Source organism: Arvicanthis niloticus, chromosome 1 (genome assembly GCF_011762505.2).
Source record: "Arvicanthis niloticus isolate mArvNil1 chromosome 1, mArvNil1.pat.X, whole genome shotgun sequence".
NCBI classification, from domain to species: Eukaryota; Metazoa; Chordata; class Mammalia; order Rodentia; family Muridae; genus Arvicanthis; species Arvicanthis niloticus.
Genome location: NC_047658.1, coordinates 113,474,484 through 113,588,861, shown reverse-complemented (window position 1 = coordinate 113,588,861; position 114,378 = coordinate 113,474,484). Strand labels below are relative to the sequence as shown.

Below are 114,378 nucleotides of genomic sequence, written 5' to 3'. Positions count from 1 at the left end.
TATAAATGTATGCCACATGTGTGTGGATACCCATGGAGGCCAGAAGAGAGCATCAGATTGCCTAGAGCTGGATGGAGTAACAGGTGGTTGTGAGCCACTCAACTTGGGTCCTGGGAAGTGAACTCAAGTCCTGCAAAAGCAGTAAGCATTCTTAGCCACTGAGCCATCTCTCTAGTTCCAGTAGCCCCAGTCTTAACCTTGGCAGTTTGGAAAAATACACGTCAAGTATTTTGTAGATTCTCTCTCAGTTGGGGTTTGTCCTGACTAGTTTTATGTTGACATGCATAGAGTCATTTGGGAAGAGGGACCCTCAATTGAGACACTGGCACCACAAGATTTGCCTGCCAAGACTGTAGGGCATTTTCTTAGTGATTGATGTGGGAGGGTCTAGCCCACTGGCGTGGGGCTATCCTGGGCAAGTGGTTCTGGATAGTATAAAGCTGTGCTGAGCAAGCTATGGCAAGCAAGCCAGTAAGCAGTCCTCCCCAATGGCCTCTGTATCAGTTTCTGCTCCCAGGTTCCTGCCTTAAATTCCTGGTATTGCTTTCCTAGATGGACTATAAGCTGTAAGGTCAAACAAACCCTGTTTACTTTTGGTCATCTCTTATCATAGCAATAGAATCCATAACTAAAATGAGATCTATCTGATGTGTTTTCTTATGGCTGGATTAGATGGGCATCAGGTGTGCAGTACTATGACTTTCCAAAACATGGGCTATCCATGTGCTGCAGCTTCTGACAGTGACCTTGCTCCCTGGCTTCGACAGTCTGCAGGATTCTCTCCCCTCCCACCCCCCACCCCCCACCCCCTTTCCATACTGTCTCCAATTAGAGTAACTTGGGGTCAGGTGGGTTTTGTTTTTTATGATTTATGTGTAAGAGTGTCTTGTCTGCATTATGTATGTGCACCATGTTTGTCCCTGGTGCCTGCAGAGGCCAAAAGAAGGCATTGGATTCCCTGGTACTGGAGTTACAGATGGTTATGAATCACTATGTGAGTGTTGGAGATTGAACCCTGATCCTATGTGCAAACACCAAACGCTCTTAACTGCTGAGCAAACTTGTCAGCTCCTGACTGATGGTTTTGTTTGCTTATTTGGGTGTGTTTTTTATTTATTTTTGTATGTGCATGCATATATATCTGTTTGTGGACACCCATATGCAATGCACACAAGTAGAGGCAGAACTTGTAGAACTCTGTTCTCTCCTTCCACATTATGGTTCCCAGGGATCAAATTCTGGTCATTAGGCTTTTACCTAATGGCAGGTGCTTTTACCAGTTGAGCCATCTCACCTGCCCCATTTTAATACCTTCCCCAATTTAATACATTATGTTTGTATGTATTTTAGAGAGTGTGTCTCACTATGTAGCCTTGGTTGGCCTGGAATTCACTATGCAGACCAGATTGGCCTCAAACTCATGGAGATCTGCCTGCCTCTGTCTCCTGAGTGCTGGGATTAAAGATATATGCCATATCACCTGACTCCATTTTAAATGATTTATTTTTAAGTATGTGTAGGTGTGTGTATCTTCATATGATTATGTGCATATAAGTGTAGGTGCCCACAAAGGATACAGGCATCAGATCCCTTAACTGCTAAACCATCTCTCTACCACCAACACCCTGATTTTAATTTTTTGTGTATTTTTTGCTTTTTGAGACAGTGTCTCACTATGTAGCCCAGCCTAGCCTTGAATTCATGATCCTCCTGCCTCAGCCACTGGAATGCCAGGACTGTAGACCTGTGTCACCACAACCAGCCTGACTATTTGAAAATACGTCATCTCCTGACTGCTGTGTCCAAGAGCAGAGCATTAGCAGCTGTCCTGTCGCCCACATACCCTCCCAAGGCAAGTGCTTTACATTTAACTAAACTTGTTGGGTTCTCAGAGAAGTTATCTGTGACATCATTATGTTTGCTGCCTCCTCTACATGAGGTCACAGATCTTCGCTCCCAGCACTAGACTCTCACTAGATTAACCACTGTGTCGACAACCTAGATCCTACAAATATCTCAACCTTCACCTTGCCAAAGCAAGGCTCTCATCCTTTTATCTTCCCAGTCTTGGTAACCAGCACCGGCATATAACCTGTATTCAAGCTTGCCAGAAACTGCACCCAACCAGTGACCTCTGTCCATTTGGTGGCATTCAGCAAACCTTGACAGAGGACAGCTTTATGAATGAGACACTCAATGTACATAAACCTGCTGTGGAGTCACACTTCTTTCCTCTCTCCACCCTTTATTTGCCTTCTACCCTTGCTGTTGAGATGGTGTGTTACTACTTTGCCCAGGCTGATCTAGAACTTCTGGTCTCAAGTGATCCTCTAGCTTTATCCTCCCAGGTGCCTGGAACCACAGAGATGGCAGACCATACTTGGCAAGGAGCTAGATTCACACTTAGGCCCTCCAGCAGTCTCCACCTTCCAGCCATCTGAGGTTCCTGCTGTGGATGGTTCTTGTCCCAACTCAGCTTGATACAAGGATGTTTGATGCTTGGTACTCTTATACCTAGGGACTCAAGGCTAGCAGAGGGATAACTGCCATAGAGCATGAATTGAAAACCCTCAGGAGGGTATCTAATCAAACCTGGAGGGAGATTGGGGCTGGAGAGATGGCTCATCAGTTAAGAGCATGGACTACTCTTCCAGGGGTCCTGAGTTCAATTCCCAGCAACCACATGGTGGCTCACAACCATCTGTAATGGGGTCTGGTGCCACCTTCTGGTGTGTCTGAAGATAGTGACAGTGTACTCACATACATAAATAAATCTAAAAACAAAAAACAAAACGAAAGCAAAAAACCCTGAGAGAGAAGTGTCCCACAGGAAATGACACCTGAATAATATCTTAGAGATGCCTGAACAAGATGTATATCCTAGGCATTTGTAAAAAACTATTGGTAAGAGGGAAGGCAACTTACTGAGAACCACAGGTGGTTCTGTGCTGCTAGAAGCAGTGAAGCTCTGAAAGTAGAGCCAGACCATGAGGACCTCTGCCAGAGGAAGGACTCCCCCTTGGTCCTGAGACACTTGTGAGACAACAGGACTGAGAAAGTCTGGTTACAGCACACCAGAAGATGCAGGTGTCTCCAGAGCAGGCCACTGGTGCAAGTCAGGTATGGTTGTACATACCTTTAGGAGGCAGAGGCAGATCTCTGTGAGTTCAAGGTCAGCCTGGTCTACATAGGGAATTCTAGAACAGCCAGTGCTCCATTTTTGGACTATGCTACTGCCCAGGGCTGTGTTGCCTTGTTGATATCCATGGTCTGTGCTGCTGCCAGAAACCATGTGGAAGTCAGTGCAGAGCTGCTGTGGCTGTTACAGGCAAGAGGGCTTCTGTGAAGAGTCACACTTGAGAATGACATTGAAGAATGCAACGACCTCTACCCCCAAAGTCCCTCCCAAAAAGAAACACTCTAGACAGAAAGCCATTGAAGAGAGAGCCCTTAAAAACTGTGATAAGGATACTGAGGTGTAGCTCTTCGAAGTTGGCTTCTGGTGAGGCTGGAAGGTGGGGCTGGGGAATGATTGTTGTCTTTGAAGTACCCGCTACTGGGAGTGTTACTGTGGATCAGTGAGTATAGGCAACATAAATTGGACTTAGTATATTTCTTTTCTTTTCTTTTCTTTTTTTTTTTTTTTTTTTTTTTTTTGTATGGAAGGAACAAGGAGGGTGGACCTGGGAGGATAGGAAACTAGTGTGATTGAGGTTCATTGTGTGAAATTCCCAAATAATAGGAATATTGTGTTTAAAAAAAATTAACAAAACAATTCAAAGGGTACTGTAGCGCTTTAGAAAGGATGTTCTGATGGGTCAGTGATATGGTTGAGCAGGTAAAGGTAATTGCTACCAAGTCTGATGATTTGAATTCAGTCTCTGGGTGGAAGGAAAGAACAAACTACTGAAAGTTGTCCCTTGACCACCATGGTACACATGCACTTACAACCCCCGACTCCCCCCACACACACAATAAATAATTAAATGTATTTTTCTAGTATAAAAAGAAGAAAAAAGCTGGGCAGTGGTGGCACAAGCCTTTAATCCCAGCACTTGGGAGGCAGAGGCAGGCAGATTTCTGAGTTCGAGGCCAGCCTGGTCTACAGAGTGAGTTCCAGGACAGCCAGGGCTACATAGAGAAACCCTGTCAGGAAAAAGAAGAAGGAGGAGGAGGAGGAAAAAGAGGAAGAGAAGGAAGAGGGGAAGTAAGAGGAGGAAGAAGAAGAGGAGGAGGAGGAGAGGAGGGGGAAAAGGAAGAAGAAAGAAGAACAAGAAGAAGAAAGTAGCAGTACCCCCCTCCCACCATGGTGGTGCATGCCTTTGGTATATGCACTGGAGAGAGACTGTCAATCTCTGCATTTGAGAAGAGCCTGGTTTACATAGTTAAGACCCTGTCTGTAGCCAGGTGTGTGGTGCACACCTTTAATCCTAGTGCCTGAAAGGCAGGGGTAGGGGGAGCTCTGAGTCTGAGATCAGCCTGGTCTACACAGGCATTCCAGGACAGTCAAGGCTACACAAGGAAGAGGAACTCTTGGGGGAGGGGACCTAGTCTGAGAAAAAAAAAAAAAGCTATAGTGATGATGTGTACTGAGGGAGGGGTGGAGAACAACTTCAGAACAGACTGTGACAAAGCAGGGTGGGTAGTTGGAAAGCCAGGCTGATGCCAGGCAAGTAGTATACACCTGGAAACCCCTGCTCAGGGATGGGAACAGGACGAGCAGAAGCACAAAGCCAAGCCAGCCTAGGATACACAGACTCTCAAAGCAGGGGTGGTAAGGGAGGGAGGGAGGGAGGGAGGGAGGGAGGGAGGGAGGGAGGAAGAAAGGATATCAGTAGAGCTGAAGGAGAAAAGATTGAGAACAGGACTGGCCACCTGCCCTACATGAGCAGATGGTAAGACATCTCTGCAGCAGACTTGGGACTGAGATGATGCAGACATGGATGCTGTGCCATTCTGTGGAAGAGGAATACAGGGGTCTGGCTAGAGCTGGGGTTCTCGCCATCTGGGCGTCTCCCCTCCCCCACTGGCATGTGAAAGAGCTGAGGATGGGAGGAGGGACACACCCCCTACATCCTGACCACACAGGCTCCTGTCAGCACCGACCTCGGCAGATCTTGCTTCTGTCTGGGCTCACCTTTCTATTTGCCACCAATCTTCATTCCTGTGTTTCCTCTCCAACACTAAACAAAGACTGTCCTATATCTTACATTTTTTTCACCATGCCTCCCTCCCTAGCACAAGGTCTGTCAAATCATAAGCTTGTCTATGTTGATAACAATGAAAATGAGAAACAGTGAGTGTTTTGTAAAAGGGTTACTGTGAATGCTCTCTGCTGTTTCCCTCTGTGGTTCCCAGGATCCAACAAGGCAGGCCTTAGGAAGTCATCAGATGAAGAACTGGGTAGAGACAGCAAAGCATCAGAAAACACTACCAACCAGCAGAGATGTGGTTCTGACTTAGTTTGACCTGTGTTCCCTCTAATTTTGTTATTCATGTGCATGGGTGTTTGGCCTGCATCATCTGTGTACCATGTGCATGCAGTGTGTTCAGAGGCCAGAAGAGGACATCGAATTCTCTGTAACTGGAGTTACAGAGTGTTATGAACTGCCTTGTGGGTGCTGGGAACCAAACCTGGATTCTCTGCAAGAGCTTTCCAGTCCTCCTAACTGCTGAACCATCTCTCCAGCCCCTGTGTTCCAATCTTGAGCAAGGTAGAAGCCCTTCCAGCCTGACTAGGAATTCACAGAAAGGGTAGAAGCAGATTTGTGGCTGCCGGGAGAGGAACTGGAGGCCTCTCCTGAGAGCTCTGGGTAGACTTTAACCTGACTCAGTTGTAGGAAATGCTGACCATTAGAAATGGACATTGAAGAGGAGACACATTTTTTAAGGAGTTGCCAATCTTGAGCACTTATGGGTGAATCCACAGAAATTTCAAGTGGCAAATGGCAAAGGAAAAGAAGAAAGTTGTCAGAGGAAAAAGAAGAATGTGACAAAGCATACTTCAGTGGGATGGGGGAGGAGCAGTGGAAGGATTTGCAAAGAAAACACAATAATATGAAGAAATAGTTGGGGCTGGGGAGCACTGGCTGCTCTTCTAGAGGACCGATTCCCAGCACCCACATGGCAGCTCACCACTGTCTGTAACTCTAACTCCAGAAGACCCACCACCCACTCCTGGCCCCTTTGGATGTTCTGCACACATGGCTTATATACATGCAGGCAAAACACCCATATATTATTTTTTTTAAAGTAGCAATAACAACTTCCACAGGCTTGAAAATGGGTGGGTGTCCTGTTAAGCATCACAGAAAGAACCAAAGCTGAACCTCTGAACTAATTCCTTTCTTCTCCATTTACTAAGTATCAGCAGAAGCTTGGCAGGAAATTAACAGCTGGAAGTGGAGGGACACAGGGCAGGACAGAGCAACAGTCTGTCCCCTCAGGGAGCACAGTGTAATCCTCAGAGACCAGATAACAAGGCAAGTGGCTGAAAAGGTTGAATGCAGACAAGGTTAAGCACAGGAAAGCAAGATAAAGAAAACAGTCCAAAAAAAGGTCCAGCACAGAGAGGCAGGGTCAGCTGCCAAAGAAAAGCACAAATGAAACCAATAAAGCCTGCATAGCAGCCTCTGCTAGAGCCAACAAAAGCCACAAAGCAAGAATACATTGTTCCTTACTTACCTGGGACAAGGTGATAAAAAAAAGGAATGAGTCCCTTTGTTAAGTAAAGAGAAAAGCAGAAGGAAAGGAGGTGGTGGGTGAGTACTTATACCTACAAAAGCATAGAGAGAATGCAGAGAGACAGCAGGCATCTCTATGTCTGAGGACCCTGCCACAGGTAAATTGAGGGTATATACACCTGTGCCACTACATCAGCAATGGCATGCCACGCTTCCATGTTAGCTTCCTCACACACTCTCAATGACAAGCTATTTGGATTAGAGATGCAGAAGGAAGAACTGCTCATGGGGGAACCTTACCTGCCTGAGAAAAACAGGATAAAATGTTCCCTTTTCCAGGTGTCGGTGGGTACCAGTAATCCCAGCACTTTAGGGACGCAGAGGCAGGCAGATCTCTGTAAGTTTGAGGCCAGTCTGGTCTACAAGGTGAGTTCCAGGACAGCCAGACAGCCAGACAGCCAGGGCTACACACACAGAGAAACCCTATCTCAAAAAACAAGAACAACCAAAAAGAAAGACCACGCTGGCCTTGAACTCTCAGATCCAAATTTCTCATGCTGGGATGAAAGACGTGCACTACCACTCCTTGAAAGATAATTTTTGAAATGTAATAAAAATCACTGACAGAAGCAGCAAAAGATAAAGGGGAACCTGGTGGGTTCTTGAAGAAATGTGATAATTTCGTGACTTACTAGACCAGCTGCCAAAGTTAGACTGACCTGGGGCTTCACGAGTGGAAAGATGATGTTTTTGTTTATTTGCTACATGGAGACTAGAACCCAGGTTTTCATATGTGCTAGGCGAGTGCTTCCACTGATATGGTACGGGTACATATATCCCTAGCCCCCATCACTTGGTGACTATACAGTTCAGTTGTTCTGGATCATTGGACCCTAGGACACCATGATGTTTGGAGCAGCATCTGGATTGATAGAAGGACTGCAATCAGAAGGACTGCAGTCAGAGGACTGCAATAGCACTTAGTGAAAGACATGGAGACAGCCTAGATAAAGAAGAGAGTATAGCTGGAGTCAGAAGCTGTGAGTTCATGAGGAAGGTACTTTGGTATTATTTAAATAAAGTAACCTTTTAAACAAGGGTTGTAGCTCAGTCTATAGAGTGTTTGCCTAACATGCATGAAAGCCTTGGGCTTGGTCTCCAACAAGTCATAAAGTTGGACATGGTAGTAATTTTAGCACATTGGAGATGATGGCAGGCAGAAGTTCAAGGTTACCTTGAGCTACATAGCAAATGTGAGGCCAACCTGAACTACATGAGACCCTGTGTCAGGGGTGGGATGAGGGGACTTTCTAATATTTAGTGTCTCAAGAGAAGGGAGTGAGCTCCCTGCTAAGCTAAGAGTACAGGCCAATCTCTCTGTGAAAGATGGCAAATGCCGAACAACCTTGTTCTCTGAGCCTGATATGCAAGATAAACCCCAGGTCCCTGAGATGCCTGCCTATATAAGTTCTCATTGTGTGGCTTTTGTCCCTGGGATGGAGGTGGTGATCAATGCTATCAGCGCCTAGACTTGTGAACAAAGACGTTGGGTGAGAGTGGTACTGCCCCCTTGTTACAGAAAATGGAAATAATAAATAACTAACCAAAGAGGTGGTCCTAGTTAGGGTTAATGTCGCTGTGTGGAAACGATGACCAAAAGGGTATATTTGGTGCACTTTTCATCCAGTGAAGGGAGTCAGGACAGGCGCCCAGAGGACAGAGCATGTGCACCACGTGAGTTCCTAGGGCCTGCTGAAATCAGAAGGTAGGACCGATGCCCTGGAGATGGTAAAGATGGCTGTGAGCCACGTGAGTGCTGTGGCTCAGACTCAAGTCCTCAGCAAGAGAACAGATGCTCTTAACCACTAAGCTATCCTTCCAACATTCCCCTCCCCTCCCCCCACTTTTTGTAGGGTGACAGCTACTGAGTGCTACCATATTCTCTATCTTGAGCAACCTCAGGTCCCACCCAGCAGGCGATGACCTACATTCTAGAAGGCAAAACAAGACAAATGTTAGAAAGGCTGATGCAGTCAGCATCGAGTGGCTGTGGGGTAGAGATTGGAAGAGTACTGTAGAATCTAGTGGGCTGGGGACCAAAGAGGTGGTCCTATTTAGGGTTAATGTCGCTGTGTGGAAACGATGACCAAAAGGGTATATTTGGTGCACTTTTCATCCAGTGAAGGGAGTCAGGACAGGCGCCCAGAGGACAGAGCCCATGCAGGAGTACTGCTTATGGGCTTGCTCCTGCACTGGGCCCTCCCACAACAATCATTAAGAAAATGTTCTAGAGATTTTCCTGCAGCTTGATCTTACGGAGGCGTTTTCTCAGTTGAGATTCCCACCTCTCCAATGACCCTAGTTTGTGTCAAGTTGACATAAAACTAGCTAGCATAGAAGTCTTTCCTTCCGAGGTGGTGACAAATCTGAGGCCCCCAATGACACCACCACGAACCAAAGTCACTCATCTGACCTCATTATCTGGTCAGCAGTATCCACTCAGATGTTTTTTTCCTCAGGGTCATGAGTCTTCTCCCTACCCCACTGATCTCCACACACTCCTTTACACCCCTTTCTCCCTTTTAACCAGAAGTCTCCTTCTGTTCCCTCACAAAGCAAACCTAGATGCTGAGAATTCCCAATAGAGACACCGACAACTCCGAAGCCAGAAAGAGACAAACGAGCGCGGTGTGTGTGTGTTTTGTGGGGGTCAGATGTGTGAAAGGTGGGTACTGGCAGCACCCACCTTAACAGCCCTTTGTGAGCTTTAAGTTAATGCACTAACACTTCAACAAAAACGCCTGACAAGCAATCAATGTGGACTGACTCGCTCTGGAATCTGAGGAGGTCGGCCTTCTAGATCGTCGGTCATGCCGGTACGGGTCTCTGGACGCCCCAGAGAGCATAGACCAGGAAGCTCTGGTCCGAGGGGGCGAGTCCAACCACGCCCCTTCTGCGTCCCGTCTGGGTTGGCCCCACCCCGAAGCGGGCCAGGCCCGCGGGGCCCCTTTAAGGCAGAGAGCTGGCCGGCTGGAACGTGTTTCGCCCCCTCCGACGCCGCCGAGGTAGCGGCTTCACCTTTAAGGCGGCGCGGGGACTGCTGGGAAGGCCGGCGGGATGGAGGCAGTGAGACGAGCTCACGGTCGAGGATCCGGGTGAAGCGGGACAGGAGTAAAAGCCGGAGCCAGGCCAAAGGAGAAGGTGCAGGTCGGCGCGGGCTGGTTGGGCCGGGAGACCCAGTCAGGCCGGACTGTGAGGAGCGGTTGCAGGTCGGCGTAGAGGAGGAGTCGTCGTGGGCGCGGCCTGTGGGAGGACCCGACCGGCCTGCGGGGAGGGGGCGCGGTCCTGGGCTGGGGCTGGGAATTGGGCCTTTTCTAGGGAGGGTCTGCGGGCCTTGGCCAGCCTGTGGGAGGGGTCGTTGTGGGCGCGGCCTGCAGAAACCTGTCCCGAAACTAAAGACCTCAGCCTCCCCGGAGCGGCGAGGGCGGGGAAGGGGTGTCCGGGCTTGGTCTGCCTTGGGGGAAGGGCTCTTGGTTCCGGTTGCCCTGGGGAAGGGGGCTGTCGCCCGGGCTGAGACCCAGTGGCTTGGAGGGCCTGTAGTCTTTGACTTGGGAGCGCCTTACAATGCCCTAGTGTTCTGTGTCCTGATTAGGACATTTCTGGAAAAATCCCCGAGGCTGGGCTTTACGTAAACTGGCCTGAGGCGGTGGTCTCGGGCAGAATCAGGGTCCAGCCTCACTTGAGCCACACCGCATTGCGTCTCCCCAGGCTAGACGAGCCCGGCGCGCCCCCTGTAGGCCGCTTGCTGGCACGGCGAGGACTGCGGGCTGAGGGATCTGGACACCCTTAGGGACCTAGGCGTTCGGGGACCTCCCGGTGTTTACCTAACTTGGGGTGGACGGCGGTGTGGCCCTAGGCCCGGCGTCCGCCTGCCCCACCCCTTGCCTCCACAGACGGCACGACCATGGCCACGATGGTGCTTCCTCGAGAGGAGAAGCTGAGTCAGGACGAGATAGTGCTGGGCACCAAGGCCGTTATCCAGGGTTTAGAGACCCTGCGAGGGGAGCATCGTGCCCTGCTAGCTCCCTTAGCTTCTCATGAGGCAGGCGAGGCTGAGCCGGGCTCACAGGAGCGCTGCCTGCTCCTGCGCCGCTCCCTGGAGGCCATCGAGCTGGGGCTTGGGGAGGCTCAGGTAGGTCAGTGTTGGGGCTATGGTGGAAGATTACTGGGAGGGTCCTGGTAACGTAGGAACACTCTCAGCAAGGAAGCACTTGTCTCTCAGAGTGTCACATTAGGACAATAAGTAATGTTAAATGGGCACCCTTACCTTACACAGTAGTGCTATTCAGGCCTCATTCTACCTACCAGACTGGATGACAGAAGAAAACAGACATACTTTAGTAACCTCCCTTCACAATTCAATTAACTCATTAATTCATTAAGCTCTATAGCTTATCACTTACTTAGTATGTGCCAGATAGTATGTTAATGCTGAGGCTGCAGAGACATGGTGCCTGTAATCCCAGCACTTGAGAGGTGAAGGCAGTAGGACTCCACGCTCCAGGATAGTTTGGGTCACATGTAAGATTCTGGCTCACTTTACTGCCCCCTCCAAAAAAAAAAAAATTAACATGATTTTTCCTCTAGTACAATAGAAGAGAAACACACACATTCAACTAATTACCTGAAACAAATTGTGATCAGTACTCCAGGGACAAGATCTTGTGATAGTTTATAGAAGGGAGTCTTGTCTATTGGTCAAGAGCTAAAGGACGAAATGGGCTGGCCTCCAGAAGAGGCACTGGAGGAGCGCTGCGTGTGTGAAGATCAAAGTAGGAAAGGTCATGTGCTTGAAGTGAGACAAGAATGGTATACTCAGAACTTACGAGAGGGAGAAAGGGACACTAGAGGCCTGTAGGAAAGCAGAAGCCAGACTATGTCCAGGCTATCAGGAAGCCTGTGGAGGGTTCTAACAAGCAGAAAATGTAGTCTGACTTAGCTTCTGAAATCTGTGGGCTATGAGAGTTACCCTTAGTAGGTCAAAGATGGACTCTTGGAACAAGTGACTAGGAAGCCACTGTTAGGATTCAAATAAATGGAAGTTTGAATTCGAGGGGTAGCCATGGAGACACCAGTTGTAGATACTCTGGAAGGAGGCTCAACAGGACCTGGGGTTGGGGGTTGCAGCACAACTCCTAGATAGTTGTGCTTTTAGCAAGTTTCAGGATGAAAGGCCGTTTAGGTCCCCACATAGAGGGCTGTTGCATAGAGAAGGGTTTTTGTTTTTCTTGGTTCTTGGCCAACCACTGCCTGGATCCAGAAACTCAGTGGATCTTGTGTTGTCTTAATTTCTTTGTCTTTAAAATAGCAAGCAAGGTGTGGTGGCACATACCTTTAATCCTAGCTCTTGGGAAGCAGAGGCAGGCAGATTTCTAAGTCCAAGGCCAGCCTTGTCTACAGAGTGAGTTCCAGGACAGACAGAAAAACCCAAACCAACCCCTGACCCCCCTCAAAAAAAAAAAAAAAAAAAAAAAAAAAAAAAAAAAAAAAAAGAAAACACCCCATAGTGATCATGCCATCTATTCCAGGTTGGTTGAGGACTTTGTTTGCTTTGTTTTTGAGACAGGGTCTCTACATAGACCTGGCTATCCTATTCAAGCTGGCTGTGAATTTACAGAGATCCACCTGCCTCTGCCTCCTGAGTGCTGGGATTAAAAGCATATGCCATTTAGACTTTTTTTTTTTTTTTTTTAAGTTTAGTGGTTATAAAAACACCATCTCTTGAAACATTTGAAACAACCAAGTAGAGTGGCCCACACCTCTAATCTTAGCACTCTAGAGGCAAAGGCAGGTGGATCTCTAAGTTCAAGGCAAGCCTAGTCTACAAAGCACGTTCCAGGACAGCCAGGGCTACACAGAGAAAATTTGTCTTAAAAGAAAGAAAGAAAGAAAGAAAGAAAGAAAGAAAGAAAGAAAGTAAGTAAGTTAGTTTGTTAACTAATTAGAGAATGCAGGGTCCTAGACTTCAACCTTCTGGAAGGCAGTGTGTTACTTCCTCAGCCCCTCAGCTGTCAGGTACAGAGATGGTATGCAGGGTTCTACCCTCACTAGTATACAGGTCTTTCACAGATAGGGAACAGAGTGTCATAGAGAGTACAGGCAGTGGAGATGGAGCATGGGGAAAGCATAACTGAAAAGAGGCAGTGATCCTGGTCCCTGAAGCATAGATAGGAACATATAGCCTATACCAAGGCCCAAGACTGACGGACACCCAGAGAGTTGGGAAGGTCATCAGATGTTTAAAGATCTGGGTGTTGGGACTAAGGCCAGTAGATCCCTTAGCTCCTCAGACCTGTTACGAACTTTGAACACATGCTGCTTCCCTTTCCTTCAGCAGGCAGACAGGGCTATGGACCCTCAGCAGATTAGGATGAGGTCTTTTTGTGGCCTTTCAGCCACCCATCAGGGTTCTTTGAACAATCACTAGCCCTAGGCAGGAAGCAGTGACATATTTATTTGGTCATGGCTACAGTGGCTAGAGTGTAACCAAAGGGAAGCAAAGGGAGAGTCTGGGAGCTCAGATCCTACAGGATCTTAGCAGGCAAAATTACCAAACCTACTCTTAAGTTTGAGCTCTAGACTAGTCTGTGGTCCTGGAAAGGGAAGAACTCAGGCCTGACAACTACTCAGCTGGGGCCTGGCCTTTGACTGCCCCCAGGTGGCTGAGGCTGTAATTACAGGCAAAGTGATGGCCAGGGTTCTGACCCTGGTCTGGCTGGCTGCACAGGTAATTCTGGCATTATCAAGCCATCTGGGGGCTGTGGAGTCAGAGAAGCAGAAGCTGCGGGCTCAAGTGCGGCGCCTGGTACAAGAGAACCAGTGGTTGCGTGAGGAGCTGGCAGGTACACAGCAGAAGCTGCAGCGAAGTGAACAGGCGGTGGCTCAGCTGGAGGAAGAGAAGCAACACCTGCTATTCATGAGTCAGATCCGAAAGCTGGATGAGGATGCTTCTCCAAATGTGAGCCCCAGCTGGCCAACATCCAGTTCTCACATGCCTGCTGATACCTATGCTACCTTGTCTGACATTCATTCCTCTCTTCCTTTCCAGGAGGAGAAGGGTGATGTCCCCAAAGACTCCCTGGATGACCTGTTTCCCAATGAAGATGAACAGAGCCCAGGTACAAAAGGGCAGTTCGCTCTGGGTTGAGGGAAAAGACAGTTGTTTTATAAGTCCCGTAAGTCCTATAGGTCACAGGAGATGGGATCCTTGTTCTTTTTTGCCTCATTTCCAATCACAATGTCTTAGCATGTTATGGTTTAAAAGGCAAATCTTGGCCAGGCAGTGGTGGCACACACCTTTAATTTCAGCATTGGAGAGGCAGAGGCAGGCAGATCTTTGTGAGTTGGATGCCATCCAGGGCAGGCAGAGCTGTTACACAGAGAAACTCTGTCTCAAAACAAAACTAAACTAAACTAAAGGGCAAGTTCAAGTCTTCCTTGTTGCATCTCATATCCCTGAGCTCCATGGAGAGCAAGTGTCATGCTTAACGGGTCTGGAGGATCTGAACATGGCTCTGTAGTCAGTTACTTTCTGGGTCCTTAGAAAAAAAACATGCAGGACCTTGCTGAGCTGGTCCACAATGTCTCACTTAAAATGTAGATGCAGAAGGATAGGACTCACTCCTTGTGCAATAACTAAACCTACTCTGTAAGTTCAGAAGCTGAGGCAGATTGGTGACTTGCCCAGGTACATATGAGCAAAAGGTACAGCTGGCATATGCCAGCCTAACTCAGAAGGAGAAGGCACATCTAACTTCCTACCCTTGGCCCTGTAGCCCCCAGTCCTGGAGGAGGAGATGTAGCTGCACAGCATGGGGGCTATGAAATCCCAGCACGGCTACGCACCCTCCACAATCTGGTAATCCAGTATGCTTCACAAGGCCGCTATGAGGTGGCCGTACCCCTCTGCAAGCAGGCATTGGAGGATTTGGAGAAGACATCAGGCCATGACCACCCTGATGTGGCCACCATGCTGAACATCCTGGCACTGGTTTATCGGTAAGGGCACCCTGGCTGTGTGGGCACACCTGCATCCTTCCATATGAGTGTTTCAAGGGACAGTTGAGCAGCACAGAAAGATGAACATGCCTCTGTAAAGCTGGCCTCCAATTGGAAATAAACCTGTCAGAGTTTTAAGAAAAGGTTGGGCCAGGCAGTGATAGCATACACCTTTAATCCCAGCACTCAGGAGGCAGACTCCACAGAGAAACCCTGTCTCGAAAAAGAACCAACAAAAAAGTAAAAGCTTGGTTGTGAATAATAGCAAGGGTGACACATGAAAACACTAGGGTCACTGGGAGTCAGCATAGCTTCTTCAGGCACCCAAGCTTGAGGATGGACTGTGAGAAGTGAGTTAGAAGCCAGGTGTGGTAGTACATATTATAAGCACTTAGGACGTGTGAGCAAGACAATTGGGAATTGGTTTTACACCTAATTCAAGGTTAACTCAGGATACATGAAATCCTGGAAAGAGAGGAAAAGGTCAAGGGAAGACAGGTGGGGTGGAAAGATAAATTGGCCCAGAACTCATGAGGGGTGAAAGGGTTTCTGTGGCAGAAAGTGACAGTGAGCCAAGGCACTAGGGATCACTTTAAAGTTGAGTTACTCAGGGATCTGGGTCTGAGGTGTGTCCTTAGTAAGGTGTGCTAAACTGCCTGATGTCCTCAGAGTTCTCAAGGGTAGGGCTATGCAGGCCTCCCATGCTCTGAGTTGCACTCCTATTATGTCCACTCATCAGTGACCCCAGGAAGAGTGCCTACAGGGACTACGGGCCCCTGGGGGCAGGCTTCGGGTTGGAGGACATTCCTGAATGTCCTGCCTGCTCCCAGGGACCAGAATAAGTACAAGGATGCTGCTCACCTGCTCAATGATGCCCTGGCTATCCGGGAAAAGACACTGGGCAAGGACCACCCAGCTGTGAGTAAGAGTTAGACTAAGTGTTCCCCTCCAACCCTCACAAGTTCCAGATCCCCCTGCCTGTTCGGGCCCTGAGTGAAGGCACCTTCATTCTCCTACACCTAGGTGGCTGCAACCCTCAATAATCTGGCTGTTCTGTATGGCAAACGGGGCAAGTACAAAGAGGCTGAGCCACTGTGCAAGAGAGCATTGGAGATCCGGGAAAAGGTGGGAACAGGCAGGGCCAAGAGTGCTGGGCAAGCAGAGTAGAATCTGGGCAACTCTTAACCCAGCCACTGACTCTTACCAGGTTCTGGGCAAGTTTCATCCAGATGTGGCAAAGCAGCTCAGCAACCTGGCCTTGCTGTGCCAGAACCAGGGCAAAGCTGAGGAAGTGGAATACTACTACCGGAGAGCCCTGGAGATCTATGCCACACGCCTTGGTCCTGATGACCCCAATGTGGCGAAGACCAAGAACAACCTGGTGCTCTGAGGCTGGGCGGGAGGCTGGAAAGGAAGGAGGAAGGGAGGGGGAGGGCTGATGTCCAGAAGGAAGGAGAAGGAAAACTAAGCTCCCTGCAGGCAGCTTACCCACTCTTTCCCATCCAGGCTTCCTGCTACCTGAAACAGGGCAAGTACCAGGATGCAGAGACCCTGTACAAGGAGATCCTTACCCGTGCTCATGAGAAGGAGTTTGGCTCAGTCAATGGTGAGTCCATAGTTGTCATGAACCTCCAGTTCATTTAATACAGGCCTACTCAGCCAGGAATACCCAGGACAGTCCTTGGCCTTGCAAGCCATCTTGCCTAGAGTTTGGCAGAAGCCCAGACTCACCTGTGGATGGTACCTGCAGGAACCCACACACCCAATTCAATGCCCTGGCCAGACAAATTGGCAAATCCCCTCTGTCTGTCTGTCTGTCTGTCTGCTTCTCTCTCTCTCTCTCTCTCTCTCTCTCTCTCTCTCTCTCTTTCTCTCTTCTTCTCCCTCTCCCTGCCCCCCCCCCCCCCCCCCGTCTCTGAGTCAAGGTCTGACTGTGTAGCTCTAGTTGTCCTGGAACTCAACTATCCTGCCTCATTATTCCTTCTCCACCTCATTTATAGCCCTTAATACATATGTGGCCTGTTCATCTGCGTCCAGAGGAGGATCAGTGATGTTTTGAGTTTGCTTGTTCTTTTATTCAGCAAAGCCCAGTCTTTCTGGTTCTTTCTGCATAGCCTTGTCCGCTTCCCCCAGACAGTACTGCTCTATGTGCAGCCCAATTGGAGAGACCTATATAGCAGGCAGGTGACAGTCCTTTTCTTCTAGGAGAGAACAAGCCCATCTGGATGCATGCAGAGGAACGAGAGGAAAGCAAGGTAAGCAGCGCTGTGGGTAGCTTCCAAGTGTGGGGAGAGTATGAGGCTGGGATGTATTGAGCCTAGCTTACTTCCATCTCAACTGACTGGTTTTCCCCTCAGGATAAGCGCCGGGACAGCGCCCCCTATGGGGAGTATGGCAGCTGGTACAAAGCCTGTAAAGTTGACAGGTGAGGGCTGATAGGTCTGGGGTAGGCATAGAATGAGTACCAAGGAAATAGCATCCTTGGTCAGTGAGCCTCGCATTGTCCTTTCACTCCTGAGACGCCTCTCTTCTGCTGGCTCATCTCTCAAGGCCCTAACTCAAAAAGACTATCTGCACTGCACAGCTTGGTTCACTCCCGAATCTCCCAGCTTCTGATCCTGGTGGCAGCATCCTAGGAGGACTCTAGGGCCAGGCCTAGAGTGGTTCTTTCAGGATGGGAGAGACCAGTGGGTTTACTACAGGGTCAGACAAATAGGAAAGGCGAGATTCTGCATGGCCTATTTGGTCCCCAGAGCCCCATGTGGTCTTGTGGCAGATAAAGAGTTTGAGATGTCCCTGCTATCTGTCCACAGTCCCACAGTCAATACCACTCTGAGAAGCTTGGGCGCCCTGTACCGGCGCCAGGGCAAGCTGGAAGCTGCACACACACTGGAAGATTGTGCCAGCCGCAGCCGCAAACAGGTAGGACTTTCATGGTGGAGGAGGATAAATAGAGACCTGTGAGGCTCCGTGTATGTTAGCCAGGGCCTGATGCTTCCTGTCCCTTTTCAGGGCCTGGATCCTGCCAGCCAGACCAAGGTGGTAGAACTGCTAAAAGATGGTAGTGGTGGACGAGGAGACCGGCGTGGCAGCAGAGATGTGGCCGGCGGTACTGGGTCTCGGTCTGAGTCTGACCTGGAGGAGTCAGGGCCTGCAGCTGAATGGAGTGGGGTGAGTGTGGAGGTTGAGATGGGTTGTAAGACTACAAAGAAAGTAGGGCCTAGAGACAGTTCTTCCCACAGGATGGAAGTGGCTCTCTGAGGCGCAGTGGCTCCTTTGGGAAGCTCCGGGATGCCCTGAGACGCAGCAGTGAGATGCTGGTGAGAAAGCTGCAGGGAGGTGGCCCACAGGAGCCCCCTAATTCTAGGTAAGCTTCTGACCCCTGATTGTATCCTCTTGGCTCCCAGGTGACTTCCCATCCCTCTCAGGAAACACTTGTCACCAAATCTGCTTTATCATGCCCTCCATCCCAGACCCAACCTGGTGTCCCTTTATTGTCTCACCATGAAAAAATCCTGGCCCTCCTTTTCCTCAGGATGAAGAGGGCTAGCTCGCTCAATTTCCTTAACAAGAGTGTGGAAGAGCCAGTCCAGGTAAGAATGGAGGGCACCTGGTAGAAACAGGTAGAGGGAGAGGTGAGAGAAAGGGAAGCAGAGCCCTAGCCTTGGGGCAGACAGAGATCCAGTCAACCAGCACCCCCTTGGAGTGCTCAGGCACTGGGTGTGAGCTAAACTTTAACTTTGGCCAGCCTTTGATTGCCTGTATTTGCACAAGGGATCTAGTGTGGCCCTTTTATCATCCCTTCCTCTTCTAGAGCCCTCCTTCCCTCCCCCCACCCTCCCCCTTCCCTTCACTCCCAGCAGTTTAGGACTAAGCTACACATCCTCTGCCCACAGCCTGGAGGCACGGGTCTTTCTGACAGCCGCACTTTGAGCTCCAGTTCCATGGACCTCTCCCGAAGAAGCTCCCTCGTGGGCTAAAGCTGAAGGGGCAGCCAGTCACCAGAGCCTCCATCTGACATGATTCCTTCCCCCAGCCCTGCGCATGCATGGGCCTGCTGCTTGTCCTGCCTGCCCCTCCCAAGGACCCCTGTCTTTTCTGTTCAATCTCAGGGTAACTTCCTCCCTTGTCATCTCAGCCAAGGCCCTGGAGGACGGGCCTGCCGGCTCCAGCTCTGCTCCTTATTTATTCCTTCCAGCAGGGGGCCTCCCTTCCTATGTTCAGGGGATGTGGGAGTGGTGGCCTGCCTACCCAGCCCCCAAAGTCAAGAACACTAAGTACTTGCTGTCCCCTCAGCACCTTTGCCCTCCACTCCAGGCCGTTGCTTCTGTATATAGAGAAATAAGTTATTGGCCGTGTCATTTTCTCACCCCTCTTCCCCTCAGTCCACGGTATTCCCGGGCCACCACCTGCCTCTCTCTTATCCAGTGGTACCGCCCAGGCCTTAAATCACCCCGTTCCCAGTGGTGGTATCTCCCAAGCTCCCAAGTTCTGGGATCAGAGCCTCCCAAAAAGGGTCTCTAGACCTCTTCGCCTGGTCTTGGAGGGATTAGTTCCATTCCACCTTGCAAATGCCCGGACTTAATGCATTGTCCTTTCCATTCAGCCCCGCCCAGGCATGGCCTGACCCCACCCTGGGCACAGCCCGTTGAGCCATCTTGCCACGCCTCCCTTGCCTCAGCTTCAGATGTTCCCTTAACCCCCCACCCCCCCACACACACACAGTAGGAGGGGCTACCCCATTTGTTGGGTAAGGCAGTCGCTCTCTATTTTCAGATGTTGCTGTAGAAATAAAGACGATTTGAATCTGAACCGGGCTTGTTTTGAGGAGTTCCAGAGCCCCTGAGCATCCCTAGCTAGAGTCGGGTGGAATCAGAAGAGGCTGTGGGAATGAGGGATATACACACACATAATTCCCTGCCCTCGGGGCTGGAACTAATATTCTGCCATTATCCTGAACTGTTTGGGGGATGCTACAGATTTGGGGTTGCGCCCAACACATACCCTTATGGGGTTCTAGATGATAATTCTGCCTGTGATGACTTCTACCCCTTAATATGTTCTTGGACCGAGTTTCCTGAGAGGAGTATTTATATATGTAATACTAGTGATCACATCATCCTGGTACTAGGGTTGTGGAGTGCTTATCCCAGGAAGAACATTGAATAAGTCAAAAATTTCTGGCCCCAAATACCTCGCATCTTCTAGTTTCAATCTGCGAACCGTGTGGGTAAAGGTGGCTGCCCATCTCAGAGAGGCGAACCATACCTACCTCGGTGCTAAACTAGAGCCTACACCTGAGGATTGGGTAGCCCAACGAAGGTTTTTGTAGCCTGGTCGGATCAGGGATTGGGAAGACTACAGACCCCAGAAGGCCGTTCGCGGGTGGTTACTGGAGTGCACGGCCGCTCGACTTCCTGAGTGGCGCCTGCGCAGCAGTGGCAAGTCGGATATCCATGGAAACTACAGGTTCCACAAGGCAGCGCGGCGCAACCCGAGTCGGAAGTATTTGCGCCTGCGCGGCGCGGGCGGGGCCTCTAGGGCGGAGCGGCCACCATCTTGGAACGGGAGGCGGAGCAGAGCCGACGAGGAGCGACCGAGCGGGCCACCGCTGCCGCCATGAACCCCGAATAGTGAGTGAGCCCCGCCCGCGCCGTGCGGCGCAGCCTCGATCCTGTCTGTGGGGCTATGTGCTTGCCGAAGTTGTCTGGCCTTGGTCAGAATTGCGCGGCGCCCCCCACATCCGGGTCCCTCTTCCGCTGACCCCCCCCTACATCCGGGTCCTGCCCCTCCCCCCGGGATCCCCAGGACCCCGGCTCAACACCCCGAGTTCTGTAGCCCAGGGCCCGGAGGCTGCAGCATGGATGGGCAGCACTTGGAGCCTGCAGCACCAGCCCTCACAGGCCTTTTCGGTTAGGTGACCCTGCGGATTTGGTCTCTCTGAGCTTCAATTTTCCCACCCACAATTTGACCAAGGCAGGCCGTTTGGAGCCCATCACAATAGTTTCTGGTCTCCAGAGTCGAATACTTTCAGTTGGGCTGTGAAAATCTCTGCCTTTGCCTTTCTTCTGGAGCCTCGATCGATCGCGGGTCTGGCCCAGAAGCTGATCAGAATGGACCCCCAAGTTCCTACTTGATTCACATCCCCTGCAGGTCCTTTCCTCTGAGGCTACTATTTGCCCTGCCTGGGTCGCGCTGTCATGTTGCTCCCGGCAGTCTGTCCTTTTCTGTCCTCTCACCTTTGCTCAGGCCTCCAGTGCCAGTGTCACACGGCTTCTCTCTCCTGTCACACTGCCAAAGAACTTTAGGTGAATGTGGAATTTGCTTGCTCCCTTGGAGTGGAATTTGTATTCCTCAAACTCAAACCCTTTGGAGTAGATGGCCAACATACAGTTTTGCACCCACGTTATCTTCTTCCCCTTCCCCACTTCCTTTTTCTTCCCCAACTCTAGGCCTCAGATTTCCTTGAGGAAGGGTTGAACTCAGTAGTTCAGCTTAGGAGGGGGGATAAAGAAGGGAGGCTACCAGCTGTCAAAGAGCTCGGAGTCTGACAGTCCTGGTTTCCAGTCTCACAGTTATCAACTGCTTAGGGCAAGTCACTTCCCTTCTGTGACCTCTGGTTTCCTCAGTAGTTGGAAATAACACCACTCACTTGTTTGCACTGTTGTGAGGATTTACTAGAGGATGCATTTCAGGTATTCACACAGGGCCAGTTACAATTTAGTATTTACGGCTGCTTCCATGGCCACTTGTTGAGTGCCTCTCGTTAGTGACTTCATCTCAGGCTCTTTCACATTTGTTTGTTGTTTTGGTTTGTTTTTGATTTTTCAGACAGGGTTTCTCTGCAGCCCTGACTGTACTGGAACTCACTCTGTAGACCAGGTTGGCCTCAAACTCAGAAATCTATCTGCCTCTGCCTCTGCCTCTGCCTCTGCCTCTGCCTCTGCCTCTGCCTCTGCCTCTGCCTCTTCCTCCTGAGTGCTGGGATCAGAGGGGTGCGCCACCCTCCCCTTACCACACACACACCCCACCTTTCATCCCAGCCTCATATTTGCTTTTACTTGATGGGCCAGGCTTTCGTTTTTGCATCCTAGTCTGGTACCCTATAAGGCCTATGTGAGTTTCTTAAATAGTTCCTATCAAACAGCACCACATATTTTTTGACAGATTTTGTTCTTTTGACCCAGGCTGGAGGATTTTGTGTGCTAGCTTATTGGGGATAGTAACGGTCAATGTCATTTATTTATTTCTGTCCCTTTTTAGGACATCAGAAGGCGCTAGTGAGCCCCATAGTAGACCAAGCAGAAGTATGCCTTAGAGTGCTGTCATGCTTACTACAGGAAGGGGGATACTCCCTGCTTGCCTTCATACCTTCCTATCTTCTCTTGCCAGTGACTACCTGTTTAAGCTGCTTTTGATTGGTGACTCGGGCGTGGGCAAGTCATGCCTGCTCCTGCGGTTTGCTGTGAGTAAGAAGCACCCCTGTATTATCCACTTGAGGTCCTACCTGGCTACTGGGAGGAAAGGGCAACTCAGAACTCAGTGGTTGCAAGTCCTGAGAACCAAGAGTGACATTGCTGGAGCCACCACAGCAAGGGCCCTGGCCTTCCTTTGCAAGTTGGGGAGCTTAGAACTGAGGTTTGGCAGTGAGGAGCACAGCAGGGGCAGGGAGCCTGTCTGTTCAGTCTGTTTCACTAGCTACAACCTTTCAGGATGACACATACACAGAAAGCTACATCAGCACCATTGGGGTGGACTTCAAGATTCGAACCATTGAGCTGGATGGCAAAACCATCAAACTGCAGATTGTGAGTATGGCTTTTCTCCAGCCCTAAGGCAGAAGGGTTTTCCTAGGGGTGGGAGTTCTCCTTTGGCTGACCTACCCTTTTCCTCCTGACTCGTAGTGGGACACAGCTGGTCAGGAACGGTTCAGGACCATCACTTCCAGCTACTATCGAGGGGCTCATGGCATCATTGTGGTATATGACGTCACTGACCAGGTACTCCTTGCAGCTTTACCCACTGAGCCTTGAGTTTTGATTTTTGTTTCTTTTCCTGTTTTTATTTTCCTTAAGCTTTCTGGAAGGGAGACACTATACTGAATTGCTTCGTAAAAAGGACAATAGACCACAGAAATGGACCCTACCAAGGCCCTGTCATGGAGTTTTGATAGAACCAGGCATCATGACTGCTGCCACCTTATTCTAGACTTTCCAGGCTACCCATGTTTGGTGGCAGTTAATCAACTAATTGGTTACTATTGGTTCCATGCTTCCTGTGTGCAGATTTGGGGAGCAATTGGAAGGCTTTAGACAACACATGAAGGAGGCCAGTACAAGCAGAAATTCTGAAATCCTGTATCTGCTGTGGTGGCTTCAGTCATGTATCACTGGCAGCAGCCAAAAATTGTCCTGACAGTGTTTTACAGCTTATAGACACTGTAGCCTTTAGATTTCCTTGGTTGTTTACCCCATAAAACCTGAGTTTCACTCTGTTACCAGCCTGTCCCAATTCTTGAGCTTAAATGATCCTTCTGCCTTAGCCTCCCTAGTAGCTGAGGTCCTGGGCAGCCACCACTATGCCTAGTTTCTAATTGGTGGTGGTACTTGTTGTTGTTTTGGTTATTTTGAGACAGGGTTTCTTTCTATAGCCCTAGATGTCCCAGAGCTCAGTCCATATAGATAGATCAGGCTGGCCTCAAACTCCTAGGGAATCCACCTGCCTCTGTCTCTGCCTCTCAAGTGCAGGGATTAAAGGCATGAGCCACCACTGCCTGGTCCTGTAATTGTCTTTTGACGCTCATGAGAAGTCCTCCATATTTTTCTCTTAAAGATGAATACTTGGTTCAGGCTGACACAGTAACTTGCTAACAGCCTTCCATGTAGTTAGTAAAAAAGCTGAGTCTCCTGATCCATCTGCTTTGCTTTTTCTATCAAACCTTGTTCCTTCCATATCCCCATGGATATGAAAGTGTAATCAGTCTCAGGCTGGAAGAGTCCAGAGACTATGACACCCATGCCTTCACCTCCTGGCTCTTTAAAGCTGGGCGAGCTGAGTATCACTCAAAGGTCACAAAGGCTTTCGTTAACTACCAAAAACCCAGTCACCTTCTTGCCCAAATTGACTTCTTGCACTTGTTTTCTTCTCTTTCCTTGAAAATATGTTTGTGGCTCACCTGTCCTCCCAACTAAGCATACACTTAGCCAGTGAGTTACACCACAAGCCCTTTAATTCTCTTTTTTTATTGACACACCTTTACTGACTATTAACCTATAATTTTGGGCATCCTGACTGACCCTAGCCACTTCTGTGGTTTGAGTTTTGTCTTGTGATCTGGGATTCTTTTGTGTATTCTGGAATTCTTATGCCCAGACAGATGTTCCATGGGTTCCCATCTCTGTGTCTGTGCTTGTGCTGGCCCTTGGTGTCTATAATGGGAGTAATCCCAATGTTGTTCTTACCCAGTGAATGAAATTTCAAGCCCTTGTGCTCTACTTTGCTTTCTGTTGCCACAGTAAACACCAGGTGGGAGGAAAAGGCTTGTTTTCTCTTAGTCCATCACCAAAGAACCCAAGGCATGAATTCAAAAAGGAGCCACAGAGAAAGGCACCTCCTGCCTTGTCTCCCATAGGTTGCTCAGCATCCTTTCTTAAACTACCCAAGACCACCTGCCCGAGGGTAACACTGCCCACAGTGAGCTGTTATGCGTCCGCACTCACACGCACAAACACACACACATCAACCATCAATCAAGAAAATGCCCCCCATACACACACACACACACAACCAACCATCAATCAAGAAAATGCCCCCCCCACACACACACATCAACCATCAATCAAGAACATGCCCCCCATACACACACACACACACACACACACACACACACACACACACACACACACACATCAACCGTCAATCAAGAAAATGTCCCCTATAAGTTCACAGGGCAATCTGATAGAGGCAATTCCTCAGTTTAGATCTCCTCTTTCCAGATGTTTAGGTTTATATCAAAGTGAAAAACACTGATTATTGCACCCTGCTTTATATATGAAGATACTGTTTTCCAGAGGTGTCGGTAACTTGCCTCTGGTATCCCAGAAAAGATAAAACCCCTTCCCTGCCTTCAACTGCTTTTGTGGGCTCCACACCAGCTGCAGGATTCAGGCTCAAGTGCTCGACTCACCATCTCCCCAACCCGCCTCCTGCATCCTCATTTTGTAACATAATCTTGTGAGGCTGACCAGAACACTTCCCGTCTCCATAGTTAGTCTCAAGACACCTCCATTCTTTCCTCCTCCTTTCATCTGTCCCTCATAATAATAGCAGTGATGAGGATAATAGCAGCTCTTGCTAATTGAGCACTTGTTATGAGACAGGCCTGCATTCATTCTCATGCAAACAACAGTTCTGCCGGGAGGTGTTATCTGTTCTCTGTTATCAGAGGAAACTGAGACCCAGGTCAGGTGACTAGATATCTGAGGTCATGTAATAAATGACCAAGCTTAAGTGACAGTCAAGATTAAGTCTCTTCCCTGCTTTGTTCCCTGGTTTAGGACTCTAGTCCATCTGCTTCTTGGTTGCCCTGTAACTTGTTGGTCTGCTCTAGGCCTGCCCAGGCTCTTTCCAGAACACAGGTGTGACCTTGCACTCTTCATGTAAGAAAACCCCCACTAGCTCATGATTGTGTCAAGCCCATCTAGGCTAAGACCTTTTGAGCTCTGTCCTGACCGATTCCTCCCAACCTACAGTCTGCTCTTTACCCACTTCCCAAAAATACTAGACCCTCTCATTCTAGCAGATGCTGTCTCAGCGGGTAGCTTTTGCATTAGTTGAGTCCATACTTGCAGGCAAGGGTCAGCTGTTGCTTCCTAGGCTGTAGTAGTCCTGAGGCTGCCCACTGCTGGCTTTTTATCCCATCTTGCCATGTGTGTGTACTGGTCTGTTTCTCTATGGTCCCCAGTACCCTAAGGCAGGTGTATGTATGATGTCCCCTCCTTTCAGCATAGAACCCAGCTTAGGACATGCTGGTGTGTACATTAAAACCCAGTATATCTTGAAGGAAGAGCAGGAGCTGGAGAGATGGCTGAGCAGTAAGTGCTCACTGCTCTTACAGAGGCCCTGGATTTCCATTCCCAGCATTAAAACGTGGCAGCTCACAGGTCTCTGTAACTCCAATTCCAGAGGAGCTGATACCCTCCTAGCATCCAAGAGCATGAGCCATGCACATGTTTGCAGTTTGCAGGCAGGCAAACTCTTTAAAAAAAAAAAAAAAAAAAGGAAGAGGAAGAGAAAATATAGCTCTGGCTTGAACCTGTTTCTAGAAATTCCATCCTTTGCACAAGTTCCATGTCAAGCTGCTAGGAGAATCCGAGACTCAAGTGAGGTACTTGTTGGTGTCAGAAGTGGGTGAACCTATCTCTTTCACTAGCCAGGGTTGCCCTGTGAGGAACCTTCACTTACCATGGGCTCCAAAGCTTCAAAATTTAAAGACAGGAGATTATGTAGCTCAGTCATGAAATGCCTGCATCATTTTTGGGGTGGGAGCAGGGCTTGGGGGAGTGGTGAAAGGGTTTTTCTGTGTAGCTCTGGCTGTCCTAGAACTGACCAGGCTGTCCTTGAGCTAAGAGATTCACCTGCCTCTGCCTCCTGAGTGCTTGTGAGTAAAGGAATGCACTACCATGCCTGGCTCCTTTTTGTTACTTTTAATGATTTATTTCTATTTTATGTGCATTGGTGTTTTGTCTTTGTGTATGTCTGTGAGAGTGTCAGATCCCCTAGAACTGGAGCTACAGACAATTGTAAGCTGCCTTGTGGGTGCTGGGAATTGAACCAGTGCTCTTAACCACTGGGCCATCTCTCTAAGCCCCCCTTTTCATGAGTTTTATTTTGAGAAGGTCTAAGTTCTCTATGCTGGTCTCAAACTTGTGATCCTCCTGCATCAGCCATGCCTGGTGTCACCTTTCTTCTGATGCCTTTGGCTTCCCAAGAGTGGTTTAGGTAAGAGAGATAACTGCAGGAAGCAGAAATGGCCTATAGGTCCAGGCAGCTGTTGAGCTGCTGGCTGCTGCTGGCAGCTACTCTGCTCTGGTTCTGGTTTTCAGGTTTCTACATGGAAGAGAACCAGGGGAAAGCTAAACCTGGAGGGGAAGACTATCTGAATTCCCATGCTCAGGGCTCTTACCTTTCAAAGAAACCCTGTTCTCTAGGCCTGAGTAGGCCTGGGTAGGCCTGGGTTTGGGTGCTCAATAACTTTGGACACTATGCCTAGGAATCCTACGCTAACGTGAAACAGTGGCTGCAGGAGATAGATCGCTACGCCAGTGAGAATGTCAATAAACTCCTGGTAGGCAACAAGAGTGACCTCACCACCAAGAAAGTTGTGGATAACACCACAGCCAAGGTGAGCAGGCCCGCCCTGGCTGTCGGGTCTGGAGCCCACATGCCTTCACCCCTTTCACCCCTTCTCTTGCTCCTCTCTTTCTTCCCTTGGCAGGAATTCGCAGACTCTCTGGGTGTCCCCTTCCTGGAGACAAGTGCCAAGAATGCCACCAATGTTGAGCAGGCATTCATGACAATGGCTGCAGAGATCAAAAAGCGGATGGGGCCAGGAGCAGCATCTGGAGGTGAACGGCCCAACCTCAAGATTGACAGCACTCCTGTGAAGCCTGCTAGCGGTGGCTGCTGCTAGGAGGGGCACTTGGGGGAGAGGCACCTTCTCCAGATGATGCCCCTGGAGGGGGCAGGAAGTGCCTCCCTCACCTAGGGCATTTGAGTCTGTAGCTTTGGGGTGTCCTGGGCTCCCCATCTTCCTCTGGCCCATCTGCCTTCTGCTCTGAGTCCCAGTCCTATCAGGGTCCCCATGGAGGACATGCAGAACCTGTGGCTGGGGTGGTCACAGGGACTGCTCTGCTGCTGCCTCTTGGTACCTTGAAAAGATGCCCACCACGCACCTTTCTTTGGAATGAGGGCTCCGCTGTCTGTCACTCACCCCCATGTATGCTGCACTGGGTTTCTCTTTTCCTTTCTTCCCAATAGTGAGGACCTCCCTGCCTCTGCTGCCCCAGGGTACAGGCAGTAGCCAGGGGACCCAGGGCCTCAGATCCAGGGTCCTGCATCGGACCTCAGGACAGGTGCCAGGGCTGCAGGAGCCCAGTAGCCACCTTCCCTTGGCTCTGCCTCGCTCCACTGCTCCCACACAGCTCGAGCCGTCCAGCTGCGGTTAGGTCTTGAGCACATCTAGAGTAGGTGGGCGGATGGCTGCGCTGGGTCTGTCTCAAGCCGGGAGGGAGCCTGCTCCTGCCTCCCCCTGCCCTGCCAGAGCCAGGCCCATGTGCTGCCTGCCCACCGAGCCCCTTTGTCCCTGAGGAAAGCTGAGGCGGAGGCGGAAGGCCCACCTCGCCATGGCCGGGCACAAGCCTTAACCCTCACTCTGCCAGCACACCTTCCTTTTCCGAGGCAGCACAACCGGCTTGTTCTTCCTCCATTCCTCAGAGCCTGACAGGGCCAAACCTACTTCTCTGGGGAATGTGGGTGCAACTTGGGGTTGTGGGACTCTTCCCCCTTCCAACTCAGAATCCTGGCCCCCACCCTCTGGCACAGCTTTCTGTAGAAAACCTTTGGTCTTTACCTAAGAAGCCATGTCCTTTGTGCTGTCTCTTGCCAGTCTCACCCTACAACCTGCCCTCCCCTCCAGTGTGTATTTAAGTCCCTGGGCTGCCCCTCTGGGAGGGAGCCTCTTCTCCTAGGTTCCCCTCTGGTGTCATGTCAGGCATTTTGCAAGGAAAAGCCACTTGGGGGAAGATGGAAAAGTATGAAAAAATAAATTTCCACTGGCCTTTGGATAAGCCAAGGGTTTTTGCAAGGAAGCTATGGTGACTGAGTGTGGTCTATGGTTGCTGGGCGGAACTGGAGTCCAGAATTTGGGTGTGATGCATAGGGGGTCCGGGCTTGGACTTTATCTTAAGTTTGCGGATAAAAGCCCTTGACCCACATACTGGGGCTGGGAATGCCTGCTGTGCTGCTGTGGGATGTCCCGAAGGGCCCAGCACGGATCTGTCAGAGGGAGGCTGGCAGCCACCAACATCCACTGGGACAGGCGTGTAAGACATGAAGTTTGGAGCAAGGAGCGTTGGTCCTCCCTGATGAACTCCATCGCATTTAGTCTACACCTCCTCCAATCCCTGACTTTGGTCCCCTCTTCTGGCTTGAAGCCAGATGCCACCTATCATGAGCTTTGATAAGCGCCTCACATTCGGACATCAGTTTGTATCCCCCTGAGCCAGCACTGTATATGAGAATTGGAGACGAAGTACAGAGTGACGCTATAGTGGGCTAGTTGTCTAAGAGTTGTACCAGGAACAGGCTTCCAGGTCTGCATGTTCTGAAGGTGCACGAACACTGGGCTCATTGGGGTGAGTAGCTGTGCTGGGCTGATGAGGCTGGCGGAGGGGCGCTCTGAGTCTCGGCCCCGCCCGAGGCCGCTGCACGGCGGCCCCGCCCCCGGCTCCGCCCCGCCGGCTTCGCGGGCTGGAGAGCGAGGGAGCCGCGGGCGAGGGATCGCAGGATGAGCGATCGGGGCCCGGGCAGCCGACAGCGGACGCGCCCCCCGAGCCCCACGGCCCGCGCCCCGCGTCCCCCACGGCCCCGTGGCCCCGGTCCCGGACGCGCTGCCCGTGTCCCTCGAGTCCGGTGGGCCATGCCCGGCCGGCCCTAAGTGTGGGCCGGGGGGCGTCCCCTTGCGCCCAGACCCCGCGCTGGCGCCCCCCGGGCCACCGCCCGGCGCGGGGGCCATGGCGTTCACCTTCGCAGCATTCTGCTACATGCTCACCCTGGTGCTGTGCGCCTCCCTCATCTTCTTTGTCATCTGGCACGTAAGACTGGGCTTGGACTGGGGGCGGGGTGGGGGGCAAGTGGGCTTATGGAGCAGGAGGGGGCTGGGGCTGATGGTATCAGCGCTCCAGGGAAACTTGAAAGGTCTTTTCCACTATCCCCCATGGTTTCTGGTCACCCCACCTCCAACACCCCCTTGTCGTTGGCTTCCTTCCCCGGGAGCAGCCCCCCTTCCGTCAACACCCCCGCCTGTCTGTGGGTATGTCAGTAGGTCCTGACCCTCTCCTTGCCTTATCCAGTCATTGGGCAGGGGGCAGAATTCTTGATCCTTCTACATTCTCATCCATCCACCCCCATCTGTCTGTCCATCGGACAGTTTGTCTGTGTGCCCCCCCACCCGCACTGAACCCCTTCCTTTGTGGGTTTTTCCAACCAGAATTATGGAGATGGTTGCTATGGCAGCTGCATCTGTTTACAAGACCCGCGGATCTTGGAACCCATTAACCCTGGCCCCTCCTGGACCCCTCTCTGACCCAAGAGGGATAGGTTCGAAGCAGCTCCAGAAACCTAGCCCCCACCTTGTCTCACTTTCACTTTCCAGCCTTCTTCCTCTTCCTCCAGACACATGCCTTTTGTCTTTCATGTCCCCCACTCCTGGTCTGCCCTCACCCTGGCCTAGCCTCACACCTCACTTTTCAGAATGTCTCTGGCTTACCTCATTGTAACGGTTTCCCACTGGAAAGGGTTCTTCTACCTAGTTCTCCTGGGCTTTCCCAAAGGCCTCCTCTGCCTAGTTTCTTTCTCCTCTCTATAGTATAAACTTGAGCCTCTGGCTCACTGTTGAGGTCTCTGCCCCCTCCTTCCAGCCCCCCCTCCATCGATGTCCTCTGAGGTTTCTGCCCCAGAAGGGTCCCATACAGGCGTCTCTATCTGTTGTAGCTACTAGTACCCTCATGCACACCTCCTGGTCTTATCTTCATCCTCTTCTAAGTGTTTTATCCGACTACATCCAGTGCCTCCCTCCCTCCTTTGCTATACCTGACTTTCTTGTGTCTTTCTGGGACTTACTGCCTCCCAGAAACCGCCCCATCTCTTCCTTTGCCCTTCCCCCTTCTCTTTGACGTATGCTAGACCACTACTGTACTAGATCCTGAGCCCTCACAGGTATCTCCAGACAGGCACCCTGTCTCCAGCCCAATCCCTCACTTTGCTCCAGTCTTGATCTAGGTCTCCCAGTTGGGTTTCTTGTCCTGTGCTCTGTTTTTCTCCTCCATTACTTCGAATCCATTATGAGATTCCTGTCTCAGGGCCTTGGACAGTCCTGTGGGGGCTGGAAAACTTGGGATGTAAGAATTAGAAAAAATGGGGAGGCATAGGCAGGAAAACACAGGATAGCCAACTAGCTCCTGAAATTCAAGAAGCCCGTTCCCACTCACAACTCCACTTTCCCTGATAGGGCCCCTCTTCTCAGGAGATTCCCAGAGAAGCCTGCCTAGTACAGTTGCATAGCAGCTGCTGGGAGTCAGGCTGCAGAAGACCCAGACTTTGCCCTTGCAAAGTGTCCAGGCTGAGATGAAGTCTCCTAAGCTTTAGAGCAGCACCTTTGTTCTCTCAACAAGCCTTGTTTGCTGGAGCCCCGTCCACCATGAGGCACTGCTTCTCACCCTTTCAGCTTGGTCATCTGATCAGGCTGGAGCTGTGTCCTTATCAGTAAAATGGTCTTATAGACGTGAGGGCTAGGGGAGAGAATGCGGTCCTCAATTCAAAGCTACTTAGAAGTAAAACCTTCTGAGCCAGAACCAGGTCCCACTAGTCACTAGGCAACCCTGGTGAGTGACGCGTGTCAGCTGTCACAGTGGAGAATTGTTTGTTCCGGGGTTGGGGGTGGGGGGAGACGATGCTGAGTCAGCGCCAGGCAGCCTGGGGGGGTGGAAGGCTCAACACCCGCTGCCTGATGGTGGTGCCAGCTCGGGGGCAGACAGACGGTACCCTTCCGCCCCTGCTGGACCCTGTTGCTGTGCCTCTCAGGCAGGCAGCAGACCAGAGTCAATGAGGAATTGGGGGAGGGGTTCCAGATGGCCTCAGCTCCCTCCAGGAAGCCCATGTTCTCTTCCTCTGAACCGTATGGGGTCTAGGATGTTTGGGGGTGGTGGGCCTGTAGCTTCATCCTGGGGCTAGAGGGGAAGTCCCCTTCCCCCTCATTCAAGCTCCTCTGCCAGCCTGCCTCCCCCAGGTTACCTGCAGTTCCTTCCAGGTTCCTCATCTCAAATATCTGCTCCCTCAGGAATTTCTGAATACATCATCATTCCCCCACCCCCCACCCCAGACACAGACACACCATAGTAGAAGGTATCTTGGGGCCTCCTACTATCACTCCCCTATCACATAGGCCCTTTGAAGCTGGCTCCTTGAGAGCCATGGGATACATCCACACCTCTCCATTTCCACAGCCACCATCCTCCTCACTTAGACCACCAAGCAATGAACCCCTCCCTGGACACTCAACAGGCGTCTGGCCCTTCATTGATCCGCCCCTGTATGACAAAGTGGGTAGTACTTTTTAAAACTGGTTTACAAGTTTACTACTTTGTGGCCCTTGACAAGATACCTAACCTGTTTTCTCATTTGTAAGTCAAAAAATGAAAGCTATACTAGCGCCGAAGTCTTTAGGTTGTTACAAGTGTTGATGAGCTAACAAAGCTTGCTGGTGTTTTTCTTGGCTGTGACTGTCAGCCAGCTTGTATCCCCAGCACCCCTAAACCGTTGCCCCCACTTCATGGCTTTATAGTCCACTAGGACTCCCACTCCTCCTTTTAAGCCTAGTCTCGGTTGGCCATGTGGGGACTAGCTTTGTTGACCCTTCCACCCACCTTGCACCTTGCCTTTCTTCCCGTTCTCCTCACAGCGCCCAACCTCGTGAACCTGCAGCTTTTGGAATGTTCTCTCAACCTTCTGTGCCTTTGTATCTGTTCTTCCCAACGCTTGGACTGCGTTTCTCCCATTTGTTCACCAAATGCTTAGTCAGCTTGAACCCCACCAACCCATATGGAGCTCTGCTCTACCCTTCACCACTGATCAATCTCTCCCCAACCCCCTGGGGCCCTTCTTGGACAAGAACTATGTACCAAGCCTCTAGGGTTCCTGTACTAGCATGAGCCCTTGAGAGGAGAGGCCATGTCTTGAAATGTATGAGGAGTGCAGTAGATACCAGGCATTGTCACTGCTGTGAGCTTGGGGCTGTCCTGCTTCTCCACTAAAGCAATACGCTCCACTTAACAGGGCCTCCACATATAAATCCCTATTCCAAGGAAGGGCACGTGTGATGTGTGTGTGTAGAAGGGGAGGGGGTGTTACCATCCAGATCCCTCCAAGAAGCCCATGTTCTTTTCCTCTGAGCCATCTGGTGCCTAGGGTGTTGGGGGGGGGGGGTCCTGCCCCAACCCTGACAGGCATACATACGTCCTACCCCCAGATCATAGCCTTTGATGAGCTGCGGACTGACTTCAAGAACCCCATCGACCAGGGGAACCCAGCGCGGGCAGTAAGTGATACATGTGCTGTGCTGAGGTGTGTCCGTCCGTTTGTCTTATTTGTCATGGTGGAGGGTGGGAATAGGGATCGGGAAGATGGGGGTGCAATGTGGAGGGCTGATGAGGTGACCCTGTCCTTTCCTCCGTCCGTCCCCACCCCCGCAAACACCTGGAGCGGGCTCAGGGCTCGGGTTCCTCCTGGTGGGGAAGCCTTTTCCAGGCTCTGGGCTGTTGCCATGGAGATGCGGGTGAAGGCCCCTCCATGGCGACAGTCACCATGGGGACGGCGGGCTGCTTTCCTGAGAAGACACCGCAGAGAGTTCTGGCGCCCTCTGGTGACCACACCCGGGGCCATGGGAGGCGCCCTGGTTTCTGCTCCTTGGCTTCCCTTATCTAGGCCCTTTTCTTCCCTACAGCGCGAGCGTTTGAAAAACATCGAACGCATCTGCTGCCTCCTGAGGAAGGTCAGTGTCAGGAAGCTCGCAGCTAGTGTTACCCTCTCTGTAACCCACAGCGAGTCCTTCCTTTTCTTTGAGCCTATCTGGTCCAATTTGCCACCCAGGAGGGTGGGAATGGCAAGCCAGAAAGGCCTTTTTTAGTTCTGAGACCATGGTGGGTTGGCGCTTCCTAAACATCACTACCCCTCTGTGCCACTGGGTCCGTCCTGGCACCAGACTACTGACTTCTCACCCTCACTCCCCCAGCTGGTGGTCCCGGAATATTCCATCCACGGCCTCTTCTGTCTGATGTTTCTGTGTGCAGCAGAGTGGGTGACCCTGGGCCTCAACATCCCCCTCCTCTTCTACCACCTCTGGAGGTGAGGGCAGTTACCTCGGGGAGATAAAGACGGGACAGGGCAGAATGGGGGTCAGACCTGGGTGGCTAGAGGGGGCACTCAGGCCTCCCTCGCACCAGGTACTTCCACCGTCCTGCGGATGGCTCTGAGGTCATGTATGATGCGGTCTCCATCATGAATGCTGACATTCTCAACTACTGCCAGAAGGAGTCCTGGTGCAAACTCGCCTTCTACCTGCTCTCCTTCTTCTATTACCTGTACAGGTGAGGCTCTGGGCACAGCAGTTAGAATCCAGGCAAGGGGTATCCCAGGCTTTGGACCCTTCATTCCCAGGTCCCTCTTTTTGCCATTGAGAATGATAGACAATCAGGGTGTGACTGGAAGGGTGGCAGGCTCTCTCAGGACATACGTTCACAGCCTCATCTCCCCCACAGTATGGTTTATACGTTGGTGAGCTTCTAAGGGGGAAGCCGGCCAGGGAGCAAGCCCAGAACGGACCGGACGCCTGTGCACCCCCAGCCCTGCCCCTCTGGCCACAGAGGCCTCAGCCCCGGGGAGGGAGGAGGCACTGGTGCCTCCAGCCTCTCCACCCCCCCAAAACTGCTGCTGCGGGGACCCCCGCCTTCAGAGCTCTCCCCTTCCGACTAGGGCCAGGCAAAGCTCTAAACAGGGGTGGGGGCTCCTCTGCTAGCCTGCAGCTAGGCATGGCAGTTGTCCTGGAAGGGGTAGGACTTCCGGTCTTGTCCATTTCAGGGGAATTTGGGCCCTGCCAACAGGCAGACCTTGATCCTGGAAATTCTGGGCAGCCCACCTTGGCCCTCACCCTGAAGCTCCCCCTGCAGGTGGGGGGGCACCTGCACCAGGAATGAGCAGGCTCAACATGGGGGCAGCCCCATCCCTAGTCTGCCCTCTCCCCTCTCCCCTCCCCCAGGCTCTCTTTCCAACCCAGTCTCTACTTATCCCAAATCCAGCCCACCCTGTCCCTTGGACCTATTTTCTATGTTGCCTGGAGGAGTCCAGCACCCCATCCCTGGACATTTGTGACAAAATATGAATAAACTACTAAAAACACACAAGCCCCAATTCTGCTTCTAAAAGGCTTGAACACATATGGTTAGGTAGAATATTCTAGAAGGGACAACTCAGAATTAAATCCTAGCATTGTAAGCCTTGCCCTACTAGCCTCGGGCTTTTCTAGAATCCTCTCAGATGTATATGAAGCCTTGGAAGTCTCCTTGGTAGCCACCCTTCCATCCTCCTTTTCAGCTGTTTTTCAAGGCAGTATCAAAGATACCTCCAGGATGCTCTCCCTGGATCTGCTTACCCTTCTCTTAAACAGCCTAAGGCCTAGTCCCCTGGGCAAAGAAGAAATGCCTGTGGCTTCCCCTTGAGTCCCAGGAACCAGGGTCAAGCCAAGTTAAGGAAACCAAATCTTCAATGTATGGAAAAGTCAGCGCCATCTGAGGACCAGGGATCACCGGACCAGGTGGAAGGTCAGCCAGTATATGATGAGGGGCTGGAAGGCAGCTGCTCCCAGGGTCAGGTAGAGCTGGAGACGCTGCCGAGGAGCTGGGCCCCCCATGCTGTCAGGGCCTGAAGCTGCAGTCCGCAAAGAACGAACCTGGAAGAAAGGAGAGCTGAGTGGTCTAGGAAGGGAAATGTGTCCCAGGAGAAGAGGGGAGGGGTCACCCCACACTCACAATGAAGTACATAAGTGCAGATGATGTCCAGGCCAGGGCCACGTAATAGCCATCACTGCCGAAGAGCAGCCCTGTGAGCACACTGAGGATCATCCTGGGGGTGCAGGGATGAACCGGTGAGTCCCAAGGGCCAGGCGTGAGACGAGCTCTACCTACCTGGGCCTAGAACTACTCAATACCACAACCCATGACACCAGGCTGTTCCCTACAAAGAACCAGACTCCAAATGGATATGCAAGGTTCAGGACTCAGCCCCAGGACCTGAAATCCCCTTCTCTTCTCTGGGCTCACCAAGGTAACTCACAAACCCTCAATCTCTTTAAAGTCACTGGCACCAAGGGGAGATTTTTAGAAACAGCCCTTTACTCACAGCGTAGAGCTGGAGGTTGTGATGGAGCAGAAACTATCTCTGTCATCACAATGAAGGCCGCTGTTACAGAGGCTCAAAAGCTGTAGCCACAGACCCTTCAGGCTCCTCTCAGCCCACAGGCACTCACCCTACATATTTGTAACCGCTGTAAGCCAAGAGGTGGAAGGTACTCAGTTCACTGCGCACGGTGGCCAGGTAGAGACCCAGAAGCAGAGCCAACACCTCCATTAACACCCAGACCAGTGCTGTGCTTGCACACAGGCCCAACACCTCTGGGGAGAACCTGCAGCCATGGGAGAAGGTAGGTCAGCGTGAGCCATCCTGTGGCAGGTTCAAGGTGAGAAGGTAAGCGGAGTGACGTGGCACAGATTCCCTATAGAGGAAGCAATGTAAGCCAGGAGGGAGGAGAAGAAAGTACCAACCTTTGCTGAATGCCTAGTGCCATCCCAGCCAGCAGCACGTATGTGATGAAGGCCATGGCTGCCGAGAGAAGAGAGGAAGTAGTTACTCTGGCTTCCTTGCCCAGAGCTCCTCATAGGCACTCAAGTCCACTGCTACTCCAGCCTCTCCCATACTTCCCTCCCTGTATATCCCAACTTCACTCACCCTTTACATTCAGCTCTCCAATGTTCTGGCCCCAATGTACCTCTCCAACTACCCCTCCAGCTGAATACTACTGGACCTCCCAGGACCATAGCCATCACTTTCCCGCCTCCACTAGGAAGCGGCTCCCTGCAGTGTCTCCAAAATTAACACCACAACCAAGACCACTGCTCATCCCGGATAGAAGCCAGCCTTATTCCTGGAAAGACTAGGCTGACCTTAGGATCCAGGATTCTGGGAATAGGGTCCCTCTCAGCCAACAATTATGAGTTTGGCCATTGACCATGCAGAAACCCCTGGTTAACTATGGGCTGTTTTCACAGGAGCTCAAAGATGCAGGGAGCCAGGCAGGCTTCAGCCACTATTTCGACTCAACAGTCATCTTCCCCTGCCTGCCCCCTACTTTCCCAGGCACCAGATTGATGTAGCCACCAGAGGGCACAACACTGTCACCCATCAGCTCTGGGACAATTAAGGCCCCATAGCCTTGACTTCAACCTAAGACACAAAGTGACAGTACCAGCTTTGTAACAGAGGTCATGAGAGGAACAGAGGATGGAACCACCTTAGCGGCTGCCCTTCCTCCTCCTCTGGACAGCTCTGCCCTAGTGTATCTGCTTTCCTCGTGTGTGTGTCCTCTGAGCCTGAACCTTCTTAGCCAACAGGACAGAGAAACGTGAGGTGTAGAGGCAATGTAGCTAGTTTGACAAGTGCCATGGGGACAGACAGCTGTGAGGATCCGGGAGGAAGGAAGCATTTGCTCCGGGGTCAAGCTTCCTAGAGGAGAGGATGCTGGAGCAGGCCTCAGAGGACAGACAACAGTGACAGTGATAGTCAGGATGCTGGAGCAGGCCTCAGAGGACAGACAACAGTGACAGTGATATAATCAGCATGTACTGTCTGGTGTGTTTTCTTCATGCCAGGTGCAATGCACAGCACATAACATCTTCTGGCATTTCACAACAATTCTCTGAGGCAGAAGCCACTGTTAGACTTGCTTTAATAAAGGTTGAGAGATCCAGCCTCAAGTCCTACAGCAGGAAGCTGCTGGGCCAAGTAAAAACCCAGAGCTCCAGGCTGGAGAGACAGGGTTCAAATTAAAAGGCAGGAAGATTTAAAAAAAAAAAAAAAAAAAAAAAAAAAAAAAAAAAAAAAAAATCAAGGTCACATTCAGAAGTTTCCTACTGGCCACCTGTCAACCTAGTGTGTAGCAACAGTCACACATGAAGAGCTCTAGGAATGAATGCTGGATCATTGAGTCATCTTCCTAACTATGCTTCAAGGCACAAGTCCCCTGTGTCCCCAAACCCACATCAGACTCACTGGGGATATAGAGGTCAGGAGCGTTGAGGTCGTTCCGTGGGGGCAGAGGCGCATCATGACTGTACTGCATTTTCCAGTTCTGGCATGGAAGAGGTGGCCAGGTAAACAGGAGCAGAGAGAACAAGAGGGGATTGAGATCTGAGCATTGGATTGTTCCTGAGTGGGGAGGCTTGCCAGCTCACCTGCTAGGAAGCTCACCTGATGTGTGTATGGGAAGACCAATAGCCCTAGCTTCTTGGCTACATAGGCGGTGTCCACAGCAAAAAAATACTTGAGTTTGTTCACAGACACAAAACGGTGCAGCTAGAAGTAAAGAAAGGAGGCTGTGGACAGGTCACACTGTGAACCTTCCTAGGACGCCTGGGGAGTAAGATGGGATCCTGTGACACCCCAACCCTAGCCAGAAGCCCTGTCACCCTCCTGAACACAGGCCACACCTCTTTGTGCACTATGTCCTTCCCTTGCGATGCTATGGAGCTGCCGTAGGCCATAGCCATATTGGCCACTGGGTCTCCAAGCAGGTTGTTGACACTGAAGGCTACATCAGCTCCTGGGGCTGGGTATCCGCCTAGTTGGCCAGAATAACCACCACTTGTATCATCGAAGAGTGGAGGAGGATCTGGAGCTGCCCGGGTCCTATGCTTGGAACCTGCAAGTGTGGGGGTATCAAAGTAGATTACAGAATTACAAAGCAAGAACCCCTTCCCCAGGCTGAGAAGCTGTACATAGGTCCTAAGGCACCAAACAATTGTGGAGGAAAAGCCAGGGTGCACTTTAAGAACGATCTCCTGTCCTTTTGGAGGGACCCTTTACTACATGCGGGGGGGAAAAAGGAGTGGCTAGACATAGCTACCCATTTGGGGTTTCTAGGAAGTCTCTCAAGGAAGATGATTCCTGAGTACTAGCGAGTGAGCAGACATTTGCTTGGGTATGATCCCCAGAAAGACATCCCTTAACACGGGTAGAAAAGGCAACATTGGTTACTTGGAATCCCTGGACAGTGTCAGGAATGCTTCCAAAGTTGTAACAGGGAAAGGAAGTTCTGGAGGCAGATTTGGTACGTGCAGGATTAGACTTGGGGATCCCAGCAGTGGTGTCGCCGCCTGATCTCAGGACTGGCTAGTAAGGGCGAAGTCCAGGACACGCTGCAGTGTAGCAGGGCAGAAACCAGAGAGATACTCTCCCCGCCCTGGGCAGCGGTCACCGCAGGCCCTCTCCCTCCGGACCAGTGGGTCTCGCAGCGTATTTGGCGCCCCGCTGCCAGGCCGCGCCCCGCCCTCCCCACTCCTCACGCACCGTGGACTCCATATCCAGAGTGGTAAGCCATGGCCGTGACGTTCGCTCTACGCAAGGGCTGGCTTCGCTGAGTCGTGGGTACGAACACTACTGAAACAGCTGCTTCTTTTGCCTTGTCCTGACCAAAGTTACCCGACCGGCCGACACGTCCCGGGGCTGGCCGATCGCGGCGGCCATGTCCGTGACGTCACACTTCGCTGTCTACCATTGGCTCTTCAGAGGAGCCGGTTCTCCCCCTTCACACTATCAATTGGCTACTGGTGAATCCTCTCCCAATCGGGTTTTGACATAGTCAACTTCCGATAGATAGGGGCGGAGCTACTCAAGATGCTTTCGGATTGAATAATAGGTTTGCTAATTTGCGGCGCTACCAGCCAATAGGTGGGAAGGAATTGTAGCTTAGTTCCGCGTCTGCGCTGAGAGGCCCTTGACGCTCCTTGCCACGACTACGCCAGTAGGAAGATTGAGGTCCGGACCGATCCAGCTAGTCAGGGCACAAAGCTGGCTTCACCGCTACGCAGTGCAAGAGGAATGCGGCGGTCGGTCAAGCTCTGACTGATCCCTGGCCCCACACTGTGCTCTCCTTCCTCCAATTAACTCCGTCCTGTATTGGAGCCCCGGCCTGCTAGAATGCGTTGTTGTTGCTCGCACCGGGAGAGTGACAATGCAGCCCCGAGCCCTAGAACGCTGACTCCTCCTCCGCCCTCCCATTCCTTTCAGAACAAGTGCTGTCCGTCGGATGGTGCTGAAAATGCCCTGTAAAGTCCGTGGCTGTCCTGCTCATCCGCGACGACCTCTGCTGGGAGGGTTTGGAATCGCGCTCAATACATTATGCACACACGCGCTCACACGCGCGCACACACGCACGCACGGGGCAGGGGACCGAAACTGAGACCACCTAGAAGATACGAAGTTCTGGTAGTATACATGGGGCAGGAATCTGTACTGGGCCTTGTTCCATTGCTTTCTCCAGTGGTCCGGTAGATTTGGGAGGCGGAGGTGTGGGGTGACCTGTCTCCTGAAGGTCTCTTGAGTCATCACCAGTCCTGTGATCTCGAAGTGAGGCCCTTAAGCCTCACTCCTTGTCTCCCAGGCTCTTTTCTTCCCACCCAGGCTGTAACCACTCCCACCCGCGCTGGAGACAGTCGTCAAGGGTCCCTCTCTCAGAGACTGTTAGGCACTATTCTCTAGACACCATGATACACCCTCTGATACTTGCAGCTGACTAACTACTCAGGGTTTAGCTACATAATGTGAGACTCTCTCCTGCTCCCAAACTCATCCCATGTGGTCCAACGGCTGCTTTTGCTCCTCCGCCTGGGATGAAGAAGATATGCCTTTCCCTTCCTATCCATTTGTCCAAATCCTTCAAGAGTCATGTTAGCTTGTTTGTGAGGTGGCTGCCAAGCCTGAGGACCTAAATTCAATTCCCCAACGGTGGAAGAAGAGAACCAACTCCCAAAAACCATCCTCTGATTTGCACACTTGAGCTACAGTTAAAGTGCACCTCTTTGCACCACCCCACCCAGAGAGAGATACACAAAGCAAATAAGTTTAAAATGTAATTGCATTTAAGCGGGGCAGGAATTGGGGCTGGAGAGATGGTTCAGCAGTTAAGAACACTGGCTGCTCTTCCAGAGGTCCTGACTTCAATTCCCAGCAACCACATGGTAGCTTACAACCATCTGTAATGGGATCTGATTTCCTCTTCTTGCATGCAGGTGTACATGCAGACAGAGCACTCGTATACATAAAATAAATAAATAAATCTTTAAAAAATAAAATAAAAAAGGAGGGATCACCTTAGCTCTTACAGAGGGACAAAGGGAACAGAGGCCGGACCATGGCCCAGAGTGATGGCAATAGTCTGGGTTCTGAACCGCTCTTTAATCAGATTTTCCCTGGATATCTTCCATGAGGACAGGGACTATGTCATTTCTTATATTTTGGTTGTGAGCCTAGCCTTTAACAGCTGAGCCATCTCTCCAGCCTGGACTATGTCATTCCTAACACCTCTTTATGTCTTCCCAGTGCCCAAGCACACTAGTTACACATAGAGGATAGCCAGAAAACATCTAGGCCCAATAAGTAAACAAATGGGGACAGTTAGAAAGATGGCTCAGCAGGTAAGAGCACTGATTGCTCTTCCAAAGGACCTGATTGGATTCCCATCATCCACTCAGCAGCTCACAATCACCTAAAATTCCAAGGGATCAGACACCCTCTTCTGCCCTCTGTGGGCACTGCATGCATGTGGTGTACAAACAGACATACAGGCAAAACACTCACACACATAAAATAAAATAGTAATTTAAAAATAAACACAAAATAAGTAAAGACGGAGGATGGTGAAATATGCTTTTAATCCTAGCACTCGGGAGGCAGAGGTAGGTGAATCTCTGAATTTGAGGCCTCCGAAATGTAAGAAACCCAGGCCTCTGAGGACTATGGAGCAGGGGCTTTACTTGTCCCATACAGGACAAACCTATTCCCCACGCCTAGCCTAAGCATACTAGTGAATTTAATCCAACACTTTTTCATTCCCACTTCTCAGATTGAAAGGCTGAGTTTATGGCTGGAACATGCTGGTCAAAAGTCGTGGAGCCTAGAGTTCCTGACGCCCTGGCTCCAGGCCACCAGCCTCAGAGTCCAGCAGATGAGACTGTCTTTCCCTTCTGGGTATTAACTGTCAACAAGCAAAGCTTCTGGGGTGAAGTCTGGGTGGGCTTAGTGCTGAGCCCATCCCCTAGAGAGGAACCTGGCGGACGTCCACCCACCATGGCCCTCTTCATTACTCAGTTGGGGAGACTCGGGCGCCGCAGAGCAAGGACTCGCCCAAGGTCGCAAGCATGAGCGCAGCTTGAGAAACCAGGAGTCCGGCGGCCCAGACTGGTCTCCCCACAGGCGAGGGGGTGGAGATGGGGTGTGCCCGCGGTGCCAGGCGCGGCCAGCGGCGCCACCGGTGCTGCGGGGGCGGGGTCAGCGGAGGGCGGGGCGCCGGGCACCGCGGCCGCCAACGCCGCCGTGCTCGGGCTGGGCTCGGAGCACTCTTCAGCAGCCGCCAAGCCTAGCGGACGCCCCTCGGGGCCGCGCCGCAGCCCCCCGCGTCCCTGCTTATCATGCCCCGGGCCCAGGCCCGGCAGCCGGAGCAGCCAGGACACCATGCCGGAGGGCGAAGGTGGAGACTGCGGGGAGGTGCCCGCGCTCGTTCCGGACGGCGAGCCGCTGCGGGAGGAGGTACTGGGGGCAAGTAGTGGGAACAGAGCCAGGGCTGTAGAGAGGTGAAGGGGACAAGTAGAGGGGCAATCCCCGGAGATGGATTGAGGAGGAAAGTCCCGGAGCCCCTCCAGCAATGACGTCATTGGGGAGACAGCGTTCTGGTAGGGGTCGAGGCTTCGGGATCCACGTAAGTCAAGGCAGGAATGGGTGGCAGAAATGTAGGGGAGACCCCGACCCTCGGCGCCCCCTCAACCATCTTCTCCTGTCCTGTGACGTCAGCCTCTGTGGCCCCCACACGTCCCTGGTCCATAGCGCAGCTGGGGATGCTGTCCGTGACTGCTAGGGCCATGGGGTCAGGCCCCCAGTCCAGCCCAGTTGCTCACGAGGTGTCGGGCGGTGCCTGCAATGCAGTAGCGGTGGCAGGAACTGGAGGTGGGGGAGGGAAAAAGGGAAGAGAAAGGAGCGGAGCGCTGCTGATACCTTTCTCTCCCCCACCCCCAGGTGAGGACTGAGGGCCCACTCCAGTGGTTGAGATTCTCCAGAGCCCCTCCCCAGCTCTTAGCTAGGAGGATATGCCAAGTGTAAGATGATAGGTGTGGAAATCAGGGTGGGTGAGTGGTCTGCGTGTGTGAGCGGGTATAAATGCACTTGTGTGTGTGGTGTGTGTGTGTGAGAAAGAATTCTGGTGGTATGTTCCCTGTGTCTTCAGTAGGAACATATATACCCTGTAGTCAGGTGAGCCTCTGGTGGGTTTCTTGCCTTGGGTCTTCACCCAAGAGTGTGGGTGTGTATGATTTCATGCTGTGCCTCTCTGGTGTGTGGCTAAGTATGGCTCGTGGGTGTCAGGTTGCTCTAGGGTGGGGTAGATGCGCATTGTGATCAGGTGAGGGTCTTACATGTCTAGGTGCCAGTGTGTAACATGTATGTGCATGTGTGTCCTGTGTTGACGTGGTCTTTCGTGTGTAGGTAGACCTTGCTATGGTCATGATGATTGCGCTCTGAAAATAAGCAAGGTTCTGTTGTTTCTTAAATGAGCAAAGGTGTTCCTTTGTGGTAGGTGGGTCTATGATGAACATGTGTTGGGGGTGTGGATGAGTGGGTGTGTGCCCCTGGTTGGCACAAGTCTAGGTGTCAGAATGCACCTGTAAATTTCATGCACCAAGGCACCAGGCTGCCCTGGATGGGTCTGGGGCCAGTCTCCTCTCCTGCTGGACCTCTCACAGAATGGTAGAGTAGGTGAAATTACCTAGAATCCCACGTTATACTCTCCACCTCTTCTCTCTCAGTTTCCTTTCCCCTTCCCACTTCCTTCACTGCTATTGACACCAGAGCTGAAGTAGCCAGGCTGGTAGTCCTACTATAGAAGATATGCCAAGCCCTTTGGGTCAAAAAAGTACTTTGTGCTGTCCAGCAACTTGTGTCCCTCCCTTCCCTCAGCACAGAGGGAGTGAAGGATGGCCTTTCATTTGCTCCAAGGCCTGAGACTTACACCTACCCATTTCCCATCTCAGCCCCTCCCTCCACCCCCTCCCAGACTTAACAGCCTCTCCCAAGTCTCCTGCTATCCCTTGTGGAACAAGGGACCAGTGGGAGTCACAGGATAGCAGCAAAAGTGTTTATTCTCAGGGCCAGACCTTGTGCTAACAAATTCCCACATGTGATCTCTTTGAATCTTCAACAACCACGTATGCAGATGAGGAAACAGTGTCAGAGTAGAAGGATGAGGGGTCTGCCCAGATCACACTGAGCAGAATGAGTAGAAGAGTCAGCACTTTAAGGTGTAGAGCTGGGCTCCATAGCCTGCCCCCCGCTAGCCCCCCCCACCACTCCTTGCCATATCAGCCTTCTAGATCACCACAACCAAAATACAGACCCAGAGAGAGTAAACATGTAGCCAAATGCACACAACAAATTGGAGACAGAACAGGAACTACCAGAAATCAGATTTCTCAGTAGTCATTGGAGGGGTGCAGGTCATTTGTTCTCTATTGGGATCTTATTTGGGTGGGGGGCTGCTGACTGAGAAACAGCAGGACACAGGAGGAGGCACACTCATAGCAGATAAACGAGGTTTGCTACTGTGAGACTTGCTGCAAAATGGCTCAATCGGTAGAAGCCTCAGTTTCTTGTTCTGTAAAGTGGGTCCACCTCCTTCACACCAGTGGTCCCCACTGACATGTACCTCTCCTTTCTCTGCCCACTCCGCAGCAGCGGCCCCTGAAGCAGTCCCTGGGAGGCTCTCTGTGTCGAGAGTCTCACTGGAAGTGCCTGCTCCTCACACTGCTCATCCATGCCTGTGGGGCTGTGGTGGCCTGGTGTCGCTTAGCCACTGTGCCCCGCCTGGTCCTGGGGCCTGAGGCAGCCTTGGCTCGTGGGGCTGGTGGTCCACCGCCCACCTACCCAGCCAGTCCCTGCTCCGATGGCTACCTGTACATCCCATTGGCCTTCGTCTCCCTCCTCTACCTCCTCTACCTGGCAGAGTGCTGGCACTGTCATGTGCGGTCATGCCAGGCGCCTCGCACTGATGCCAACACCGTGCTTGCCCTGATCCACCGGCTGCAACAGGCTCCGCCCTGTGTCTGGTGGAAAGCCACCAGCTACCACTACGTGCGACGCACACGCCAGATCACCCGCTACCGCAATGGGGATGCCTATACCACCACACAGGTCTACCATGAGAGGGCGGACAGTCGTACAGCTCGGGGTGAGTTTGACTACAGTGCACATGGTGTCCGTGATGTCTCCAAGGAGCTCGTGGGCCTGGCAGACCACGCAGCCACGCGGCTGCGTTTCACCAAGTGCTTCAGCTTTGGAAGTGCTGAGGCCGAGGCCTCGTACCTCACGCAGAGGGCTCGCTTCTTTAGTGCCAATGAGGGCCTGGACGACTACCTAGAGGCCCGCGAGGGCATGCATCTGAAGGATGTGGACTTCCGTGAGTCCCTCATGGTCTTTGCAGACCCCCGCAGCCCACCCTGGTATGCCCGAGCCTGGGTCTTCTGGCTGGTGTCTGCAGCCACGCTGTCCTGGCCACTGCGAGTGGTGGCAGCCTATGGGACAGCCCATGTGCATTACCAAGTGGAGAAGCTTTTTGGTGCCAGCTCACCGCCCCCAGGGGCTGTGCCCAGCGGGCCACCACTCTCTCGCGTGGCCACCGTGGACTTCACAGAGCTTGAGTGGCACATCTGCTCCAACCGGCAGCTGGTGCCCAGCTACTCGGAGGCTGTGGTCATGGGTGCCAGCTCTGGGGCCTACCTGCGAGGCTGCCAACGCTGCCGCCGCTCGGTCAGCAGCAACTCCCTGCCTCCCGCCCGTCCCAGTGGGCCTCGCCTACCCTTCAGCCGCAGCCGCCTCTCGCTAGGTGCTGGGGGCCGAACCACCCCAGGGGTCTTCCGAAGCTTGAGTGGAGGTCCCTTGGGACGAAGAGGGGAGGATACGGAGCCTCTGGAAAGCCCTCCGTGCTATGAGGACGCCCTTTACTTCCCGGTGCTCATTGTCCACGGGGACAGCGGCTGCCGTGGAGATGGGCAGGGTGCACTCTGAGATACCCGCCCCCTGCAGTCCCAGAACACCCCTCTCTCCTCACCATCTCACCATGGGCTTGGATGTCTGAATAACTGTCAAAAACAGGAAAGAAAACAGACCAGCCATGCACAAGGGGTGGGAGTGGAGTGGGATCCTTAGACTAAGATGCGGTGACACGCGGTCTTTCGAGGAGGAAGTAAACACCATCTAAGTTGAGTCTGTGATCTGTCCCCAGCATGGCTCCCCCCAACCATCACCATGTTCCCCTGTGATAGCAGATGATGCTGGGCAGGGAGAGAAGCTTCCAGAAAGACTGGGATGGGGAGGAGACCTGGGCAAGGCTGCCTGTCTCTCTGCCATGGCTGAGCTACATGGGGAACCCTCTAGCAACATAGAAGCACAAACTGGTGGCTTGGGACCATGGCCAGCTGGGATGGCTGTCCTGAAGCTGAACAGCTGGCTGTGGCTACCCCAGAGCTTGGTCCCCTGCCCACCAGAGTCCCCATCCTCCTCTGCTCCATCCCTTTTATCTGCCCTCTGGCTTCTGCTCAGGGCAAGTGCCCTGATTATCCCTCGACCCTAAGGTGTGGTTAGTCCCTGCGCAGCACCCAGTTCTTAGAGCACAGACTTGCTCTCTTGCCCCCACCTCAGTCTCCCTGGTTCCTGCTGCACCCTGACTACATCCAGCTTTCTTTGTGACCCAGGTTTTCCAACTCTGAGCCCCAGCATCCTGAAATTCATATCTGCCTCTGTCAGCCACACAATACCTTGTCTCTACCATTCCCCTCGGCTTCTCTGCTCTTCACCTTCTAGGCGATCCACAGAATGTAGGACTACAGGGCATCCGAGGGGCTCTGCCCTGGTCACAGCCTCTTGGACGATGCCCTGGCCTTGCCTTGAAGGTCCCTGCTTCTCCCATTCATGGAGCCTGTCCAGGGGACACCATCCCTCCCTAGGGAGAACAGAATAGTCCCTTCCCTTCCAACTGGGGATTCCACCCCCTCTCAGGGGCTGGCGGGGGAGGGAAGAGACAGAGAAAATTAAATAAAGTTATGAAACGGAAAGGTTTCACACGTGTGTTCCTGGGTGACGGATCCAAGGCCACTGCTGCAAGCCCATTGAGTACATTGAGTCAAGTGGGTTCAGGGAGGAGACCCAGAGGGAGCTTCTAGCATTCAGACACACGGAGTGGGAACCTTTCTGCCTCGCCAAGGGCCTCTGAGACCTAGGTTTGAGATGCCCTGAGTAGTGGCTACACTCAACTCCAGTATTAGAACCTGGTTACATATGCATTGTCCCAAGTGACTCCTCTTCCAGCCTGGTGGCAATTGCAAACCTGCTGGGCATGCAGAGAACTAAGGGATGATATCTAGTTTCCACAGTGGGGAAAAAGCTATGGCCTGTAACCCAAATACAGTTCCATTTATGGTCACTGAACAGTCTGGGGCAAGTGGACAGAAAGCCGAGACAGGGCAAGCCAGAACAGAATCTCTAAAGAGAGTAAAGAACAGAGGAAGGGCCTCACTCATGGAGGGAGGCACAGGAAAGTGTCTGAATGAAGTGTCAACGTTGTATGCAGAGTTTGCCCACGATGTCTACTGTGCGACAGTGCTGGGGGGAGCAGGGGTGTAATAATTCCCTACCTTCGAGTATCATGAGGGAAACAGAACCATGGCTCTAGACCAAACACCAGAATCTGTGTTTAAACTGGAGTCACGGTGAATGGTTGAGAAGGGAAAAGCTGAGGCTTTACATGAAGACACTTAGCCAAAGTCCTGCTACCTGTAGTGAAGTAGGTAGAGTCTAGCATGCAAGAGGCCCAAGGTTCTAGCTCCAACACTGAATAGCAAGTGTGGTGATGTGAGTCTATCATCCCAGTGTTCAGAAGGTAGAGGCAGGAGGTTGGAAGTTCAAGGTTATCCTCAGCTAAGTATGGAGTTCAAGATTAGCCTGGGACACCTGGGACTCCATATAATAAATAAAGAAACAGTTGAAGTAGAAAACCTTCCAGCACCCAAATGCCAAGAAGGCTTCCTGGGGAAGGCCTCTGCCCTCCCTCCTCCTCCTCTGATACCATAGCTACCAACTGCTCACTGACCCTTCTCCCTTCTTCAGTAGTGTAAATCCAATTGTACCCTAGATAGCAATGACCCCAGCCAAAAGACAACATGTCTACCCTCCCTGGCATGTATAGTGTGATATAATTCTAAGACATAATCAGAAGGAGTGAGAAGGGATTTCTAATGATGTCCTTTAAGATAGAAACAATGTTGAAGAAACCCATTGGTTTTTTTGTTTTGTTTTGCTTCATCCTGTATTCACATTGGAATGTACATGTGATAGCTGGAACTCTAGCAGTTATCTTGGATCTGGAGGTAACTTTGAAAACTGCAGCCATGTTCAGAGAATAGTAAAATCAAGAAAGATCCTGGGCTCCTACTGGCTCATTAGGGTTCCCAAATCACTCCTGATCGCCTACTTCCAGACTTTACTGAAAAAGGAGTAAAATGTAGTTTATTTAAGCCACTATTTTCCCTTCACTTCTATTACCAACAGCTTTTATTGTCAGGTGATGGTGGTGCACACCTTTAATCCCAGCAATCAGGAGGCAGAGGCAGGCAGATCTTTGTGAATTTGACACCAGCCTGGTCTGCAGAGCAAGTTCCAGGACAGCCAGGGTTCTACAGAGACAGCCAGGGTTATACAGAGAATCCCCGTCTTGAACAAAACAAAAACAAGAAGAAACTAGGATTCTTGCTGTCTCTTTTTCCAGCTGTGGGTCAAGAATTCAGCCAAAGCACAACGAAGACCCCTATGTCTGCCTGTCACATATAGGGCTTCCTCTGGAGGTCACAGGAGTCCAGCTGGGTTGTTCCGAGGTTGCTTCCCGCACGGGTCTGGCATAGGCATCAAGGGACTAACTAGAGATGCTGACTAGAGCAGCCACTCATGGAATCCTGTGGCCCGGGTCTCCTTATGCCCTGTTAACTGGCTGCACGGACAAGGAGAACAATAAGGGAACCATGTTGTCACACAGAGGCACAGCTGAAGGTTGTCAGACATCAGGCTTAAGTGGGGAGAACATAGATCCCACTTCTCCACCGGGTATGGTAGCACAGCCCTGGGACCCCAGAACTAGGAAGTGAAAGCAGAAGAATCAGGAGTTCAAAGTCACTTTAGACTACACAGTGAGTTCCAGTCCAGACTCTGCTACCTGAGGCCCTTTCTCAAAAAAACAAAAATAAAAATAAGCAAACCAACCTCTCCCCGCTCCAAGAAAAAAAAAAAAAAAAAAACCAAATAAACAGGAGATGGAGGGAATAATTATGTCTTCCTTACAAATGAGATGATGGTTGGGCCCAGGCCACTGCCTGTGCCCCTACAGCTTGGTGTGCCTTTACGATGTTGGCTGGAGGCAGGGTGGCAGCAGTGTGTCAGATGTGGGTCTTCTCAGGACATAGTGACCTGCTACATTTATTGGGGTCTTTTATACTCATAAATTCAGATGACAGGGATGATGAACAATATCTGGATTTTTTAAAGACAGAGGTGTGTGTGTGTGTGTGTGTGTGTGTGTCCCCTGGCTGTCCTAGAACTAGTTCTGTAAACCAGGCTGGCCTTGAACTCACAGAGATCCATCTGCTTCTGCCTCCAAAGTGCTGGAATTAAAGGCCTGTACCACCACTGCCCAGGGTAAGTACACTTCTAATGCTATAAATCACTCTGGCTGTGATATTCAGTTATAGCAACAGAAAACAAGTTAGTCCTATTTCCCCAGAATGGTTGGAGTGTTGGGGCTCACTGTGAACACCCTGGCAGTTTTCTGGGATTCTCTCAGCAGCATCGTATGATGAATGGACAAACCCACACTGTCAGCCTGGACCTCTGACTGGAGTTGCACATGCCAGTGTCCATGGTTTGAGCAATCCAGAGATAACAGCTGAACACTTCATCCTCAACACTGACAAACAAGTTGTCTCAGTCAACACACACAACTCAAGGACTCCCCATTAGGCCTCATCACCTCAGTGTTGCCACTTTGTAAATCAAAATTCAGCATGAGATAGGGACAAACCTTATTTCTTTTTAACAGACTTCATTTATTTTTCTTGTAATAAAAACTCTTCTGTGGTAGCCACAGCTGGGGCCTGGAGCCTGTGAACAGAGACTCTGGTGTGGATCTTCACAAGATGATCAGTGAATTCCTGAGAAGGAGACTTGGTGAACACAATCTCTTTCCAGAGGTCAGGGGTCAGGTAACTGTGGGTCTTGGAGATGGCATCAAAGGTGGCCCTGGCAAAGTTGCCCAGAGTGGCAGTTCAGCCTTTGGCTAAAGTGTAGCAGTCATCTATACCAGCCATCATTAGTAGCTTCTTGGGTACAGGAGCAGAAACAATGCCAGTGCCTCTGGAGACAAGGATGAGACACACCAGCACAGAGCCACAGAGGCCTATCACCTTGTATGGAACAGTGTGGAGCTTGCCAATCTTGTTCCTCCAGTAGCCTCTCCGCACAGGGACTATGGAAAGCTTGGCCAAGATGATGGCCCCTCTGATGACAGTGGCAACCTCCTTGGAGCATTCAACACCAAGACCAACGTGACCATCGTAGTCCCCAACAGCAATGAAAACTTTGAACCTGGTCCGCTGGCCAGCCTGAGTCTGCTTCTGCACTGGCATAGTTTTCAGAACCTCATCCTTTAGGGATGCACCCAGGAAAAAGTCAATAATCTCAGACTCCTTAACAGGCAGGGAGAACAGTTAGCTCTCCTCCAAGGACTTGATCTTCATTTCCTTAACCAGGTGGCCCAGCTTGGTGACCGGGATCTGCTCCTTGTCTTCATCTCCATGAGCCCAGGACCTCAACCGCAGCCCCTAAGACTGCTGCCAAATCCTCTGCCAAAGCCACCTCGGCCTCCTAATCCTGGGCCCCCCAGGGCCTGAATTCACTTCCACAAGTTGTCCTCTAACCTCCACATTTTAAAAAAGATTTATTTTATGTGTATGAGTGCTCAATCTGCAGGTACACCTGCATGCCAGACTAGGGCATCAGATCCCATTACAGATGGTTGTGAGTCACCACGTGGGTGCTGGGAATTAAACTCAAACCCCCTGGAAGAGCAGCCGATGCTCTTAGCCAGTGAGCCATCTCTCCAGCACCTCACATTTTAAAAATAATAACAAGCATACCCTCACCTATACAAAAAACCAACCAAACAACCAACAAACAAAATTGTTTAAAAATCACAGGATTTTGGATCGGCCTTCTATGTCTACTTTGGTCCCTAACTCAAGCAATGCCTTCAGCTTTCATATCTGTTAGGTGGTAGGAAGAATGACATCTAAATCATGGGCCTTACAGCTCTCAGTTGAGCTAGGTGTGTCTTGGACTAGGTCTGGACAGAAAATTCCCTGTTATTTTCAATTTGCATCAAATGCTACCACCACCTGTAGCATTGAGGGCACTGAAGTTGGCTTGCAGTCCTGGGCCTGAAGCTGTCCCAGGGGCCCTGTGGGAATGGTGAGTGCTTGAACTTCACCGCTAACTGAAGAAGGCTGGAAAAGGGGGCTCCGTAGAAGAAGCCTCCTACGTGAGGCTTCCTCCACCGCTCCTCTCTGTCGGCCCCAGAGATACTTGAAACCGTTTTATGGAGCCTTGTGAACTTCTGCCTTCTAAAACACACTCTCGCAAAAGGAGTGAGCAGAAAGTATTTTTAGTTTATGTTTAGGCTGAAAGAAGTCTGTCCTGAGATTCTGGTTGACGTCAACACTTTCCTAAAAACTACCACCTTCAGCTTCCGAACAGGGCTTTAGAGCCAAAAACCACACCCTAGTGAGAGTAAATACTTACTTCAGAGCACTTGACGGAGCGATTGGAGCCCGGCTTCAATGATTCTGGGCTTCCGGGTGAGAAAGTGTGTTTTCACCTCTGACAACAGGATTATAGGGAGGAACAATTTGAGTTCTACCAGACAATTTAAAGATTTTCCAGGGCCACTTGATAGGGTGACTTGACAACTGAAGTGAAGCACCCTTGAGTTCAGAATCCCAAACGTGAGGAAGGACATTTGTCTTGTGGGGCAGGGGAATCGGCAGATATTTAGTAGCACAAACAAATTAAATAATTATTGAACAATTAGTATGCATTTGAGGATAATCTTCCGGTGACCGCAAGTCCGGGGTGCTAACGCCAGATGGCGCTAAATGGCCACTCATTGACCCTGTCCGGTTCTTTAACCGTATGAATAAGAAGGAAAAAGGCTCCAGAACTGGGATTTCTGTTTAGAGGTAAGAGGATTGGGGCATGTGCGTGTGCGCGTGGTGTGCCTGCGGGCCGAGTGTATTTTGCATCCAGGGAGGCAGAGTACAGATGTGGGAGGAGCTAGCCACAATCAGGGGGCGGAGCTGAGTGGGAAGGTAGGGTTTCTGTTCTTCTGAGGAGTCTGGAGAGCGGGCTTTTGGTGATTTTGGTGTGTTTGTGTGTTTGTTTTGTTTTGAGACAGGGCTTCTTCTCTGTGTAGCCCTAGCTGTCCAGGAACTCACTCTGTAGACCAGGCTGGCCTCGAACTCAAAGATCCACCTGCCTCTGGCTCCTGAGTGCTGGGATTAAAGGCGTGCGCCACCACTGTCCTGCAAGAGAGAACTTATCAAAAATTGCTTTTTAAAATTCTTATTTTGTGTGTGTTGTATTAGTGATAGTGCGACTGTGAAAGTCACAGGACAACTTGCGGGAATTTATTCTTCCCTTCCACTAGGTGGGTCCCAGGGATGGATCTCAGGCAGTCAAGCTTGGCAGTAGGCATCTTTACCTATCTCGTGACCTTAAAAGGGCTTCCTTGGGTGGATCCGATTTAAAGGTATTATTAAGAGGCGTGGCTTGTGAGCACCTTCATAGGACCAGACAGAGGAGGGTTTAAGCAAGTGAACATTACTTGGGGGTAGTTCTTCTGCGGTCCTAAACTCAGTGAGGGGGCGGGGTCTGAGGATAGCTCGAGGGTAATTCCATTCCCTGGAGGGCGGTGTTTGCTTGGGTCTTTTAGGAAGAGCGTTTATATCTCGGCGGGATATCCTGCAGAATCCCAGACTCTGACGGGACAAGCACGAGAATGCGCAGTCTGGGCGGAATTCATACCTCGGTGAACACAAGATTTATAAACTCCTCTTGCTGTCTCCGCTTCTGCCTAGATGTGGAGACGCAGCTTGTTGCTTGTGGGCGGGGTCCTGGGAGAGCTGATAAGGGGCTAAGCAATAACTCTGAAGGCATCTTTGAGCTGGCGAGGGATGAGGCTATGGCTTTGGTGGGCGGAGCCTCCGGAGTTTTCTCTCTCCCACCCCGCCCTCGCCTTCAGGGGGCGTGGCTCATGATTGGAAGGGCGGGCTGATAATCGAGGCAACCTCCGCCGCGCAGAGGTGAGGCTCAGCCTGAGAGTTAATGGGCGGAGCCTGAGACTCAGCGCTCGGTTGAGGCGGAGCCTGAGACCGGGCGCAGGCGGGGGCTCTGCCCTGGGAGGCCGTCTGTTTAGGCCCGCACGCAGCTCCGCATCTGGTGCTCATTACTAGATGACAAAGAGCCGGCTCTGGGCCCCCTTCCCCACACCCATCCTCCCGCGGACTACAGAGCATTTAACTCTTTCTTTCCCTCAGGGTGCTGTCTACCCTCTGCCAGGGGTCATGGGAAGGAGCTTAAGGCCTCCGTCCCAGCAGACCGTGTCATTCCATAAATGGTGCCTCAGGCCCACGCTTTCTGGAAAACCAGGCGACCTCCCTCCATTCCATCCATCAATCACCCGCCCCCTCGACTGCATCTCCGAGGTTAAAGCTGGGAAGGATCTGGCAGGGGCGTCTGGTTTGAGTTAGGGGAACGTGAGAGTGGCTACCCAGGCGGTGCGTTCCCTCTGCACCCCTCTGTGAACCCCCACTCCTAGTTGGTCAATAGCCCCCGCACTCCCTCTCCTGGTCTCCTGGGATATGTGACATAGGGGCTTCGAGTATAGAAAGGGCTCTGGGGCACCCCTCCTCACCTGCCTGGGGTGGGGGTGCGGCTTTGCCCAGTCCTAATTAGAGGCCCCAGAGGGCTGAGCTGAAAAATTATAGAGGTGGTGGAACCGGCGCCTCCCTCTTCCAGGTCCTGTCCCTTCCCCCAAAGACAGTCAACTGAGGATGAGGGGGAGGTTATCTCACACTCTGATCTCTGACCAGGACAAAAGCCCTGGGTTTTCCCTCAAGCTGCTAGAGTCTGCCAGGATCTTTGCTAAGATGCCGCTTTGAAAGATGCCGCTTTCACCCCACAGGGTGAAGAGTAAAATGTGTTTCCTAATGGGAAGGCCTTGTTTCTAAGTGGACCCAGGGAGCTAGAACAGGGCTTTCCCCAACCCAGCCTCCTGGGTACCTATTCTTACTTCCTCCCCGTACTACCTTCTATGAAGGAGGCATACCTACAATCCTAAGGTGGCTGCATCCTTGGGTGATCCTGATTCTCTGCCCAGACTTCTGGGCAACATATGACGATGGCAAAGAATGTTCAGAAGAAAGTTTAGAAAAGCAGACTACTGGAGACTCCTCTCTCCCTAATCTCCAGCCCCATCCTACCTGAGATTCCCAAATTCCACTGGCCTCCAGTTCATCAGAGACCCTCACTCAAGACCTCCCCTCAAATTTTCGTTGCATTTTAATAAACTGGGAACAAGTATGCACTTTCTCCCTTACCAAACCTCCAGACCACTTGGCCTGCTGTGTAACAATGGGTAAGTATGGCCTTGCCCTCTCCTGTCTCATTTCTTTTTTCTTTTTTTTTTTTTTCTGGATGCAATCAGCAGAGGTTTATTAGGGGAGGAGCCGGCGGTCAAAAACGACAAGCTCTTTAGCTCCAAGAGCAGGGTTTTTGCCTCTCCTGTCTCATTTCACTGAAAAGTATGAAGCATACTTTTTCTTAAAGGGTTCTTACCTTACCTAGATAATGGAAGGAAGCTCCATTTCCCCCTGAGGCCTCCCAGACCCTTCCCTCAGGCATCAGTGGGGATCACGAACTTTGGGTGAGGTTGGCACCCCGTTTATTGGAGAAGATCCCAGCGCCCACCCCTTTGAGGTCCTGGAGTCCTTTGGTGTGTCCTCTGTCATGAATGCTGGGCCCAAAGAACAGAACCTCCTCTGTCCAGCTGGGCAGCCCCCATAAGTCCCTGGTGTGGTCTCAGCCATGTGTCCAAAGTAAGTCCTTTCCTTCTACCCCGCAAGGGGTATCTGCACCCCATCACACACTGGTTCTACAGGTCTGTACCCCTGTAAGGCTGCCTCTGGGGGGCATGGGTTCTGTTGCGCTCTTGTTCCCAGCATGTGTGACCCAGCGATAGCAGTCAGTGATCCGCTTGCTGGGCACATGGGAGCCACAGCGAGTGCAGTACACGATGCCCAATGCAAGCAGGACCACCAAGAAGACACACGTTGGTACCAGCAGTGCCACCAGCAGCCAGCGGTCATCCCTCTGGCTCTGGCCTGCAAGACCTGACTCTGCCAGGGCTGTTGGAGCTGCTGTGGGGCCCACTGAGGGCAGCCGTGGCACTGATTTGGGACTGGAAACTCCTTCTCTTGGGACTAGGGGGGCTCTGGAATAGGAGTGTGTGGGGCTAATAGTTGAGGTCTGGTTAATGGGGCTCTGAGGGGGCAGGGGAGAAGGGAAGGTTGGGGGCTGGTTGGCAGCAGGCACAGGGGTTTCATGGACAGAAGACCTGGAGTTCGTAGGCAGAGGAGGCTGGAGAGCTGAGACAGAAAGCTGTGGGGCCTGGGTTCTGATACCTGGAACATCTGGGAGCAAAGGGTGTTGGCGGCGGGCTTTGGAAGTGGTATCCCCAGGATCAAGGTTAGATGGGATTGGAGGCAAGTAAGTGATAGTGTGGGTGTCTGGTGACATCGGGGCCTGGTGGGGATAGTTGGTTGAGATAATGGGGGGCTGGTAAGGAGGAGGCTGTGCTGGGTGAGTGGCGGAGGTTATCCCAGGCCTGTGGCCAAAAGGTAGGTCTGGATAACTGGTCTTGATTTTGGGGACCTGGCGCTCAGGGAACACAGCTGGAGGTGTGGCAGGGGCCATGACAGGTGGGTGGACAGGGCTCAGGGGTGGGTGTATGGCTGAAATAACAGGGGTCTTTCTCGTGGCAGAGATCACCATGGGTCGTGTGGCAGACACCACTGAGGAACGGTAGGGGCCCCTGGGGGCACTAAGTGGGGGTGGCCAGGTAGGCTCCAGGTGCAATTTCTGAGGCTCTCCATCCTGTGGAAAGTTGGGCCTATAGGGCAGGCCAAAGTCAGGCGGATGTGTAGGTGCCATCCATAGGACCCCCTGCTCCTCTGTCCAGGTGCCATCAAAATCCTCCCAGGGCTCCTCTTCATCCTCCCCTTCTTCTCCGTCATCCAGCAACTCATCTCTAAGATCCTGGGAGGCCTGGGCACCCATGGCTCCTGCAGGGCTACAACTGATACCATCTGCCTCAAGCTCATGCCCCTCGCTGCAGTAGCACTCAAAGCCACCAACATAGTTGACACACATCTGCTGGCACACGCCAGCAATCTGGCACTCATCCGTGTCCACGCAGCGGTGTGGCTCATCCTCAGCTGGCCGGAAGCCTAGGCGACAGTGGCAGCTGTAGCCTTGTGGCCCACCGGGCTCACACTGCTGCTCACAGGGTGCCTGGGCACAGGGGTCTTCACAACTGTGCCCATCTGCTGCTAGATGGAAGCCTTCACCGCAGCGGCAGGACACACCGCCATCCACCTCTTCCACACACTCATGTTCGCAACCCCCGTTGTCAGGACCACAGCCAGTCCCTGGGCACAGTGGGCCGGTCTGGGACCAGCCCACGCCACCTGAAGGTTGTTTCACGCACAGCAAAGAAGCTCCCCTGCCAGCTTGGCACTGCACAGCTGCCACGGAGCCAAAGGGCAGCCATTCGAACTCGCTGGAAACCAGGTTGAAGGGTGTGGTGTAGACAGCTGGACCGGCTTGACCCACCTCAAGCGGCAAGGCAGGGCAGGCACCCTCAAAACCAAACTGGCAGAGGTAGCCATCGACAGCCAGTGTGCACGAGCCTTCGAGCCAGCGATGCTCTCCGCTGGCCTCAAGGGCAGCACAGCGCTGGGCCGGGCAGGGTCCTTCCGTAGCCGGCTGGGCCCAATTGGTGAAGGCGGTGTCCTGGTCTCCCGTGGTCCATAGGAAGCCTCGCAGTGGGCGCTGCGGCTGGCATTGCCGAGCCTGCCGCTGCAACCCAATCCATAGCAGCCTGTTGGCGGGCCCGACGCCCACCAGGCTGTCCACACGCCGGGCCTCCTCCGGGGTCCGCGGCGTGGCCAGGTTGCCCCCCAGTTCCCGGCAAGCCCGCCAAGCTTCCAGGAATGTGCGGCGCAGAGGGAAGAGCGCGTAGCAGCTGCTGGGACCGCAGGCGGCTCGAGGCTCCAGCGTCCAGGGGGCCTGGCCCAGTGTGGGCACCGCGGCCGCCCAGGCCAGCAGCAGGCGCAGCAGCATCGCGACGCCCCCCGACTGGCCGGGCTCGGGCTTGCGGCTGCTCTTGACAGGGGGAGGGATCAAGGCCTCCGGCGGGAGGGCCGGGGGCGGGCCCGGCGGACTCACGCCTTGTAAGGAGTGGGCTTGGGCTGGGGCCGCTGCCAGCTCCCCTGCTAGCTCCCCGGGGGCTGCTGGAGCAGGAAGCAGTGGGGTTGGGGGTTCTGGGGTGAGAGGCGAAGGGCAGAGGAGGGGAGGAGGTAAAGTTAACTAACGGGCTACCTCAGGCGGTACAGAGCTGAGCGTCAGGGAAAGGGGGACCTGCTTGCCTGAGAGGCATCCCCAACCAACCGTCTGAAACTTCAGCAGTGTCTGCAGCTCAGGCAGTTGGGGTGAAGCTGCCTTCCAGAGAGACTCCCGAAGACTGGAATCTGGATTCACCAGTGTCAGTAGAAGGCTGCACTCTGAGCTCAACGACAAGATCCTGCCAGCCCTTTCTCATCACACATATGTGTGCGACTCCTTCCAACTCCTGGCAAGAGCATCTTCTCTGACACCCTAAGGCCGCCAAACCCCAGCCTCACACACGCAGTTCTCCTGACATGCTATGTATGCCCTTAGGTGGACAAGCAAGGATGATGTGGCATGCTAAATGGTCTACACTATGAAGCCCCGCCCATTCTTGCCTAGGCCCGGCTTGAGAATCAACTTGATAACCTCCGTGTGAACAGTCTCAACCAGACATTTATTTGATGAGCCCCTTCGCTCACCCTACTCACTCACTCCCAAGGTTTTTTTTTTTTTTTTTTTTTTTTTTTTTTTTTTTTTTTCTCCAGCAGGATCAGCATTAGGGGTTAGGGAGTGAGGAAGAGGCCAAGGGCTGCTCTCCCCTTACCCTGGCTCAGTCAGGGGCCCTGGGAACCTGGGCTTAGAAGGGGAGGAGGCTGCCCCCAAACAGGAAATGCCTCTCTGGGCTCCTGCTGCAGGAGGGCAGGGTGCATGACTCTGGGCTCCATGGAGGCTGAGCTCAACTCAGGGTGATCAGGGCTGCTTTGAGGGGACCTGTGTAAGACCATGTATGGGCATGGGGACACAATGGGATAGGCAAGTGTGACACAGGCAGCATATTGTCCTTCTTACTCCCAGGGCCTGCTGCATAGCCTGCTCAGGGTCCTCTTCCAGCCCTTCCTGGAAGCCTCTGGAGGTTTGCACACTGGGCCTGGCACCCCGGGTGGCCCTGGGAATCTGTATGAAGGATTAACCCCTGCATATTCTCTCTCTCTCTCTCTCTCTCTCTCTCTCTCTCTCTCTCTCTCTCTCTCTCTCTTTAAGAGATGGATTTTGCTATGTTGCCAAGGCTGCCCCCAACTCTTGGGTTCTAAGTAGCTGGTACTAGAGTCACCCAACACCAGGTAATCTTTTTATACTTTTGTTTTTACTTTGACTTTTTGACTTGTCAAAAAAGTTTTGTTGGACATTTTTAAAATTTTGCTTTTTGTTTATGAGTGTTTTATCTGCACGAATGCATGTGCACACTGTGTGTGTGTGTGTGTGTGTGTGTGTGTGTGTGTGTGTGTGTGGTACCTTCAGAAATCAGAAGAGGGTATCAGATTCCCTGGAACTGGGCTTATAGGTATTTGTAAACTACCATGTGGGTGCTGAGAACCAAATTTGGGTCCCTGCAAGAGCAAGAAGTCCTCTTAGCTGCTGAGCCATCTCTCCAGCCCCCTGTTTTTGATTTTTCTGAGGCAAGGTCTCATGTGTAGCCCAGGCTGAGCTGGAGCTGTTGTAGTCAAGGATGGCTCTTCCTCTTGCCTCTGGTCTGGCATTAGTTAACACATGATAATTTATATTCTCAGCAGAGTTTGAGCCAGCTGGGGATGTGGCAGTAGTGGCAGAGTAATGTCTGGTCCTGGGTTGGATTCTCAGCACTTAAAACCTCTTGACCCATCGGTAAGAAAGTGAAAGAGAAGTTTTGTTCTTTGGGACACTGGCCCGGCCTGGATACTTTGCTGTTGACCTGTGTGGGTTCCAGGCTATCTCTGAGCCTTCATTCGTGTGTCCCCCCACCCCGCACCACTCTTTTTTGTTTTGTTTTTTGTTGTTTGTTTTGTTTTTCGAGACAGGGTTTCTCCGTGTAGTCCTGGCTGTCCTGGAACTCACTCTGTAGACCAGGCTGGCCTCGAACTCAGAAATCCACCTGTCTCTGCCTCCCAAGTGCTGGGATTAAAGGCGTGCGCCACCACCGCCTGGCCGCACCACTCTTTTTTAAAGACTGGTTTTCACTATGTAGCTCTGGCTGGTCTGGAACTCACAGAGTCCATCTGCCTCAGGCTCCCAAGTCCTGGGATTAGCTCCCTTCTCTTCTTTATTTCCCTTCCTCTTCCCTCCCCTTCCTTTCTCTTCTCTTTTTCTGCCAAGTCTTCCCTTTTGTGTAGATCTCACTGCAGCAGTACTGGGATTATGGGTGTGGGCCGCTGTGCCTGGCCTCCATTGTCCTCCCCCCCCCACACACACACACACACACACGACATGGGGATAAGTGTGTGCAGGTTCTTCAGCTCCTCTACTGTTGCCCCACTCCCTATTTGCATATGTGTTTTGTCAACCGTCAACCGCAGAGCACAGGACAATTGTTTGGTAGTCTTCTGAGAGAATCTAGGTGCCAGTGGGGACCAAGCTGCTTTCACTAACTACCTCACAGTGCCCAAGTTGGTACTGCAGACACAGCCAGGCTGCGAGAAAACCACTGTTTATACAGCGCTTGCTCGGAAGTCTTATGCTCAAAGCATGCAGGGTTACTCCCCTTCTCAGGAGAGCAAAGTCCATCCTTCCGTTGATGAAAGAGCCAAAGCTTGAGCTCACCCTTCTGTTCTATCTGTCTTCCACACCCTTGTCCAGTACCTCAGCAAATCCCATTGGCATCATTTTCTCTCTCTCTTTCTTTCTTTTCTTTTCTTTTCTTTTTTTTTTTTTTTTTGTTTTTTTTTTTTTTTTTTTGTTTTCTGAGACAGGGTTTCTCTGTGTAGTCCTGGCTCCTGGGTGTCCTGGAACTCACTCTGTAGACCAGGCTGGCCTTGAACTCAGAAATCCGCCTGCTCTGCCTCCCAAGTGCTGGGATTAAAGGCGTGCGCCACCACTGCCCAGCGGCATCATTTTTCAAAACTAGATCAAGAGTGTGACCATTTCATAGCACTGTCTTTTGCCTTCCTGTCCACCCTGGTTGTCAGTCTCCTAGTTGAGCCCTGCAACTAACACTCTCTCTCTCTCTCTCTCTCTCTCTCTCTCTCTCTCTCTCTCTCTCTCTCTCTCTCCTTCCTCTTCCTCTTTTTCTCCCTTATGGGGAGAATCTTTAAAAAGCAAAGGGCTAGAGAGCTGTCTCAGGGTTAAGAGTACTCATTACTGTTGCAAAGAACCCGGGCTGGGCTCCCAGCACGCACACGGAGGGTCACAACCATCTGTAACTCCAGTTCCAGGGAATCTGATGTCCTCTTCTGACCTCTTCCATACACTGGGCACACATGTAGTGCATACAGTATATGCAGGCAAAAACACTGATAAAATAAAACATCTTATACACATACACACAGGGAAAAAGCAAACCTGGCCAGACCCAGCCTCTCCTCTACTCAGGGCCCTCGGGGGCCATCTCTCACTCGGAGGTAGCCAAAGTCCTGCTATGTGATCTGTCTCCAATGCTCAGTCCACCCTCCCCCCACCCCACTTCTCCCTTGGTCCTCCCTTTGTTCTAGCCACTCTGGCCTTGTCTATGCCAAGCCTTGGGCCCAGCAGGCATTGAGCTTAGGACCTTCGGTCCCATGTTCCCCTCTACCTGCAACATCCAAATGCCCTCTTTGCCTGTTACTTCCTCAGGTCTCAGTTGAAGCAGCAAAGTCCCTGACCCAAACACCCACACGACTCTCCTCTCTCTGGAGTCTCCCCTACCTCCCAGCCCTCATCAATTACTCTCTGTCATGGTGTATTCTTTGTTGTTGACTTGAACCCCCTTATGTCCTGAATCCTACCCAGAATCCCTCAATTGTAGCTGGCATTATTGACACTCAGATATATAGACATGAGTGGTTTGTTCTGTGCTCTGGCTTTGACCCATACGTGAGTAGCATCTTTCCAGTTAGGACAACAAAAACACATCTCCAGTTATTGCCAAGTATCATGTGCTCAGTGGAGAACTCCTATCCTGGGAGACTGCGCTCCATGGCAGCAGACTCAGTGAGACCTGTTGTGCCTCGGAGCCTCTGGGCCCAGAGGCTCTGCTTAGTAAAAACTGTAAGTAAAAATTAGTAAGAAGCACTGAAATCCCAGCACTTCAGAGGTTGAGGCAGAGGATTAGAAATTCACTTTGATCCTTAGAGGCATAGTGAGTTTCAGGCCAGGCTGGGATGGAAAAAGATAAATGGGACCCTGTTAAAACAAAACAAAAACAAACAAAATAAAAAACGGAGCTGGAGAGATGCCTCAATGCCTTAAGAGCACTGACTGCTCTTCCAGAGGTCCTGAGTTCAATTCCCAGCAACCAAATGGTGTCTCACAACCATCTGTAACTGGATCCGATGCCCTCTTCTGGTGTGTCTGAAGACAGCTACAGTGTACTCACATACATAAAATAAATAAATCTTTAAAAACAAAACAAAAACAAATAAAAGAACTCAGCATGGTGGTGCTTGCCTTTAATACCAGTGCTTAGGAGGCAGAGTCAGGCAAACCTCTGAGTTTGAGGCCAGCCTGGTCTACAGAGTGGGTTTCAGGAAAACCAGGGCTACACTGAGAAACCCTGTCTCAAAACAAACAAACAAACAAACAAACAAACAAACAAAGTTGTTGGTGGTAGGGACTTGTTGAATGACTGAATGAGCGCAGAGAAGTTAAGAGCCCAGCTCCTGAAGATGCCACTGGGAGGCTGGGATTTACCTGGAGCTGTCCTCTGCTTGCTCTCCACACTTGCTAGCTACTGCTAGCTACACTGTTGATGCTGGATCATCCCAGAAGTGGAACATTCCTGGTGCTCTACATATCTTTTTATAGATGGGGAAACTGAGGCAGTGAGAGCCTTAGAGGGAATTAATGTCAGGGCTCAGACTTGAACCCAGGGCTCCTGATTCTCATTCTGCTTGTCTTCCAGGTTGCTGCACCTGTTGTCCCTTGAGCAGAGATTGAGTGCTGACACATCAGGATGATGGCCTGGGCTGAGAACTCAGATGGGTTTGGAGGGTACAAAGGACTTCCTTGCCTGGCCTGGAGAGGAAAGTGAGGAGCAGAGAGAGAATGTAGGCAGGGAAGGGAGGCCTGATGTGGGAGGCGTTGAAGCTGAACCTGAGAGGCAGAAGCTCCACTGTGGATGCCATGGGAAGAAAGTCAGGGCGAGGGAAGTCCATGGTTGGTGGATGGTGGGTGGATGGGACCCATGGCCAGGGACCATTTAGGAGACTGTTGCAATCATCTGGGAAGGGAAGGGATCTGGCTGGAGAGCTGGCTACAGGGCGGGCCGGGCTGGGGGAGGCAGCCTCTGGAGGTTCCTTGGGGGCGGTTCTGAGCCTGGTCCAAGGGTGTGGTGAGCCCAGTCATGCTTCGGGCAATGGCCAGTGCTGGGCGTCTGAGAAGAGGCTGTAGGATGTCTGGCAAGTGGGTGGGTCAGATCAGAGGTCAGGACCCCAGTTTCACTGGGGTGAAGGGCTTGGGGAGCAGGTAAAGTAAGTAGAAGGAAGAAGGTCAAAGGCCAACTTCCAGATGTACCAGCCAGACCTACTTCTAAGCAGAGGGAAGCCAAAGCAGGAAAGGGACTGAGAGGTGGATGAGAGCATGCCTCTGGCTTCAACAAAGATTCATTCGGTAGATCAAAAGTAAGAGTTGGCAACATACTTTGGTGCCCAGGCTGGGTGTCCAGCCCTCCTCCAGGTTGGGAGAAGTAGGGTGTAGGTGCCCTAAGAACTTTCTCCCCTACTTGGGATGGGGAGCAGGGTGAACAGAGAGCACCTAGGTTTTGGAGAGCAAGAGCTTCAGAGGAGTCGGGCTGGAGGTTCCTTTCCTGTTGTTCTGGTTAAGTCTGATTCATATTCTTCACCCACTACACAGAGAAGATGCTAACTGATGCGACAAGTGATTAAATCTTCAGTGGTCGATATGTGAATGGATGCATGGGCGAATGATGGATAGACATATAGATGCATGGGGGGATGGATGGATATACAGGCAGATGATGGATAGTCATACACATGGGTGAATGATGGCGCAGAGTGAGTATATAGGTTGATACACAGGGAGATGATAGGTAGATGGATATGGGGACGTGGGTTGCCACACACAAAGCTGAATGAATAAATGCATGAAAGCAAGAATGGCTCAAAGGGAGGAAGGGATTGGATGGATGGATGGATGGATGGATGGATGGATGGATGGATAGATGGATGGACCAATGTACATATATGTAGGTATGCAGTATGTATGTTTGTAGATATGTAAGCATGTATGTGGAAGTGGATGGGTGGATAGTTAGGTAGATGTATGTATGGCTTTTTTTTTTTTTTTTTTTTTTTTTGAGATAAAGTCTCATGTTGCCCAGGCTAGCTTCAACCTACTATGTAGCCAAGGATGACCTTGATGTTATGGTCTCTCTGCCTTTACCACCAAGTTCTAGGATTACAGGCATTTTTCCCTTGTTGATAAAACATTTGGATGCATTGCTTGATACAGAATGTAAACAAAGGGCCTGAATTGTCACTGGCAGCCACCCTGACAAGTGGCATACCTAGAATGGATCTCCACATCTCTGCAGGAGGACAATCTAAGACAGGAACAGCAGGGGTTACCACCACTGCAAGGAACAACTGTGTTCTTTACTGGGGCCTGAGGACAGCGTGTCATCCTGGCTGGACTGGAGGTGGGTGGGTGGCAGGGTGTACCATCTCAAATTCTGCTTATGGTGGGAACCAGAAGGCTGGGTCTCCCTGCTGTGATAGCAGTCCAGCCCATATTCCCAGGGAAAACTTGTCCAGGATATGCAAGAGGGAGATGGTTTGGATGCAATCTGTAGGCCCAGAGGGGAAGGGGAAAGGTGTCGTAAAGGATAGCCGGCCCAGAGAAAGGTCCCATAGAACAGCTGAGTGGGGGGATTGGGTAAGATTGGGGCGCTCCCCCAGGCAGACATCCTTAAGAGCCTTGGCATGCTGGCCTGCTGAGACAGCACATTGCTTTGTGTGCAAATCACCTCCTTCTCTCTCTTCTGTCCCAACCCCCACCTCAGTCCCTGTCTAAGCTCTTCTTAGGCCATCCCAGCTTCCAGGCTGTCAGGAGGAAGGGCTGAGGGTGGGCCGGCGGGAGGCACCCAGTCTTGGGTGGGAGCCAAGGTGGGTGGGTGAGAGAGGTTTACCCCAGGCAGCAGTGGAGGAGGAAAGGGTACATTTGCAACCTCCTCCCCTCCCCACTGTTGGGGCCACTCCCTTTGTGCTTCTGGCAAGACAGCCCTGCAGGGAGGGGGTCATGCTGCTGGGGACAGGATGGGTGGGAGACAGAGGTTTGGAGAACTCAAACTGGGAAGAAGGGGTTTTGGCCCTCCTCAGCATCCTTGAAGCCAAAGAATTCTGACAGCTGGGGGTAGCTGAGGGTAGCGGGCCTTAGTCATAGAGACCTCCTCCTCCTCGTATGCATGTGGCTACAGGACAATGTGCTTGCATGTACAGGGCCCGGCATACACATGTGTTTGCACAGCCTTGGCATGGCTACACATGTACACAGCTGGGTGTCCCAGCAAGTTCACACCTGTGCCCACAGCTGCAAGAATGAAGCAAACGGCTCCTCAGCATCTCGGGTCGGTCCAGCTGGGAGCCCAGTTCTTTCCTAGCAGATGCCTGACTTCAACATCTGGCCACATTTGCCCTCAAGAAAGGGAATCCTGGAACCCGTGTCCAGGCTGGAAGGGCCAGTCCTGCCTGAGTAGTGCAGGCAGCTCTTCTGAAGGCCTGCGCAAGGCCACCTGTGGGTGTAGGCTCTCTGCTTAAGGGGAGGATCGACCAATCGGCTGGGCCCAGTTTGTTGAGGACGTCTCTAATTGCAGTCCTCATTCTGACCACATACCCCAGGCCTAGGTAAACAGGGTGACTAGTCCCGCTGTCACAGGACAAGTTTCTTTTTGCCACATCTTTCCTCAGTTACCCCAGTCCCAACTTCTCTGATCTCTGCCACATCCAATACTGCCTGATCTTTTTCCACAAGTATTTACTTTTCCTTGTCTCTTCCTGCATCACACCTCTTTCCCTTGCACTCTCATCCCCAGGATCCTGGCCTCCACCTCTCCTGCCTGTTCTTCTCTTCCCTCTCTGTGTCAGGGGTCTCCTGCCCTAAGAATTGTCCCACTGTTGATCTGGGGTTTGTCTTGTTGCTTTTAGCTTCCCCGTGTCTCTGCATCTCCCACCTCTCCTCCATCTATGTAGCAGTGTGTGTATCTTGCCACCATCCCTGGGTGGTCTAGCCTCCCTCCTCTCTCTCTGTACTGTATCCTGGGGGTTGGCTGGGTTGGAAGCCAGGTCTGGGGTCTGTGACCAAGGCCAGGAAGGAGAACCCAAGCAGACATGATATTTACGTTGGGACTTCAAAGTGAAGCCCGGGCTGTGGTGGGGGTGTAGGGGAGCTGGCAAGCAAAAGCCAGACTGAGGTCAGATCACACTCCTCCCTAGTGAGGGTCTCCTTGGTGACACACACCTCCCCCGTGGGACACCAGATCCAGAGTAGGGATGGAATAGTCTATTTTGGTGCAGAGTTCTAAGAAAGGCACTTCCTGTACCCTCACCCTGCCCCCATCCTTTCTTCCTGTCACCCTGCAGCTGAGTCGGGCAGCTTGGTGTCGTCCCCCGCCCCCCCTGCCCCCCCACCCACGTAAGCATCCCTCAATTGGGAACACAAGGATTTCTGGGGATGGCAGGAGTAAAAGGCTCAATCTCAGTAAAAAAACATCTTAGGCACTGGGCAGCCCATGCAGCCTCACTTTCTGGCAGAGGCTTTGCCTGGCAGAGCAGCATGGGTCTGTAACCCTGTCAGCCCCATGCAATGGGACCAGGCAAATCTGGCCTTTCCTGACCTTTAGAGTTTACCAAGCAGCCTGCCAGCCTGAGCTTGGAGGACCCAAGTTGGACTGAAGGTCACCTCCCCAGCTAAAGACATCCAGCTGCTAAAGCCAGGAAGGGGGGGCGGGAGTCCCAGGAGGGCGAAAGCTTATTGTCTCATTCCACAACTCAGTCTAGGGGCCTAAGTTCCACCCAGGGAAACTCTTCAGGAAGGGCCACCACCATGACACTCAGATCCAAAAACCACTCAGGTCCCCAGAGCCCCAGCTCCTGGGCTAGTACTCTCCCCATCCTCCGTCCTGTCCTTCAGTTCCTCCAGTGAATCAGGCTGGAATCTGATGAGCTCAGGCTGCCCCGCCCAGCCTGCCTAGCCCGTGAGGTCACTGCACCCTTTCAGGGGTCTTCCCAGCAATTCAGTTTCCTCAGGGAGCCCACCAGAGGCTGTGTGGGGGAGTGAGGCCAGGATAGGCCAGGCTGGGTGGGAGATTTTAGGAGATTGGGGTTGGATCTCCTGTTCATGCTTCAAAGTATAAAAACATGTGAGTTGTGTGTGTGTTGTGGGGGTGTGTACATTTCCAGGGTTCAGAAGGAGCTGGATGCAGAAGCTATAGTGTGTCTCCAGGAGCTTGGATATAACTGTGTCTGAGTGGTGACATGTGTTAGCACTTTTGCATAGGTAAGCCTGTGTCAGGAAGTCTGTGTGTCACTACAGGCCTGTATCCAGAGTCCTCATGTGTATCATAGTGGTTTCTGGGTGTGCCTGTTAATGTTGGGAATCCCTGGGCACTATACTTCCCACCTGGGATAACAGCATCACTGTGCTTTGGAATGTGGGTCAGAGTGTTACTATGCTCTAAACTGTGGGTGTGAACATTGCTCACAAGGCCACAGTAGGATATTAAGGAGGGGGAGGAGGGTGGGTCAGACTGAGTCTCCATGACTGCTGCTCACTCCACCCCTTGAGACTGTCTCACAGGCCCTAGAACCTGAGCAGGCAGCCTTTCTTCACCCTACTCCTGACCCCCTTTTCCAGTGATGTCCGGTGGTCTTTTATCACCAGTTGGGTATTCATGCCTTGGGGTAGCATCAGGGAGAAGAGCTGAAGGAGAGGAGTGGTGTGAGGCTGAAGCCAGGTGTTCATACCCCTCAGTAGAACTGGTAGAAAATGAGCCAGCCCCAGGAGCAGAGAGAACAGGTCTCGAAGTCTTCCCGGACCCACCATTCTGAATCATCCTGCAGACAGTCTTACAAGTGCCAGTTCCGACCCAGGCATTGTTCTAGGTTCTTGAAGGCCTGCCAGGAGGAAGCCTGTGCTCGTTAGTGAGGAAGACAGACAGTAAAAGAACTCACACGTACAACTTGGGTGACTTTAAGATGACAAATGACGTGCCTGTTTTCAAGACACCCAGGCTACTGGTCAGTGTCCGTGTCCTGCACCACAGCAGTGGACACTGGATGAGGCACAGCACAGCTCAGAGCCTTGACTTCTAGGACATGGAAGATGTAGGAGGGGTAGCGTCCCTGGGATGCAGTGGCTCACAGTTACTCGGGAGACCACAGTACTTGGTAATGATACACCCTTCTTTTGAGATGGGGGGGGGGGGGCTTGCTATGTAGCCCAGGCTGGCCTCCAATTATGTAGCTGAACTCCTGATCCTCCTGTCTCAGCCTCCCAAGTACAGCAATTACAGATATGTGCTACATGCCTAGCTTTGTTTGTTGAGAGTATGAATAAATGACTCTTTCTCTCTAGAGTGTATGTTGGAGTTTTAAGTCCCGTAACAAGCCACTTACTTGAAGAAGGCCTCAGGTTCCTACTCTATATAATGGAGACATCAGGAGGGGAAAAATAAAATAAGGTGGAGATAGCATCTAAGACTGGCATATTCCCACCGCGCCTGCATAGTGAACTTGACCTGTGCTCATACTGATTTGGCTTCGATAAAAGAAAAGGTCCAGAATGCATGCAGGAGCCAGCAGTGTTCCTTGGAGCCATGGCTGTATCCACACTGAATTCTAGGAGCCCAGAATTAGAACTGACCACAAAAAGGAAGGGCCTATGGGGGTCCCAGAAATCTGGGCCCCATAAGATAGTTTCATATCCTGTCCTTGGAATCCTCCGCACCCTGCCAAGTCCTTTTCCAGGAATGAGTGCTACAGGTCCTGTGTCTCATTCCCAGGAATGGCCTTCCTACTCCACCCCACCCCAGTCCCTTATTTGTAGTTCTCAGGCTGCAGTCAGTGGACACCATTTATTGAGCACCTGCGGAGTACTCCATCCTGTACAAAGGACTAGGGAGGAAGAGAAGACATATTATGGAATAAGGGGCCATGTTGTTCAGAGCCTTGAAGATCCAGCAGCCTTGTGTGTGGGTCCTCCTGGGTGGTAGAGAAAAGGCAAAAAGAACCAGGGCCACCCTCCCCAATGCCAGATGTTAGATATCAGATGAACTTTGTCCCCCCCCTTATAATGCATCAAGGGCATAGAAATTGGGGAAGGAACATTGGTGGCCTAGTGACTAGTTTGGAACCCTACACCAGCTAGATGTGGATCTGAAAGTCTGCCTTCCTCTTGGTACATTGCATGTGTGTGTTGGTGCCCTGGTGCCCAGAGGCCCAAGAGAGCACCTCTGAGCCTGGCTGTGGTCCTCCTTTGTCTGGAAACAATTGTCTCCTAAGAATCTCTGACTTGCAAGTGGTCTCTGCTCTGCATTTCCCAAGCTGCTGTAAGAGTGTAAGGCCAGTGACAGACTGCATTCTGCAGCTCTTACATTCTCCTTAGCCACAGCCCTCCCACAGGGCGGGGCGGGGGTGGGGCAAAGGGGGTGGGTGATCCTCAGGCAGCTTCTTGGGCTGTACACGCCCTCTTGTGGTTATTGGTGGGTATTTTTCTCTGCTCCGATTTGCAGTGGGCTTCCCTCTGGGACCCGCTGCTCTGGCTTGGAGGGCTAGTTTGCCGGGACATCTTGGGATTACCAGACCTGCACTACAGTCGGGCTCACAAGCTACACCATGCCTCATTATCAAGGGTTAGTGAGGGCCCAAGGAGCAGGGTACAAAGGCAATGTTTGTGGATCACCCCTCTCTGTTCTGGAAACGTTTCACCCTGCAAGTGTGCATTATTTCTCAGGGTCCTGTTTCCCAGAAACATTTAAGTGCCTCAGCAAATTTCTGATCTTGAAAAAAGACTGGAACATAGATGCTGTCTCTCCTGTGGCCTGAATTCGAGGACAACAACCATCTCTGAACTGAGGAAGACGACACAGGTGAGGGGGCTGCCTGTTAGAGGCACCCTACCGGCTGCCATGACTACAAATACTCATTCTTTCTTCTCTTTCCCCACCCTAAGCTGAGCCTCCAACCATCCATGTAGGCCCTGGGTCCCTCCAGGAACTCTGCAGAACAGCAGTCACATCCCTTCTTTATATACCAGACACAATGTCTGGGAAGAGCCTGGCTGCCATTCTGCTGACCCCCTGACCCTTAGGAGAGACTGGAGTTGCACAGGGTCTCAATGCTCCAGTAACCCTGCCTGTGCCCATGGGCAGTGAGAGAGGCACAATAGCCAGGACTGCCCTCCCTCTCTGCCAGAAGTTGGCTACCAGGTGGATTTTCCCCTTACCAGACACGTTTGTTCCTGTGGGATATGGGGCAGACAGAAGCCAGGGGCCTGGAACAGAGGGTCTGGCAGTCTCCCGACTCTCAATGATGCCCTCGTCTGTACTGACAGTTCCCTGTTGTCTAGCAGGTGGACTCATGAAGATCGGCTAGAGGTGGTAGCGGACACCACAGAGCACTGTGTGTGGGCAGTAAAGGAAGCTCAGCAGCTGGGCAGAGTGGACTTAGAGGCTCCTGGAGGCCCAGGTAACCCTTTTGGCTCTTCCTAGCTACTCTTCCAAAGCCTGGCTTCCCTCTGCCTTTTGATCCTCTGACTGTACGTGACCTCCTCTGGCCTGATCCTTGCTTTCTTGGACAACAGCTATCTCAGGTTTCCCTTCACCCTTTAGACCCCCTTTCTCCTCCTGCCATGCTCCTGCCTCTGGTCTCTCACTGCCTGTCTTTGCCTTCTCCATTGCAGCTCCCTGGGTCTCAGGGCGCTCTGCCCGGCGATAGATGAGGTAGCCAGTTGCAGGAAGCCCATGGGCCAGGGCTTCAGGGGGCAGGCGATGGTAGCCCTGGTCCTTGTAGAGGAAGAGGCCAAATGCATCCGGTTGGGTCACTCGAAACTTGGTGGCACAGAGTTGGCTCAGGGTGGCAATCGAAGACCCTGGGGGCAGAGCTAGGGTCTTGGAGGTGCAACCTGTGCTGGGGTCCTGGTAGGCTACTCGGAGGAGGTGCTGTGTGCAGAAAGCAAGAACAAGTCCTCAGCTCTGTTTGGTTGTCACCTCCAAAGCACAAGGGACAGACTGAAGCTGTGCAATGACAGAGTGGGGTGGTACACATCCATGGTAGACCTGGCTGATTTGTGGGCTCTGAGGGGGACATTGGGGCAGGAGAAATGTGTTTGGGCTAGTGGTATAGGCACAAGGCTATGAGGACCCATGAGGAGAGTCCACTGTGTGCTGGGCTCTTACCATAACTGTTCCCAGGGCTACCTACCTAGAACTATTTTCCCCCATAGCTCATCAGGGCGTCTACCCTTCAGGGCAACTCATGTGTCCATTTTAGAGATGAGAAAACCAAGGCACAGACAAAAAGTGATAGAGCTGGGATGAATCTGGGATCTGGCTACAAACTCTGGATTCACAAACAAGACTGAGAAGGTCAAGGCTGATGCACTCTAGCCAAGGTCCAGACGGGAGCACAGACTGAAGCTCAGGGACAAGGAAGGGAGAACCTTAGCTGGTGCTAGGGGCCAGGAACTAGCTGTCACTATCATATCAGGTTCTATCTCCTCATCTGTAAAATGAGAAAAACAATGGCCCTACCTCTGCAGAGTTTCTGTGCCGATTCAAGGAGGCTGCCCTGAAACTCACAGTCCAGTGCCTGTCCCATGGATCACATTCTCCTGAAGGGCTGCTCTGATACTCAGATGGGCCTTTATCTCTATTGTAGGGTGATGCAGGGCTAGAGGAATTGTGCTGGGTAACTTCAGAGTCCCTTTGAGCATGGCCAATATGGGGAAGATGTGGGGAAGGGCCCTTTACCTGGAAGCTGTGGGTGGCCGGCAGGCGGCGCTGTTCCCAGAGGGCCAGAGAGCGCTGGAGCTCCTGTGCAGGGCTGAGTGGCAGTGCGCGGGCCTGGCTTAGGCCACCCAACAAGGCCAGGCTGGCTGAGAGGCTGGTCAGGTAGTAGCCGCCTGGAACACAGGATACATAGAATGCAGGTCAGGCTGGGGTAGAGTGTCCTGCCTTCCCTTCCTTGCTTACTAAGGACTCACTAGCCGCTAAGGAGCCCAAGTTTCACCCAGACAGGAAGTGAGGGAACCCTTTACCCTCTCCAGTGAGCAGGGTGGGTTCCAGTAGCTCTGACATGTACTCAGCTTCTAACAGGAGGTCAGGAAGATCGCACTGGGCCAAAACAAAGCTCAGCAGAGGCAGGAACTCATCAGCGCCTGCATCCTCCCCTGTGGAGACATGGGAAGAAGGAAGTTCCAGCCTCTTCAGAGGCCCAAAGGCTAGGGTCCAATCTCCATGCTAGACAGTGACCCCTCCCCTCCACCTGCTAGACTCCTAGGTAACTAGGTAACAGAACAGGACCATTATAGCAACCTCAGGGAAGGTTACAGGGAAGAAAGAAAATATTCTCTAGAGTTCCTGACATGGACAATTGGATCCTTCTATCCTGTTTGCAGTTCTGGGATTCTGAGACCGGCTCCCTTGGGGGTGGGTGATGCATAGCCTCTATTCAGAGAGTGGAGCAGTGGAAGGTGGTGGTGGTAGGGTCATACCTGCCTGGGTTTTCAGGGCTGTGTATAGCAACTTGCAGGCTTGCAGGAGCCACTTGATCTGGGCACTAGGTGAATAGGCACGAAGAAGCTGCAGCAGCTTCTGGCGCACCTGTTCTGTCTCCACTGGGGAAGAAAGGTTCAGATGGGACCCAAAGGCTCCAGGCCCTTGGGTCCGGGCCAGGCGGAAGCCCTCAGCTAGGCGGCCAAGGGAACCATCTGTGGAAAGCCGGCGCCGCAAGCGGGCAGCTAGAATGGGTCGAAGAGGCTTGAGAACAGAGCGATGCAGGGACTTCTCCAGGACCAATTCTGCCAGAGAAGAGTAGTTGCAGTCAGGGGAAAGAAGCCTGGAAGAGCAGGAGGCCCTGGCCAAGACTGGAGGTAGGGAGAAAGGTGGGGAGGGGGAGGGGGAGGGGGAGGGGGAATTCAGTGTAACAGTAATGAGAAAGGGGGGGTGGGGTGCAGGGAAAGCAGCAGTACATCATTAAGCCCCCAAGGCAAGGAGAGAGGACAAGGGAGGATGGAGAGCCAGGGACATGAACCTGTGGAGACCAGGGCTCGGGCCTTACCCAGCCGCTCCGGTGGTAGCAGCTTCTCAGGACCCAGCTCTGCGCTCAGCATGGCTCGGGCCCGACTCAGGGCCTGGCGGATGCCCTGCAACTCTCGGGGCTCGGGGCCAGCCCGAACCTGGGTCAGTAGGTCCTGCACTAGCTGACCCACAGCTGTGTATCGGTTTTGCATTAACATTGTGGCTGCCCGGCCCACCTGCCTCTCCGGTGCCAGCAGAGAGCAGAAAGCAGAACTCATGGACCGAAGCAGAGGCCGCCGGTGCCTTGGGCGGCTTAGGCGTGGGGAGGTTGTAGGGCTTCCTGAAGAACCCTCCTCCTCTGAGCTGCTGGGGGAGCAGCAGTCCACCTCCTGAAGTGAAGGTAGGGGAGGAAGACTAGGGCCCGCAGCATTTCCTGGCACACGATACCCCGCTGAGCTCTCCCTCTGCAGCAGCTGTCGAGGGGGCAGTCTTTCCGTTTGGCTGGAAGCTGTCCCTGGCAGGACCGGGACTGGAGGAGGCGGCACAGCAGGTGGAGACAGAGGGCTGGAGGTCTCTGTGGACACGCGCACTTTGAAACTCCTCTTGAATTTCTCACGTTTGGTGGGGCCCAGATCCCCTGGGAAGAGGGGATTGAAGAAGCAGAGGGCAGCACCAGTGCCCTGATCCAGCTCTTGAGGGGAGCGAGCCTTCAGCCGGGCTATCGATGGGGCTTCCGAAGGCCTCTGTTGGTTCTTGGTGTTAAGAGAGGAACTCCAGAACTCTAGCAATCAGAAACCAATGGGGGCCTCAGAGCTGGCTCTGGTGGGTGCCCACAGAGAAAAATCTTGGTTGCTCTTTCTTCCCCCATTTGGTCTCTATGTGTCTATGTAACAGGCTGCAGGGAACCCTTACCCATGCCCAGATGGGAGATGGCCTCCAGCTCTTTGTGGGTGGCTGCCTGATGAATGGCTCTGGGGAGTCGGAGAGGGAGGAGAAGGATGTCCCTAAGGTCAGAGCAAGGAGCAGTCAAGAGTGAGTGGCGCTCAGAGGGTGGGCAGCCCTGGGAGGCAGGCCCAGGGGTCACCAGGTGCCCTGCAGGCAAACTCACCTGTTATGGCAATATGCACAGATGAGCTGGACCAGGTCCGGAAACATGAGCTCCGAGCCCTCCAAAGAGATGCCTGAGAGACATTGGAAGTGAGGCTGTCCTCTGAGGACCTCCCTCCCCTGCCTATCTTCCAGCCCCTTCCCTCCAGACCACCCTCCTCACCGCCAGGACTCTCTTGGATATAGTGGCTGGAGACAAAAGACGGGCCACTAGCTTCTGGCAGCCGCACACACAGAGCCTGGCACTGGCGAGTGTTAGATTTCCGCACCAGGAAGGTCTGTGAGTGAACAAGATGAGGAGGCTCAGTTCCTCCATGTCCAGGCCCATTCCCTCCCATCCTTGGTGGGGCTAGACCTTAAAGGGAGAGACTCACCCCCGGAGGCTCTGTCCTCAGCACGTGTAGCGCAGCCGCAGCGTTGGCCCGCAGCTGTAACCACACAGGCCGGGTGATCAGCAGCCGCTCCCGCAGGCTCACAGTACGTGCTGGTTGTTGGGACCCGCCTGCCTGTACCCCTCTGGTATCAGGTGTGTCATAAAGTGGGTCTAGAGATGGCCTGGGGGCGGACACCCAGACCTGAGCAGGGGTCTGGGATGCACACCTCTTCCCATTCTGGACTTCCCATCTACCCTGTCCTTGCCAGATCCTCCTGTAACTGCCCTCAGACCCTGCACCTGGCTGGTCCCCCAACTTTACTAACTTTTCTTTCTGTTGGTACCCAGGTACAAAGTTCAGGCTGGTGGCTCCCAGAGGGTGTGCTCCGGCCTCACCAGGGTCTTCCATGGCTGAGAGCTCCTTCAGCTTCTCCTGGGACTCAGGAAGAGAATCCAACCCCCAAGGCACAGGCGTGCACATTCCTGGCGGTGAGTAACACTTCCTGAAGGCGGTTCGCCCTGTCACACCCCGCCAGTTAACTCTTGTATGTCCACTCCATGTTGCCAGTGTCCACCTCTTCTATTCTTGGTTCAGTCTTGAATGGCAGAGGAGCCCTCCATGCTAGTGTCATTATCAGGGCCCCAGCTGTGGGAGGACCACCTCCACACAGCACCTTCTGCAGCCTCCTCACACTATGCAGTGGGGTAGGGAGAGGTTAAGGAGAACCGGCCAAGTTCCCATAGGCCCAAGCCGCACCCCTTGGTCACCTTAAGAAGTCTGTGGTCACTGGCTCATCTGCTCCAGCCTTGCAGGGGGGTCAGCCTTATGGGAGAGCACCCCCTACTGGTTGCAGCTGACTCATTCCTGAACCTAACTTGGGTTTTGTGATTTCCCATTGCTATGGAGAAAGGATGCTGTGTCTCCATGGAAACTAAGCTCTCTGCTTAACTGAGGTTCTGGGGGTGGTTCTGACACTCCCTGTTCACCAGAGGGGGAGTGTGGCTGTGAGGTCGACAGCACATGGTGCTGCTGCTAGCTGCCTCCCACACAAAGGCCCTGCCAGCTAGCCTGCCTTGCCAATCTGCCAAGTGTCTGGGACAGGTGCAGACATGACCTGACCTCCAGGCATGTCCAAAAGCCCCTTCACCACCCAAGGCCATGTGCTTCACCTGTTTGCCTGTGTCATGGGTAGCTTCCTGCTCTGCAACTTTCTCTCTCCACGCTTTTCTCTAAGTCACAATGTCCCAAACTACAGGGACCCCAGAGAAGTCTTAGGTTCTCCCCACAAAAGCCTTGATTCCCTTGTAAGATACAGCAGCCACACATCAGTCACATTGAGGTCCCAGGTTAAATTTTATTCCAGTCTTTGGAATCTGAGAGGCAGACACCAGGAATGGCCCTGAGAAAGCCTGGGAAGCCGTCATCCCCAGCAGCAGTTAGGATGGCAAGACCCAGCATGTCTCTGATGGGGAGTTCCTCCTGTAGTTGGGCCTGGCTCCTAGCTCAGAGGCTGAGGGCCAGGGTTGAAAGTCAGGAGGGTTGCTGCTTTGACTCTGGATGAGGCCTGTCTTCTTTGTGGGGAACACTGAGGAAGTTACTCTTAGGAAGGGGGTGGGCTGGTCAGGGATGGACAACAGTCTTGCTTGGCCAGGTCAGCTTTGGGGCCACAGTTATACAGATCCCAAAGAGAGCAGAGGAGTCCAGGCCAGTGGTGGCAGAGGGTGAGGGGACAGCAGTAACACCGGAGAGCTACTAGGCAACCCCCTGCCTTTGCAGAGAAATGTTAATCCTGTGTGCGGTACCAGCTGCTTCCAGGACCATCTGGGTGTAAATGCATGGTCAGGGTCCTAGTAGGGTATACAGGAAAACTGCTGAAAGGAAGTTGAACCAAAAGGACCACCACTTCTTGAAGGCACTGAGGGAAGTGCCATAGCCCCCTCATCCATAGGGTTTCTTCTTCTTGCCCTCTGACCCACCCTCCTGGGAGCTCCAGGCACTTTTACCTTCTTGTGGTGTTGAGCTTGGGACCTGGTTCTTGCCCACACTGGGCAGGACCACGACCACTGAGCTACCCCCCAGCCGACCTTCCCGCCTCTCCATGTCCTTGCTCCCTCAGCCAAGAGCCTCTCCAACGTGGCTCCTATCCCTCAAACTCCCACAAAACCCTCAAAGTGAGATCAGGCTACCAGTTCTGACAGGTCCATGTCTGTGATTCTTACCATCTGCTTTTCTCTTCTGAGGGGACACTGCTGCCCTGGCCTGGGTGGAGACAAGAAAGGGTCCTTTAGAGTCCATTTTAGCTTGCTGATACTGCCCCCCACAGTCTAGGATGAAAGCTGCTCTAAGTCAAGTTGCATGAAGTATAAAAATTTTTTCTATACCAAGTGCCGAGGTGTCTCCACTTGGAGGCCAGCCCAGCAGCCACCCTTCTCCTTCCAGCCCTCCTGGGACAAGGACTGACATTAACATCCTTCCTCAGGTCAGTCTCTAGACAGGAGGGCTACAAGCTGCCACAAAGTCAGCACACTTGGGCTGAGACAGATGTATGTTGCTGTGCAGCTAGCAGAAAACTCCCTGGGCATCTCAGATACTAGAGCTGGCACGGGGGCGGGGGGAGGAAGTGGAGACTAGGGAGGATGGGGTTGGAAGGAGCAGAGGGATGGGTGGCAAAGCAGGGTGGGGTAAGCAGGCAGCAGTGGACCTACCTTTTTGATGGCCGTCCAGTCTTCCAGGATGTCAATCTCCTGCAGCATGTACACAATGTACGGGCCTACACAAGGGTCAAGGAAGCAGGGCAGCACAGGAGTGCAGCAAGGCTTCACCGGCTTGGGAGAGCTGCACCCCCCCCCCTCTCTCCATGATCTTTGTGGTCCTGGCTTGCCTGGAACTTACAAAGACCCACCTGCCTCTGCCTCCTGAGGGACCCTGCACCTGTTACCAACAGTTACTGGCTGTCAGTAACTGGCTTACTGGACCCTTCCCTCACCCAAAGGTAGATCCTGGCCTCTTTCCTCCTAGTAACACTGTCTGAGCTCTGTATCTGAAATCCACCTTTACCCACAATGGTTCAATAATGTCTCCTTCCCGCTTCCATCCTGAGGTGGTCCCAGGGCTGACACTATAGTTACGGAAGACCTCAGCTCAGTGCTATGCTGTGCAGCACAGGAGGGTCAAAGGTACAAGTCCCTTTAGGATGCTCAACACAGAAGAGAACCATATACGTGGGGGTGGGGGATATGGATTAGGAGACTTCAGAGGGGACAGCACTTGACATGACACCACAGAGCAGACAGGTAATAGGGGCAGAGGGGTTGAGCAAGGCCTGGGTAGGAATGACTGAGACAGCATGAGGCCTGCACCAGGACAGTGAGGGGAAGCCGCCAGAGGGCTTTCAACAGCTGATCTTTACTCAGGAAGTTACTAAGAGTCAGTGAGCTGAGCTTTCTGTTTCTCTGGGGACCACAGAACTCAGGAGGACCTAGAATGCAGAAGAAAATTCTGACAGATGGACATTTTCATGTGACACCAAATGGCCATGAATGATTGTAGCTTGATTCTGTCCCACATGATCTGTCTAACTCCCTGAGTCCAGGGCCTGCCCCATCCTGCCCTGTGTCAGGCAACCAAGAGTGGAAGGATACCAGAAACAAGCGGTGCCTTCTTCCTTTTGCTGGGTGGCACCGAGTCCCAGGTCTTCGAGCTGCCCCTGCTATGCAGTTTGTCGTCCCACCACTCTGTGCCCAGAAACTCAGAGTCAGGGTCAGGACAGTAACCCACAGCCAATTCCAGCCACCCCTGTGCTCTACCATGGGCAGCCTGGCCTCCCCTCCCTTCCCCATCACCACTAGGACAGTTGTTCCAACCTTGGTTGAGGCTAGCAGCCTCTTGACACACTGGTGCAGCCTGGTAAAAGACCACTGCCCTTCTTGCTCTAGCCTCAGGTTTACCATTTATTTTGAAGACAGGGATGAAGGAAATTTCCAGACCCCATGTGAACACCGATGCCACTGCCATGGAGAGGACTATGGTGTGTGTGTGTGCGTGTGTGTGTATATGTGTGTGTGTGTGTATATATATATACACACACACACACACACACACATATATACACACACATATATATCTCCATGTGTCAGTTGGATACCCCAATTCTGAATAGGGGCAGGCAGGGGACCCACTCCTCATGAGCCCCCACTATATGTGGAACACTAAGCTAGACCCTTTCCTGACCCCAAGAAGTGGGCTGTTTGACTCCCTTTGTGCAGCCTGTGACACTGAGGTCCAGAAAGGAGCAGGGCACTTCAGGATTGGGCCCTCCCTCACCAGAGCTGATGTCCAGGCTCTGCCGGTCCTCCTCCAGCCTCTGGATCCGCTCCTGCAGCTCCCCAAGCAGAGTGTCATACAGCAGCAGCTTTTCACTCTGGGAGGGGGAAAGCCACTCAGCCAGGGAACTGCTAGGCCTCAGCCTCACCCGCCTTCCCATGGGCCCACACTGGCTCACCTCCAGGTGTTGTTTGGCTCCCTGGAGTTCACACTCATACTTATTCCTGATAACATCCAGACAGAAGCCCTTGTAGATCCCTGCAAAGGGGAAGAGCAGCTGTTTAGCAAGAGGCCCTAGTGTCCCCTAAAGGACAAGCCACAAGAATAGGGTGACCAGGGCAGGAGCAAAGTGGAAAGTGACAGAGAGCTGGTTTTGGGAGCAGAACAGGGTGGCTACAGACCTGCCACCTGAATGCGGATCTTTAGGCTCTGCTGCAGCCCTCCAAGAGGCTCTGTGTACTCTGGAGCTCTCTCAGCCCCCACTTCCTCCAGTCGTAAGCGTAGCTGACTCAGCCGTTCCCTGAACAACCTGGAGGTGAAAAGGCAGCTGTGTATCACTGGCTTCTCCAGTGGTCACTTGTCCTCTCAGACAAGTGCCTGCCAAACATCTGCTGCTCATCACCACGGCACCTGCACCCGCACTGCACAAAGGCCCCCAGCTCTCCGTGCTCACTTCTCCTTCAGCTCCGAGAACTGCTTTTCCAGGTCCAGCATCTCGCTGACACACTCACTGCGGCGCCGCTCGTAGTCCTCGTCATCCATCTCTGAGGCGAGAGGGCGATTAGGACTGGTTCTGCAGGGGCTGCTGGTGCTCAGGGGGTGTGGGTGTGGGTGTAGGGAGGGAGAGAGAGCCTCCTCTTGTGTAGCCTGGGAAACTGAGGTTCAGAAAGGGGCTCACCTGAGCTCTCCTCCTCTGACTCCGTCTGGCTGCCACTCCGCTCCTCCTCACTCTCATCTGCCTCCCCATTCATCTCAGCTGCTGAGTCGCCTTCTGCCTCCATCTCTTCTGTTTCTTTGCCTGAAGGTTGGATGGGCATCTGGGCTCTGGGAGAGGGAGTATGGGCCATTACTAGCCACTGTCCACTATTGGGGCAGCCAAACAGGGAGCTGACCAAACACAAACCTTGAATGAGATAGGGGACGTGACTAGTGTCACCACACTCAACACATATTTGATGGAATCTCCTCCTCTTACAGAATTCTGGGATGCATGGGAATGCTGACCAAAGCTCTGAGTCACAAAGGAAAGGTTCCCCCTGCTGATGGATGGGACTGGACCCAAGCTTCTGACTGGCTCCGTCCAACAAGACCCTTCGTAGACTCAACTTGAACTCTAAGCCCAACCTCTTTACCTCACTGAATAGCCAGTTCTTACTCCTACCCTCTGTCCTTTCCCTGTGTTCTAGATCAAATCCTGTCACTGCCTTTCAGTTCTCAGTGTTTTGTTCTCCCTATGGATCTTCAGCTCTTCTTTTTGACCCATATCAGAAGCCTCACATCCAAGTGTTTAAAGATGAGACCTTCAGGGTTTTCTGTTATTCATTTAATACACACACACAGAGACACACTCAGACACAGACCACAGAGCATAAGTGGAGGTCTGAGCACAGCTTGTATGAGTCAGGTCTCTCCTCCTACCATATGTATTCTTTGACTTAACACTGGTGGCAGCTGTTTTTACCTGCTAAACCACTTGGAAGACGATGAGGTACCTCGGGTGTACCGATGGCCTTAATCAGCAGAGGGTTCCTCAGAAGATATTAAGTCCCCTCCGCCTTCTTAAATGAGGTGCTCTAGCCAAAAGGCTCTTGTTAAACACAGGCTCCTCGACCTTGTCTTCCCAGCCCCTAGGAATCTGAGAAATATAATTTTTATATTATATGTAAGAGTGTTTTGCCTACCTGTGTCTTTGCACCATGTGTGTGCAGTGGCTGCAAAGGAAGTATCAGATCTCTGAGAACTGGAATTACAGATGGTTGTGAGCTGCCATGTTGGGGCTGGGGATGGAACCTGGGTCTCTGGGGGCAGCCAGTACTCTTAACTGTTGAACCATTTATAATTATCAACATCCAACATCCACTGTGGAAATTTCTGATACTGGGGATTAAACAATTTGTTGTTGTTGGTTGGTTGGGTTTTTTTTTTAAGTTCTTGTTTTTCCAAGACAGGGTTTCTCTGGGTAGCCTTGGCTGGCCTGAAATTCTTTTGTAGACCAGGCTGGCCTTATACTTACAGAGATCTGCCTTCTGAATACTGTGGTTAGAGGAATGCATCATTACCGTTCAGCTAAACGCAGATTCTTAAGCTGCAAAAGCTAGCATTCACCGATGTTCACAGCCCTGAGAACCGGTCTCACCAATCTGTCCAAGCTGGCCACAGGATTACAGGCTTGCCTCTCTCCACTCAGTTAAATCCCCTTCTTCATAAACGACCCTGACTCAGGTTTTTATTTTGTTTTGGTGAAGGACTAAGGATTGAACCCGGGTTTTCATACATGCCGAGGCCTAACTACCGCCGAGCAGTATCCTAAGCCCCTAGCATTCCCAAGGATGTGAGCAGGAAGCACCTTCCTATGTGGAAGTTCAGATGTGCTCAGGTTTTTCCTACCATTAAGGAAAAACAGAAGGGGCTGAAGAGATGGCTCGGTGGTTAAGAGCACTGACTGCTCTTCCAGTGGTCCTGAGTTTAATTCCCAGCAACCACATGGTAGCTTACAACCGTCTGTAATGGGATCCAGTGCCCTCTTCTGGTGTGTCTGAAGACAGCTACAGTGTACTCATATACATAAAATAAATAAATCTTGAAAAGATTTAAGCCAGGTGGTAGTGGTGCACGCCTTTAATCCCAGCACTTGGGAGGCAGAGGCAGTGGATCTCTGAGTTCAAGGCCAGACTACATAGTAAATTCCAGGGCAGCCAGAGTTGCAAAGAGAAATACTGTTGGGGGGGGGGGTGAAGGGGGGGGAGTGGGGAACAGAGAAGTCTGAGAATGTTTCTAACATATATGAGGTCTTGGACTCAATTCCCAGTACTGGAAAGGAAAAAAAATTTAAAAAGCAGAGAGAGCCTGATGAGATTCATACGCACAATCCTAACCCTCCACACGCTGATGCAGGTCTGCAAGTTCTAGGCCATTCTGGGTTAGATAGTGATGCCCTGTCTTAAACCAAAAACAAACAAAAACAGTATGTCTGGGGGTATAGTTCAGTGGTAGAATTGCTGCCTGAAGAGGTACCTAGACTAGACCCATCTGGAAAAAACAAACACAAATAAAAAATAAAGCCAGGTGTGGTGGTACAGTCCTGTTATCTTAGCTCTCAGAGGCAGGGGGATTACTACAAATTCAAGCTCAGTTCTGATATACAGTTAGTTTCAGGTTGGCCATAGCTGGTGAAGCTGTTGTCAAAAACTTATTTATTCCAAATAAATAAGTAAGTAAAAGAATGAATGCAGACACAGGAAACTTGGCCCAGTTTACTTAATTCCCAGCAGTTCTCTGGGCCTTGTGCGCACTTGCTAGTCTGACTTTCACCTCCTCCTCTTTCAGCGTTTGGATACCCAACACTCACACTGAAACCACTGCACAGAATTACATGCACATCAGCTTCCTTGATGTGCAAACGCCAACAGTTTTCAGTGCTTGCCTTAGGTGACATTTCAGAAACACTGAACAAGGCTAAGCCCCTCCCCCACCCTTTTTCTTATCTAGTATTTACTAAGTACCTAATATATGCCAGGTACCAACAGTCTCTGTGGATTGTGGCAGACACTATAGTATAGTTATGGCAGACACAGTCTTTGGCCTCAAGGAAATGACAAATTCCTGGGAGAGAAGGCAAAGAAACAGACCTTTATAATGCTGTGAAGAGAGTCAAACTAAGGTGCTATGGGAGAGGTGTCTACACAGGATCTGGAACTTGCTGCAGCAGTGACAGCTTCCAGAGGGAGACAGACTAGGTGAGGACCAGGCCAACAAGAGACGAATGTTCCTGGCAGAGTGAAGAACAACTACAAAGACCTAGAAGTGAGAAAAAGAACCGGGGACATAAGTATGTAAGCTTTTACTGGACCCAGGCTCCGCTACCTACATATGGCAAGTTGTTTAAGCTTTGTATAGTCTGACTAGTCAGCCAGAAATGTGAGAAGGGGTCTTTTTTGGAATTCAACAAAGGAGGCAGGGGGAAAAACCTCTGTAGAGTAGATTGAAAATCCAAAAGTTAGGGTGGAAGGTATTTTCAGAATGATGGAGACATGGGAGATTGATGCTGCCAGATCACCTCAGAGAATAAGCCATCTTGGATGTAGAAGCTTCTAGTTCACACTGGTGTTATTTCTACACCTCTGCTCTCTAAGTCTTCCCCGTGGGGTAGGCATACCTCCCCCAGGAAGCTTTTTTATTTTTTATCTCATATTCTCCCATTCTCGTGTCCGTCCACCCAGTAAAATGTGGGTGTTTCATCAGGACAGGGGCTGCAATCTGTCCTATTCACCTAGTGCAGTACCAGCTCCCGTGATGACTGGAGATTTCTAAACACAAATTAAACAAAATAAACCTTTGCAGTACAGGAATTGGCTTTTACTTTTTGGTAACCCTACTTGGAGTGGTGACCAACTCTCCTTTCACACCCATTCAAGTAATTACAGTGCCGGGCCTGCAGGAGCGCTTAGTAGCATTTCCTCCTGCTGTGAAAATCCAGATCTCCAAAACAGCCTCACTGTCCCCTTTTCAAGCCTCAGATCCCCCGCAATTCCTTTACACCGTGGTATATATACTTTCTAAGACGCAGGGTGAACTCAACGATCTTCTTCCTCCAGCTGACTCTGATCCTGACTTCGTTAAATGAAGTCACAACCGTCCCTCCTTAACCCGGGTACCATTGCTGAGGATTGCAGGGAGTGGAAGAGGCACACTGCAAGGCGCGGTGTACACGAAATTTCTCTTTAGAGACGGATAAGCACCTCCAGAGCAAACCTCCAGGGAAAGCAGACCCCTCCCTACAGACACAGGGAACAAATTCTGTGGTGCAGGAAAGTATCCAACTCCGATCCACCCTCAACCGCGGGCTCCTCTAAGGCCACCGCGCGAGCCGGGCTGGTTAAGTCTCTGCTTTGGTTCCGACTCGGGAAGCCCAACCCAGCGCCAGGCGTGGCCATACGCACCGCAGGGACTGGGGCCTCCGGCTTCACGTCCAAGACTCCCAGAGAGCTGTCGAACCCAGGATGTGAACGCCGCCGCCGTTGGTCTCCGGGGCAGAGCTGCGCAGGTCTCTCTTTCTCCAGGAGGTGTCGACGCTTCCGTGTGCGTCATCAGGAGGCGCCCATTGTGGAGCTTACATTAGAACTACTGGTGTCCAGGCATGCCGGGATACGGTGGACGTGTCTCCATAGCAACCGGCCCACAGTATCCCAGGCCTTCAGCCTGTTCTAGCATTGTGGTCTGTATCCTTGGGTCCACCGCCGTATAACACGGTGCTCCAGCCCACCACCCCTCAGCTTAGGAGAGTAACAGAACCAGCTGTGGGTGTAACACTCGTTTATTTACACACTGTCATCCGAAGGCAAATGAGCAGCCCAACCTACCGGAGGGCACAGATCTAGGACTTTAATCCCCAGGGCCTACAGACCCTTTCCTCCTTCAGGATCTCAGAGGGCAGAGGGCGAAGGCATGAGAGAACGAGGAAGCTTACGTTCTACCCCAGTTCTGAGCATTACATTCTATGTTATCTTTCTTTCCAAAAGGCTCATTTTATTACTCAAGCTTCTCACCTCTAGCCCATTCATACTTTTTGCTCTGCCGCTATCCACCCACCATTGTTAATAAGAACAATATCATAATAATAACACTGTAGCAATATTAATAATACTTCACATTTGTACGAAGTTTACAGGATGTTTTCACATACAGCGTCTCATCTGAGCCAACAGTTCTGTGAGGTAGGTATTTTCACCTCCCTTTTTTCAGACGGGGTAATGGAGGCTCAGAGAAGTAATAGTATTTGCTCAAGGCCACACAGCTCGTTAGTGGTAAAGCTGAGACTTGCTCCCAGCACCCCATAGTCAAGTCCAGTGTCCCAAAATCACAGCTACCTCTGTAAAGTGGAGGCATATTCTTACCCCAGTCAGGCCTGAGGATCCAGATGCTGAAAATTCTCAGACCATGGAAGAAAAGGACTCAGCATCGGTGGGGAGAATTGGGGTACCTAGCCTTCAACTCCTGTTTGAACTGGCGGTAAAGGACCTTATTGCGCTGGTTTTCAGCCTCCTTTTGGGGATGGAACTTCAATGCTTCCTTGAATCCCTTGTGAACCAGAAAGCCTTCGTTCAGCACCTCAAAGTTAAACCCTGCCATGTGCAGCTCACAAGCCTAGAGAGAGGTGGGAGAAGAGATGGGAGGGAGGGGAGGGGAGGAAGAGAGTGAGAGAAACAGAAACACAGAGAGGTCATAATCATTTAATCATAATAACTTAATGATATCCCAGGGCCCACATGATCATCCCTAAAGTTTCACTCCACCGTCCTCAATTCTCCACCATTCAATTACTTTCTTCTTGCTTCATTGCCTCCTTTCTACCAATGGCCACTCCATCCCTGACACACCTCCCGTCCCAGTCCCACATGCCTTCTCCCTTTTAAGTACCTGGCTGATTCGATTGAAGCCATACTGCCGAAAGCGTTCATCAAATGTGGGCACCTTTCCTCCAGCCACATAAAATGGTTCCCAGGGGTCCCTCCAGGGTACCACGTAGGCAGGTCTCAGCAAGCTCTCTTCTGGCAGGTTGACCCAGCGGGAGTAGTTGGTGGGTGCATGGCAAGGCGTGCACAGCCCATAATAAAAGGGCCGTACTTCGCCCACCTGATAGAGCTGCACTAGCTCGTTCTTGTTCATCGGCATCCGGCGGGATCGGCGGATTTCAAACGCAGGCACCACCAGGGCTGTGCCATCCCAGTGGTTACTCTGATCCAACATCTCTCTTAGGCCTCTCCACAGCCCTTCGCTGGGCACCATGTCCACATCAATCACCAGGGCATAGTTGGCCTCTTCTCGAGCCAGATTCCTTAACAGGTTATTGGGATAGGAGATGTTGGTCCCCAGTGCATAATTAATCCCGGGCTGGGCCACCCTGGCTAGCTTGTCAAAGACCTCTTGGCAGGATCGCAGCAGGGCAAACTCCCCAGGCTCTCGGGGGTCGGGCACCGCAGCCTCATAACGCGAGGGGCACACAAGGTGCATGGCGACCCTGGCGCGCATCTCGGGGCAGTGGCTGCTCAGCGCGTAGGCCAGCACCGTGGCCAGCTGCGCTTCTTCTTTGGTGGCCGCGAACACTGAAACGGACAACGGACCCTCCCAGCGCTCCAGAAGTCCGGACAGGTGCAGTAGGTTGTCCACACTGGCATGCGTGGCCAAGATGACATCGTTGGGGTCCATGGTGGTCTTCAGTAGACCCCTGTAGACGCGATAATCGCCGCTAGCATCCAGAACGCCGCCGGAGGCCAGTGCGGTGCGGAGTTGAGACTTTACCTGGTCTACGGATCGTGGAGACGGCGGGAAGAACTCGAAATACTGTTCCTGCTCCTCCTGGCCGTGCAGTCCGGAGAGCAGCGATAGGTAGAGCAGCTGCAGCATTGCCACCAACATGAGCGCGGCCAGCAGCAGCTGGTAGAAGGCGCATCGGATGGCGTAGGACATTTGCATGGCTCTCGGGGATCCCGGCGCGAAGCAGGGACCACCGGGCCGTAGCCTCTGCCAGCCACCGCAAGCCCGGATTTACCGCAGCCTCCCGAGCGCAGCCGAGGCCAGCCGAGCCCTACGCGCAGCCCCGCCCACCATCTGCTCGCCTCGGTGGAGGATCCTGCCAGCTCGCCCTCTGTGAGAGAGGAGGAGCTACTGCAGCAGTGGTTGTTCTGCGCGCGCTTTGCAAACGCCGAACCTAGCCGCGGCGTCGGCGCGCGGCCGGGGACCCCTGGACGCGTTTCTCTCTCTGGGGAACTGAACGCAGACCGTCCCCCCTGCCCTCGTGCGTCTTGAAACTTGGGTGCGCTCACCGGGCCGCGGGGAAAGGAACCCCGGTAGAGCTTGGCTGCATCAAGCTTGGCGTGATGGCGCGGTTCTCGGTTGAAGCCTTCGTAGAGGGGAAAAAAAAAAAAAAAAAAAAAAAAAAAAAAAAAAAAAAAAAAAAAAAAACCCTCTTTATTACTGTTTCTTCCTCTGAACTTTTCCGGATGAATACTAGAGTCATGAATGAGAACGTGGAGGTGCTCAGGAGATGGGAGATATGGGAATGTGGAAAGAATCACCGTGTGTGGGACGAGGTGGCCGAGTGGTTAAGGCGATGGACTGCTAATCCATTGTGCTTTGCACGCGTGGGTTCGAATCCCATCCTCGTCGATCCTGTTTTATAGGAAGAAGGCTTCTTAATTTTCCACGTTCTGCCTGTCGTGAGCCCGGGGTCCTACTCTCTTCTCCAAACTATTTGCCTACAGCCCATGTTTCCAGGGGATTTGTACTACTGCTTTCAGAACGTGCATGGTGTTGATAAAAGTTCCACTATTTTTTTTCTCATAAGTACAGCGTAGGGGTCGTTGCCCCTAAGACTGGTACTCGAATTTTGACCAGCAACACCTCACCTGATCTTCTCTGCAGGGGTGTGATTGTTTAAATCTCTGCTGTTTCCTCTCGCTTCCTCCAGGGTGGAAACTTCTTATTTACACAGCCCTTGGCCCATTGCATGCACTGAAACAGACGGCTTCGAGTAGTCCCACAGCAGCCGCTTTATATACTGAAGGCACTTAGTTTGTGGATGAATGGAAACCGTTAGCAGAAGTGTGGGGGGAAGGGCGGGACCTCCGCTGCTTCATCAACTGACTTAATAAATACTTGCGTTTCTTTTTAACCAAGTTAAGAGATACGCCGAGGGCAGACCACAGCGCTGGGGCAGACTAGGGAGGACTGAGTGGCAAGGTTGGATTGGTTGGGTGGAAGGCTTCCACAGGCTGTCGGGTCCTAAACATTCAGGATAACTCCATTTCACAGACTGATACAGGGGCGCCAGCTCTCTGCCAAGGCTGTGTTAGGCCTGAAGACAGGCGTCAGGAGAGAAGGGGAGGTTCAGAACTTTCAACCCCGGTTTTGTAGACACAGGGCTCAGAAATCAGGCTTGCTGCACTGTAAGAACTTTGGTTTGATTTGGTTTTAGTTTTTTGAGACAGAGTTTCTCCATGTAGCCCTGGCTGTCCTGGGCATTCACTCTGTAGACCAGACTGGTCTCAGTCAGAAATCCATCTGCCTCTGCCTCCCGAGTGCCCAAATCCGGGAATTAAAGGCATGCACCACCATCGCCAGGCTTTGTTTTGTTTTGTATAATCTGGTCAATAATTAATAAAAATAATAACCTATACTGGGCTGTAGTGGGGCTTGCACTAAGGAGGCAGAGGCAGGTAGATCTCTGAGTTTGAGTCCTGGTCTATAGAGCTAGTTCTAGGACAGCCAGGGCTACACAGAGAAATCCTGGAGGTGGGGAGGGGTATATCTTCCCTCCCTCTTTTTTTTTTTTTTTTTTTTTTTAACTGATATATAGCTCAGTAATCCTGTTTTTTACTTTTTTCTTCATGAACAGAACTCTAAGGATAATAGACTTTACAAAATAAACACTATTAAAATAGAACTTTAAAATAGATAGTTTATATGAAAGGAGACCTTTGGTGGCTTTTGTGGGCTGAGAAGCAGCGACAGTGAGGGAGGAGAATGTGGTGGACTGGGCACTGGGGCAGCTCTCTTCTCCCTTGGGTGACCCCTGTTTTATTACTATTATTATTAATATCATTATTATTATTTTAAAGAGTACCTTGACATTGTAGTCCAGGATGGGCTTGAACTAGTGAACCTCCTGCCACCACCTCTGGAGTGCTAAAACCATAGGTATGCCCCAGCACATCTGGATGCTCCATTATCATTATTTTATTGATTGTGGTTTTGAGATAGACGGTGTGGGCTTTTTGTTGTTGTTGTTGGTGGTGGTTTGTTTTTGAGACAGGGTCTCTACGTAGTCTTGGCGATCCTGGAATTCACTATGTAAAACAGGTTGGCTTCCAACTCACAGAGATTCCTGTTTGCCTCCTGGGTGCCTGGCATGACGGTGTGCACCACTGAGTCTGGCCTCAGTCTTAGTGTGGAGCCTAAGGCTGTTGTCTTCAGGATTCTCTTGCCTTGTGCTCTCCATTGCTGGGATCACGGGCATGCGCCATGGCTAGCTCAATTTCTGTTTTAAAGTTTGGACGATATGGCTTACACTCCCATGGTAAACATTGTCCAGAGAAGTGGCATGGCTTCCAGCTCTGTGCTGCGGCCTGTCTTCAGCATCAGCCAAGCTGCTCACAGCTCTGCCACAACCTCTCCCACTCCAAGGACCTGCCCCGGAGAGACACGGGACCCTCTCCCCACTCCAAGGACCTGCCCCGGAGAGACACGGGACCTTCTCAGGCCAATTCTGAACAGGCACCTCAAGGTGCACGCACATGACTTGGTAAATTCCTTGAAATTTGGAGACCTTTTCAGTTCACCACAAAAATCCCTTCCAGGTTTTTCCTGCCAGACTTGAGCTTTTGTTCGCCTCCACTGTGATCCTTACTCCAGACAGCTGCTGGGGCATTGATGTGTCTTTCAGTGTCTTAGAGAACAGCCCTTGACCAGAGCAGTTCCCTCCTGAGATTTCTGAGCTGTGCTTGGCCTCAGCCCTTAAGATTGTTCCCTGTTCTTCAGCCCTGTTTGTTTCTTTTCGAGACAGCCTCAAGTTCTCTATGTGGCCAAAGATGGTCTTGAACTCCTGATCCTCCTGCATGCACTTCCAAGTCCTGGGATTATGGGCAGGCACCTACCCCACAAATGCTTATATTTGTAGAATTTTAACCAGTGCTACCCAGCCTCCTTATAAGAGATTCAGCAACTTTAGGGTCAAGACTGAGCTTCAAACGTCTGTGCCCCTCCCTTGAAGCTGGCTCAGTCTTCTCCATACTGATACTTCAAGGGCTTGCTGGTGGGAATGGGCTGCTCTGAGGTGAGGCAGAGTCTGGTGGCAGAACTGTATCAGGGCTGAGGAAGTAGTAGGAACAGGACCCTGGGTAACAGGAAAGGGACAGACAGGCATGTTGGGGTGATGTTTTTGTACAGTGTGAAGAAGTGTCTCTGTCCTTCCTTTCCTGCCTAATTTTGATTGGTTAAAATAAAAAGCCTATGGTCTACAGCAAAAGGCAGAATAGTAAGTGGGACATCTGGGCAGAGAGAGGAACTCTGAGAAAGAGAGTGGCATGTGAGATTTAGCAACTAAGACGTAGAGGAGAGAAACTGAGCTGCAGATACTGAGGAGAAGTAACTAACCATGTGGCAGAGCCTAGATTAGTATTAATGGGAAATTGAGTTATGAGTTAGTCAGGAACAAGCCTAGCATGAGGCCTAGGCATTTAAAAATAAATATAAACCTCCATGTCTTTATTTGTGAACTGAGGTGGGTATAGAAAAGGCCCCCACAGTTACACAGGTGCAGCCTTTCTGCTCAAGCTTTTGTTTCTAATACTGAAAGCAGCCTTCCTTTGGGTGTGGTGTGCACATCTTTAATCCCAGCCTTTGGGAGACAGGAGCAGGCATATCTCTGTAAGTTCAAGGCCAGCCTAGTGAGACCCTATCTCAAAAAAGGGTGAGGTCGGGGATAGAGACCAGAAAGATGTTTCAACAGTTAAGAGCACTGGCTACTTTTAAACAGGACCCAGGTTCTGTTCTTAGATGTGGGTGTTTCCAGCACCCATCCCTAAGTTCACAACCATCTGTAACTCCAGTATCGGGGGATCTGACACTCTTCTGGTCTCTGTGTGCAACAAACAAACAAACAAACAGACACACACACACACACACACACAGAGAGAGAGAGAGAGAGAGAGAGAGAGAGAGAGAGAGAGAGAGAGAGAACAGAGCCATATATGCAGGCAGATCACTTGTGGTTTGAATGAAATAGCCCTCATAGGCTCATAGGGAGTGGCATTGGAGGAGTGATCTTGTTGGAATGGGTGTGGCTCTTGTCTAGAGTGGATGGGCTTTGAAGTTTCAGAAGCTCAAGCCAAGTGGCTCAGTGTCTCTTCCTGCTGCAGTAGATCCACACAGAGAATTCTCAGCTACCTTTTCAGCACCATGTCTGCCTGCACACTGCCATACTTCTTCTTCTTCTTCTTCTTTTTTCTTTCTTTTTTTTTTTTTTTTCGAGACAGGGTTTCTCTGTATAGCCTTGGCTGTCCTGGAACTCACTCGGTAGACCAGGCTGGCCTCGAACTCAGAAATCCACCTGCCTCTGCCTCACTGCCATACTTCTTGACATGACAATAATGGACTAAACCTCTGAACTGTAAGCCATCCCCAGTTAAAGGCTTTCCTTTATAGTAGTTGGTGTAGTCATGGTTTCTTCACAATAAGAACCAACAAGACATCACTCATACACATAAAAATTATTTTAGGTTTATTTATGTATGTATATGAGTACACTGTAGCTGTCCTCAGAGCATTGGATTCCATTACAGATGGTTGAAAGGCACCATGTGGTTGCTGGGAATTGAACTCAGGCCCCCTGGAAGAGCAGTCAGTGTTCTAAACTACTGTGCCGTCTTTCCAGCCCCACACATAAATTTTTAAAAAGCCAGCCTCCTCCTGGCATGTTCCAGTTGACAGTGGCCCTTGTGGGTTACTGACCTGTAAGTGGAGGGAGGGGCACTTTCCTGACCCAGTCAGCCAGCCCTAGAGAATTCTCTGAAGACTCAGCAAGCACTGGGACCCAGTCCCACCAGCCTCAGTCGGAAGGTCTGGGTCTTTACTTGAGGTCTGCCTTGTAGCTGATCTCTGCTTCCAGACTCATAGCTTACTTTACCATCCTCCAAGATACCAAGAGCCTGTGGTTTAAGCCAGTGCCCTGGCTCAGCCCCTGGTATGTGTGCTCCGTGAATGTTCACGGAAGGCAGAGGGTAGAAAACCTTACTGGGCAGAGCAGGTGGCACATGTGGGCAGAGATGAAGAAGACCGCTTCTCCACCCATCAGGGGCCCTGCCTGGGTTGCTGGAGACCTGCCCAGGCTGACTGCCTCTGAAGCTAAGACAGCAAGGAATGAGCAACACTGGGAGAAGAAGCAGATGCAGGAGAGAGCTGGGGGCTCAAGATGGGGAGTAGCAAAGCTTAGCTATTTATTTATTTATTTATTTATTTATTTATTTATTTATTATTTGTGATGAGTGTTTGCCTGCACATGTGAATGTCACAGAATATTTGATTACTGTACATAGAAAACTTAATTGTTAGCAAAATATTCAAGCTTAAATAAGAATGTTAAAAATGCAAAGTTCCGCCTATTTTAAGGCAAATTGCTTGAGGGAGGTCGTGTGGCCTTTGATCTATGACCGGAGGCAAAGTCAGCTAGGGACCTGGAGCTGCTCCACTGTAAAGGTGAAATGACCTGGAGGGCCTCTCCCTGTAACAATGACTGCTAAGGGTGTAGAGAGGAGGGGGAGGAGCAAGAGGAGGAGGAGGGGGGAGGAAGAAGAGGAGGAGGAAGAGGAGGAGGAGGAGAAGGAAGAGGAAGAGGAAAGAGCTAGACTTTTTATAAGCAATTGGGATAAAGCACTCTCTCCATCTCACTTTCTCTCTCTCTCTGACTTTATGGAATGAGCTCCAAGTAAAAGATAGGGATTTTCTCTTTAGGCTTCAGGAACAGACGAAGCAGCTGGCAGGACACAGGTAAACAGTATTCTAGGAAAGACAGCTAAGGAGCCCTCTTGGGTTTGGAGGAGCTCAAGACAAAGGCAGACTAGTTCTGTAGAGTGACAGAGATTTCTAAAGAGCTAGTAGTTTAGTTGCAAACTCAGGCTTGTAAATTAATATTTTGTATGCAGTTCAGAAAATTAAAAGTTACCTCACTGAGCTAGCAGGTTTTTAACTCCATTGACGCCTCCCTTGACTTTATTGGTATAAATACTGGATAATTTACACAATTACATATGTTCACCATGTGTGTGCCTGGTGACCATAAGAGGGTGTTGGATCCCCCAGAACTGGAGTTAGGGTTTCCAGTCACCATTTGAGTGCTGGGAATCAAACCCAGGCACTCTAGGACAGCTTCTTGCAAACCCACTTGGCCTCCTCAGCTGTTAAGAGGTTCAGAGAGCCAGCACACAAACCTCTGCCCCTCTCAGAACCGGCCACCTCAATCTGTCACATGGTTACAGTCATCCCTGCCCCACCCAGTTTACTTCCGGCCAATAACGAGAGCAGGACTTTAGAAGACAACACTCCAAGCATCCATCATAGAAAGCAGTTTTTATTGGATGCAGGAAAAGGGTCAGAGGAGAAATGGGGTGAAAAGACAAGTGTTGAGGGCACCTGCCTCGGGACCTTTGAGGAAAAGAAGCAAGAGGTGGGTCACAGGGCCAGCACCTCCAAGGAGGGAGATGAAGGCCATAGCCTTGCTCTTCTGTGGACGAGTCAAGTCCCACCTGGGGATGATCCCTGCCCAGCTTGTTCCAAAGGCCTCACAGAGGCTTGAGTGGCTGTGGAAAAACTTTTGCAAACTGTAAAGTGCAGTGCACAACACATGCAGGCTAACTGTCTTTCTGTTAGCCAGGCCCATCTGGATTCTGGGGGTGTTGGCTGTGAGAAAACACTGTCAGAAGCTCAGAAGTCCTTTGAGCCTTCTCTTCCCCTCAATATCCACGACACTTCATGCCCTACCCAGGGCCTTGTGGGGGGAGTAGGGGGAAGCTGTTGCTCTGGAGCTGGTCCCAGTTCCCACTCTGAGCCGAGGTAGAGACCATCAGGATGTCCTAAGTGAGACCTACAGGTGGCTTTGCTCCCTGGGGTCAGTGGGTGGTTTGATGAACAGATGTAGTCGGGATGGCAATGAAGGGCCCTGGCCCTGCGCCTGATTTCCTCTGATCGCTGCCTTCCCATGGGCTCTTTTGTGCAGCTCGGGGAGCTCCACATTTCTGTCCAGTTTCACTCCTAGCTGGAGGCAGGATGACCAGTGGTGGATTCTTCCTCACCATATGCAATGTGGCTACTAGCCAAGGTAGTTTCTGCCCCCTCCTGGCACCCACAGACCAGGAGACCCTGTATAGCAGAGGTCCTTCCCCAGGAAATGTCCCAGCTCCAGAAGCAGCACTGACTGAGGGGAGGACTGTGTGGAGCATTGGTGGTCCTCAGAGTAACGCCTTAAAGAGGAAGGAAAGGGAGGCTCCGCAGGAGAGTCCCAGGGCCAGGAAGAAGGTCATGAGGGCTCCGGCCACCTCCCTCTCATGCGGCAGCACCTGCCTAGATCACATAGAGACAGGAACTTATAGAGAATGCTCGGCACTGGAGTTCTAGTCTGAGTCTGACCCCATCCTGTGTCGTTATAACCTGGCCTTTCTCTGGGCTCAGTCTCCTCTGTAAAATGAAGTTGCTAGAAAAAAGAGCATCTTTCTGGACCTTTAGGGTCCAGCTTTATAGGGTTCTAGATTCTATCACTTCATTTCTCAACAGAATATCCCCAACTGGTTCTTCCTGTCATGTTCAGTCTCCTGAGAGTCCTAGCCTTATTGCCCCTGTAGAAAATAGCTATGCTACCTGGGCAGGTAACCTCCTCAGTTCCTAACCTGGGATGAGTACCACAGTGGAGGCCTGTCCCATAGGATGGCACCAGAGGTCTTCAGACAGCTACCTAGGGTCAACGGTCTTCCTTTCCCGATACCCCTCAAAGAGTTAGGCCCTCCCCATGCCCATCCCCCAACCTTTTGCTTCCCAGACCTGGGTGCCAGGCACATGGTGAGAGACACCAAATAGCCGTTGGAAATGGCGAAGAGCAGCATGAACGTGATGAAGTAGGCATCCTGCCAGAAGATGATAGGCAGCCAGGCACGCTGGGGCACATGACACAGCATGAAGAGTGGCACAAATAGGAAGCGCAGGCACACCAGCAGGGGCAGCAACTGACTGTCCTCATCTGGCTGTGACAGAGGCTCAGGTGAGTGTGGGCCCTGCAGCTACGTAGGGGGTATGCCGTGTGTGTGTGTGTGTGTGTGTGTGTGTGTGTGTGTGTGTGTGTGTTTGTGTGTGTGCAAGCACACACACAGGTGCCCCAGGAGGCCAGACGAGGTTACCTAACCCCCTGGAGCTAAAGTTACAGGCAGTTGTGAGCAGACTGATGTGTGCTGGGAACTGGACTCAGGTCTTCTGGGAAAGCTCTTAGCCACTGGACCATTTCCCTTGCCCCACATCGAGTCTTTATAATAAGAGCACTCAAAATCCCGTGCTCTAGCTTTCAGAAAACACACAGGACAGTCAGATCTGCAGTCAGGTGCATCGGAGCACACGTACTCCTCCAACCTGACTACAACTCTCCTGGATGGGCTTCCAAGCCGGTGGGAGGGAGGCGGGGTCTCCAGGTCGTGTCCTCACATAGGTTGCTGCTGCTATACTTGTTTTACTTCCCAGAGAGCTTTCACATAAGGAAACGATACCCCACTGACAGCAGTCCCCTAAGAATCATATCCTGGTCCTCATCAGGTACAAGAGCCTTCAAGCAGCAGAGGGCTAGGCTGGAGCTGGACACTGGGGGCATGGTATTCCATGACATGTAGTGGCTTCTCACTGCCAGCCTGGCCTGCCCATTCCAGAGGCCAGTCACTTACTGCCAGTTGGAGGGCTGTTCCAATGTCAGGACAGGGGGACTACTGAAAGTCACCGTTCTATGTTCCTCCCCTCCCTTTGGTCCCCAGTGACTTCCCAAACTTCTGGCTGGTTTAGCCCAGACAAGCTTACCCACAGAAAGTAGGAGGTCAGGCTTCGGCCCAGCCAATCCATGACGTTAAAGAGCAGGAAGCAACAGATAGGGTTGAAGAACTGGCCTGGGGAAACGAGAGCTGACAGTCATCTCGATCCCCATCTGCCTCTTCCCTCACTCCCCCACCCCCTGCTTTACCCCAACACTTACTCCACTTCCCAGGGCTATTGGAGCTGGTAGTCACCATGGCTGTGATGGCAGGAAAGACCGACAGGGTGACTGTGAAGACCAACACAAGGCACAGCGCCGTCAGCCAGATCTGGGAGCCGGAGGCAGGGGTGTGAGTGGGCAGGGAAGCACCATGTTTGTCATGCAGCCTTCCCCCCCTCCCCCAAGCCCTCCCAGACCCCTTCAGGCCCCCTGCAGCTGCAGCCCTGCCCACTGTTTCCCTAGCCACCATGAGCCAATGAACGGAGGGAATAAGCACTAAGGTCCAATTCTGGTCTCGGAGAGTCCCAGGGCTGGAGAAAATCCCTGGGTGGTGGGTTAGAAGCTATCACATAGCTGAACCTTCGAAAAGACAACGAACCTTCTGGAAGACAACAAAGACTGAAGGTTTTTCTGGCTTCTGTGGCTCCTCCAGCTCCAGCTCGGGCTCCTTCTCAGGGTCAAGATCCAGAGTTGGGTTTGCCTGCTGGGGACTGATGGGAATCCCATTCTTCTCATCTAGGGGAGAGGGAAGGCTGGGGTCAGGCCCATGACTCAAATTCCCCAAAACAAGGAAATCCTCAGTGGTGAGAAAGTGACTCTTTCCAGCCTAAGCACAGACAGGATTAACAGTGGTGACAGCCTGTTTATTGCTTGTTTATTGTGGTGCTGGGGATTGGTTTCATGGGCTGTTAGACATGTGCTTGAATTACAGCTGAGCCCTCACATGTTGTTGTTGCTGTTGTTTTTGAAGATAGGATCTTTTTCTAGCCAAGACTGGCCTAGCCTCTCTCTGTTACCTAGCCTGACCTTTGACTTGCTATCCCCCTGCCTACGTGCCAGGCAATGAGTTAAACATCTTGGATAGATTCTCTCATTGCCACTTTGGAATGAAGAAATGGAGACACAGTCAGGCATGGTGGCGAATGCCTTTAGTCTCAGCATCCAGGAAGCAGAGGTCAGCAGATTTCTGGGTCTGAGGCCAGTCTGACCTATGTAGAGAGACCCTGTTACCAAAAAACAACAATAACGACAACAAAGAAATGGAGCCTAGAGCGGTTTAAGGGATGATTTGTCCAAGGCTTAGAGATAGTGGATCCACAGTGCTCTCTTCTGCTTCTCCATTTTGTTCAAGAGGAAACTGAACCACAGGGCAGCAGGGATGGCTTCCCTTCATGGCTTGCTTCTGCTCATACAAGGTTCAAAGGGATGAGCTACTGGGGTGTGGGGGACAGAAGGAAGTACCCAGGAGAGTGTACCTGAACTTTCTCTGTGTCTCTCCCACATCTCCTGAAGCATCCTGGGGCTTACCAGCTTGGAGGAGCTCAGCTTTGGTCTCCAGCTCCTGAGCTGGGGCCTGAGACAGCTTCTTGGTCAGATAGTAACGGGCAAACTTCTGCAGAAGGATCAGCAAGTCAGTCCTGCCCAAGGCTTCTGTGTGGTTCCCTCCACACCCTTGGCTGGGAGGCTGAGGTCCCCAGTCAACTTCTCTCTCCCTTCCTCTCTTCCAGGGTTTTGTCCAAAATTCCCTAAGGTGGTGCATCTAGCCCAGTGGCAGGCTTACCAGATGGGGCAGGCTGAGGTAACACACAATGGAGAGGAGGATGCCCACACAGGGTGTGATGAAGTACCCAAGGGCAGAGGCCTGGGCATCCACACCACCTGTGACAGAAAGTTTAGCTGCAGAGGAAACACAAATCTCACAGTCCCCATTTTCTGTAGTTTCATTCTTCCTCAGTGTAAAGCCCAAGCCCTGTCCCTTAGTCTGCACTTCCCACCACTTCCGCCTCCACCTCGTAACCTAGGCATCCTCCTCCTGTGTCTGCTCTTCTTCCCCAGATTCTAGAGGCTACCCAGCCCTCCAAGCCCCAGGTGCACTCACTGGCCAAGGACATGAGCATAGCAAGGGCAGCGAAGATCCCAGCCAGGCCCTGGCCACTGAGGAAGAGGGTGCTGTAGGTAGAAGGCATGGTACCCAGCTGCCCAAAGAGGCTGCCTTGCAGCACTGCACAGAAGGCTGTGGAGAGACATGGAGGGGTCAACACTCAGGCAGCCTCAGCAACATCTGACAGGAAGGATCCGTAAGGTGCATGGGAAGCTGCAGTCTAGGCAAGTGTGGGTTTTTCTGGGGATGTAGGACAGTCTGGTAAAATATCCCCCATGTATTTTTTCATTCATTAATTAATTAATTAGAGACAGGGCATCACCATGTAGTCTTGGCTAGCCTGGAAGTCATCATGTAGACCAGGATGGTCTTGAACTCACAGAGATCTGCCCGCCTCTGCCTCCTAAGTGCTGGGATTGAAGCTATGCACCACCACACCCAGGCTCTTTTGAGATATAACCATTGGTCTGTGAGGCTTCTGACTAGGAGGTCTCTCTAGGTCACTATGGGTCCTAAACAAGTGGCTTTTCCTCTCTTTGGGCTCATTTTCTTCTCTGGGGATTTGGGTGATAATGGTCTTGTCTTCCCTTAAAGGACTTGTTGGACTGTCCCAGCACGCGGAAGAAGTGGTGAAGTCAGAGGGAGATGTACTTACAATTGATGAACCAGACAGACGCCATGGTGATGGAAAAGAACAGCCCGGGGCTCAAGTCCACCTTCACCAACGCTGCTGTCAGGGCAAAGAGCAGAAGTATGGCCAGCAGGCTGCCCAGAATACGCACCGACTCAGGGATGCTGCTCAGAAGGGGCAGAGGACATCAGGGGGGCACCAGGAGCAGAGAGGCACGGGGCAGGGCAGTGGAGCTGGAGTGAGGTGGGAGCGGGGAAGGACCATGTGTCTCTGGCCTCTGTGACTGTCTCCACAAGGAGGTTGGGGTCCAAGGGCTGGTTCTCACCACTGATACAGGAAGGAGTTGAGGAGTGTGAAGAGCAGTAGAGGCAGCTGGGACAGCAGTGTCACCCAGTTGTTGAAGTTGAAAGAGTCTGTGGGACTGGTGTGGTTGCTGCTCAGGGTCTCGGCGCTGCTGTTGGTCCCTGCCAACCGCCCCTGGAAGTACTGCCACACAGGGAGACAGTGCAGGGTCAAGAAGCACTTCCCCCTCCCACCTCCACCTCCCCACACTTGGTTAGCATCTGTGGGACTGTCTTTGCACCGTTCCCAGCACCTGGCACACAGTTGGAGCTAGATGTGTACACACTGGGTATATTTAATGGCTGACCGCTGCACCTGAGCTCAAGGCCTTGCTACATCGCTGGGTCCCATTTCCTCTTCAGTGTCCTGACCCTAGCCTCCATTCCCATCACTGTAACAACCTCAACACTTATTCATTCCATGGGTATTTACTGAACACCTACTGTATGCCAGGCTCCAGCTTAGGTACTAAGCCAACCCATTCTCTCGAGCATACATAGCCCAGCATTCTTCTGCTTACACTGCCCATGGCCTGCAAGGCAGACCTCATGTTTTAGGATCTGCTCCATTCTGGTAAGCTGCAGGCCCCAGATCTTTCTCTAAACAGGGTCTTCTTTGCTTCCCCTCTGAATCGCCCCCCCCCCAACTTTGCCTGCTCAGTTCCTAATTTACAAATCTCTTCTATGAAGCAGAAGAAATTTCTTCTGAGAACCTTTAGCACTTTGCTTCAGGCACATGGCATGTTATATTATTAATAGCTCTGGCTCTATGGCTTTCAAATTCAGTAGCCGATCCATCTTTGGTTGTCCAGGCTCCAGCACTGATCCATGCACTCCACAGGCACCTGGAAAGTTAACCCACTGAATATGTTTGAATAACACTATCCCAAAGAAAACACAAGCTATACATTTCTGCCTTTCCATAAAGAATGCATGCTTTGGGGAACAGGCCTTTCTCTCTTATGGTTCCTCCATGTCTGCGGTGCCTGCTGTACAGTAGTTGCACATTAAGTATTAGTTGAATGAATGTAATTTATGCCATTGCAAAGAAAGCCAAAGGCTTGGAAAAACCACTTTTGGAGTGACTGGTCAGAAATAACCACAAAGGGCATGGGATGGTGGCTCCTTTGCTGGTCAGACTCCCTGCATTGATAGCCCTGCCTCTCTGGGATCTGAACATTCCTAAAAGTTTGCCTAGCCAAGCAAGAGGCGGTTCCCTCTATGAGGCTTGGTGCTTTCGCTGACAGGCGAGTTGTAGTAGGTGGCCTGGTGAGGAAAGCGGCTCGTGAACCACAGTCCAAGACGACTGGAGGGATGGAGGTTTGTGACCACGCGGTTGCCCATCGGTCGTGGGTCTCACCGGGATGGCGGTAATGAAGAAGTTCCAGGGGAGGAGGGTGCCCAGCCCCAGAATGAAGAAGCTGATCCCGACCAGATGGTAGCTGTGGGGATCAATCAGAAGGTCACCCCGAGGACGTACGCCTGGGCCGCCCTAGCCGCCCCTCAGCAGAACAGACTACAATCCCCATCACCCTGGCTCAGGCAGCCAAGGGAATCGGCTGATGGGAATTGTAGTCCCGTTGGTCTTTGAGCCCAGGAGCATCCAGACGAACTGGAATTCACAGGCTCAGGGCTACCTGGGCCTGGATATGCTCCACGTGGGCTCCCGCCTCACCTGTCCCGAGGGGCGTTTCCGCGCGCCATTGTTGCCGCAGTCCTATTCCGCCAGGCCCACTGCAGGGCGGTGCACCTGTGCCTACGCAGGGCTGGGAGGCCAAAGGGACAGCAACGCTGGCCGGTGGCCGGGAATCCCAAGGTCGGAGCGCCGTAGCCAGTGAGAGGGTCCGGGCCGGGTTGCACTGTAGACCACGTTTGGCAGGCTCGGGCCACGGCTCCGCCCCCAGGGCGGGGACAAAGAGCCACTGCACCCCTCCCCCGAACGCCGGCTCTCCAGACTCCGCCTCGCTGGTGGCTTGCCTTTGGGGTATTGGGTTCCAGCTTCTAGCTTGCTTCCCTTCCCCTCACACTCCTGTCTTCTCCTTAGGTACGTGTCCTGAATCTCTGGGGAAGGGGACAAGACTGCGCAGGAAAGAAGGGGTCTGTTGGTCGTTGGGCACATCGGAGCTAGCTGGGAGGTTCTTCCTCATGGCCTGTTCCGAGGTGGAGCCCTCTAAGCTTGCTGTTACCCTATCAGCAGATTAGGGAGCAAGTACGACCAGAAGGAAGAAACCAGTGTCACCTATTGTCGCAGAAGGTCCCAGCGCTGTGCTCCGAGGGAGTTCCCCAAGAGGTCGAGGAGGTGGCCAGGTGCTTTTGCAAACGTAGTTCCCCAACATATATGGAAGACAGACAGGCCCTCCTGCGGTACCTGAGTCCAACAAGGAGGGTTGAACAAAGGCTCCTGAGGTGATGTTTGCCTCCTTCCCCCTGTAGTCGTCGCCGCCGCCACCACCAGTGCTTAAAAACCTAATTTTCCAGGGGCTCCAAGCCACATCACGTTAAATGTTATCTCAATAACGTTTAGTTAGAAGGCATCCACCTTCTACTATCACTCCCACTGCGTGAAAATGTTGATAAGATTGCAAGTTACAATCTTTAATTTGTGCATGGGTCTGGTTTCTCTGGTGTTGGGGGAGTGAGACTTACTGTTGTCCTAAGTTAAGAGTATATTTATCTGGGCTGGTGAGAGTGCTTGCTGCCAAGCCTGATGGCCTGAGGTCAAACCCCAGGACCCATATGTTGCAAAGACTGAAGTGACTCCAGCAAATTGTTTTCTGAACCTCCACACAAGCACAGTGCCACACTTGCTTCCAAATAATAAACATACATAAGTATTACTATATAAAAATAAATACAAATATATAAAGTAATATAAATGTGTGTGTTTTTAAATATATAATTATTTTTAGAATGTTTTCCCTATGTGCCAGCCAGACCATGCTACTGCTGTTTTTGTTCTGTTCTGTTCCCAGAATCTAGCCACCAGGCTTGTTTCATCAAAGACAGTTAATTAGATCATGGTGGATTACAGATGACTGTGCTGGGGACTGAACTCAGAACCCTGTGCATGTGAGGCCAACACTCTTATCCCTGCTGCATCCATAGCCCTAGCTGGTGACTTTTGGGAGAAGACAGTTACACTGGAAAAGACAGTTATTCTTTAAGCTTTCTTTTCAGTCTTCTAATATGCCAAGAGGGACAGTCTGAGTTCAGTTCTAACAAGTTTTCAAGGCCTCTTCATCCTTGAAGGCCTTGGGGCATCTCTTGACAATCTTACCTACTCACAAGTTAATCGCTTGCATTTTTCTCATGCTTATTCTAATTATTATCACTGACCTGGTTTCCTACTTGATAGTAATAGGAAATCGAGTCAAAGTGGGACAGGGGTGGGGACATAGCCCTGGCAATGTCTTGAAGGCAAAAATGGAGATTGGGGGGTCTGGGGAGCAGTGCATTTTGTTTGCTTGGTCTGGGATGGAAGAGGATGAGGCATTTCAGAGAAAGAACAGCCTGTACCAGGACTGGGGACAGGAGGGTGCTAGCACACTGTGGGACGTACTAATAGATCCCCTTGGCTGGGAAGAGCCAGAGTCTCCCTGGAGTTGGATTTTACTTCAGGTTCTTAGCTCAATCAGACTGGGGATCTGTAATTAACCAATATTTTGCTTCTATTCTGTGGCGAAATTGTGTGTGTAACAAAACCCAGGCAGGAAGCATTTTGATGGCACAGTGATATCCTAAGGGAAGCAAGAAAGGAAAGCACTTAGTAATAAAACAGTATGTGAATAGTTAGTGCTCAGACACATGAACCAGTCACATGCTTAGCCCCTCTTTATAAAGCCAGCTATAAACACACAGCAGAGGTACCAAAAGCTGACTCTTAAAGGCCACTAATATGTCTTGAGGATGTGCTATTCTGGAATAGTGACCAAGGCTTGGAGAAACTCCGAATGAAACAGTGCAGCTGTCTCTCTGCAGACAGTGGCTGGGTTTCTGGAAATGCTGTGTATACTTAAACCTCGCAGATGATACACTGTGTCTGCATGTTGCAGATGATACACTGTGTCTGCATGTCACAGATGATACACTGTTTCTGCATGTCAAGAGGATTTGCAGCCCAGGTTCAGAAAATTGTCAGGGTGATTTTAAAAACTAGTTGGTTTTATTTTTGGTACAGTTTTAGATTTACAGAATGCCTGAGCAAACAAGACAGAGTTCTATGCATTCGCTGCAACTGCAACTCAATTTCCCTTATTCAAGTCCTGCGTTGATGAAGCTATCCATATGACACGGCTTCTTCCCCAGCACCATGTCTGCATGCACACTGCCATTCTCCCACCACGATAATGGACTAAACCCCTGAACTCTAAGCCAACTCCAATTAAATGCTTAAGAGTTGCCTTGGCTATGCTGTTTCTTCTCAGCAGTGGAGCACTGAGTAAGACAGATCCCCTGGAACTAGAGTTATGAGTGGTTGTAAATTGTCTAATGTGAATGAATGCTGGGAACTGAACTCTGGTCATTTTCCCAAAAGAAGTTGTTTGTTTGTTTTGTTCCTTTCCCATGTCTGTAGGGTTAGAGCGATGGCTCAGTATGGCAGGAGCCACAATGGGACAAGCTAATAACTAGCAGGTTATCATCCTGAAAAGGCCTGCCTTGGATTATTATATAATCTGTGACAGGTACGTCCTTATTCAGCAAGGCTGTAAGAAACTCATTTTTAGGAAAGATTCCTGCTATTAATATGCTTTTTATATTATTATTAAACAGATATAACAATCACTAAGTAATAGCACACCCTTTGGAGCAGATCTCTGCAGATCCATGAAGATGTACTGTCTTGTAGTGATGCTATATAGACAAATAGATGACTTCTTAAGTCTTCATGATGATCCTGTAAGAATTCCTAAAATTATATCAATGATTATTAAGCTCTTTTATAATGTGACTGCTATTAGGTCCTTTTCTGATAGTCAAAACTGTGATGAGAACTCTGCCAGTCTCCCAAGTGTCACCAGTTAATTGCTCTTAGATAGTAACCAGACTTTCTCCTGCTCAGAGCACATTCCAATAGATTGTAAACAATTAACCAAAGGTCATAAAAAGGGAACTAAGACTCTATTATAGGTGCTGGGACAGAAGATAAAATATTGCCTGGGTTTATCTATACAAAACTTCACTAATAACTTAGTTATAGTTTTAAACCTTCAGTGAACCTGTGGAGCTAGACAGGTGATGGATGTTTAGCCAGATAATTACTCCTAATGGATATGCATGTAAACATTCTCTGTTGTAAACTTCTATTTCAATTTATGATTTGATTTTTGGTGTGAACTTGTGATGAACTTTGTAACATGTGATCATGCATTCTGAAAGATGTATTAGTCCTGAAGGCAAAGACAAAGGGAGGTTAATTGTTCCTTCCTTTCTCCACCCTCCCCCCGGAGATTTTTTTTCCCTTACTAGAATTTTTTCCTTTTCCCCACTTAGGATCTTTCCGCTTTTCCCTTAGATAACTTTCATAGGAAACTTTTTTTTTTTTTTTTTTTTTTTTTTTTTGAGACAGGGTTTCTCTGTGTGTAGCCCCGGCTGGCGGCTGGCTGTCCTGGAACTCACTCTGTAGACCAGGCTGTCCTCGAACTCAGAGATCCACCTGCCTCTGCCTGCCACCACCGCCCGCCCGGCTACCCCAAATCTTGTAAGACCAAGTCTTACCCCCTACCCTCCACCGACGATCTTCTCCCTCTGCTGCCTCAAGAAGAGCCAACAAGAAAGATTTCTCCCTACGCAGGGGCTGGCCCCAGGCACCAGTGCTTCAGAGCACTTGCTGTACTTAAACCCCTTGCAGAGGACTGGCAGGTGCCATACAGGAAAAGTTGCAGTGGGAAAGTGAGCTCCCTGGAGATGACCCACCTTCTTGCTCAGCTTTGATGGGTGCACTCTGGTGAGGCACAGCCCCAGAGACTTCACCCCAGGATTGCTTCTTGCTGCTGATGTGCATCTCATGTTTGTCTTTGCCATGCTCCTCATTTATTTGGCTTGGTGTGAGTGGACACCAGGAGACCCTCACTGCCTGTAGCCTGGTGTGATTTCCTCCTGGGTGATAGCCCACTCTGTTGGGCATATTTCCTGCAGATCAATATGAAGATGTACTTTCATGTAATAATGCTGTTTAGACGTATTGATGACTTTATAGAATTTCTGATTCAATTCAAATAATTTTAAGAAGAAAGTTTAAGGAGATGGTTGTAGTTGTTTTGCCAGAAAGGTATAATAAAGTTAGAATTAAGAACAGAATGTGCCCCTCCTCATAGAATAGTGAGTAAAGGCTGCATAATAAAGAGGACAGTGAGCTTTCATAAGTTACACTCAGAAGAGAAGTAGGCTTGGGACAGATTCGTGATCAAGGGGAAACATTCATTCTAGGTCAGGTCCAAGGATGTAGCCACAGGTGTGCACTGTGATAAAGCAAGGCCATGTGACACTGTTGCTGTGAACTTATAATGAGCTTATGGAATGCAACACTGCCTTGAACTTACTATGGACCTCCTTCTGTAATTCCCATGTGAAATTGTTGCTGTGAACTTATAATGAGCTTATGGAATGCAACACTGCTTTGAACTTACTATGGACATCCTTCTGTAATTCCCATGTGACACTATTGCTGTGAACTTATAGTGAGCTTATAGAATGCAACACTGCTTTGAACTTACTATGGACATCCTTCTGTTACTTTCCTTTTGTGTAACATTTTTCCTACTGGGTAATTCTTTCTTACATACAGAACTTTTTGTCTAAAAAGCTGAAAGCAATAATAAAGTTGAGTGTTGGCCTTTTCTGTTTCATCCGATGTGTGTGTGTGCGTGTGTGTGTGTGTGTGTGTGTGTGTATGTGTGTGTGTGTATGCCTTCCTTCCTTCCTTTTTTCCTTTCATTTCTCTGTGAAATTGCCAGAAGCCTTTAGCTTCTGACCTCAGAGCAGTGGGAGTTAAATGCCTGAGGTCATCAGCCTTTGGCCTTGTTCCCAAATTGTGTCCCACTTCAGTACTTGACCCTGTCAGGACTGGCCCCCAGCAGATGACCAAGATTCATTCATTTCCCAGAATCCATAGCAGACAGCTCACATATAAATTCCATTTCCAGTAGAACCAATGCCTTCTTGTCTCCTTCTGTTTCACAGGTAAAATACTAAAACACATAAAGTAAAAATAAATAAGAATGAAAATAAAAATAAACAAGCCCATGCCTATGTAATTCCCTTTATTTTCTCAGAACTGTTTGCCTCCTAGCAGTTAACTTGTTTTCTCAATTAATACTCCTTGCTTTTCTTTTTCTCATACGAATGTGTTTGTGGTGTGCATATGTTTATTCATGTTTACATGTGTGCGTGTGTACATATATGCATGCCTGTGTATGTAGAGGTTCAAGATTAAAGTCAGGACTCTTTCTCAAAAACTCCTTATTCTTTGATTCAGAGGCTGTCAATCAAACCCAGAATTCATCAATTTAGCTAGTCTCACTAGCCGGCTTGCTCCAGGGATCCTTCTCTGGCTTCTGAGGGCTTGAATTACAGGCGAGCTACCACATCCACATAGCATTTATGTGGGCTCCAGGGATCCCAACTTCAGTTTGCTTGTGCAGCAAACGCTTTAACCTCTGAGTCATCTTCCCAGCCCAGGCTTCCTTTTCTATAGAACTTTGGGGTTCACAACAAAATGGAAGCTTACAAAGAATCTCCACACACTTCTCATGACAGCTGCCCCACGGCAGACTTCCTGTCAGTTGGTATTAGCCAAAGTCCACAGCTTAGATTAGGGTTCACTCCTGGTGTTGTACATCTGGGAACATGCTGTTATGACACACCAGGTGACACACATTTTCCCTTCCAGCATCTAAAGGTGGAGTTTGAAAGACTGTGCAGGCAAGTGGCCCCAGGGCTGTGCTTGGAATGTTGGCAGTTTGTTACTTTGTTGCTTTTATTTTTCTTTTAGAGCAGTGGCTCTCAACCTTCCTACCGCTGAGACCCTTTAATACAGTTCCTCATCTTGTGGTGACCCTCAATCATAACATTATTTTTGTTCATAACTAATTTTGCTACTTTTATGAATTGTAATGTAGATTTCTGATATACAGGCTGGCTATCTGCTGTGTGACTCACAAAGGGGTGGCAACCCGCATGTTGGGAACTGCTGTTTTAGGAGCTTAAAAATAGCCTCCATTGGGTGCTTCCTTGGTTCCAGTCAGTGTTCTGAGCTCTTTACCCGCTTCTACTCCTCTAATCCCCAGGGGCTCTGGCAAGAGGTGCTGTCTTGACTATGAGGGAACTGAAGCACAGAAAAATTAAGGTACTTGTCTCTGTTCTCTGAAAGTAGCACAGTCAGGACTCAAACCCAGTATACCTTATGAATCACAATTTTCCACAGCGATAAGGAAAAAAAAAAGAGTAAAAATAGGCCTTCTGAGAGACCCCTGTATGGAGTCAAGAAACATCTGCTGTCTGCCTCACTTCCTGTTGCTATAACAAAGTACCTGATACCTGGTAATTTATAAGTAATAAAGGTTTATTTAGCTCACAGTTCTTAGAGGGAAAAGAAGTCCAAGAGCTTGTTATTGGCATTGATTCTCACTGCGTCAGAACTTAGTAGAGGAGTCACCGGGTGAGATGGTGCACGGTGTGTCAGAGGAGATGGCTCTTATGTCAAAGCCACTTCCCAGAGAAGCCTCTAATCCATTCATCGCTGAGCAGATGAATCTGTTTCTCAGGGCAGAGACCTTGTGACTTGAATACTTCCCATAATTCCCACGCCTCAAATACCTCTGGGATTAAGTGTGCAATACAGGGTTTTATCCAGACCATACCACTGGTTTTACCCTTCCAGCTGTCCACGGCTCTTCCTGGTGAGAACTTACACTAGGAGGAGGAAGGCTCAAATCCCGTTTCATTTTCTATTTAGGCATTGGTGGGGACTGGAGCGATGTCTCAGAGGCTAAGAGCCTGAACTGTACTTGTTGAGGGCCTGAGTTCAGTTCCCAGCAGCCATGGCAGGCAGCTCACAACCAGCTGTAACTCCAGCTCCAGGGGATCTGACACCCTCTTTTGTCCTTCTAGAACTACCGTATTCATTGTGCACACACTCACATACATAGCACTTAAAATAAAAATAAACGTGTTGTCAAAGGCTGGTGAGATGGGTTACCAGGTAAAGGCCCTTATCACCAAGATTGATGAGCCAAGTTCAATCCCCAGGATCCACATGGTGGAAGGAGAGAACCAACATTCACAGGCTGTCCTCTGACCTCTACACTTATAGCACACACACATACACACACACACACACACACACACTCCACATAGATGATAAATAAGTAAATAAAAACTTTATTTAAAATTTTTATTAAATTAACTTTAGGCTCTGTGTATAGGTGTATATAATACAGATATGAATTTCTGATCCCCAAGATATCTCATTATGTAATACAAATATTTCAAAATCCCAAATACTTCTGATCCTAAGAATTTTGGACGCTGGGTGGTGGTGGTGCACGCCTTTAATCCCAGCCCTTGGGTGGCAGAGGCAGGAGGATTTCTGAGTTCAAGGCCAGCCTGGTCTACAGAGTGAGTTCCAGGATAGCCAGGACTACACAGAGAAACCCTGTCTCGGAAAAAAAATTTTTTTGGTTAAGGGAGACCATATGTCATAACTTAGGGGCTCCCAGACTAGTTACCTGTGCCCCACTTGGCCCGGAAGTTGTGGGGTTGCTTTTTTATTTTGCGATAAAAATAGTTTTTATTATTATACATTAGATGTATTAAATATTATACTGAATATATATTTATATTGACATGCTATGTGTCAATATAAATATATTAAAATAGATTTTAATATAAACATATATTAAAATAGATTTTAATATAAACATATATTAAAATATTATATATATTTAGGATACGAAGTATTTTATTTTAAAACTTCTAAAGTTTGAACACAAGATAGCCTAGTTTAGATGACTTTCCAAGCTGAATGCACTTGCATGGAGCTCAGTTTCTGCTGATAAACAGTTCCTAATACCCTGTGTGGGTGTCAACGTTCTGATCTGTGGGTGGTGAGCTGACCAGCGTCTGCTGGTAACGTTCCTTTTACCTTGGTAAGGGCGTAACAGCCTTTAGGCATTGTTCCAGCTAGTGCTGTCTCAAATGTCTCCGGCGAGACACAACCCATGGACAGGAAGCCGCCTTCATCTCTCTCACTCTTGTACACTTCAGAGATGGGCGTGGACACATTCACCATGCTGTGCCCATTCACCAGGAGAAAGGCTGGGTTAGCATTGGACTGCAAGCACCTTTTAATTATCTTGATGAGCTCGCTCATATCCATGTGATCAGGTACAAGGAACTTGGTCTTGTCCAGGATGGCCAGCTGCTTCTCACCCTTGTATCGCTCTATACTCGCTGGGATCTTGATAGGATGTTGCTCGAAGCTCAGGCGCTGCTTGGCGCACGGGGGGTCCCGGGTCAGACAATCTGGCTCCCGCGACGATCCTCTTGTGTGTCTCCTCAACCCGCAGCCGAATCAGGTGACTCCATATTATATTTCATTGTTATATATATTTGAGAGAACCCAGATCCTCTGGAAGAACAACCAGTCCTGTGAACGGCTGAGGTGTGAATTTCTCTGCGTAACAGTTCTGATTGTCCTGGAACTCACTCTGTAGACCAACCAAGCTGGACTTGAACTCTCAAAGATCTGCCTGCCTCTGCCTCCTTGAGGGCTCGGATTAAAGGGATGTGCCACCACCACCCGGCCTATTTTTGTTTAAAAGGAGATCTTTTCTGATTTGTCTTTTTACATTCTTTGGTGTGTGTGTGTGTGTGTGTGTGTGTGTTGCGGGGGCGGCGGTAGGGTTGGAGAGGTACAGCAGTATGTTGAGGTTAAAACACATCCAAAATTGGTTTCTCAATGCCTGCTGTCTATAAAAAGGTCATGTCGGTGTTGCTTGTGGTCGCCACAGGGGGGCAGCCTAACATTAGCTTGCAGAGGGCAGAGAGGCCTTGGTTTTCAACTGCATTCTGGAAGGCACCTTAACTCTCTCAAGTTTTAAGAGGGGATACATGTGTTAGAAAAGAGAACCTTGCAGAAAGTTAGGTAATAGGTTTTCTTCGACGAAGAAATAAGCCAATTCGAGCTGAATTTTACAATTATAAAAAGCCAGGTTTATTTAGGAATGAGTTCCCGGGTAAGCTCACCAGCCTGAGGATGAGACCAGAAAAAGAACACCAGGAGCCCCAATGCCCTGTGGTCACTATGCAAGGAAGACTAAAGCATAAACTTCCCACAGGTTCAGAACGGCAACCAGGAAGCCTGCTGCAACTGGACTAGGGCAGTGCGAGCCTGAACCAGCCTGCTATGTGGGAAACTGCAGCAGAGAAAGGGTCGCAACAATTCCAGTCAGTTCCTTTGCCTTACTTAGGTGCTATTAAGTCAGAACGCTGCCGTCTTGTCTTTTCCCGTTCATTTGTTGGAACCCTGATCACCAATGTGATGGTAAGGGAGGCATGGCAGGGCTTGGGAGGTAATTAAGTAATTAAGTAATTAAGTCAAGGGAGTTAAAAATAAAACTCTTTTTGTTTGTTTGTTTGTTTGAGGCAGGGTTTCTCTATGAAATCCTTGCTGTCCCAGAGCTCACTTTGTAGACCAGGCTGGACTTGAGCTCGAAGCAAAGATCCACCTGTCTCTGTCTCTGGAGTGTTGAGACTAAAGACATTTAGACACCACTGTCTGGCCCCAAACTGTTTTCTATTTCTGTAACTGAATACCTAAGATTGATTAATTAAGATTAATTTACATGTAGACATATCTCCAGATAGGGTCCCACGTAGCTCCAGCTGGCCTCAGACTCACTGTGAAGTTTGTGGACTCCTTGAACTCCTGATTGTCTTGTCTCCAGGACTTCAGGCATGCACTACCATTCAAGCAGCTAATTCAGATCACAGTTCAGAGGTCCAAGGGCCTCATATGTTTGCTATCTGGTATGGGTCTGTTGGGTCATGACCTTCTTTAGACACTAAATGGGGAAATAAAGGAAGCCAGGGAGATCTCAATTCCATAGCAAAAGCCAGTCACAATAGTCCACAGATCCACTCACCTGTTAATCCATTAGGAGGACAGAGCCCTCTCCTAAAGGCTCTACCTGACTCTATTCTCACAGTGAAAGCCTGCTGTGGTCACACATGCTGTAATCCCAGCAATAGCAATAGTCTGAAGCAGAAGGATCCATTATTCATTATTCAAGGTGAGCCACATCGTAAAAACTAAAAACAAAACAAAAAATGATGAGAAGAAATACACCCGTCGCACAGTTTTAGGACAGAAACCCCAAAAGTGAGTGATTCCAGTTTATTCACCCCCACACCCTGAATTTTTAAATAGGTCCCTCTGTATAGCTCTGTCTGGCCTCAAACTCACTATACAAACCAGGCTAGCCCTTAACTCAGAGAGATCAACCTGTCTCTGCTTCCTGGTGATGGGGCTAATGGTGTGTGCCACCACACCCAGCCCAAACAATTCTGATTCTTATCCTGGCCAGATGCTAGAAAATACCCAAAATGTCAGGGTGTGGTGATGGGTGTAGTGTGTGGGCCAGAGGCTCTAATTTCTAATCTGTTTTCTGTTTTTGTTTTTTCCAGATAGGGTTTCTTCGTGTAGCCCTGGCTGTCCTGGAACTCACTCTGTAGTTCAGGCTGGCCTCAAACTCACAGAGATTCATTTGCCTCTGCCTCCCGAGTGCTGGGTATAAATGCATGCACCACCATGCCCACGTCTGGTCTGTTTCTTGTTATTTATCTTCTTTGACACAGCTTCCTAGAAGCTGGCTTTGATGGTCTCCAGTCCAGGCCTTCATCACTTTTGGTGAACATGTTCGAACTGGATTGCTGGGATTTCACATTATAGATGGTTTTATCTGTAAGAGAAAGTCTTTCCATTAAGGACAGCTAGCTAGCTCATCAAAGACCAGTATTCTAAAAACTTCCCCAATCTGTTTGCCCAGCCCTGGATGCCAGGCATTCCTGAGCCTTGACTCTATCACATGCTCCTTTTGTTGCTGTTTTTGTTGTTGTTGCTGTGTAACCAGTTATAGATAAGCCTGTGAGGTCCAGCTCCCACCAGTGGGGTAAGACACAGTCATCCCCCTACTTTGGGATCAAACTGTGAACCTCCAGTCCCGCTTGTCTGCTCGCCCTGTTTGGGTGGTCTTGCACCCTCTGCAAAGGTAAACTGCCTTGTTCTTTCGATGGGGTGCTGTGTCCCTGTGCCACACTGGGAATATGCTTTCCCTACATCTATTAAAATACCAACAAAGGGAGCGAGCCTGTTCACCTTGGATTTTGTGTCCTCGACTTCTGTCTAGTTCTCTCTCTTCTCATTTATGGTTTATATGTTCTATATGGTTTATATAGTCTATCTCCTTGTTGGCAGGAGATTCACTCAGATATTCTTGCTGCTCCTGGGCTCACTCCTTCAATCTGGGTCCTTGTGATCAATCTCCCATTTCTGAAAGTTATAAGAGTGGACACTCCCAACCCTTGTATTCCCACATCTCAACTCTGCCTCATCTCTTGGTTTTCCATACAGTGTCTCTCAGTAACAGCCCTGGCTATCCTGGAACTCTACTTGTAGACCAGGTGCCCTTGATCTCCCTACCTCTGCATCCTTTAGCCCTCTGCTGGGATTGAAGACATGCTTCACCACACCTGGCCTGATCCCATCTCTTAAATGATTTTGGGGTGTCAACTTTTGAGGGAAGGATGACACAGAGATTAGTAGGTCTGGTGGCTACTGAGGATGACCCCTCTCTAATATTCTGTTGTGGATTTTGCTATATCTAGACAAAAAGGACCACGACAAAGACTTGGTTTTTTTTTGTTTGTTTGTTTGTTTTGTTTTTGTTTTTGTTTTTCGAGACAGGGTTTCTCTGTGTAGCCCTGGCTGTCCTGGAGCTCACTCTGTAGACCAGGCTGGTTGACAAAGACTTGTAATCATACCTTTCTTTTGGGGATTGTGGATGTGGGTTCCTCCTCTAGCAGTGTCTCCCCAGCGCCCTCTATTGGAAAGACATAGGACAGAATTTCCAGCAGCTTTTAATTGTTTTTGAATCAGGGTCTCTCCCTACCAAAGCTGATTTGAAATTCACTCTGTAGCCCAAGCTGGCTTCCACTCATAAAGATAATTTGATTTCAGCTCCCAGGCACTGGAATTACAGAATTCCTGGACTCAATAACCAATCTCATTAAAAACAAAGCAGAAAGGCAAGTGTCAGATCCTGAGGTCAAAATGGGAAAAGGCAGCTTGCAGATCAGGCCTTTTACTACATGTAAGGGTCCTCTGGTCTTAACATTCTAACTGCAAAGATGGTGGAGAAATAAAGTTGTTTTCCTTTTTTTCACCCCAAGATGGGATCTCATTTCATAGCCCAGGCTAGCCTGAACTCTCTATGTAGTTAAAGATGAATTTGAACTTCTGATTTTCTTGCCTCTACTTTCCAATTGGTGGAGTTACAGTGTGTACCGCCATACCTGCCTCTAAAGCTGCAGTTTCAGGGCCTGGATAGAGGGCTCAGGACTTCAGAGCCATTTCTGCTTTTGCAGAGGATTGGAGTCCAGATCTCAGCACATACGTGGCAACTCACAACCAACTCCACGGGAGACATCGCTTTATCTTATTTTTGGCTTCCTTGGGCATCAGGCATATACATGGTATACACGTGAACACACACAGGCAAACACTCAAAACATTCATATACATAAAACAAAAACAAAAATGAAGATAAATTAAAAATAAAGTTAGATTTTAAGTGCAAGTTGTTATGCTTGGGTAGGAGCTCCTCAAAGACCCGTGTGCTGAAGGCACCTTGTTGGGAGGTAACTGAGCCTTTAGGACATGGGACTAGTAAAAAGAAGTTACACCAGGTGGCTGGAGAGATGTCAGCAGTTAAGAGCACTGGCTGTTCTTCCAGAGGACCTGGGTTCCATTCTCACCACCAGAAACCATGATGGCTCACACCTGCCTGTAACTCCAGGGATCCAACAGCCTAATACAAACATAAATAACAATAAATAAATCATTAAAAAATAAAAAAAGAGAAGTTACATCATTGAGGGTATGCCCTTTAAGGGAATGCTGGGGCTTTAGCACCTTACCATATTTCTCAGTTTGTCTTCCTGACACCATGAGATGAAGAGGCCCCCACCCCTCCATCATGTGCCCTCACTGTAGCACACCGAGCCATCCCCGGTCTAAAGCTAGAGCCAAGTGGATGCAGACTAAAATCTCAGAAAATGTGAGCTAAAACAACCTTCCATTCTTGAACGTTGCTGACGTTGCTGGCATGTTAAGTGAAGGCTACTCCCCAAAGCACCTGTGTTCAGAGATGGGCTCGAGAGGGCTCTGACTTCAGGACTGGACTGACCCGTGTGTGAATTCCTAGGCAGTGGGCTACCAGATGGGAGAGTTCAAAAAGTTGGACAGGTCTGGAGAGATGGCTCAGTGGATAAGAGCACTGACTGCTCATCCAGAGGTCCTGAGTTCAATTCCCAGCAACCACATGATGGCTCACAACCATCTATAATGGGATCCGATGCCCTCTTCTGGTGTGTCTGAAGAGAACGACAGTGCATTCACATATGTACAATAAATAAATCTTTTTAAAAAATGAGAAAAAATAAAACAAAAAGGTGGACAGAGCTGGAGTGAGATGGTTACTGGGACCGTGCCTTTGAAGCCTCTGTTTTCTTGCTGGCCCCTTCTTTCTCTCCTGCTTCCTGTCTAC

At 50.9% G+C, this 114,378-nt stretch overlaps 10 protein-coding genes, 3 long non-coding RNA genes, 1 other non-coding gene and 1 pseudogene across 26 annotated transcripts; 7 read left to right on the top strand and 8 right to left on the bottom strand.

Annotated features, from left to right (window-relative positions):
- The first annotated feature begins 9,660 nt into the window (after positions 1 to 9,660).
- Positions 9,661 to 19,553, top strand: Klc2 (kinesin light chain 2). Of its 6 annotated transcripts, none has more exons than XM_034505562.1 (16): positions 9,661 to 9,884; positions 10,600 to 10,875; positions 13,471 to 13,701; positions 13,792 to 13,861; positions 14,519 to 14,741; positions 15,572 to 15,659; positions 15,765 to 15,866; positions 15,949 to 16,122; positions 16,248 to 16,347; positions 16,947 to 16,996; positions 17,099 to 17,166; positions 17,555 to 17,663; positions 17,754 to 17,912; positions 17,984 to 18,108; positions 18,277 to 18,334; positions 18,638 to 19,553. In XM_034505562.1, exons 2-16 carry the CDS (start codon positions 10,648 to 10,650, stop codon positions 18,719 to 18,721), a joined length of 1,869 nt encoding a protein of 622 aa, XP_034361453.1. In that variant the 5' UTR covers positions 9,661 to 9,884; positions 10,600 to 10,647; the 3' UTR covers positions 18,722 to 19,553. The 6 variants fall into 6 exon arrangements, with proteins under 6 accessions (XP_034361453.1, XP_034361463.1, XP_034361434.1 ...); XM_034505572.2 differs by having other exon boundaries at positions 9,666 to 9,884; positions 10,637 to 10,875; XM_034505543.2 differs by having other exon boundaries at positions 9,666 to 9,952.
- A 675-nt stretch (positions 19,554 to 20,228) lies between these two features.
- Rab1b (RAB1B, member RAS oncogene family) lies at positions 20,229 to 28,609 on the top strand. The gene is made up of 6 exons (XM_034510467.2): positions 20,229 to 20,374; positions 22,134 to 22,206; positions 22,454 to 22,549; positions 22,646 to 22,741; positions 27,013 to 27,144; positions 27,238 to 28,609. Exons 1-6 carry the CDS (start codon positions 20,361 to 20,363, stop codon positions 27,430 to 27,432), a joined length of 606 nt encoding a protein of 201 aa, XP_034366358.1. The 5' UTR covers positions 20,229 to 20,360; the 3' UTR covers positions 27,433 to 28,609.
- On the bottom strand, positions 21,579 to 21,814 carry LOC143434923 (uncharacterized). The gene is made up of 2 exons (XR_013104787.1): positions 21,707 to 21,814; positions 21,579 to 21,676 (listed from the first exon to the last, which is right to left on the bottom strand). It is a non-coding gene; the product is annotated as an uncharacterized LOC143434923 (long non-coding RNA).
- A 675-nt stretch (positions 28,610 to 29,284) lies between the features above and the next one.
- On the top strand, positions 29,285 to 34,975 carry Cnih2 (cornichon family AMPA receptor auxiliary protein 2). 3 transcript variants are annotated; one of them, XM_034504903.2, is made up of 6 exons: positions 29,285 to 29,614; positions 33,046 to 33,114; positions 33,520 to 33,567; positions 33,808 to 33,920; positions 34,019 to 34,162; positions 34,334 to 34,975. In XM_034504903.2, exons 1-6 carry the CDS (start codon positions 29,534 to 29,536, stop codon positions 34,359 to 34,361), a joined length of 483 nt encoding a protein of 160 aa, XP_034360794.1. In that variant the 5' UTR covers positions 29,285 to 29,533; the 3' UTR covers positions 34,362 to 34,975. The 3 variants fall into 3 exon arrangements, with proteins under 3 accessions (XP_034360794.1, XP_034360784.1, XP_034360765.2); XM_034504893.2 differs by lacking the exon at positions 29,285 to 29,614 and having other exon boundaries at positions 31,581 to 33,114; XM_034504874.2 differs by lacking the exons at positions 29,285 to 29,614; positions 33,046 to 33,114 and having other exon boundaries at positions 33,185 to 33,567.
- Positions 34,976 to 35,316: 341 nt separating this feature from the next.
- Positions 35,317 to 39,411, bottom strand: Yif1a (Yip1 interacting factor homolog A, membrane trafficking protein). Its single transcript, XM_034504925.2, has 8 exons — positions 39,192 to 39,411; positions 38,333 to 38,544; positions 38,094 to 38,198; positions 37,896 to 37,974; positions 36,392 to 36,449; positions 36,097 to 36,252; positions 35,600 to 35,693; positions 35,317 to 35,520 (listed from the first exon to the last, which is right to left on the bottom strand). The coding sequence occupies exons 1-8, from the start codon at positions 39,220 to 39,222 to the stop codon at positions 35,374 to 35,376; spliced, it is 882 nt and encodes a 293-aa protein (XP_034360816.1). The 5' UTR covers positions 39,223 to 39,411; the 3' UTR covers positions 35,317 to 35,373.
- Positions 39,412 to 42,174: 2,763 nt separating this feature from the next.
- Tmem151a (transmembrane protein 151A) lies at positions 42,175 to 47,000 on the top strand. 2 transcript variants are annotated; one of them, XM_034484835.2, is made up of 2 exons: positions 42,175 to 42,428; positions 44,619 to 47,000. In XM_034484835.2, exons 1-2 carry the CDS (start codon positions 42,354 to 42,356, stop codon positions 45,948 to 45,950), a joined length of 1,407 nt encoding a protein of 468 aa, XP_034340726.1. In that variant the 5' UTR covers positions 42,175 to 42,353; the 3' UTR covers positions 45,951 to 47,000. The 2 variants fall into 2 exon arrangements, with proteins under 2 accessions (XP_034340726.1, XP_076771542.1); XM_076915427.1 differs by lacking the exon at positions 42,175 to 42,428 and adding an exon at positions 42,435 to 42,991.
- Positions 47,001 to 50,032: 3,032 nt separating this feature from the next.
- On the bottom strand, positions 50,033 to 52,734 carry LOC117721440 (small ribosomal subunit protein uS5 pseudogene; annotated as a pseudogene).
- A 2,219-nt stretch (positions 52,735 to 54,953) lies between these two features.
- On the bottom strand, positions 54,954 to 57,477 carry Cd248 (CD248 molecule). The gene has a single exon (XM_034489110.2). It carries the CDS (start codon positions 57,438 to 57,440, stop codon positions 55,179 to 55,181), a length of 2,262 nt encoding a protein of 753 aa, XP_034345001.1. The 5' UTR covers positions 57,441 to 57,477; the 3' UTR covers positions 54,954 to 55,178.
- Positions 57,478 to 62,154: 4,677 nt separating this feature from the next.
- Positions 62,155 to 80,392, top strand: LOC143434922 (uncharacterized). The gene is made up of 5 exons (XR_013104786.1): positions 62,155 to 62,681; positions 69,621 to 69,756; positions 70,239 to 70,354; positions 74,735 to 74,875; positions 79,908 to 80,392. It is a non-coding gene; the product is annotated as an uncharacterized LOC143434922 (long non-coding RNA).
- On the bottom strand, positions 66,313 to 74,878 carry Rin1 (Ras and Rab interactor 1). 3 transcript variants are annotated; one of them, XM_034513932.2, is made up of 10 exons: positions 74,713 to 74,878; positions 74,388 to 74,568; positions 74,177 to 74,291; positions 74,015 to 74,087; positions 73,819 to 73,910; positions 72,947 to 73,687; positions 72,381 to 72,686; positions 71,925 to 72,056; positions 71,638 to 71,789; positions 68,724 to 70,827 (listed from the first exon to the last, which is right to left on the bottom strand). In XM_034513932.2, exons 1-10 carry the CDS (start codon positions 74,865 to 74,867, stop codon positions 70,378 to 70,380), a joined length of 2,397 nt encoding a protein of 798 aa, XP_034369823.2. In that variant the 5' UTR covers positions 74,868 to 74,878; the 3' UTR covers positions 68,724 to 70,377. The 3 variants fall into 3 exon arrangements, with proteins under 3 accessions (XP_076771531.1, XP_034369823.2, XP_076771530.1); XM_076915416.1 differs by lacking the exon at positions 68,724 to 70,827 and adding an exon at positions 66,313 to 67,783 and having other exon boundaries at positions 74,388 to 74,878; XM_076915415.1 differs by having other exon boundaries at positions 74,388 to 74,878.
- Brms1 (BRMS1 transcriptional repressor and anoikis regulator) lies at positions 75,722 to 84,019 on the bottom strand. 2 transcript variants are annotated; one of them, XM_034513939.2, is made up of 10 exons: positions 83,870 to 84,019; positions 79,609 to 79,754; positions 79,384 to 79,474; positions 79,112 to 79,239; positions 78,889 to 78,968; positions 78,711 to 78,807; positions 78,029 to 78,121; positions 77,093 to 77,157; positions 76,607 to 76,646; positions 75,722 to 76,234 (listed from the first exon to the last, which is right to left on the bottom strand). In XM_034513939.2, exons 2-10 carry the CDS (start codon positions 79,745 to 79,747, stop codon positions 76,227 to 76,229), a joined length of 741 nt encoding a protein of 246 aa, XP_034369830.1. In that variant the 5' UTR covers positions 79,748 to 79,754; positions 83,870 to 84,019; the 3' UTR covers positions 75,722 to 76,226. The 2 variants fall into 2 exon arrangements, with proteins under 2 accessions (XP_034369830.1, XP_076771561.1); XM_076915446.1 differs by lacking the exon at positions 83,870 to 84,019 and adding an exon at positions 80,392 to 80,544.
- Positions 84,020 to 84,225: 206 nt separating this feature from the next.
- Positions 84,226 to 86,540, bottom strand: B4gat1 (beta-1,4-glucuronyltransferase 1). Its single transcript, XM_034513936.2, has 2 exons — positions 85,347 to 86,540; positions 84,226 to 85,073 (listed from the first exon to the last, which is right to left on the bottom strand). Exons 1-2 carry the CDS (start codon positions 86,400 to 86,402, stop codon positions 84,882 to 84,884), a joined length of 1,248 nt encoding a protein of 415 aa, XP_034369827.1. The 5' UTR covers positions 86,403 to 86,540; the 3' UTR covers positions 84,226 to 84,881.
- A 473-nt stretch (positions 86,541 to 87,013) lies between these two features.
- On the top strand, positions 87,014 to 87,095 carry Trnas-gcu (transfer RNA serine (anticodon GCU)). The gene has a single exon. It is a non-coding gene; the product is annotated as a tRNA-Ser (tRNA).
- Positions 87,096 to 93,023: 5,928 nt separating this feature from the next.
- Slc29a2 (solute carrier family 29 member 2) lies at positions 93,024 to 100,437 on the bottom strand. 2 transcript variants are annotated; one of them, XM_034513901.2, is made up of 12 exons: positions 100,230 to 100,437; positions 99,915 to 99,996; positions 98,539 to 98,699; positions 98,238 to 98,377; positions 97,580 to 97,714; positions 97,262 to 97,359; positions 97,009 to 97,093; positions 96,080 to 96,216; positions 95,701 to 95,809; positions 95,529 to 95,614; positions 94,515 to 94,714; positions 93,024 to 94,040 (listed from the first exon to the last, which is right to left on the bottom strand). In XM_034513901.2, exons 1-12 carry the CDS (start codon positions 100,256 to 100,258, stop codon positions 93,929 to 93,931), a joined length of 1,374 nt encoding a protein of 457 aa, XP_034369792.1. In that variant the 5' UTR covers positions 100,259 to 100,437; the 3' UTR covers positions 93,024 to 93,928. The 2 variants fall into 2 exon arrangements, with proteins under 2 accessions (XP_034369792.1, XP_076771529.1); XM_076915414.1 differs by having other exon boundaries at positions 97,262 to 97,377; positions 100,230 to 100,421.
- A 3-nt stretch (positions 100,438 to 100,440) lies between these two features.
- On the top strand, positions 100,441 to 105,397 carry LOC143434887 (uncharacterized). Its single transcript, XR_013104740.1, has 2 exons — positions 100,441 to 100,598; positions 100,752 to 105,397. It is a non-coding gene; the product is annotated as an uncharacterized LOC143434887 (long non-coding RNA).
- The last annotated feature ends 8,981 nt before the right edge of the window (positions 105,398 to 114,378 follow it).

What these genes read in the sequence shown, in the direction of transcription:
- Klc2 (XM_034505562.1), top strand. Translation starts at nt 10,648, where the DNA reads ATGGCCACGATGGTGCTTCCTCGAGAGGAGAAGCTGAGTCAGGACGAG. An exon ending in CTGCAGCTGAATGGAGTGGG is followed by an intron (nt 17,913 to 17,983) that starts GTGAGTGTGGAG and finishes TTCTTCCCACAG; the next exon opens with GATGGAAGTGGCTCTCTGAG. An exon ending in CAGGAGCCCCCTAATTCTAG is followed by an intron (nt 18,109 to 18,276) that starts GTAAGCTTCTGA and finishes CCTTTTCCTCAG; the next exon opens with GATGAAGAGGGCTAGCTCGC.
- Rab1b (XM_034510467.2), top strand. An exon ending in AAACCATCAAACTGCAGATT is followed by an intron (nt 22,550 to 22,645) that starts GTGAGTATGGCT and finishes CCTGACTCGTAG; the next exon opens with TGGGACACAGCTGGTCAGGA. An exon ending in TATATGACGTCACTGACCAG is followed by an intron (nt 22,742 to 27,012) that starts GTACTCCTTGCA and finishes CACTATGCCTAG; the next exon opens with GAATCCTACGCTAACGTGAA.
- Cnih2 (XM_034504874.2), top strand. Translation starts at nt 33,211, where the DNA reads ATGTGGAGGGCTGATGAGGTGACCCTGTCCTTTCCTCCGTCCGTCCCC. An exon ending in TCTGCTGCCTCCTGAGGAAG is followed by an intron (nt 33,568 to 33,807) that starts GTCAGTGTCAGG and finishes TCACTCCCCCAG; the next exon opens with CTGGTGGTCCCGGAATATTC. An exon ending in TTCTTCTATTACCTGTACAG is followed by an intron (nt 34,163 to 34,333) that starts GTGAGGCTCTGG and finishes TCTCCCCCACAG; the next exon opens with TATGGTTTATACGTTGGTGA.
- Yif1a (XM_034504925.2), bottom strand. Translation starts at nt 39,222, where the DNA reads ATGGCTTACCACTCTGGATATGGAGTCCACG. An exon ending in TCTTCCCATACACACATCAG is followed by an intron (nt 37,975 to 38,093) that starts GTGAGCTTCCTA and finishes CTTCCATGCCAG; the next exon opens with AACTGGAAAATGCAGTACAG. An exon ending in AGCGGTTACAAATATGTAGG is followed by an intron (nt 35,694 to 36,096) that starts GTGAGTGCCTGT and finishes CTGCACCCCCAG; the next exon opens with GATGATCCTCAGTGTGCTCA.
- Tmem151a (XM_034484835.2), top strand. Translation starts at nt 42,354, where the DNA reads ATGCCGGAGGGCGAAGGTGGAGACTGCGGGGAGGTGCCCGCGCTCGTT. An exon ending in GCGAGCCGCTGCGGGAGGAG is followed by an intron (nt 42,429 to 44,618) that starts GTACTGGGGGCA and finishes CCCACTCCGCAG; the next exon opens with CAGCGGCCCCTGAAGCAGTC.
- Cd248 (XM_034489110.2), bottom strand. Translation starts at nt 57,440, where the DNA reads ATGCTGCTGCGCCTGCTGCTGGCCTGGGCGGCCGCGGTGCCCACACTG.
- Rin1 (XM_076915415.1), bottom strand. Translation starts at nt 74,867, where the DNA reads ATGTGCACGCCTGTGCCTTGGGGGTTGGATTCTCTTCCTGAGTCCCAG. An exon ending in TGTGCATATTGCCATAACAG is followed by an intron (nt 73,911 to 74,014) that starts GTGAGTTTGCCT and finishes CTCTGACCTTAG; the next exon opens with GGACATCCTTCTCCTCCCTC. An exon ending in GCTACCACCGGAGCGGCTGG is followed by an intron (nt 72,687 to 72,946) that starts GTAAGGCCCGAG and finishes CTTCTCTGGCAG; the next exon opens with AATTGGTCCTGGAGAAGTCC.
- Brms1 (XM_034513939.2), bottom strand. Translation starts at nt 79,747, where the DNA reads ATGCCCATCCAACCTTCAGGCAAAGAAACAGAAGAGATGGAGGCAGAA. An exon ending in GTCAGAGGAGGAGAGCTCAG is followed by an intron (nt 79,475 to 79,608) that starts GTGAGCCCCTTT and finishes CTCTCGCCTCAG; the next exon opens with AGATGGATGACGAGGACTAC. An exon ending in TTCTCGGAGCTGAAGGAGAA is followed by an intron (nt 79,240 to 79,383) that starts GTGAGCACGGAG and finishes TTTCACCTCCAG; the next exon opens with GTTGTTCAGGGAACGGCTGA.
- B4gat1 (XM_034513936.2), bottom strand. Translation starts at nt 86,402, where the DNA reads ATGCAAATGTCCTACGCCATCCGATGCGCCTTCTACCAGCTGCTGCTG. An exon ending in GCTTCAATCGAATCAGCCAG is followed by an intron (nt 85,074 to 85,346) that starts GTACTTAAAAGG and finishes ACCTCTCTCTAG; the next exon opens with GCTTGTGAGCTGCACATGGC.
- Slc29a2 (XM_076915414.1), bottom strand. Translation starts at nt 100,258, where the DNA reads ATGGCGCGCGGAAACGCCCCTCGGGACAG. An exon ending in TATGCTCATGTCCTTGGCCA is followed by an intron (nt 97,378 to 97,579) that starts GTGAGTGCACCT and finishes TTTCCTCTGCAG; the next exon opens with CTAAACTTTCTGTCACAGGT. An exon ending in CAATAGCCCTGGGAAGTGGA is followed by an intron (nt 95,615 to 95,700) that starts GTAAGTGTTGGG and finishes TCGTTTCCCCAG; the next exon opens with GCCAGTTCTTCAACCCTATC.